Here is a 111,429-nt window from a genome sequence, read left to right on the forward strand (position 1 = left end):
GAGTCATCATTCCCAGGAAGTGCTCAGCACCATGCAGAACCTTACCCTGAGTAGGAAGCAGAAACTTCCTAGATGACTTGCATAAATTATAGTCATCAACAGGCCAGTTATGATGTGGAACTGGCAACTGGCCTTAATTTAGGAACAAAAAGACGGTGCAGCTACAACAGAGCATCAGGAGAAGGGAGGTTTTTCATGTTGATTTTGTAATAATTACACTGAAAAATGCAGCAATATGTGAATTCTGGGTCTCCATATTTATGAAAACTCACAGCTGAATGTTAGTAAGTGGTATCAGAACAAGGCACCCATTGGTGCCTTTCTGCACATAGGGTCTCTTTTTGCAGCCCTTGCTCTGACGAGTGAATCAGTCGATCTACTTATATGAGTAACGGCTATTGAACTGGACCAATAGCCAGTATTTCTCACTAAAACATCATGCTGAGATTTTCAAAGCTGCCGAGAAGATGTGGATCCATTAGGAGGCTTTGAAAATCTCAGTCTAAATGAATAACTGTATTTTAACTAATATTAAAAGGGGGTATGGTTAGAAATAATTCTTCCTCACACAGCATGTAGCTGGACACTGGCAGAGCTAGTCCAGTCTCCAAGTCCATTCACCCCTTGGCCTCTCTTCTGAGTCTGCCAGCAAGAATGCCAGTTGCTGAGGCAGTGGATTTTGGACCGTCTCACTGAGGATTGGGCTCCAAACACCATTTCACTAAGCCCACTGGACAGCAATCAGCTGTATCTCCTGTTCGTTTTAGAGGTACCTTGGAACAATGAGTATGAGTAGAAGGAGAAGACTTGGCATCATACATGCCTAATATCAGGCCTTTAGCCTCAGCATCAGGCTGCTTTGGAGTTCCCAGGTTCTCAATGTTGCCTCCAAAACCTCAGCGCCTTTAAGAATGATGCCTCCCACGTGAAACAATGCATGAACTACTCCTCTGAAAATGATGGTGCCTAAAAGGGAACAGAGACACTGGCAGGACCATAAGGAAGACAGCTCTTATGCCTCACAATTGTCCATGTTCACTTAATATTAGTCTCCTGATTTAAAATAATAATAATAATAATAATGCATAAATGTGTTTGATGACAGAAAAATTCTGAACCCACGGGCTCACTGCTGGGTACTGTTGGCTTGCAGATTCACACCCAGCTGGGAGAGGACTCCATGGTCCCTCCTGTTCATGAAAGGGAAGTACAACATATGGTCAGAGGGGACCAAGGTTTTGGAGATGGGCAGGAGTAGCAGCCTAGCAGCTGGCTGGGAAGAGAATATGGGCAGCTTGGGGACCTGGCCTGAAAGGCTGACAGGGAATCAGCGGCAGCCATGTCAGGCCGATGTTTGGGAGCAGCCTGCTAAAGAGGGGGTTTGTGTGGATGAGTCTAAAGAAGATGGACAGAAGAATGGAGCCCTGGCCAAGGATCTGCAAGCTAGTGCATGATTGATCCTGGGAGGGTGTATCACTGCCACAAGGCCAGAGGAGCCCCATCTTCATACCCCTCGACTGGGCTGTCCCTAGGGGGGGCTGGCTAGGCACCATTGGTCCTTCTTTTGCTTGTGACTGTTAATTGTGCCAAGGGTATAAGCATCGTTAGCTTATGGCAGCCCCAGTTAATGAACCCTTTGTTATTCCTCAGACTCTGTGACAGTTTATGGGGACCCCCCCCTTCCGCAGGCAGTGCCTGTAGAACCTAGAGCATGGAGCACTTACAACACTTGCCTCCAAGCTCATGGTGGACCCAGCACTTTCCTAGGCACATGGGGGCTGGGGTATCACAACACTGGTGTGACACCCTGCATCAGGGGTCCGTTACGGTAGCCAGGCAGAGGGACCTCAGGTTTTTCAGTTCCCTGTTGGAGGCTGGTTTGGCTGGCATGAAGGCTGCCAGTCCTTGGGCAGGGTGCCCTGTGGGTCGAATAGGTGTGTGAGCCCTGGGGGAGCTCGGGTGGGTCACTATGTAACGATCCAGGCCAGGTTTTCAGGCTGCTGGGGCCTGGGCCCAGCAGCTGTTCTGGTCACTGGGCTGGGATCCAGTCCGGGTTTTATAAGGGGCGGGAGCCTAGGCACAGCACTAGTATGGGGCAGGGCGCGTGCGAGATCCAGTCCGGGTTTGCCGGCTGCCCGGGCACGGGGCTCAGCTGCTGTCCCGCTGCTGCCGGTGCGATGAGCTCCCCGGGGGAGAGCCGCGCGCGCGCGCCCAGCCGCCTCTGCCCCGCGCCGCCCGCCAGGTAAGAGACTCCGCGTCCGCCCGCGCTCGGGCGGAGCCGCTGCCAGGTGCCCGGCTACCCAGGGAACCTGCGCCCCGGCGAGTGCCCTGCACCGGCTCTGGAGCGGCTGGGCAGCTGCTTGCGACCCCGGCACTGGCAAGTGGGGTCGAGGATGCATCCGAGCCGCGCCAGGCTCGCTGGCTGCCCCGGGAGAAGCGCCATCAGCCTGACCCCATTTGTCTGAAATCACCCCCACCACACACACTCGGATCCTTACTTTGTGTCCCGTTCGTGTACCTGGTGCACCGGCCAGCACATACTGGGGTGACTTGCCGTCGGCGCGCACCGGGTTGTGCTGTTTACGCCTGTGCAAACCGGGTGTAAAATGGTACCGGATCAGAACACTGGAGTTTCGTGCTCACTTCGCACAGGTGTAAACGGCTCCCTGAGGTTCAAGGAAGGACATGATCAGGCCCTTTCTGTGTAGTCCACGTCTGTTTTCTCCCCTTAGGCCCTGATCCTGTAATTAGGTGCATGCCAGCAACCCCGATCTCAGGATCAGGGCCTTAATTTACTGTCCCCGCTTCCCCGCGCCCCATGTTTGTTTATGTGAGTAGTTCCCACTGCAACAGGGGAGAGGAAAAATATCTTTAAAAGCAGGAAAATGTGTTTGTAAAACTACAGAAATAGAAATGGGGATTCAAGGACACTACCCAAACCTAGCTTATAACTTTTTTTTTTCTAATTGGCTAGATTAATGAAGTTTATGTAAACTTTTTTTCCTTTGAAAACAAGTATACCATGGACAGGTCCAGATCCAAATGCCCCCTAAACTTTGGGAGTGGAGGTCTTTGGAATCAGACCGCTGATCCCAGCTTTGCAGCTGCCTTGCTTATCTCTGAGTTGAAGTAAATCTAGTTTATGATCAGCCCCAAACTTTGTGGGGAAGAAAGGTTGAAACTGAAATCCATTTTTCTGTTCAGCCTCACTCATCTTTCACTATAATTAATATGCACTGAATGGAGCATATTTATTTGAAAAGTTGAAGGTTGTCCTTTTAAAAAGTATTACAAGTTACCATCCAGCAGATATGGCCAGAAGAGAAAAGGGAGAGCTCAGCCAATCTGTGAGTTATCTGCAGAAAATTGGAGACATTCTGCTCTCTGCAAGTTAACAATCCAAACTTTGAAATTCATGTCCCTTTTGGGAAAAGGGAAGGGTGTGTGGGGGGGAATGACAAACCAATCCACTTTTAAACAAAGTACGAAGAGTGTATTGGTCACCAGGAAACAGGTTGCCATTGAGATTGTCTGCTATTTCCACAAACACCCGCTACTGTTTTATTGCCACTTAATCCTATCTCAACTGCAAATGTGATGCTTGTGCATCTACAAAATCATGTTGATTTTAATAGTTGTCACAATGTGGATTAACAAATCCTGCTTTCTGGAGATCAGAGATAATAGCGAAGTAACTTTGTCAGCAGGTATGTCGTTCCTCAGTCCAGAATGCAGAAACATGTGCTCCCTGATATAAGAGAAAATATCTTGAAGATAGTTCAGGAAAATGTGCATGGGTGGAATAAAATGAATGGCAGTCAGGGTTAGCAAGAAAATCAGATCAAGGTGGCCTGGCAAGAATATCTGATTTAACAACAAGGAAGAATAATGGGGCTGATTCTGGCCCCTGTGTGCCATTCCAGGACCACAGTATGCCCTGGGCTCAGCAGAATATGGCTACTGTAAATGTTCTATGCGTCCCCTCACAGGCTCCAGGGCAGGGGTTATGCTAGGGGTGGGAGGGTGTGTGTGGCTTGTGCTTATCACCCCAGGGACACGGGGCTTCTGTGCAGCCCATAGGCAGCCCTGGGGAGGCTGACATAAATTAGAGCACCCCACAACTGTTTTAATTTATGCCAGAAGCCTTTTTAGCCCTGTTAGCAGCCTAAAATCTGGGTGTTGCAAAGGTGGCTTTAAACTTTAGTGTTAGAAGTTGATTATGAGAATTTGCCTTAATGTTAGAAGTTTAACCGAGCGTGTGTGTGTGGTAGTTGGTATGACCCTCTTGTTTTTGCATACAGCAAAGGGCCCTGTATTTGTTTCACTGGTTGCAAAAAATGTTGGCTTACAAATCCTGATGTATCCTGAGGCAGTATGATCCAGTGGATAAAGATGGGGAATCAGCACTCCAGAGTTCTATTCCCTGGTCTATTGCTGTCTTCCTGTGTGACATTTGTCAAGATCCTAACTTTGAAGCATTGTTAAGTGATTATAGAAATACTGTCACTATTCTATAGAAAGACTGTATCATTGCAGACTTTGACAGTCTACTATAGTACACATTTATATGATGTATGTGGGATAAGGAACTGTATCTTACAATAAAAGTACAGTATAGGTCTGCTCTCACTACCACTTAAGTCAATGAGAGTCTTTCCATTAACTTCTGAAATCTGATGAGGTTCAATAAGGATAAGTGCAGGGTCCTGCACTTAGGACGGAAGAACCCAATGCACAGCTACAGACTAGGGACCGAATGGCTAGGCAGCAGTTCTGCGGAAAAGGACCTAGGGGTGACAGTGGACGAGAAGCTGGATATGAGTCAGCAGTGTGCCCTTGTTGCCAAGAAGGCCAATGGCATTTTGGGATGTATAAGTAGGGGCATAGCGACCAGATCGAGGGACGTGATCGTTCCCCTCTATTCGACATTGGTGAGGCCTCATCTGGAGTACTGTGTCCAGTTTTGGGCCCCACACTTCAAGAAGGATGTGGATAAATTGGAGAGAGTCCAGCGAAGGGCAACAAAAATGATTAGGGGTCTGGAACGCATGACTTATGAGGAGAGGCTGAGGGAGCTGGGATTGTTTAGCCTGCAGAAGAGAAGAATGAGGGGGGATTTGATAGCTGCTTTCAACTACCTGAAAGGGGGTTCCAAAGAGGATGGCTCTAGACTGTTCTCAATGGTAGCAGATGACAGAACGAGGAGTAATGGTCTCAAGCTGCAGTGGGGGAGGTTTAGATTGGATATTAGGAAAAACTTTTTCACTAAGAGGGTGGTGAAACACTGGAATGCGTTACCTAGGGAGGTGGTAGAATCTCCTTCCTTAGAGGTTTTTAAGGTCAGGCTTGACAAAGCCCTGGCTGGGATGATTTAACTGGGAATTGGTCCTGCTTCGAGCAGGGGGTTGGACTAGATGACCTTCTGGGGTCCCTTCCAACCCTTATATTCTATGATTCTATGATTCACTGAGACTTAGATCAGGCCCTATATGATTTCATATTGTTACAAATTCCAAATGCCTTGTCACTGTACAAGAACAATGATGTCATGTCTTTTGGTTTTTTGACTTCTCATGAACATGGTCAGCACTACGGACATACAAATTTTCATTCCATTAAATCATACCTCCTAAATAAAACTTACTTTGAGTTGTTGTCAAGGCCTTTGGCAATCCATTCTAAAGAATGGTTTATGGCCAGTATCAAGAATAAGATTGAGGCAAGCATGGTTGCCGGGGGGGGGAAATCAACAGCAACCAAAAAAAGAAAGTCCCAAGATGCGTTTGGAATAGTAGGAAAAACATTCCAGGGGGCTTCTCCTAAAATACAGAGATTTTTATCATGTAGGTGGATCTCCCTGACAGCTACATCAATAGCTATTTCTAAGGGATGCTGTCTAATACACTGTCTTGTTGTTTTTCTGCTTTGTATTGTTTCAGAAATTTCTTAGAACCTGGAATAGAAGAACTCTTTCCCCCCCCCCCCCACGCCCCCCACTGGATTTCTCCTGCTCCTTTTGTCTTCCTAGGCCTTCCCTCTATCCTGTGATCCTTAATTCCTCTGGGCCTGTTTTATTTACTTCCTTGTTCATGCTCCATTGTTGTGAGTAATAATAAGCCCTACTCTGTGCTGGCAATTTCTGTTCCCTCTGCAGCTGATCACTCTATGTAAACAATGGTTCTGTATGAGTAATGTCTATTTTTGGCTATTCCCATTAATTTTATTAATAATAATGTATTTTTTTCCTTAGCAGTGAATATCCTATTTAGAATCAAGCTCACCTCCCCAGCCAGATAACAAAAGCTACGTTGTACCCTCTGCTTCTGTCAGGGCACTCAAGGGACAGGCTACGTATGGCATTGTTCTTCACTTCCCAACCCCCACAAATGATCATTTTGGGGTGAGAGAGAAGAGAGGGGACAGGACACAGTCAGTGTGGCCTAGATGTAGCAGGACACCAAACTTTTGTGAGTAGGTTCATAGTGACTCATTCAGCATTTAACTTACTCATATACACATGGAGGGGGGGAATGGGATAACCCCCCATTCTCAGGGGAAGAGGGATTACAGGTCTAGCAGAACGTGAGGGGAGTTGCTCTGAAGGAGCTGTTGTCGACAGGAGCCTGGACAGTCACAGATCCTCCATGAAGATGGCCCTGTCTTCCACATGTTCCTCATGGATCTTGGGGGGGAGATTTGCTGGTTTTGAGGATTGACTCTCCTGCTTCCTTCCCTCCCTCATGGAAGAACTCCACAAAGGGGGCCCTCCCTGAGTTTCCGGTCCCCTACATGGGGCCCATATGGCTCTGTAGTTGAAGTGTAAATCTATGGGTTTTTTTGTTTGTTTGTTTGGTTGTGGTGTGTTTTTGTTGTTTTTACACCCTAAGTCAGTGGTTTTCAATCTGAAGTCCGCAGACCCCTGGAGTCCACAGATGGTCCAAAGGGCTCTGCACCTCCATTTGAAATCTTTTAGGGGGTACACAAATAAAAAAATTAGAACCACTGCCCCAAACTAATTGACCCTGTCCATTTAATGAGCCTGCAACACTGAGTCAAAAGGTCCCACCCCCCAATAGTTTGCAAGTAGGCAGCCCTTAGAAGACACACAATACGGCACAGCAAGGACAATGTGTTCATTGTAGGGCAAGCATGCTTTCATCGCATTTTAAATCAATACTGTTATCTACAATTGAAAAGGTTATGGGAAGAATGGAACAGTAACAAATTATCTAAGTAATGTGGTAGTAAGGTCAAAGTGAATAAAAGCCCTTTCCGCCGTTGTCAGTAAACTGCAGATCTGTACAGAGCTGTAAGAACTGATCTTGTTGATTGTGGAATCAACATCAAATAACCTTTTATAGCAGTGGTTCCCAAACTTTTCAACATCACGCCCCCTTCTTAATTTTTGAGAAACCCTCATGCCCCCCACCTCTCCTTTACCATCATCCAACACCCCCCCAATCCTTGTCCCTTGACCACCCCCTCCCAGGACCCCTCACCCCTAACTGCCCCCCGGGATCCCACACCCTATCCAATCCCACCTGCTCCTTGTCCCCTGCCTGCTCCCTCCCAGAACCCCCACCCCCCGGGGACTCCCCTCCCATCTCCTGACTGCCCTGACCCCTATCTACCCCCCTACCCCCTGACAGGCCTGCCTGGGACTCCCATGCCTATCCAGCCCCCCGTCTCCTGACTGCCCCCTTCCCGAACTTCCGCCCCATCCAGCTGCTCCCTGTCCCCTGACTGCCCTCCTGGGACCTCCTGCCCCTTATCCAATCCCACCTCGCCCCGCTCCCTGCCCCCTTACCAGGCTGCTCAGAGCAGCAGGACTGGCTTATTGGAAAGCCTGGGAGGTGGGCGGGTGCAAGCTGCACTGCCCATGCAGTGGTGTGGCTGCGGGGGAAGGTGGACAGGAGGGAAGGGGCTGGGGGCTAGCTGCCGGGAGCTCAAGGGCCAGGCAGGCTCGCACCCCCCTGGGAATTTTTTCATGCCCCCCAGTTTGGGAATCAATGTTCTATAGCTTAAATCTAATGGAACAATTAATCTTTGGGGGGGGGCAGAGACGACATTATAGATCAGGACAACAATTTACTGATATTCACTTTCAATGGCTATCCTGTTACACTGACAAATATGCCATCTGTGTACTTGAATAAGCTCACTTCATTGCAAGCTGTTGACATTGAGCAATTACACCCTCAGTTCCCCCTGTGCAACCCTATTGCGTTAATTTAATGCTACAATGCACAATAATGTGCATCATCCAGTATATGCCCCAATTTGCCCTTATAATTGTGCAACCCTTTGCACTTACTATACCTTGGAACCCTGGGCCAACTGTCACTGGGGTGGCAGGTGTGTAAATATGGGCAGGACTCCAGGCCGCCTCTTGTTACCATGTGGGAAGAGTAATCCAAGCCAATGGAACTAGGTCCCCAAATACAGAATGAGGGAATAGTTCTGCTGTTGCACGCTTCCCCCTTGGTAGCCCCTTCCTGGCTACTCTGTAGGTGTTGGGGAGGATAGAAGAGAATGGCAGTCTTGACCTCATCACCATTATCTGATGCAGTTTCTCTCTCTACAAATTGAAACTTCCCTGAGGGCAGATTTGGGACAGCTGTTTGTGGAGAACACACACAAGCATGGTTCCTGACAGACATGCACACCCATGGAGAAGAACTTGAGAAGCAGTGTGTATAGGCCTCTGTAACTAGCCTGCACTACAAGATCTCCCTCAGCTCTCCCCTGCTGCAGAGAGCCAATTCAGAGGAAACTGGCCAGGCTCATCTCAAAGTTTGCAACGGGATTTGTCTCTATTGTAGGCTTCTCTGTGGAAGGGGACAGTAGGCCCCAGTCCAATATATGGTGCAGTTTTGCACTGCAGTAGTAAATTAGGTCAATGGGATTGCAATGGGGGGAACTGACAGCAGAATTTTGGCCACTGCCATTCAAATAAAAGGTTTTAGAGGACGACAGCTTTCCATGTGAACACTCAAAAATAAAGAAAGTTTATTCAATGACGCAAGTGAACCAGTTGTGATCTGAAATGTCCTGTTCCCCGTCTCTCTGGAACATTAATGCATGTCTGTTGGGTTACACAGATGTAAAGAACATCTTGGCTAGACAGAAAAGTCATACCAGTTGTTCAACCTAAATTAGTTACTAAACTGATTTCAACTGGTTGCAATCCTTGTTTGAATTTCAGCTTGGTTTAAATCAGAAACTTAAACATCTTAAGCAAAACTGAAATGAGCATCTCACAGGAGTTTGCACCAGTTTACCTGAACCTGTTTAAAATCACACCTTTGGTTAAGCTAATGTAGCTTTCTAGTGTAAACAAGGCCTTAATGTGGGGACAACTTGGCTTTCGCTATGTAATGAATGTTGCACTTATTTTGCATTTCAGTATGAAAGTCAGTCTGACCCTTTCCTGTTGTGTGAGCTGCACTGCCCTTTTAGATATTGTGGATCACACTTCACTGGATGGACTCTAACTTGGGGACTTTTGAAGTAACAGTGGAGCAGTGAGGAAGGGAGGGAATGGGCCCAAGTGTTTTGTTTTTCCATGTTCTTGGTTAACAAGCACTGCCAAAAATGTGTGTCCTACCAGCTCTCCCCATCCAGCCTGATCAAATGAAACCTGCTCCAGTAAATGAATGTGTGATTGAGTTTGTGTTTGTATTGGAGAGTTGCATCAAACCTAGAAAATGAGCTGATTTGTTCAAAAATATTCCCCTGTACGGATTTGTTTTCCCACTGAAGAATGTCTGCTAGGAAAGGGTGTAACCATAGCTAACTCGATTACTGTACATGCAGTTCAGGGATTTGCAAGGTAAGAAATGAAAGTGAAAGCGTTTGTTTTTTCTTTTGAAGCCTTAAATATTTAATATCTGTCCAATATCTAAAACGGCACTAGGTCTGGACCTAACTCCAGAACTGAACACTTCTACAATGTAAAGGACTCCTACCTCATTTCAAGTGTAGCTCATTTCAAGTCACTCGTTCTAGTCCGAATTACCTATGCACCTTACTACATTGGAATCCCCTCTCTTTCATTCTTGTCGTTTACATCACAAATAAAGAATCATGAAACTGAGATTACGGAAAGTTATTGACATGGAAGGAATCCTATGGCATCCTAAATTTGCTGCATGATTAACTTTTTGTGTGTTGGGTCTTTGTATTACATTGCATCCCACATTTTAGATTTTGACAAGTTGAGAAGTATGGGAGGAATTGGCCCCCAGGGTGTTCAGCCTGGTATGAGCTCCTGCTTCATTAGAAGTAGCTAAATAAGGTGTTTTTTTTTTTTATTCCTATTTTTGGGAAGAAAATAGGGCTTCCATTATGATGCTCTTCACTGAATGCTGACTCTTACTTGCTGAAGAGCTTGGTGGGATGAGGTATATGACAATGGGAGTTCATGCGGTGACAGAGGCTTAACTACAGTGTAGTTATAATGTCTTGGTTGATTTGACCTGTTCTCTGATTGCCAAGAGGTTGCTATGCCTTTGAGCTCATAACAAGTGAGGTTAGGGAAGAGACTGACTGTGTAATAAGCAAAAGGAAATGAAGGCAAATCCTTCTGGGTGTGAAGCAGCCCTGGGGTGTGCAGGTGTCTGTTGGGGTCAAGAAAAAGTCAAAAGTTGTAATGAGCAACCGTCGTCGTCGTCCTCCTCCCATCCTGCAGTTTCGTCATTAGAACAAGTCTGTAATTTACGTTATCCTGTTTGTTTAAAGGTGGCACGGTAAAGCAGATTCGAACTGTTTAAAAAAGATGAGTATGGACAAACAGGAGGGGACAAGTCCAAAGTACAGGAATGTGAGATGATTTGTCTAAATACATGCCTTCCTTCTGCAGTGGTTCAAATGAATCATTCCTGGGCTTTGTACTGATAAGATCTCACCTGCAGATGTTTTCCTAGCACTCTTCATTTTATTTTTTACACAACCTTTTTCAAGTTGCCTCACAAATAAACAGCGTACGCAGTTTAAAGGGCATTTTCCACTTTCTCTGAAGCACTTACAAAACAGGCAACCACATATTTAATGCATAGATATGATGTGGGGTTGGGTTTTTTTTCTTCTTTGGTGAAGAGTGGCATTATTAAGTGTTGTGAGGGAAAACAAGATGTTTCCATAATAGAAGTTTAAGTAGAACAGAACTCGGGCTTGATTTCATGGGGAGCTCCTGATGAGAATGGAGAGTTTTGAAATATTACCAATTAATAAAAGTGGTAATTGCAAGGTGGCAGGAGGAATGTCTTCTGAAAAGTCTCTTTATTTTGGGGGTGTAAATCCAAATTCTCTGAAAGTCCAGAAAATGTCCTTGTGCAGTGTAGGAGCAGAAGAAGAACTCTGTGTGGCTCGAAAGCTTGTCTCTCTCACCAGCTGAAGTTGGTCCAACAAAAGAGATTGCCTCACCTACCTTACACAGTGGGCACTGTACAAACTTTCCCACCAAACTTCTTCACTTTCAGTGCATCTTCACTTTCATCTCGACCCCATTCTCCCCACCCACCTTCTGTCCCTGGCATCTACAAGGGATTCCAAACTGAAGACTTGATAGACCAAACAGACTTAGCCATGTGACACAAGAGGGTGGCTCCAGTAATAGCAAGTTCTTTAAAATGCTGGCATCCTCAGCTTCATTTGGGACACTGCCATGCATATTAAAGGGGAATAGCAGAGGTTTACTCTGTATTCCTTGTAAGCAGTGCTTGTTTATTTGTGTTCTAACACTACACAGTTACAATGAACTACATCCTGTAAAAGCTTTGCAAATATTCCCCACCTATGAAGTAAACAGAACTCTCAAATATTTAAACTAAAGCATCCAGTTAAGTTTATTAACAGAAAATGGGTTTTGGTTTGTGGATTCTGAGTCACCTTTTTCCTGTAAATTTTTTTTCTTGAAGGCATTGATGTGTATAAAATAAGGTTGTTCTCTTTAATTTAACCCTATTAGGCCTACATATTCTTTTTCATAATAAAAGAACCAGGGATCACCTATGCCAATTAAAAGGCAACATTTGACACTGATAAAAGGAATTCTGTTTAATAAGTCTAATGCAAAATTAACCTGAAGAGCTCTCTGCCGCAAAATATCACTCAAGGAGAGAGATGAGTAGAGTTTAGTGAAGCATTAGAAATCCAGTTACAGCTGGTTTGCGGCATTCAGGAGGCAGGGGAGGGAGCGGGAGCCTGTGTGGGGTTCTTGCTCCTGCCTCCTGATTGCCGCAGGCAGGAGGTGGGGGGAGCAGGGGGGAGACGCTGATCCATGGGATCCACCGGCAGGCAGGGGCTGCTGGGGGGAGGCATGGGGGGCTGCCAGCTGTGGACAAACCAGGCAGCCAAACGACATTATAGTGGAGCATTGCACAACTTTAAACATGTTCTGTAATGGAGCAGGGACATAAGATTGAAACAACGTTAAGCTAGAGGATGTTAAGTGGGGAGTTACTGTACTAGTCTCTGTCAAAGGTTGAACTACCATGGACCATTGGCATGATCCATTATGGCAATTTCCATGTTACGAAGAACATTTCAGCAAGAGCTGTGCAAATAACTGGAGTCTTTTTGGTTCACTGGCAGTTCCAGAAAATTGTGGGGGGTGGGGAGGGTTGTGAATTGTTTTGGGGTTTACCTGAACAATTTTTCAGTTCAAAATCTTCAGTGAAATGTTTTCATTTATTTTTGATTGAATAGAATTTTTTGTTTTGATCTTGTGTTTTTGTTTATTAAAAAAAATTTCATTTGTAAAATGTAGAAATTTTTGACGACTTTTTTTTTTCCCCCCAGGAATTTTTTTTTTAACCTGAGCAATTTGAATTGCAGAATGTTTCATTGACACTGAATGTTTTTCCCTCCTTCACCCCCCCCCCCCAAAAAAAAAATTTCACCTGAAAAATCTCACCCAGGTCTAATCTCAGTGACATCATTTGTTACTGAACACCCTTTATAAGCTGTTTATGGAGATGTAAGAGAATTTTTTTCTATTAATAAATTATTGGGAGTCTCAATCATACCAAGTGTTATTAGAAAGTGTGTGTGTGTGTGTGTGTGTATATATATATATATATATATATATATATAATGGCAGGCAATACTGAAACTATGAGTCCACCCAAGGTCGTACTCTTGTCTAGTAAAGTGATACAGGAGATATGGGTAAAAAAGGTAACATGAGTAGTTCTGAAAATAAAAAGCCATTGATCTGGTCAGAGCTGCATTCCTCCGTTGGTGCCTCCCTGTTTACCCATCTTTGTAACTTCATTGGGAATGACTAATTGGGTCACGTACAACTTCTGTCATGTACAGAAGGTGGGTTTAAAAAAAAATCCATGGGAAGTTGAGGTAAATAAATTACTGTGCTGCAGGATTTCCATTTTGAGACTGGGGAACTTGACCAATCAAACCCCTCACAGAAGCAACTCTGAAAGGTGAGAGATGTTCACAGGTAGGCCTTGACCAATGCAGAAAAGGTACAGCTGTAAAGAAGGCATTCTCACGGGAGACTGATGTGGAAAACCACACAGCCTTCTTTGTTGCAAGTTTATTCTTTATCCGATCAGCTATTCCTACAGCTGTTTCTACAGAACTCAATCACTTGGTTTTATTATTACAAACACTGGGCATGATTGTCCTTTCACAAGGGTGTAATTCCATTACAGTTCATGCAACTATATTGCTGTCTGAGTGAGAGGAGAGTTGTTTCTAATGCAGTAACTTTTCAGAAAACTATTACATTAGCCTACACCCACTCTTTGTTTGCCAAAGCTAAGGTGGCTTAGTCACTATTGGTGCTGTATCTTATTTTAAAAAGAATATTGTGCACCTCTGTGAAGCACTCCACCTGAAGAAGTAAAAAGTACTTTACACATACAGATGAATTAAACCTTACAACATCCTGGTGAAGTAGGGATATTTTTCTATTTCATAGCAGTGGGGGGAGAAACTGGGGCACAGAGTTAGGGGCATGTCGTAGGCCACATAATGAAGGTTGCTCTACACAGCAGTTAAACACCTATGGCTGGCCTTTGTCAGCTGACCTGGGCCCCAGCCCGAGCCCAAACATCTACCCTGCAATTTCACAGCCCCACAGCCTAAGCCTTGAGAGCCTGAGTTGGTTGACATGGGCCAGCCATGTGTGTTTAATGGCTGTGTAGACATACCGAGTCAGTGATAGTGTTGTGAGTAGAATCTAGATATTCTGACTTCCAGACCTGTGCATTAGCTACTAGATTGTGCTCATGTTGGCAGTTTAGGAAGCTCTAAATTTTACATTCTAGGCATGACACACTGTCAACTCTCCCTACCGCCCAACTGGTCTTATTTGAAAAAGGAACTGGTATGTGCAGTTTGGAACTTTGCATCTATATTAATATACCTTCAGGCCTAGAAATCTCTGGCCTTGTCTAAGGACAATAGAAGGAGTTTAAGTATATTAGGATCAAAAAACCCCAGCAATGGTATTTGTCTATTACAATAAATATTTCTGGTCCAGATTTGGGGGGGTGGAACATAACATGCTTTCCATTCCACTTGTATCTTGCTGTTAAACAGCAGTTACAAAAAATAGTCATTTTTAAATCAGCAGGTCCAGATAACTTTCAAGAGCTTTAAAAGAGCTGGCTGATGACCTTGCTGGACTGTTAATATTTGGGTTTTTTTGTTCAGTAAGTCTTGAAACACCAGGGAAGTTACAGAAGACTCAAAGACAGCTAATGTTATGCCAATATTTAAAAAGGGTAAATGGGATGACCCAAGCAGGCCTGTCAGTCTGACATCAATCCCGAGCACAATAATGGAAAAGTGGATACTGGACTCTATTAATAAAGAATTAAAGGAGGGTAATGTAATTAATGCCATTCAACATGGCTTTATGGAAAATAGATCCTGTCAAACTAACTTGATTTTTTTTTTTTGAGATTACAAGTTTGGTTGATAAAGTTAACAGTGACATAATATATTTAGATTTCTATAGGGCAGTTGGCTTGGTACTGCATGACATTTTGCTTTTAAAAATAACAACTAGAAAGACATAAAATTAACATGACACATTAAATGGCTTAAAAGCTGGCTAACTGATGGGTCTCATTATGTAACTGTAAATGGGGAATCCTCATTGAATGGGTGTGTTCTGGTGGGGTTGTTTTTTTGGTCCTACACTATTTAACACTTTTATTAAGGATCTGGAAGAAACCATAAAATCATCACAGATGAAGTGGTAAATAATGAAGAAGACAGGCCACTGATACAAAGCAATCTACATAGCTCTATAAGCTGGGGGCAAGCAGACAGTATGTGTTTTTAATATGGCTACAGGTATATTTATGCATCTAGGACAGAGGTGAGCAAACTATGGCCCGTGGGACCATCCTGCCCCTGAGCTCCCAGCCAGGGAGGCTAGCCCCCAGCCCCTCCCCCGCTGACCCCCCCCTCCTCCAAAGTTGTGCTGCCATGTGGGCAGCACGACTTGCACCTGCCCACCTCCCAGACTTTCAGATAAGCCTGTCTTGCCGCTCTGAATGACGTGGTAAGGGGGCGGGGATCGGGGGAGTTGGATAAGGGGCAGGAGGTCCTGGGGGGCTGTCAGGGAGCAGTTGGATGGGGCAGAGGTTCGGGGGGGGTGGTCAGGAGACGGGGAGCAGGGGGTTGGATAGAGGAGGAGGTCCCGGGGGGAGAGGGGGGGACAACAGTTGGGGCGGGGGGTCCCAGGAGGGGGCGGTCAGGGAACAGGGGAGTTGGAGGGGTAGGGGGTTCTGCGGGGGCCAGTCGGGGGCCAGGCTGTTTGCGGAGGCACAGCCTTCCCTACGCAGCCCACCATACCATTTCCCAACCCCGATGTGGCCCCCGGGACAAAAGGTTTGCCCACCCCTGATCTAGGAAGAAAGACTGTAGGCCATACTTACGCAGTGAGGACTATTAATCTCTATCAGAAAGAATAGTACCAATGGTGCAGCAGCTTTGGTGGGAACTAGTGGTGTAAGCGCTAGTGTAAGGACCTTAAGACTGATCTACACTAGTACAATTGCATAGTTTCTGCCTATTGCTGTAATATAGGTACTGCGGTTTCTAGTGTAGGCACAGTTCAAAAACTAGGGAGTGAACTTAATGGATGCAGCTGTAATTGTTACTTGTGTGTGTGGTTTAATCCATATAAAGCCACTTTGTTAATAAAGGGACATTGTGGCTTTGGGAATGACTGGAGACCTAACAAGAATCATAGAATATCAGGGTTGGAAGGGACCCCTGAAGGTCATCTAGTCCAACCCCCTGGTCGAAGCAGGACCAATTCCCAGTTAAATCATCCCAGCCAGGGCTTTGTCAAGCCTGACCTTAAAAACCTCTAAGGAAGGAGATTCTAAAATTGCCTTTGTTTTTTTTAAATTTTCGGTTTTGGCCCCAGGTCATACAACGTCCTTGGGTATTTTTCTTTTACAAATAGCTCCTCAAGTCTAGTCTAGGGCAGTCATCCTGTTTCTCATCACTTAGCCCTGGCCTACACTACAAGTTTAGGTCGAATTTAGCAGCGTTAGATCGATTTAACCCTGCACCCATCCGCACAAAGAAGCCATTTTTGTCAACTTAATAGGCTCTTAAAATCGATTTCTGTACTCCTCCCTGATGAGGGGATTAGCGCTGAAATCGACATCGCTGGGTCGAATTTGGGTTAGTGTGGACGCAATTCAACGGTATTGGCCTCCGGGAGCTATCCCACAGTGCTCCATTGTGACCGCTCTGGACAGCACTCTGAACTCGGATGCACTGGCCAGGTAGACAGGAAAAGCCCCGCAAACTTTTGAATTTCATTTCCTGTTTGGCCAGTGTGGCAAGCTGATCAGCACAGGTGACCGAGCAGATCTCATCAGCAGAGATGACCATGGAGTCCCAGAATTGCAAAAGAGCTCCAGCATGGACCGAACGGGAGGTAGTGGATCTGACCGTTGTATGGGGAGATGAATCCATGCTATCAGAACTCAGTTCCAAAAGACGAAATGCCAAAATATTTGAAAAAATATCCATGAAGGTCAGAGGCTATCACAGGGACCCACAGCAGTGCCGTGTGAAACTTAAGGAGCTTAGGCAAGCCTACCAAAAAACCCAAGTGGTAAACGCCCGCTCGGGGTCAGAGCCCCGGACATGCCACGTCTATGATGAGCTGCATGCAATTCTAGGGGGTGCCTCTACCACTGCCCCACCCCTGTACATGGACTCCTCCAAGGAGGGAGTCTCACACAACAAGGATGAGGATTTTGGGGACGAGGAAGATGATAGCGCACACCAGGCAAGCGGAGAAACCGTTCTCCCTGCCAGCCAGGAACTGTTTATCACCCTGGATCCAATACCCTCCCAACCCAGGCTCCTGGACCTTGAGGGCAGAGAAGGCGGCTCTGGTGAGTGTACCTTTGTAAATATAATACACGGTTTAAAAGCAAGCGTGTTTAATATTACTTTGCCCTGAAGATTTGGGATGCATTCACGGCCAGTACAGCTACTGGAAAAGCCTATTAACATGTCTTGGGATGGGATGGAAATCCTCCAGGGACATCTCCATGAAGCTCTCCTGGAGGTACTCCCAAAGCCTTTTGCAAAAGATTTCTGGGGAGGGCAGCCTTATTGCATCCTCCATGGTAGGACACTTTACCATGGCAGGCCAGTAGCATGTAGTCTGGAATCATTGCATAAGAAAGCATGGCAGCGTGTGGTCCTGGTGTTTGCTGGCATTCATACAACATCTGTTCTTTATTTCTCTGTGTTATCCTCAGGAGAGTGATATCAATCATGGTCACCTGGTTGAAAAAGGGGAATTTTATTCAGGGGACATTCAGAGGTGGCTGTTCCTGCTGGGCTGTTTGCGTGTGGCTGAAAAGAAATCATCCCTGCTGTTAGCCATGCGGTGGGGGGAGGGGTGAAGTGATCATCCCAGAGAATTGGGGGGGGGGGGAGGTTAGTTGGGTTTGTGCTGCACATTAACCCGAAAACATCAGCCCCTCCTTTTAAATGGCCAATGTGTCTTTTTCAATTTTAATCTCCCTTTTTTTCCTCCCGCAGCTGCAAATGTTTCAACGCTGCAACTAGCATCTCTGTCCTAGAGGCTAGCGCAGATAAGAAGGAGAAAAAAACACACTCGTGATGAAATGTTCTCTGAGCTCATGAAGTCCACCCAAACTGAAAGAGCCCAGCAGAATGCGTGGAGGCAGTCAATGGCAGAGTCCAGGAAAGCACAAAATGAACGCGAGGACAGGAAGGACACACGAGAGGATAGATGGCTGGAGCAACAGAAGAGGTGGCAGTAGCATGATGAAAGGAGGCGGAATGCAATATTGAGGCTGCTGGAGGATCAAACGGATATGCTACGGCATATGGCTGAGGTGCAGGAAAGGCTCAGACCACCACTGCAGCCCCTGTGTAATCAACCGCCCTCCTCCCCAAGTTCCATAGCCTCCTCACCCAGATGCCCAAGAACGCGGGGCGGGGGGGCCTCCGGGCACCCAACCACTCCACCCCAGAGGACTGCCCAAGCAGCAGAAGGCTGGCATTCAAGAAGTTTAGAAGTGCGGTGTGGCCTTCTCCTTCCCTCCTCCCCCACACCACCAGGTGCTTCCCTCCTCCCCCCCCCCGGGCTACCTTGGCAGTTATCCCCCTATTTGTGTGACGAATTAATAAAGAATGCATGAATTTGAAACAACAATGACTTTATTGCCTCTGCAAGCGGTGATGGAAGGGAGGAGAGGAGGGCGGTTGGCTTACAGGGAAGTAGAGTAACCAAGGGGGTGGGTTTTCATCAAGGAGAAACAAATAGAACTGTCACATCGTAGCCTGGTCAGCCATGAAACTGGTTTTCAAAGCTTCTCTGATGCGCAGCACGCCCTGCTGTGCTCTTCTAACCTGGTGTCTGGCTGTGTGTAATCAGCGGCCAGGCGATTTGCCTCAACTTCCCACCCCGCCATAAACGTCTTCCCCCTTACTCTCACAGATATTGTGGAGCACACAGCAAGCAGTAATAACAATCGGAATATTGGTTTCATTGAGGTCTAACCGAGTCAGTAAACTGCACCAGCGTGCTTTTAAATGTCCAAATGCACATTTTACCACCATTCTGCACTTGCTCGGCCTATAGTTGAACAGCTCCTGACTACTGTCCAGGCTGCCTGTGTACAGCTTCATGAGCCATGGCATTAAGGGGTAGGCTGGGTCCTCAAGGATAACTGTAGGCATTTCAACATCCCCAACGGTTATTTTCTGGTCTGGAAAGTAAGTCCCTTGCTGCAGCTGTTCAAACAGACCAGAGTTCCAGAAGATGCAAGTGTCATGTACCTTTCCCAGCCATCCCACGTTGATGTTGGTGAAACGTCCCTTGTGATCCACCAATGCTTGCAGCACCATTGAAAAGTACCCCTTGCACTTTATGTACTGGCTGCCTTGGTGGTCCGGTCCCAAGATAGGGATACGCATTCCATCTATGGCCCCACCACAGTTAGGGAATCCCATTGCAGCAAAGCCATCCACTATGACCTGCACATTTCCCAGACTCGCTACCCTTGATAGCAGCAGCTTAGTAATTACGTTGATTAGTTGGATCACAGCAGCCCCCACAGTAGATTTGCCCACTCCAAATTGATTCCCGACTGACTGGTAGCTGTCTGGCTTTGCAAGCTTCCAGAGGGCTACCACCACTCGCTTGTGAACTGTGAGGGCTGCTCTCATCTTGGTATTCTTGTGCTTCAGGGCAGGGGGAAGCGAGTCACAAAGTTCTATGGAAGTGCCCTTACGCATGCGAAAGTTTCGCAGCCACTGGGAATCATCCCAGACCTACAACACTATGCTGTCGCACCAGTCTGTGCTTGTTTCACGGGCCCAGAATCGGCGTCCACGGCATAAGCCTGCCCCATTGCCACCAGGATGGCCAAATTGCCGGGGTCCATGCTTTGAGAGAAGTCTGTGTCTGTGTCCATGTCCTCATCATCTTGTCACCGCGCTGCCATTGCCTCCTCGCCTGCTTTTGCGGGTTCTGGTTATGCATATACTGCATGATAATGCACAAGATGTTTACAATGCTCATAACTGCCGTGGTGATCTGAGCGGGCTCCATGCTTGCTGTGGTATGGCGTCTGCAGGAGAGCAGAGTGGCAGCGGAAGCGGTCGTTCAGTGACGATGGTTTGCAGACCTACTGCACCGTCTGCTGCCAGGACACAACAGCTGAGCGGGCTGCACACTTGCCGTGTTATGGCGAGACAAGAGCAGCCGAGCAAAGTTGCAGCGGAAACGGCCCTGCAAGACCACTAGGAGAGCAGAGTGGCAGCGGAAGCGGTGGCTGATATCCTGCAAGGTGGATTCATGAGAGCAGGAGAGCAGAGTTGCAGCGGAAGCGGGCACCCATGAGAGACAACTTGGAGAAATTCGCTATCGAGACAAGAGCAGAGTGGCAGCAGAAGCGGTGGGTCAATGATGACGGTTAGCAGCCCTACTCCACCGTCTGCTGAAAGCAGTATGGCGCCTGCACGGAAAAGAGGCGCAAAACGATTGTCTGCCTTTGCTTTCATGGAGGGAGGGATGACTGATGACACGTACCCAAAACCACCCGCGACAATGTTTTTGCCCCATCAGGCATTGGGAGCTTAACCCAGAAATCCAATGGGCGGCGGAGATTGCGGGAACTGTGGGATAGCTACCCACAGGGCAACTCTCCGAAAGTCAACACTAGCCTTGGTATGCACTCCGTCGACTTAATGCTCTTAGTGGGGACACACACAATCGACTGTATAAAATCGCTTTCTAAAAATCGACTTCTATAAATTCAACCTTCTTTCATAGTGTAGACATACCCTTAGATTCCAAGGGTTGCTCTGACTGAGGTTCTGCTTCCCCTGGCAGCTCAGGAGCCTTTTTGCATTTGCAAAAACCTCTTGCTCTCTGTAGACTCTGTTGTAACCACCCTCCCAGCTTCTGTTACCTACCAACTGTGTCCTCTTCAGTTGTGGTGTGAGAGCCTTCTTCTGTGCAGCGCTGGCCACTTTTAACAGTCTTCCCGTCTCCTCTCCATGTTCTTTTCATTTCAATTTTAAATCTCATCTGAGAACTTTCACTTCTCAGCCCCAATCCCTTCCCTTTATTACTTACTTTCTTTCTCCCTCTGCAGCTCTTTGTATCTGCACTGTACAGTTCATTTTAAGATACAGTTGCACAGACAAAATGGAGCATAGGTATGTGCAAATGCTGAACAAAGTACAGTGAAACAAACCAGCAAGTTGGTAATAATGGTGTCATCTGGGCATCCCTGAATGTGCTGAGTTCCTCTTTATTCCCTGCTGTTGCTCGCTGAGGACACAATCCTGGAAACACGTTGTCCTTGTGGCTTCTTGTCACCATGGAAAACACATTATTTCTCATGCCCCTTTTTGAGTAGTGTGGCTATGTGACGGTGCAGGACAGCCCAGCTGGGGTTAGGGAAGAGCCAGCAACTCCCAGTCCCAGCTCGCTCCCTGTTAGTGTCTCAAGCTTGTCCTGACAAACACTCCCAAGTTGTCCTGTCTGTCTTCTGGTTGATTTGTTGAATGAAGTGATAATTCTAACTAATACAATCAGGACTCTCTTGGGTAAGGGTAGCCTTGCACCTGTTTCATAGCCCCATCTGGAACTCCTGTGTCTTTGTGGGCTCAATTCCACGAGAGGGCTATGGGCTCTGCTGGCAGAATTCTACTGAAGTCAGTGGAGTTACACCAGCAAAGAATCTGGCCTGGGATCTTCACAAATAGTAATATGTTCCATGAACTGTTCCATGTCTGTCAACAATGGTGGAGCCTGAAATGGGTCTTTGTGAGCTTATCTCTTCTAAGGGTGAAACTCTGCCCCATTGAAGTCAATGGAAGTTTTGCCTTGGACTGCAAATCTTGCTTCGCTGAAATCGAAGAATTCAGTTAGGGCCAATCCAATACCCACTGATGGCACTATCAAGACTTCCATTGACATCTGTGGACATCGGCCGAGTCCTTAATGGTTAGAGCCTTTTATATGGGTTTTCAAGATTGCCTCCTTTAAAGAAAGTGGTCTTTTTCTATCAGTAACAGGTTGGCTTTTTCTTCAATTCTGCTGATGAAAGCAAATTGAGTCTTCCAAATGTCTTCCTTTTCCAAACGTGTATTGCTAATTGCTACTATTGCTTCTGCTTTTAAATATGGTGCAATTTCCTTGTTTTTGTCCCAGCCTACCAGGTATATCTCAACTGATGGATGTGTTGTGAAGTGCTTACCTCTTGGTGCTCTACAGTCTGTAATTCTGTTACGTTGTCACGGGTTATTTGGTAGTGGGGGGGAGGCTAGAATAGGTGACCTCTGCAGCATGCTGCTATGTTCACCTTGCCATGAATAGTCTTGCAGGGGACAATTCTTTCCTTTTACTGGTTTTGTTGTGTGTTAGGCAAAGGATGGAGATTATTTTGTTAAACTGACATTTTCCTATATCTTTATTGAATTAGTATGGAAAACTGTATATGTTCCATATCCCATTTTTGTTCTGTAAGGTGGTGTGGTCCAGATCTGGATGACTGTGTTGATCTAGGTCAGTGGTCTCCAAAGTGGGGTGCGCGCACCCCAGGGGGTGCACCGGAGGATCCCAGGGGGTGCGTGGCAGAAGGAGCGCCGCTGGACAGCACTCTGCCGTTTTTTTTTTTCTTCGGCGGCAGCTCTGCACGCCTGCAGCAGGTCTTCCCATCTTCTTTCTTTGGTGGCACCATGTGGGTGCGTGATCCAAAAACTTTGGAGACCACTGATCTAGGTGATAGTGTGGTATCGACTTGTCAAATATTCAGCCAGCATTAGCAGTGGCTGTTGAAATGGGATTTGTCCGCCAAATTTGCAGATTAAAGCTTCTAATTTGGCTCAGTTTCTCTTTCGTATGCAGAGCACCATAGAATAAATGGAATCCACTTAGCCTGCAGTGTGTGGTATCGTTAATCTCGGCACATACCAATGTTGAGGAAGAAGACATGCGACACTCAGAAACAGGATGTACACTGTGAAAGGAGATCTGAGACTGGAGTGCCCTGTAGATAATCTATAGGTGACAAATGTCTGTAAACAGCTAACTGGCAACAGTCTTCTTCTGGCACCATTTATCTCAATGGCTTGTATTAGGCTTCTTTAAGAAGCCCATTGGCATATCTGAAAAGCGCAGCATACACAAGAAGGCAGCTCCTCTAGTAGCCAACTTTCCAAAAGGAGCAGTGGTTTCATGCATAACTAGGCTAATAAGAGCTTCATTTTCACACAAGTCTTCCCCCAAACTGGTTTATTTAAAAGAAAAATAAAAATCCCAGAAGAAAGCAGGCTCCTCTGTAAAGAAAAGGTAAAATAACTTGAAGGTAATAGCTTACAGTACTTTAGAGTCTAGCCTTATAACACTTATGCGCGTGAGTAATCCTTATTCCTGCAAGTTCTCCTATTTGTAGTCTGTTGGACTACTTCCCTGAGTAAGAATTGAGCCCTTAAGCCTTCTTTACACAGGTGGTTATTTGTACACCCTTGTTCAAACCCTTGAATAAACTGGTAATTTGAGTTCTGAGCAGATTAGCCTGGAGGGCAGGGTGGAGGTAATTCAGTTGTGCATACACAATACAAATTATAACACACGGCAAACAGTCAAGTCGCAAAAGGCACAGGAGCAATTAAAAGCTCTCCAGCATAATCCAGGACCATAGAGGATTTAAACGTACTTTAGCATGGCACTTAAGATTACAAATATATTCCCTTCAAGTCACAACAGTTTATTAACCCTCTAAGCATAAAAATGCTTCAGAGAAAGTTAGGTGTTTGGCCTCTCCCCCTTTTTTTTTTTTTTTTGGTCCTGGGATTTTGAGCTGGTGTGTGGGGCATACCAATTATGTCTGCTCAGTGCCATTGGTTACAGAGAGAGATAGCAGGGCTAATTGGAGGAAAGTTAATAGCTGATTTTTGGACCAGATCCTCAGCTAGTATACATGGGCACAGCTCCATTGAACTTGAGACAGAAGCTACTGCAGTGGAGGTTGCAGCCAGCCTGGAAGGATGGCCCTAAGGAAGGAGGAGTGTGACAGTAGACATATCAGATAGCCGCCTCCATGTTGGTCACGCTCTACTTAACTTGTGGGGTTTCTGTGGACCTGGAAACAGACTATTCCAATTTGACCTCTTTGGATTTCTCTGCACAACAAACCTTCCTCGTGTTGATCTTTCTAGGAGGTTCTCCTTCAGAGATTTTCCTATCAAGGTAATTAGATGTAAAAGATGCTTTTGAACATCTAGTACGTTCCCTTTATCAATGCAGGGATGGGCCTTGTTGTTACTGAATAGGGGAACATTACAACATATTGTCACCCTTCTCCCATAGCAGATTTGGGAGGAGAGAGGACTACTTCCAATATAGAAAAGTATTTTAATGAGAGAGAGAGAGAACAAATGAGACCTAGGACATCTATGGTAAGAAATGTTATGGAAGCGGTATATGTTACAGAATGCAGTGTTCCTGCCTGATAACATACAGTTGATGTCAGTTGATCTTATTCCTGTTTATTGTGCCTCTAGATACTAGTAAACAAATTACACACTATTGCCCTTATCTTAAAATACTGTGGTGAATAACTGCAGGTTTTCCTGTTTCAGGCCTGAGTCCACAGCAACAGAGGTGTAGTAATATGCAGAGCAAACATCAAGAAATGCTTTGGTTAAAATCATAAAGGTGACAGTTTTGCTTAGCTCCTATGCAAATAATTTCTGTTTACTTCTGCATGGCTGGTCCCAATGGCTTGGCAGCATTGAAGTCAGCTACCTAAACAGCAGGTGGAGATTTCTCACAATTTAAAAACAAAACAACTTTTCCACAGTAAACGCTTCAGGTAGTTTGGGGTTTTTTTTAAACCTGTTTTCCAAAAAGAGGGTGTTGGCAGTTTGTGGTGGGCTTTAACTTCCTTTTTTGACCTCCTATACCATAATGAAATAATTTACTAAAATACAACCTCCAGAGGGTAAAACAGGACACTTTAACTAGTAGATGCTTTGTTTATATATGTAGGTAATTTTTTGTTCGTAGTTTATTAGGTTGCTGAGTAAACGTGAGTCATTGCTGGAGAGATTCTCAAGTAATTTTGGCCGAAATTTCAGGTTTTGTTAAAAATTAAATAAAAGTTTTGACAAAATAAAGAGTAACAAATATTTCATGGTGCATTTTATTTGAACTTAAACATGTCCTGGAAATGTTGGTTAAACTCATCATTGTGATAGTGCATGAGAACCAGTAGGGGAAAGTGACTGGAAACAAACATGAAATTGCTCTGTGCAGTTTCATACCAAGCTGCTGATTAAATGTACATTTCATGCAGAAATGGTGAATTTTTTTGAAGTATTTCTGTTTTAATCCTCTAAAGTGCTACTGGTAACACAGGTAAGAAAATATGATGTTGGTCAGACAAAAACAGTATTGGCAATCCCAAATATACATAAAACTTGAGTCAGCCCTCTTTCTCCCCCCTTCCCCTCCAAATTATGAGATTGAGTGTGGTTTTTTTAGGACAGGGAATTTTAAAAACAATACCTTTTTGAGTTCATTTTATGGCTTTTGAACCTTTACGTTTCTTTTTTTTTTTTTTTTCTTCTCCCCAGGTTTTTCTTTCTAACCATGAGGGCTAGAAATCTTTTTTTTTTCCTTTTAAATGACAGCTGAGTTGCTCCCATTAGCACCTGACTTCAAAAGCTGAGGCTTTAAGAAATGACAAATATCACAAAATTCATGATCAAATCGCAAGGGTTGGCAACACTGGGAAAAGTGCTCTTGTTCCATGTGGTTCTGTGAGCTGCCTGTTTAAATATAAAGCACGTTAAAGGACTAGAGTAGAAATCACCATATTCCATGGATAGACAGGTTTTTGTTTTTTTCATGTGTGCAAAGCAGGTGATTCTGTGCTGGAGGTAATATCCACCGAGCATCTTTCATCACTACCTGGAGACCACCTTTAACTTCCCTTACTGCTGCTTCATAGTGACCTTCCATTTGAAAGAACCTGGAGGTAACTCCCTCTACAGGTGATCAGGGACCTCTTTACCCTCAAATTGGCTAGAGCGTGGGGCACACTGTAACAGAGCAATATGTGATCTGCTCTCCCTCTCCACTTCTGTGCTCAGTGCCTGCTGGACCACAGAATGATTTAAGAATCCTACTGTTTGAATAGCAAATACAAATGCAGTGTAAGGAGACCTGCACACACATTACTAAATGAGCAGCATTAAGGTTCTTTTTGTAGATTAACCAGTGATAACAGTTAGCACTTACAAACCATTTTTTGGATCTCTTAAGTGTCTGACATTCACCTCCTTCTACAGGTGGGGAAATGGAGGTGATGTGAATTAATACCTTGCCTGTGTTTCTTACCTGTTTGTTTTAGAAGCAGTTTGCTAGGGAAGCTGTTTACCAGTTCCCATGAAGCTGACTAAAATAAGCTTGTGTCATGGTTAGGCTGATACCGTATCGAGAGCTGTCAGAGATGGGAAGAAAGACAGAACAGCTTGCTATGGGACTTGTGCTTAAGAACAAATAAACACCCCGAATGTACACATTCAGTCACCATATGTCATGTTTATCTATAAAGGCATCTCTGTGCTATTTCTTTGCAGGGACAATTGAACTGCTCTTGAGATGACTTCTATACTGAGGAGGACATATGCCAGAAGTTCTGGTGATTGATGTCTAATGTCGGAGTCGGTCCTTCATCCCTTCTGAGGCAGCTAAAGCCAGTGGGAAGCTCTCATCTCTATATTTGGATATTTGATTGACTGTGTGTGAGGCAAAGGAAGGAACATAACTGTGGAGAGAGGTTTTGCGGGTTTTTTTTTTCCCTTGGCACAAGCAGGCATTCTGTATAGAAAACCATGCCAGAGAACTGCTTAGTGCCTTGAAGTACGAGTCAAAATCTTAATGCAACTTCCCTCCAAGCCATGCTTTCAAGCTCTAATGCTGTTTGGCAAACTGAGCCCCTCTGCTCAGGGAGCTGCTGATGGCACCCTCACAATCGGCTCTCAAATAGGTTCTGGTCTGTCGGTGCTCCAGCTGGCTTGAGATCATTACAGAAAAGATGCTGGACCTAAGCTTTCTGACAGAAGAGGAGTATGAGAAGCTTATGAAGGTTCTGCAGAGAGATGCAGAGTTGAAGAAAAAAGACAGTGATCGTATCAGGTAAGAGAGCTTGAGAGCACACAAATGCTGATCTGTGAGGGTCATCAGCCTAGGATCTCCCCACCACCCCACTTCCCAGCAGTGTGCATGTGTGAGGACTGTAGGCTACAGTGGTTCTTTTTTCCCCCGTTCACTGTCAGAGCCTGAAGAATCCTTCTATTTCCCCTCTTGCCTTTTCTACCACGCTGCTGTGGCCACCAGAAGAGCTGGGCACAACTGTTTCTGATTCCAACAATAACTCTCACATGCTTGGAGTCATGTTTGAGTGATGGGAGTGAAAATACAGGAGCAGCAATTGAAGTGAGTCTTCCCCCTTGGAGTGTAGATGTTTCCTAGGATTTATTTAAATGGAAGTTTAAATCTCTATCTTGTTCACTTACAAGGCTTTTCCATGATGCTTCTCACTGTGGTACCTGAGTGCCAATGCACATTAATGACCACATCCTCCCAGCAGCCCTGTGAGGGAGGGCAATATACGATCTCTATTGTATAGATGGGGAGCTGAGGCAGAGAGGCTAAGTGATTTGTCCAAGGCTACACACAGAGCTGTGGCAGAACCAGGAAGAGACACCAGATCTGCAATGCCCTAACCAGAACACCATCCTTCTGCTGTTTTGATTTTTCATTTGCATTCTGGCTGGTTTGTTAGTTGTTGCTGCTGCCACTTCTAAAATACCAGCCATTAAGCTATTCTGACTGGCAATAAGCACAAGGCTTAAAAATTTGGGGCAACCAGCCTGTCTCTATGAAAGTCAATGGAATTATGCCAGTTTACACTAGTGATATGACCTTTTGATATTTTGCTGAGTCAGAAAAGCCTGTGCCCATCATGAGGGCAAGACATACCGTCTAGGATGATGGGTGGGTAGCACTTCTACAGCAGCCTCTGAGGAGCCTTTGTATGTCCTGCCCTCCAGCTAGAGGAAATTTGCTCCAGAGACCAGATAGTGGTGGGGTGGGAATGTCAGAAAGCATGACTGGAGTCCAGTCTAATCTTTTTCTAGCATAGCAATCTTGGATAGGGTTGTGATTTTTGTTTTCACTGTGATTCTATACTGGCAGAAGCTCTAGTGTAGAGGCTGTTATACCAGCCTAGCATCATTTGTGCAGGGAACCAGTGTAAGCAATACCAAATGCAATTTTTTTCTGGCATAAGCTGCATCTGCATGAGGAGAGTTGAAGGGAATATACTAACAAACCTTTTCTAGTGTAGACTAGGATTTAGACAGAAAGAACATGTGACTGCAAAAGCCACGGTTGGCACTAATCCAAATTATGGTTTTAATATCATGATTGCCCTCCTAAAATGCAAAATAAATTGGCCATGTTGTTTAGTTTGTGGTATTCTTTCTTTCTTTGCTAAAATTTGGCAACGTTTCCATTTGCAGTGGTGGTGGGGTTTTTTTTATGCACATTTAAACTCCCAGTGCATAAGGTCTTAGTTTGGAAAGGTTTCAGAGTAACAGCCGTATTAGACTGTTTCCACGGTATGCATCCGATGAAGTGAGCTGTAGCTCACGAAAGCTCATGCTCAAATAAATTGGTTAGTCTCTAAGGTGCCACAAGTACTCCTTTAGTTTGGAAAGAGTAACAGATTTTTAACTGTGGTGATATTCGTGGGCCCTACTCTAATACAATTGACCTGGTTCAGTGCTTTTCTGTAGGGGATGTCCGTGGTTGATTTCACTGTCTGACCTGCTTTTGAGCAAAACTCTGGTGGTAGTTGGGAGAAGCTGAGTAAAGTCAGAGGCGATACGGTGGATTTCCACTACTGTCAGTGAATTCAGAATACATCTCCTAGTTTTTATGTACTATTACTTCTCTACTAGTCGTTGGTCCAAAATTTTCTCCATTGTACGTATCAAAGTGGGGGAGAAAAGGAATGGAAATTAGGCCACAAAATGCCCTAGATCCTAAGTGGGGGAGCGGTGGATTTAATATTGTGTGTTCTCCCAAGCATGCTACTCCATGTGTTCTGGGATCCACAGGCTTTCAGGGGACATATTAGCATTGAGTCCAGAGGATTCCACTCTCAATGGACTCTGCTTTATACTACAGGGTGGAGTGAGAGGCCAGCTAACTAAATGCAGGGCAAGGCCCTTCAGAGGGGTGATCTGGGCTGTTCTCTGAGTTTGTGGCCCTTGTCCCTCTCCTCCTACCTGATGGGAATTTTGGATGTGAGCTCCCAACTCTTCGAGTTTGGATAAAGCATTACCCTTCCCTGGATTTGTTGCAGGAAAAGTAGCAATGTAGGAGAACCCAGGTATACCCCTAGTGCTGGGGAACTCTGCTAGCTGTGCTGATGGTTAGGGGATAATAGGGAGTCTGTAATATTGACAGAAGCACTAAATTCTAATGACATTTTGTTAGGAAGCAACGTACTGCAGCAAGTAGGGTCTGCACCCTCTACCCACCACACCTGCTCTGAAACAAGAGGTCAAATTTGACCCTTCATATCTTTGTATCGGTATCCTCTGGGTTTTTAACACCCCCCATTGTTGGTAATTTGATCTTGGTGGCTCTTTTTCCTCTGGCACCCTCAGCAATCTCCATAGGGTTGGAAAACCTTTTCCTTGAATTGTATTGAATACCGGGAGGTAGAGCCAGCTAACTCGGCAAAGTTTCTGTCCTGTAAATGTACAGGTTAGCAAACAAAAAACTTACTAGCTGGGGTGCCAAAAAAGTCAGCTGGGTGTGCCAAGGCCAGTTAAAGTACAGAGGAGTGCTCAGGAAGAACAGCTAAGTACTTGTATTCCAAAAATCTGCTTGGTGTGGTGGCCAGGAGAAAAAGAGCTGTCCAGAGAGGACGTTGAGGGGCCAAATTAATCCCTCGTGTGTAACTTCAACGGGGGATGCATTTGACTCAAGACGTTCCGGAGCTCATGAAAGATACTTGTGGGATTGACAGACAAAGGTAAAAGAAAAGTGCAGAGCCTGTAAAACCTACCCTAAACAGGCTCCCCCAGAGCAAACTGCCAAAATGCAGAGACCAGTGCCTCCAGCTTGGATTTGCATATGTGGGGACAGCTGAAGACCCATGTTCCCCATGTACCCTTCACTGTGATTTCCTGTCCAGTTAATGCATGAAGCTATCTTAATTTTCTTGCTGTTCTGACCTAACCTTTGTAGCACTAGGCAGGTAAATTGCCCACTCTGTGGGCAGGAAGTTATAAAAGTATCATGAAGAAGGACACAGGTGCTGTGATCTTTGTGTTTGTCATTCGTTGATATTATCCAAGTAGGAGTGCCTTTTACTAACTTTCCTCTTTCAGCTGGCAGGGGAATGGTTTCAAACTCCTGCCGCATGATTCGGCTACTTGCTGCATTAATAATGAGGGAGTGCAGCTGTTTGATACTGTAATGAACTGGCTAGTGCATATCCCTCAAAGCCTGCTAGTGGATGGGATCACAACTGCTCATCTGTGTGTCATGGGCACTATACTGTTAAGAGCTAAGGAGATTCTCCTTTATCTCAAGTCCTGGAGCAGGAAGATAAGGGTTTTTTCCCCATTGTCGTCATGAAGTTCCCAATGGCCATGGTGTGCAACACTGATAACCATACAACTCTTGGGTGACCACAGGTTTGTTACAATACATAGGATTTTTATAGGGCCCTCAGTCTGAGTCAGAAACATTCATGGATTTAGCCTCACAGTGGCCCCATAAGGAAAATATTACGATGCCATTTTGCAGATAGGAACCAAGGCTCAGAGAGTTGAAAGAGTTTGCTCAAGTTCCTGAAGGATTTATTTGGGCAGAGCTTAAAGTAGATCCCAGTTCTTTGATCTCACTACAAGAGTTCACTCCCTCCTTCTTGTCTATGACCATCTATATTTGCATTTGAGTGGGGAAGGAACTGAAGTAGTCAATAGGGGAAGTACAATGCTGGGATTTTCTAACCTGAGCAGGGGAAATAGCCACTGGGTTTCCCTTAATTTTATTGGCAGCTCTGAAAATCTGAGGCCCATTGTCTGCTTTCTTCAGTCTCATGTTCTGAGCTATTTCCACTTAGACCAATATATACTGGGAGGATGTGACTGGCCATGCTGCATAGGAATGTTCAGTCACGGAACGTTTGCAATGCCTGGGAAGCATAGCAGCCCCATGGAGCATGCTCAGTCAGTCTCTCATCCAGTTCATACCATAGAATATTTGATAGTGAGAAAGAGCTTGGGTGAGCCAATCAATTCCTCAAAGAGCCCTTTTGAGAGGTAAATTGCAGCCCTAGCTCTTCGTACCAGCTCTTATCTCTGTGCACTTCAGAGTGTCGAAACTCATGGCGGGAAAGGCCTCACATATAATGTTCATCTATCAGGGGAGCTCACACATTCATGGTGACTGCATCTCCCCTGGGACAAATACTCCTGTTTGCGTCTGACTTTCCAGGCCAACCGACCAAGGTGATCCCCTCCCGCCCCCTTACTGCCTAGCTGACTGGCACAAATCAAGTGAGCTGTCCAGTTTCTTATAGTTGTGGCAGCTATTCATTAGCAGACATGAAAAGAGAGACTTGGCTAAGTCTTGGTTGAAAATTTGGGCCACTCAATGGAAAAGGATTGTCATACAGGGAGTTTGGATCTGCAGTGCCTTTCTGGGCCAGCTGTCACCATGCACTAGCTTGTCACATATGGTTGGAGCAGGGGCGGCTCATTAGCCCAGCAAGTGAGGCACAGCCTAACCAAGGATTCCCAGAAGTTACAAAATACATTTTACATAGTTTTTTTTTTTAATTTAACGGATAAATATATGCAGATTTGAGGACCAATTGTGATTTGATTTAAATGTCACAACTCTCACTTTCCGGTAGCAGAATACAACGTTAGAAAGTATGAAGAGTGTAGTGTTGCGTGAGGCTCAAATCTTGGTATAGCTAGTGCCTCGCAAAGCTGCCTTGTCACTATGGCAGCTCACCATGCCTAGGAGTCCCTTTATAAGGGCGTTGCTGTGGTTACCACTGTTTGGTGAGGCCACTGCAGGATTGTAGCAGTTAGGCCCCATCCCTGCCCTCTGCAGCCCAGGCTTGTGCCCTCTGGCTCCCTCCCCATGGGGTGGGGCCACATGTATGTGCCTGAGGAACCAACACGGGTGGTTCCAGCTTCCAGGTCCACCTGCTGCTGCTTCACTGTAAATAAGGCAAGCTGTTCATAGCTATTAAATAATACATTGTGCAGCCGTGGAAATAACTATTTTTTTTTGTGATTTGTGCTTCCCTGGTCAAGGGTCACCATCCATCACTGGGCTGGAGATTTTTGTTTAAGGTGTGAAACTACAAAGTTGCTACACCATCCTTCACCCTCTTAGACATCTCCTAGGATAAAGAGAGTAGCTTCAGTTGACTGAAAGAGACCTCAAAGTTCTGCTGTTTGTTTAAGCCTTTATACCCCATCCCTTTGTGTCCGGAGGGTGTTTGCACCAAACACCATATTCAAACTCAACAGTGTTTCCATGCAGGGTCATGGCCTGTGTACCTAAGAGCAGGCACCTCCAGCCCTTTAGTGTTTGTTTAATAACATCTTAAATCTCATTCATAAATAGTCATTGTTGCTCATATTGTGAGCATCACGCTTTGACTTTCTGTTTGTAACACAGTGATTTTTAGTCTTTGAAGGTAGTTATGCAGGCTTCCACAAAAGCAAGACAAAAGTATCAGATTTTTAGTCTGGTGTTTTGTTTATAAAAGTATAAAAGTATTTATTGTGTTTCTGTCCTCTTTCCAGTATTAAAGAAACTACCATAAGGAAACAGAGTTTCACTGTTGATTGTATTTTAAAAAATGGTGTGCAGAAGTGTCACCCAATATGGGTCCAGCTTCTGCCACCCTTGCTCTGCAGATAATCCTATTGAAATGAATGGGACAACTCAAGAAGTAAAAGTTTACTCACTGTGAGTACGAACGGCAACAGCTGGTCCATAATTGTTCTCCTGCTGCCTATGTATATAAGTTACCCTGCTGCCTACAGAGGTTTTATTAAAATATGCATTTCCTGATGGAAGGGATGGTAATCTTGGTCTTAACTAGTTATGGACAGGCCCTACTGAATAGTCACCAGTTGGCTGGGCCAGACAGCTATAAAATTGGAGAGAGAGTAGATTACAGCATGTTCCAGTGAGTAAAATACTGATTGGGTGAGCTTTAAACAGGAAACACAGAAGCCTACAGTATTAGAACATCTAAATGTGATGTACCTGCAGCTGTATTCCCTTGGGCTGTGATCTCAATTAATCCACAATTTAAGCAGGAATAGGGTGGGTCTGTAACTGAATGGGAGACCATCTAGGATTATGCACTTGCTGCAGAAAATGTTTTTGGTGATTCAGTGAATGGCACTCTTCCCTCTCGACCAGAACTGAACCAGTGCCCTGGCTAGGCAGGTGGAAGCAGCTGAGTTGTAAAACCAGGTTCCTGTCCCCTTGCAAACACGCATGATACTGTAGCACATTTAGTAAGAGCAGAGGTTTTTTTTAAGCCCAGTGTCTTTCCTGAATTCCCTCATAAATAATTATATTCAGCCCACCTAAATTCCCCTGCTTGTTCATCTGGGTGTGGTATTCTTCACCTCCTGTCCTTAATTTTTAAATCAGCTGCTGTGATCCATCCTGGCCACATTTCAGTGGGGTTGAAGTGATTTCTACCTCACAGGAAAGGTTTTTTTGGGGTGGGGTGCGGTGCGGTGGGAATAACGTTTGTAAAGGAGCCCTGGAGATCCTCCATATGGAAGGCGAAAAGTATTAGTATTATCAGCAGGTTTCCATTTTGGAAATACATTAAAAAAATCCCATGTTAGGCTGGGTTTTAAATAAATAAAAAAACCCTCTAAGAATATCTGACTTTCACATGCAGAGTGTTTTGGATACTGTGTGAGGTTTTGGATACTTTGTTGAGAAAAAAATTTTTTTTCTCCTGCTGATAATAGCTCATCTTAATTAATTAGCCTCTTACTCCACTTTTTCATGTTCTCTGTATGTATATATATATCTTCTTACTATATGTTCCATTCTATGCATCCGATGAAGTGGGCTGTAGCCCACGAAAGCTTATGTTCAAATAAATTTGTTAGTCTGTAAGGTGCCACAGTTACTCCTGTTCTTTTTGTGGATACAGACTAACACGGCTGCTGCTCTGAAACCGGTGTTGAGAATACTTTGTGAGGCTTTGTAAAGTCTCAGTGAGCTCAGTCGGCTGGAGTCAGGGTTCCTACATGACTTCTGGCCAGCATCAGTAAAATATTTGTGAATATAGTGTATTTTTAGTGCATCACTTGTTTGGGGGTTGTTGTTTTTTTTTTCTTTGTTTGATTTTTAGACGATTACAAGGCTCTCTCAAGGATGAAAAGAAGAAAAAGTTTGTGACTGGTGAATGGTTTAATGAAGTGAAGGCAAAACGTTTTCAAGAGGAATTAGAGGGGCCAGACCTGCTTCGAGCATCCATTAGAAAGAAAAAGGAGAAACCGGAAAGTAAGTACATTACTGCGCATCACTGTGCAATCTGCTGGTAACCAGAAAAAGGTGAGCCCCAGACACTGCATGGTGTGATTCCTAGGTGCCATGCCTTTGGGGTACTAGCCTTTGTATACTTGACATTTACATTCCAACAGGGGTTTTGTGAACTGTTTTCAGTACTAGGAAATACAACGATCTGCATTAGGGCTTACAGGTGAGATTTACGCTGCTGCAGAGATCAAGTGCACTTGATCCCTGTTTTGGGGAAGTAGCTAGGACTAAATGGTCCATAGTACCTGACTTGGATCCTCAGCACTGGGCTGCTGTTAACCATAAAAACGCAGCCTCAATAAACTGGGTCCAAAGGCCCCACAGGAAATCCATTTAGAAATGGCTTAGTTAGTGTGCCTTCTCCAGACACAGCTAGTGGGGACCAGAGGCAGGTGGCTTGTGCTGAAGACCTTCTGTTTTACCACAACCTGAAAATGTGCTTTACTGTTTCTGGTGTGATTTCACTTTGACTGAGTAGTGAGAATGGGAATAATGTACTGTATTCTGTTTGTTAGATAGACCGAGGAAACCCAAGATTAGTGGCATGGTTTCTCCACATCTCCCCACCTCACCATCCCTGCTTATTAAATTATGGATTTTGTAAGGTATTTATTCCTCTAGTGGCATTTATGGGTCCCAGCTGAGATCAGGGCACCATAACACAATGCATATCAAGAGACAGTCCCTGCCCTGAAGAGTTTACAGTCTAAATCTACAGTTATGTATGCAGTAAATGTAATGTCAGTGTGAGTTAGGACCAGCTTATCCTCTCCACTTCCCCAAGTAGAGGGGACAGAGTCCTGGTGCTTCTCGGCTCAGTAGAGATGAGTGCTTCCTCCTTGGCATCATTCCTCTCTTTCCCTCAACCCTGAAGACGCTCTGGTGCCCGGCAGGGCTCAGATGTGTGAGGGGTGGGCTGGAAGTGATGGCTGCTCTTCATGGCATTGTTCCCTCCCACTTCAGTCCCGTGGGACTCTACAGAGCACAGTAAGTCAGCACTGTGGCCATCACTATTACCTTGCTAAGGTTCCTCCTCCAGTTTGTGAACCATCCCTCAGAGGGATTTGTGGGGTTCAGATGGCAGGGAGCGAGCTGGAAGGGAGTTGCCTCAGGGCTTCCATATTGATGGCTGCCTCCTTCCTCGTGCTCTCTGCCACTTCTGCTGGAGGGGGAATCCTTGCCCCTCTAACAAGAGAATGACAAGGCAACTCGGCAGGTCTAGTCACTTACAAGGGAACAACAAAGTATGCTGAGGCAGTGCTGAAAATGTCTGACTAGCACCAAGGCAAGGGTGTGTCTGGGACCATGCACTAATTCCAAGATGCACTGTAGTTCATATGACACGCATGTATAACTTCATCATTGTATATGGAACAGAACAAATCTCCTATGACTGCTAAGGGCAGTGAAGAGAATAGTGTGGCCCTTTGTGAGATGGGTAGGGCTGTGCATTGAGTCCAAATATAACCAGCCTGCATTTGGCACTTTTTACTGAACACTTGTGGGAAAATAATACTGGGGATGATTCACATCCAGTTCTGATGAATATGAGCCAAGTAAGACTAGGCAGAAACGCTGTGGGACTGTATGCCAGTCTTGTGCAATCTGCAGATTTAATTATTTTGCTAGGGTGGGAAATCACAGATATACAGACATGCCTGATTAATTATTGGCTCCAGCAGATTCCAGGAAGCCATGGTCCTGATGGCAATCTTTGATTAGAGCTGTCAAAGTCTTCAGTGATATACTTGTGCTTTGCTCTTTTGCAGAACCCAGGTTGTCACCTTCCAATTTTTCGAAATTATCTATCGTTTTGCTCCATCTGACTTCATATCCACCTACTCTCCATACTGGGCTCCTTATGCATTTCCTTCTTGATACACTCCAGGAGAGGGGGTTGCTCTTTCCTTTGCACTATTCCAACATCCCTAGCACCAAGGATGTTTGGACCCCAAAGGAAAAGTGCCATAGACTACATATGTCTTGTACTTTTCCAAGTCGAGGTTCTCTCGTCTCACTTCATAACAATGCTCAGAGCTTTACAACAGGATTCAGAGCCCTAGACTCATGGAAGCATTGCACTAATCTTGTTAAATGAACACCTACCTCTTCCAATCAGACTTAAGAACTGACGGCAGGGTGAGCAGTTCTGATCTCCAGAGGCAAAGGATAAAGGTTGGCAAGACAGCAATTGAACGCCCTTATCTCACCGATTTCAGACTCCACAAAGGTTGTGTCTTTGCTTGTGTGTTTTGAGCAGTGTGATCAATATTTGTTTAAACAGGACATTGCAAATGCTGCTAAACTTTCATATTGTGTATTATTGTGGTTAGACTTTGCCCTTTCTTCCTTCTCCCATTTTCTTTCTTCCCCTTCCTCCTTGTTTCTCTTTTTAATCTGCGACTGATTTCAAATCACTGGAGCAGCATATGACTTTATTATTTCCAAATAGAATTTCTCCTATTAACCTTCCCACTGCCATTCTATAGGTTATGGGTCAGGCACTGGAGCCATTATTTCTACTAAAGGCTTCTTTTAGTAGTAGCCAGATGCTAAATTCCCCTCTCAGATTACTGTGTATTAATGTATTAGCCAATTGCTCTCAGCTGTAAGTGGCAAACAGTGATCTCACCAACACTGGTGTGATTCCGTTGTCAATGAAGTTACACCAGAATAACTCTGGTGTCATTGAGAGCAGAACCTGGCCCGTGCAAGTAAGTAGGACTAGACTTTCTCAGAATGGGACATACCCTACGGCTTATGTGGAGTCTGAAATCAGTGAGATAAGGGCATTCAATTGCTGTCTTGCCAACCTTTATTCTTCCCTCTGGAGATCAGAATTGTTCACCCTGCCGTCAGTTCTTAAGTCTGATTGGAAGAGGTAGGTGTTCATTTAACAAGATTAGTGCAATGCTTCTATGAGTCTAGGGCTCTGAATCCTGATTTAAAGCTCTGAGCATTGTTTATTAAGAGAGAACCTCTACTTGGAAAGGTCCTACCCAGCTGGACACTGAAGTCCCTTCTATCCTTAGCTGCTACCAAAGGAAAATAGAAGAGGAAATTTTTAAAGTCTAAAAAATTCCTAACAGCCCTACTACAAGCAGAGTTTGGACTCCAAAGGAAAAGTGCCAGAGACTCCATGTAGTCCTCTGGGGACTTTCAGTATTACTGTTCGACATGGAAGATGCTCTGATACTGTGGTGATTGGCAGCAGCATAAAGCCCTAAAGGAGACAGACTATATATAGCTATATATATTATAGCTTGGCATTTAGTGAATTTCCCAGGTCCTGGAGATAATAACTAGTTTTTAAATCCTGGGAGGAATGTGATGGTAAGTGTGTGCCTACAGTCAGCTGTTTTAGCTTATTCTCAGACTAGGGAATTTCATTAATTTATTGATAATTTCTTTGTTCTTTATCCTGTGATAATCAATATATGACAAACAAACAAAACACCTACTTGAGCAGCCAGTTCTTTTCCCTGCCAATGCAGGATGGTTCCCTATAGTACAATTTCATCTTGTGTCAAATGCAGGTCTGTATTTTAACACAATAAGGAAAGGATAGCTGATGTAACAGTTGAAGCATTAGAGCCATATGATTAAGCCATACCTATGTATTTTTCTTTTAAAGAAATAGTTAGGCAAGCTAAACTGGTTCAACAACTGTTAATTCAGGGTGCAACTTGCCTCTCACTGTATCTGTTCTTAAAGTTACCGAGGCCACTTTACTGGCTTTCATGGGTTATAATACCCTGACAACCTGTTTGTAATTAAAAAAAAACAATTATGACTGTTGATTTGAGGGAGAAATCTAGATGGTCGGTATGAGAATACATGAAGACCTCAGAGTCCTCAGCTGGCAACAGTGCAAATATAATGCGATGGGTTTCATTGTGAGTTGCAAAATGAATGCAACTGTAGTTGTCGAGGCCTCTCATGGCTTGAATAGGCCAAGTATAAATGTGAGAGGTTTTTGTTTGCCCCCTCTCCTTCTGGTTCCAGAACAGTAACCTGTTTGTGTCTTGCTATCTCACGTGCAAGAATTTTAGGGTGGAGGAGGAGGAAGCTCTTGCTTCTGCCCATCGGCCTGGTTTTACATACACTGCTTGTCATTTGCCAGTTCTCAGCATGTGCCCAGCCAACAGGAGACTTCTTACCACGTCACAGCTCTGTGGCTTTTCTTGGTACATTTAAATGCTACTACTTGTGCCGTTCTCTGAAAAAAGATTATGTAAAAATGGAGAGACACGTTGGGTGAGGCTACACGGCACTGCATGTGTAAAAATGGCACATTCTTACCTACAGGGAGCAGGCCACTGAATGTGGGTTATATCTGCTCACGTCATTCCTGTAAGAATGGCAGAACCACATCCTCTCTAGGAAAGTTCTGGTTTGCACATCACCAACAGAACTGTTGTTTAAATTCCAATTGCGGGGGCCATATTCTGCCCTCATTTACACCTGTGCAACCCAGATGAAGACAACAGAGTTACATAGATGCAGGTGAGGATAGAATTTGGCCTGCAGAATCTTTGACATGTGATAATGCACAGATTTTTCAGATCTTAGGAATGTACGTGTTACCATATTGGCTTGGATAGTCATCTGCCTGGTCCAGTGATTGGTCTGACAGTGAACAGCACCAAATGCTTCCAAGGAAGGTGCAATAATCCCAGTGGATGCAGTAAGCAGCTGCATCATAACCTGTCCATAGAGAGTTTTTCTGCTGTTTGACCCACGTCTTTGCAAACCAATAGCTGAACAGCCAGGGATACCACATTTTGTAATGTGGTATATCGGGCCTTTGAACAGGAACCCTTGCATGGTCTGTTTCATACAATATAATCTAAAGAGTGCTGGCAGGTTTAGTAACAGGTACATTGTCTCTGTGCAATAGACCTTGCTGGCTGGTGAATAAATATATTAAGATACCAAGTAGCTTCTATTGCTCAGAACAAGTTGACTTTTTCATCCCTGTTTGAGAGTTTAACCCTTTTTGTTGTACAGTAGATATATTTGACAGTTGAGTTTCTAAGGCAGCTTTTGTACCCTGACATGTTGCTTTAAATGTTACTGTCTTCTCTTGTTTTTTTTCCTGTCGGTTGGTTCAGTAAAACTCAGAAGACACAGTTTAGCCCTGTGCCAGTACAAACAATAGGGATCTCCTTTTATTAACTCGATTGGCCGCCTCCTCTGTTTGCCAAGAACAGATGACTTTGAGTCAAAACAGGAAATAGCTGAATTCAAATCCTGGAATGGATTAACTTTATTGACCACCACTGCAGTGTCCTGTTAAGGTTTATAGCTGGTTTGACTGCTTCTGTCATTAGTAGAGTTGTTAGCCAGGTCTGTTTATGCTGACAAATCACAAGGGACTGGGACATGCTTTTGACAATGCTGCTTTTGAAGGGGGGGGGGGGTGTCCATCCCCATTGAAACTGGCAGATCTTTTGAGCGAGAGTGTGGGAGTGAAGAGTGGGAGTGGAGAGCCGGCCAGCCTGCCTCTCTATCAATTACCCTGAGTTAATTTCACAGTTTAGCTCTGGTATGAATCATTTAACAAGTGTTTGCTTGCACCAAAATAAAACATAGCGGCTGTCACAGTTTTAATTAAATGTCATTTCCCAATCCCCTCTGTTATATAATAGATGAACCTAATGAACACATCCGGCAGAGCCTGGAAGGCAGAGCAGCTTCACTGCCATCAGACGCAACCAGTCCTCTCTTCCCTGAACTCACTCCTGACTTGGGAGCCGAGAGGTAACTGACAAAGGACAACAGTTTCAGTGCTGCATATTGGCTGCACAGACTTTCCATTATTGTTCATGAAAATTAAACGTAACAAGCAAGATCCCGGTTCTTTAACTGAACTTTTGGTTACTAAGGGATATCTTTAACAATTCTTTGAAAAGTATTTTGATATTAACCTCCCTTAATAAATGTCTGGTAATGTGTTTATTCCATCAAGGCTTTTCCTGCATGATTTGATAGGGGGCCAGCAAAAAGGCAGCAATAGCCAATCTCAGAATATTATTGATAACTTTTCAGATAAATGGTGGTTTTATATTTGTTTAACTTTTTTCAGCTGAGCATCATTAACAAAAGAAGCTGTTTTGGGAACATTGCTCATTTCTTGGCAGTTCCTTGCCACCACTTTTAACAATTCAGTATGCCTCATCGAAGCTTGATTGGGCAAAAATGCTCCATCAAAGTACAAGCAAAGTGGTGACTGCCTTTAGTATTAATAAGCTCTGGATAAACCATTAAAATATTTGCATTTCTGTTTGTTGCTCCCATCTCATTTGCATTTCGGTCAGCAAAATAAGAAATCATTCTTAGAAACAGGAAGGCAATGAATTGTTAAACATGTGGCACAACGATGCAGCCATGCTCAATTCAGTTTATCAGGGGGTTGTTTAATAAAGGACACAGTCTAAAAGCATTTCCTTGCAGAAGGATGTTCTCTGTGTACTTTCTTTGCCAGTACAGAAGTTCTTTAAATTTCATTTGGGCCAAATCCTCAGGGTTTTACTCTGTTTTTCCTGGTCCTCATTTGGGCAAAAGTCCCCTGGGAGTCAAACCTGAACACTGGAATTGCTGTATTGGATCTGACTAGCAGTCAGGAAGTTCACTGTGCTGTCTTTGATGTTGGCCAGAACTGTCCAAGAAAGGGGCAAGCAATCACATAGCCTGGTCATGGGGAAGCTTCTTCCTAACCTGCAGGCAGTTAGCAATTGACTTATTCCTTGAAGCATTTGTATTCCATAGGATTTGTTTTTATCCTGTCCAATATAATTGTGGCTGTTCCCATTGTCTGTATAAATGTCTAAACCCCACTAAGCTTTTGGACTGAAATGAGGAAGAGCTGGGGGCCCACTCATAGCCAGTGCCTCCCAGAACCAGGTCTAGAAGGGCCTCCCTCTCCTGTGCAGAAAAGGTCATCTGCCTCTCTGGCAGCATTATGTCTGGAGAGCCGTGTCTGAGCAGCAGATTGCACTGGCTGGGCTGGGAAGGAGTGGGCATTGAGGGGTGGGAGGAAATACACATTGATGCATCCATTTAAGACGAGGTTTCAGAAAAGTTTTCAGCTAGGAAAGGCACGGCAGAGTGACTCCATTGAAGTCTCAGTGCCAGGTGGTAGGGAGGGACGGAGGGCTAGCTGACAAAGACCAGTGCAGTGGCATTAGGCCTTCTCACAGATGGCTCTGGTCTCCTGCGACTCCTCAGGACACAGCTAGGAAATATGAGGGTCTTAGGAGATGGACCCACCATCTGTTCTGCATCAGTGCCAATCCTACCCCTCCGATGGAACATATCGGGAAGGAGATTCCACTGGAGGAATCTCCATAATTTTTTATTCCCTCAGGTTTTCCTGCAGAAGGGGAAAATCTGAGCCCATGGAAACCTGGGGATTTGTCCCTCTATTTTTATTGAGAGACGTCTCTAGAGGCCCTATTGACGGGAATGGGAGAGTTGTCAGTATAACCCAGAGTCGAGGGTCAGGCCCTTTATCATGCACCAAGTCATTCCAAATGCTTATGAAGGAAATAAATGAAGCCACTGATTCTGGATAATCTGAGCAGAGAGGTGTCGGCATAAGCAGACACACTATGAAAGTAACAAAAGTAGCTCAACAGAACTGAGCAGGCGTGAAAGAAGGTTAGGTGACCCTGAAAAATCTCCCCACAAAATGTGCCTTCACATTAGGTGTTGGAATCTACATCTTTGCTAAGGCATTTCTCATCTTCTGCAGATCCAGTACAACTGCTTTGGATTCTTCAGAGGAACATAAAACCTGGCCAAAGCCAAAACCAAGACATGTCATACTGCCACCCTCATCAAATGAGGTAGTGTACACGCAACCTATATATTTTGCTTGATTATCCTTGGGGTCGGTACGTAGCCTATGCCAATTGCTACCGGCTTAGCGAGAGACCTGAAGGGCTCCGAAGGCTGCGTGGTGTTTATGCTGAGATACAAGACAATGTCTTTCCAGTTTTAATAGTGTTTAAGGCCAGAAGGGACCACCCAATCATCTAGTCTGACCTTGTATCACAAATTACTAAGCCGCACCCAGCTTTCCCTGTATTGAGCCCAATAACCTAGACTAGACTAAAGTATTAAAGCCCTCTGGAGACTAAATGATTATGTGCCATAAGCAGAGAACAGGATGTACTAAGGTGCACCAATGCCTGACCCCTCTACAATGGCAGAAAATTGATCTGGTGAGAGAGACCCAGATGTTTCGCCAGTTCATATACACTGATGGGGTTTATTTTCCCTGCAGAGATGGAGTGTAAATGATGTTTCGCCAGGAGAGAGCAACGCTGGAGTAAGTACAACAGACAACTGGCAGCTGTCTGAAAAAGGTAGGGTTTTTTGTTGTTTATTCAGCAATATGACTTCTATTATGCAGCATAGAAGGCATCTAGGTACAAAGCATTGTTTGGTATGTATGATGAAGGGCAGTTCTTACCTCAGCACCTAAGAATGGGTTTCCTGAAACTCACAAACATTAACCCTCTAGCACATTATGTCAAAGACAGGAAGCAGGGAGAGAAACCCTATGACTAAATCTTCTTTTGGATCCCCCAGTGTGTCATATGTTGTCTGTTTGGCTTGTAAACTCCTCAGGGTAAGGACCGGTCTTCTGTCTCTTGAACAGCACTAAGCACACTGTTAGGGCATCACAAATAGTGCATATGAATAATATGTAAATAGGGTCAAAGCTGTGATAGCAGTGCTGCTTACCTTGCCTCACGGGGACAAACTAGAGCTGGGTGGGTTTTTGAATTTTTTGTTTTTGAAACTTCAAAATTTGAGGGCAGGGGAAAGGGGAGGGAAGGAATGTTGGGCACTTCTCCAAAATTTTCTCCCTTTCTTTTTAATCAGCTGTAGCACAAACCTTCTGGTGAGGTTTTGTTCGAGCTCTTGGAATAGGCTGTGAATGTTTGTTTTTGTAGGTCATGATGTACCTCCATTGCCTGCCAAGCTCTCAGAAGAGGATATGGTTCAGTCCAGTTATTCTTCTGGGGTGGAGGTTCCTGATGTGCTCAGTGGCACCCCAGCAATGCAGAAAGCTCCCCCCATAGACACTAATATTGCCAGCAAGATACCAGTCAAGAGGAAAGCAAGCAAAGGCCTGTTCAGGTCAGAGACTCTTGTGAATCCCACAGAGCAGACTGAGGGCAGTCACGCAAAGAGAGAGTCACTTAAAAGCTCAAAATCTCTGTCTGGAGAGGAAGACAACAATCTGGTTCTGAAGCAAGGAGCCAACTATACCATCTTTTCCATGAGCCATAAAGATGAGGAAATCGGCCTAGATCATGAACATTTCAAGAACCTGAGGAACTTTTGGGAGAAAGGTGCTGATACCATAGTAGCAGGTAATGTTTCAGAGGAGTCCTTTGAAAAGCCCAGCGTGGTAGAGTCAAATGGGAGACCGTTCATATTGAGTCGCTCTCTCTCTGTACAGTCTAATCAAAGCCAAAATGGTGAAGAAAAGTCCAATGTCTCCATGAAAACCAGAATTCCCTACAAAAGAACAGTAACCTTCTCTTCTAGTGAAGATGAACCGTGCTACATAGCCCATTCAAGGAAGGTCTCGGCCTCTTCTATGGCCAGATCTACGTATGGCAAGAGCAAAGGGGCTGTGGTTGCTAGAAATAATTCATTGACTGAAAGTAATGGGAGGCAGGAGGAGGAGAGAAAGGCACAACGCTGCTTGAGGAGATCCAAACTGCCTGTGCGAGTGCCTTCAATCAAAATAGAATCGCCCACGAAAGAGGGGCCCAGCAGCACATTTGAACCAGAAACGCCTGCTGATGAGTATGTCATGCCTGAAGAAAGCAGGCGCAAAGTGGACTCATTGGCGAGTAGGATTCAGATATTAATAGAACCTGTATATTCAGACAGTGATAGTGATAGGGATAAAAGGTCTGATTTGGGCATTCAAGAAAACATGGAAACTAATGGAGAGCTGCCTGAGGCTAAGACACGTGAGCCTGCAGAAAACCTAATGTCCAAGGAACCAGCCACGGAGAGAGAAGCGATTCAAGGAACTGACTCAGCTGTATTCTCAGGTATTGAGAACTCCAACTACATCCCCAATGAACAAGTAGGTTTTTTCCTACTTCCCTGCATATTCTCTTCCTGAAGGCCCTTTTTCCCTCCCCCTTTACTTCCTGCATAAAGTTTTTGTGCTTATGAAATGTGCCAGGATAACAGCTTTGGAGACTCACAAGTCCTCTGTTTGGCCACAGGTTTGTTGTAGAATGGGCAATAGTACTGAACAATTCCCTCACATCACCCCACCAATGGACCTAATCTCTGACTTGGAGTCACCTAATCTGTGGATGAGGACAGTTCAGTCTGTCTGCTCACTCCACTCCCTCTCTCTCTCTGGAGGCTGCCATTAGAGAGCTTTTACCCAGAGATTTCATGTTAATTCGGTACCCAGCGGGATGCATGTCCTTGTGTAAGGCCTTTGGGTTTATTACAGGAAACTTTTGTTCTTCCCATTGAAGTGTTGCTAGAAATATCAGACACCAGGCGCCTAATTTAATGCGGTGGTTATTTGGAGTTTTTGCTTTGGTGATATGGAGACCTCTCCATCAGGAATTGGATTGAGGCCACCAAAGAGTGTTCAGATGCTAATGACTTTTGGGCATTTCTCAGGCCTCCAAGATTTTATCCACAATTAAACTTGTGCACAAAATTGCAGCCACAACTAATTGCACTGCCATTCTTCATCTCTCTGGATTTTTATACCCTGCTCCTCCTCATGGTAATGTTGCTTTGCTATACCTAACTGCCTGAGGTGTGAGTTTGCCCCCCAGCAGCACCCATTGAGGCATGTAAGGAAAATGAATTGTGCCAGCGTGTAATGGAAGGTGAAAAAACAATACTTGAGCTGTTTTTCTTAAAACGTGGGCTGGCTTCCTATGGACAGAAGTGGAAGGCTCCCTAGCCACCTTCTACTTTTATCATGGCCTAGAACAGTACCAAGTTAGGATCTAGTTAAAAACATTTTCTTTAAACTTCACCTACCCTTATTTGCAAGTATTGTTGCTACGTCATGGCTTAGTCCCTATTTCTCCCAACATAGAAATACCAAATTGCACTTTCAGTTAATAGAAGTGTTCTATGTAGGTACCAGGCAATTTTTCAAAGATATATTTAAATTTCTTTGTCTACATGTTGTTGTCACAGGAATGAGCCTGCCAGGTGGTGTGAGTTGTGTGGGAAGCTTTGTGCCTTTGATGGTCTATTTTGGGGACTAGATTAATCTTTTATCGTTTGCCTTTTCCATGATGGAGATACATTTTTGTTTTGTTTTGGGGGAGATTTTTCAAAGGCACAAATGGCTGTTAGATGCCTGCCTCCCACTGAAAGTCAATGAGAGTCAGATGCCTAAACTGCCATGTGTGCTTTTCAATCTCCTCCTTTATTTGATCCAGTTAGTGTCCTAGTTATTTAATTAACATGCTGACGGTGAGACCCACAAGCCCTGGATCTATTTTTTATTTTTATTCATTTGCTTATTTTGGTGCTTTGGTGTTTAATTTTATTTCAGAAGAAGGCGGGGATCAATCCCCTGTTGCCATGGCTCTGGCACGAGCGAATAGCATTAATCTAGCCAAGAGCATGGTGAACATTTACACAACCAGTGAGAGTGAGTAATGTCTGTCTTTCCTCTTTTTTTACGTTTTCATAAGCTCATACTTTCGGCCTGGATCTTGCAGCCATTGGGTTCTTGTACAGGGACTAAGCAAAGAATGTTTCATCATCAAATTAGAAAGCTGATTCACACCCAGTAAACTTCTAACCAAATTGATGTTTATCTTTGGCTTGTCATACATTCTTCTAGGTGAAACCTTGGGAGCTTCAGGGGGTTGGTGAAAAGGCCATAACTTGGCTGTCTGTGCACTGCAGTCCAGTCAGTGGCATAATGGGGTTGGGACTATGGCAGAATACGGATCTGCTGGCTGCAGTTTCTGTGTTGGGAGAGGCTGGAAGAGGTGATGCTGCAGTAGTGGTTCTAGACTGGCTGCACCAGGTCCCTACACGCTGCACAACTCAGTTATTTGGCCTTTGCACAGAGGATCAGGATTTCAGCCTCTATTTTAAGATTGCTATGGAGTTTTGTTCAGAGCCATAAGCCCTGAAGGTAGCAAAACCAACTATGTAGTGTTGTTTTGATGTAATTTGTTTGCAAAATAATAAACCTGGAGGGAGGGTTGGAATCAGCAGCTTATTGTGTTTACTCCAGTTTAAAGGTAAAAATGACATGTAGGTTTCTATACTACTGAGAGGGTGCTTGGGCCCTTTGATCATTGTAGCTTGGTGGGGTGTATTGGCCTTCATGACTGAAATGTTTTGTGTGTGTATAATCTTAAAATCAAGCCCATTGTTTTAGAAAGGGGTTAGTTATTGGAAAGAGAAGTTAAGGATCAAATGATTTTATTTAACTTGGTTGTTTAAATGCCTAACTCTCTTTTTAATGTGGTACGTTTTTAAAACACAACAGGCTTCCCTCCGCCCTCCCTTGTTTGTTTAATTTTGGAGTTTGGATCTTCCCCATGAGATGTTGCCACATATTCTGAAAAACCAGCTAGTCAGTGCCAACACTGTAACTGTGGCGGTTTTTTAATGTGAATAAGAATCTGTGCATACCATGTATTTGAAGACTGACCAAAATCTCAGGACCAAGTTTTGCTCCAAGTTACACCGGTGTAAAGCAGGAGGAACTGAGTAAAGTCAGTGGAGTTTCCCTGATTTACACTCAGGGACTGGGAGCAGAACTTGTCGTTAGATGTTCGTGACCAACATCACTCTTCTTAACAATAATTAAGAAGTGAGATGACTTTTCCCCCATATCTCATGCAGCATCAAGATCAAATTAGATCATAATAATGAATTTGATAACTTATGATCTGATTCAAAGCCCACTGAAATCAATGGGATTCTTCCCATGGATTTCAGTGGGCTTTGGATCAGGTACCTACATAATTACAAAGAGAAAGCTGGATTCAAAATAAACATCTGTCTGTTTTTATCAAAAGTATTGGAAGGAGATCGTATACAACTCCTAAATTGTAGGCACAAATACTTAGTGATTTTTTGCAAACCGTGAATACTGTATGCAATACACTGAGATGAAAATATCAATAATTTTGGTTTTGTGTTTATATTCTATCCTAAATTAACAAGGAGATAAACTGTTGTTGTTCAGACTGAAGACAGTAAGTGACACACAATTCTTTAGGCTAATATTTAAATTAAATTAGCCACTAGAGGGAGTTTACACACTCTCTGAAAAATATAATGAAAACTCATTGAAATACATTTTAGCTAACTTTTCTGAGCTATTTTCAGGGATACAATTCAATTTTATAGGGCTAAATTCAGATGTGAAGTAAGTGGGTAGAACTCCAGTGACTTCCTAGGTCATCCCAAGCCCTATGTACAGTATATGCCACAGTTAATGGAAACTGGTTCCTTCCTCATTATGTTTTCCTGCCTCAGCCTATAGGACAACTTGTTGCCTTTTTTCCCCCATTTGTGCCTACAGCGTACAATAAGCCGCAAATGATAACTCATCAACTTCTTGAGCCCCAACGAACCAAAGAGCTGAGCAGATCTTCCCCCATCCTTCTATCTGAGGTAGGGGTGTGCGTGTAACCCAAACTCCACCAACTTTAACATGACTAACATGTTTAACATCTCAGTAAATACATGGTTGCAAATGCTCTCTTTAAGTGTTGATTGAACCATAAACTCTGGAGATGACATTGGAGCACTCCCAGGGCTGGCCTTATGGGGCGCTGTGGTCAGTGGGGCACTGTGGTCAAGAAGCAAGGAGCAGGGCAGGCCCAGGGTGCGAGGCCTCAGAAGGAAGCTTGGGGCAACGGGGTGGGGAAGGCAGCGAGTGCCGGGTGGGGAGCCTGGGGAGGCAGTGAGGATAGGGGGTGAGGTGGGGTAGGGAGGCAGTGGGGGCTGGGGTTGGGGGGAGCCTGGGGAGGGAGTGGGGCCCTGGGATGACAAAATGCAAGTTTGCTCAGGGTGCCATTTTCCCTAAAGCCAGTCCTGAATAATCCTAAACTAGGCCTTAGGTTTGGGAGATTGAATCAAAAATCCTTTTTAACAGAACTAGTCCTGAAGGATACCCAGGACTTCTCCTTGGTCATTGTCCCCCAAGCCATAACGTTGTGGTGATCTCTTCAGCAAGGGAGATTGCATGCCGCTCCATTGGTCGTCAATTAATGATGATCTTTCAGTCGGACACAAGGAATATCCCTGAGGAGACTCCCTGCACTACATTCCTTTTAAATCTTCTTCTAACCTGCGTCTAATGGGAGTCTGCTGAGCTATTGGTTTTTGTGCATAGTGCTTCAGAGTGCTCGCACCGCAGTGTTTAAAGATGCCTGTTACTTTCTGCACAGACGGAATCGGACACTGCTTCAGAAATCAGCTTCCAGTTTAACAGACACAAAAAGACTCCTAGCATTGGCAGCCACTCCTCTGACATGGCATCAGTCTCTTCGGTAGGTACTTAATGGGCTCATCGTGCTAAAAAGCGGTTTTGCGGTAGGATGCAGTGACGCTGCATTTAGCTCTGGTGCTATGGCACCTGGAGTCTCCCATTATTTCTGGGCATTGTGTTACTGTGAGGAGGAGGATCACTATAGCGATTGTATTTTCTTTTTATTATTTATGCATGTATGTTATAGTTTGTGTCTAGAGGCCCCATCCAAGATCAAGGTCCCATTGTGCTAGGTGTTACGCAAACACAGAATAAGAAACAATCTCTGCTCCAAGCTATTTACAGTCTAAATAGAGAAAACTGACGATGTGGTGAGAAAGGAAGGATTATTACCCTGGTTTTATGGCTGGAGATCTGAGGCACAGATTAAGTGACTTGCTCATGGACACACAGTACATATGTGACAGAGCTGGGAACCAAACTCCGATCTCCTGAGTTTCCGTTGTCAACAAATTGAAGGGAGTTCAGAGAAGCACAATAAAAGTGGGACTAAGGGAACTGATCTGAGGGAAGATTACATGATCTAAATATATTTAGCTAGGTGAAGAGAGGAGTATGGGGAAGGTATGTTGGGTGGGATTTTTAAAAACTGACCAACTGAGTTCAGGAGCTTTCAACAGGTCTTGTGTGTCTAACTCACTAAGGTGCTTTAGAAAATCCAACTCTAAACCCTCTGCTGGGGTAAGCCAGTGCAGCACTTTATTAGGGCAGTGAATTTGGCTCCAAAAACTGAGAGGAAATATTTAGGGGATTCCTGAGGGGTAATGAAATGAAGTCAAGAAGGGAGAAAGGACAGGCTGAATAACAGGGAAAACTCCCTATAAAATGGGAGTGAAATATTGCCCAGGGGTGTTGGGAAGGTTAATGACTTGCTTTGTATCCTGCAATGCCATCAACATATGCCTTCAATGAATCGAAGTAATTGGTGTAATAGAACTTACACCTTTGCTTGTGTTTTATTTCTGCCTAATCACTTGCTCCTACTGAAGGCAATGGAATGGGCTGTGGGGGTTTTATTGTTTGTTTTTTGTTTTTTAAATGGAGGCCCAAAGCCAGTGAGCATTTGCACAGCAGTGTTTGTGAGTGCAGAAGACTATGTAGGTGTCTAGCTATCCATTTCTCTGTGCAGATGCACAATTTGTACGTGCAGTCCTGGCAACCAGGCACACAAAGGAATGTATCTCATGGTACATCAGCTCCTCAGGGCAGGGGTTTTGTTTGCCTCTCTTTTGTACAGCACCATGCACATTGAGAGTGCTTCAACAATGTAATAACAATGGGGCTAATCCTGAGGTTCTTGCTCAGTTTTTCATCAGTCCTTACTCAGGTAGGGCATTCCCTGGCATCAGTGGGAATCAACCTGAATGAAAAACTGTATAACTGTTGAGTAAGGAACTTTGGGATTTGGCCCAATAACTGTAGATTTACATGCAAGGAGTTCTGGTAGTCTCAACTTATTTCTTTTCTGAAAAACCCAATGGTGACATTGGGTTAGAATAACAGACAGCTGTCCTGTTGTGTGCTGGGGTAAAATGGCTCATTCGGTCCGCCATGGTCAAGAGACCCAGCTACCCTCATTCTCACAGAGCGCTTTGAGGTCTCAGGATGAAAAAAAATTCTGTGTCATTTGGTGAATTCAGACATCCAGTACTTAATAGCATGGCCCTGAAAGAGTATTCCCATCTGCACCTTGCCCACACTCCACAAGGACTTGATCCCACAGCCCTTAGTCACATGAATTGGGCCAGTGTTATGTTGGTACCCAGGAGCCAGCTAAGATCAAGTACAGAGTTTTTACAGCGTGTTTTGCTGTGAATGTACTTTAATTGTTGCTTTTCCCAGCATAATGAGGCTGCCTACCTTATTAGCACTAACCTTGTTCTTCTACCTGGACAGGTAAGTGGTAGCGTTCTCAGTGTCTACAGTGGTGATTTTGGGAGCGTGGATGCACAAGGGACTGTTCAGTTTGCTCTGGATTATGATGAGAAAAACCGAGAATTCCAGATTTATGTTTCCCAGTGCAAGGACCTGGCTGTGGTGGATGAGAAGAAAGGCAGATCTGACCCGTGAGTGAGGCTTATTTGTTTTGGTTTTATTTCTAAATTGCCTGATTATTTTCCCTAGGGGATTCTTGCTTTACCTGTTTAACGTTTTGTGTTTAGAAGTGTATTGGTTTCCTCCCTCCCTCCTCCAGATTTCTCCCGTTGGCTTGGCAGTACTGCCTTACTGGCTGCCAGCCCTACACTCACTGGAATCGATAAGGGATTTGCCACTGACTTAAATTTGAATGGGATTTTGAAACTTCAGGCCCTGGTCATGACCAGGGCCTGAGCACCTGGAATTCCTGTTGAAGACAATAGGGGATATGGGTGCCAAAGTTCCCTCTAATTTTTTACATCCATGTGCGGAATGAATTTTGCGATGTGCACTGATATGGTGGTGATGTGTGGCAGGGGTGGGGCTGAGGAGTTTGGAGTGTGGGAGGGGGCTCAGGGCTGTGGCAGAGGGTTGAGGTGCGGCAGGGGATGAGGGTTCCAGCTGGGAGTGTGGGCTCTGGGGTGGGGCCAGGGATAAGGTGTTTGGGGTGCAAGCTGCCCCAGGGCTGCAGCAGGGAGAGAAGACTCCCCCCAGCCCTCTCTCGCCGCAGCAGCTCTGAGGCTGTGTCTGGGGGAGAGGTGCCTCTCCTCACGGGCTTGATAGACTGTTGTGCAGCTTAGAGGGAACTTAGATGGGTGCATGATACTCCTTATGATCAGACTCTTGTTTATTTTGGTTCCTAGAGACCTTTGGCATGTAGTGGCAAAACTCCATCACAACATTGCAAACACATATTTGTGGATGTCCGTGATGGTTCTCCATCATGTGAAGCTGAAAAGGATAATCTCCCTTTTAACCTTTATAGGACCTTCAGTGGATGTCTACTGGATCTTCAGCGTAGGACAAAACCCACAGTACAATTTTGGGGGAGGGGGAAATTTTAAGAAACGCTTTTGGTGTGATGCACAAGTAATACTCTGCAGTAGCAAATTTTGAACCTAGTGTACGTTCCTTCTGGTGTAGAGGTGCCCCATACACTGAAAGGAAATCTATCTGCATATGTGGCCCCATTGCCATAGTATCTGAATGACTTGCAAACATTAATAAATTATCCTGTGAGGCAGGCAAGAATTATTAATCTCAATTTCACTGATGGGGAGCTGCGGCACAGAGTCGGAATGACTTCACCAGGAGTTTGAAGCAGAGCTGGGAATTGAACCCAAGTCCATTAATCCAGTACCCTATCTGTGCAATCATCCTCTGTCACCCAAGCAATAATTTACAAATTTCCCTCACACCTATGTGCCATAATCCTGACCTGGAGGTATTACTTCTGGGAGCAAAAGGGTAGTTCCTTTCTCAGGCAAATTCCAAACACTGTATTGGCATGACAGGCTAGACAGGCATTTCCAAAGCATAAAGCATTCAGAAGACTTTACATCCCTCACCTTAAGCCTGCTGGAGATAATAGAGCATTTGTCTAGGATGGAACTTCACAGTATATTTGGGGTATATTCTCCTGTGTCCATTTTGTGCCTTATCAATCCTTGGCCTCTCTATGGAGAATCCCTAAAAAAGAGCACTTTGGTCCTAATTGTAATGGTGGTGGTTCTGATGTGGATGTTTCTCCACTAGCAATTGGATGGTTTCAGACGGTGATAGCTTCTGATTACCACCAACGCAGTTCAGACTCAAACATGGTGACAGGCTCAGTCCCCTTGAGACATCCCACCTCTCCTGCTCTCTTCTCTTATTTCACCCTTGCACAATGTCACTGCGATCTTGCACATACAGATATCTTATGGTATGACAGCTGATCCACTACCCCATTTACTGTTACAGAAAATGGTCTTTAATGCTTTCTAAATGATTACCAGTTTTACATATTGGCTGGGGAGCCACCTTCTTCTGGTTTCATTAGAGTTCATCCATCTCCACTGAACGATTTATAACTTCATGCAGAAGCCAAGTTAATATTCGAACCGGTTTCTTAGTTTTGGTTCCAGATTGTCAACTACAGGTCTTTTGATAGCATAAATTCCATGTAACCATTCAGAAATCTCCCGTTTGTTGGAGCATGGCAGTGTGGAATGTTACTCAGCTGGAGTTCTTTTTTTTCCAGGTATGTCAAAACTTACCTGCTCCCAGACAAAGCTAGAATGGGCAAGAGAAAAACCTCGGTGAAGAAGAGAACAGTGAATCCCATTTACAACGAAGTGTTAAGAGTAAGGACATTTTTGACTAGCTTTATTCTAGCACACCTGGATCTTGCTGGCAACACCAGGGTCTGGTCCTTAGAAGTGCCAAGCACTTGCAAGCCCCTGTTGACTTCACTCAGAATTGTGGGTACTCCTAACCCCTTTGGATGTGGCCCTCAAGCTTGGTGTTCCCTGCAATGTCACCCAGCCCTGGTCTAAGCAGGCTATCTCCATTACTAGACTAGATGATCATAATGGTCCCTTCTGACCTTAGTATCTATGACTGAGAAGATAACCCAGCCACCATGCGCATTCATGCTTTGACCTCTAGGGTGAGGCTGCCAGCAAGGATACTATATTGGGTTTTGTGATGTGGATAGATAACTAGAAGGCCTATACAGCTCACAAAAGCAACATTGGATAAAACTAACTCTCTGTGTGCATTCTGGTGAATGTTAGTTCTTTATAAACAATAACTACTGAAGTGTCACATCCACTTTTATGAGGTGGATAATTATTATTAAACCCTCATGGACTGAGGAAATTAAGACAGGTTAAGTGACTTGACCAAAACCACAGAGTGAGACCTGTCAAAACTGGGATGAAAACTCTAGTCATTAGCTGTCAGGCTTGTGTGTCCACTAGGCCAGGCTATTAACAGCCCCTCCTCATCTCACCTAATCATTTCCCTGCTATTACAGGAGCCTCAGGCACTGGTGTACCTCGGTCCCTCCTATTCTCTGCCTGTGGCACGTATCAGACAAGTCTCCTGTGGGCTATCACATTTTGGTCTCATTTCAGTGGTTGGGTTTTGTGCGGGGGTGCTGGCTGGTGCTGTTGGCCTGTGATATACAGGAAAGCAGACTAGATCTGTTGGTTCCCTTTTGCTCTTAACACTGGCAGCTTAGCAAAGGACCCTGTTCATGCGTAGGTACTGGCCTGGAGGGAGCTTGTGGTAGTGACCTTTGTGCCATCAGTAATGTCCAGGGTGGCACTGTTCCCACTGCATAAATAGCTCTGGGATCCTCCAAAATTTCAAGGGACTTGTGCGTGAGTGTTTTACAGACCGCAAAGTCTGGGGAGGAGCGGGATAGGGAAGGAGAAGGGGTAGCTTGCAGATAACCTCAGATCTTTTGGAAAAATCAGTGGCCAGTATCGAGCCCCGTTGTTTGGGTTACACTTTCAAGGCTTTTTGCAAGAACAAGAGGCTACAAACTTCCTTTAAACAAATGCAAAAAAAGTGGCAATTAGCTAAAACCTTTCTTAATCCCCAAAATCAGAGAATTGAGATGTTGCCAACCCTCACGACTTTATCATGAGACTCATGATAATTTGGTGGGTTTCTTAAAGCCACAGGTGCTAGAGGCCTGTGATAACATGAGAATCTCTGCTTTCTCTGAAAGGCAAAAAACTCTAGCTGGTTGCGAAGGAAAATTTGAAAATATAAAAGCAGAGGGCCAATAAAAAGACCCCCAAATGTATATTCTCTCTACAAATCTCATGGCTTTTAAAGCTAATCTTATATTTATTGGGAGGGCTGACTCATGATTTTTGAATGTTTAGGGTTGGCAATACTGGGATTGGAAGAGGGAGTTTTAATGAGTTCTGAGAGCCCCTATGACCAGGCTGTGCCTGAGCTATGTATTTCCTCTACCCTGCACTGGCTACCATTCATAACGTAGGAATATGTGGCATTCACCACTATGATCTTACTGATGAGCGCTTGAAGGATTAATTAAAATAAAAAATGCTGTATAATAATTCTTGTAAATGTATTGGGGCATCCTTATAAAAACAGAAGTCATTGTTTCCCTACTCCCAGAAAAAGGCATTAGCAATATCTGAATCAAGTATGAAGCAGCACAAAGCTAGGCTGACATGGGATTTATAATTTTCCAAAGAAGGGGGCCCAGTCCTTTGAAATAAGCATTGAGCGGGTGTCTTTTGGATTGTTTTCTATAGATTCTTTCTTTCTTTGGGCTGGACTGAGACAGGTTATTACTTTGCGTTTGCAATGATAAAAAACTAGGTCTATCTTAAAATTATGTTTAACATTCAGACAAAAGCAAAATATTTTGAGCAGTCCAACCCTCTTTTTCTCCTCTCTAGTATAAAATAGAGAAAATGGTGTTGCTGATCCAAAAATTAAATCTTTCCGTGTGGCACAATGACCCACTAGGACGTAACAGCTTCTTGGGAGAGATAGAAATAGACCTAGCTAGCTGGGATTGGAGCAACAAGAAACTCAACTGGTACATGCTGAAGCCACGGGTAAGTATGTCTCAGCTGGTATCCTACTAATTTGTTAATTATGACCAAGCAAAAAGTGTCATTCCATTTCTCTGTTTTCTTCATATACTGCATGGAGGAGAAAGTTATTGGAACATCTCAAGGCTACAGCCTCTTCTATAACTAGGCATTGCAACACACCCTGACAGTCAGATAACTTGGATATCAAGTGACAATGGATTTGTTGGTGCCGCCATGTTGAGATGCCCAGTTTGAGATCCCTTTCAAGAGACCTGATTTTCAGAAAGTGATGAACACCTGCCCTCTGAAAAATCAAGCCCCTTTAGTGTGTCTCAAAGTGGTTTAATAAAATCACAAACCAATTTTGGGCCTTTGGGTTCTCACACTCCAAGTGAGGAAGCAAAGCCTCAGAGTGAAGAGCCCTCCCCCGAGAACAGACTGCCCCAGCCATGAATACCTAGGACTATCTGTATGAACATCCCGACTGCTCTTAAATGCTGCAGTGGATTTTAGGCTAAACATGCGCTTGTATTAGCACATCTTGGATCTTTCTTTTTCAGACCCTCTCTGCCATTAATGGTGTGGATCATCGAGGCGTGATGAATCTGTCTATTAAATACGTCCCACCAGGAAGCTTAGGTAAAATATATTTTATACATTAAGAAGAAATATTGCCGTGCCTACAGGGCATGCAGCTTGCAACCCAGTCTATTTCAGGCATGATTAAAGGATAATCTCATTAGAGCAAGAGATGGTCTTTGTGATTTGCGTGAATGAAGAGCCGCAGGTGCTGTGTACTTCAGTATGCAAGTTGTGTATGGTTTGTGCTCAGCTCCGGGTTAGACAGGAGCCTTGGTCTCACTCATCAGTGCACTCTGCCCACAGTTTTAAGACAGCCGTGCTGGCAAGCTCTGAATGGAGCCCAGTTTAGACTTCCTCTACCATGGGGGCTGGTCGCTGCAACGTGGGGTGTTATGGAGGGAAAGGGAACGGAAATCCTTCTGTGTTAGTTTTGGGTGGAGATGAACTCCCAGGAGAGGGGCGCTTGCAGACTGAAACATTGTACAGGGGCTCTGTAACAAAAGGAAACATTCATTAGCCAGGGGACTACAGTCTGCTTGGACCTCTGATAAGGTCCAAAGGAAATCTTTCTCTGAAGTGGGAAGAAGCGGTGTGGGTGAGCACTAGGACAACAGCAGATTTAGGATGAAATGAGCAGAAAAGAGGATAGAACATACCCTTGTACTCTTTGCTATCTCCCCTCAATAATGCAGATCAGGTGTCTCCTCTCTCTTCCATGCTGCAGAGAGCTTTTCAGTCCTGCCAGTGCCTCTGCCTCTGGCTGTGAGCACATACTGTCTCCACCTCCCAAGCTGCTACACAGCCAGACTGTCCTGATAAAATGGCTTTTCTGGGGGTGTAGCACCTTCTGTTGGCCCGTGAGAGGAAGTGCTGTTTTAATGTCTCTAGTAGGAGTGTTTCATTGGGACTAACAAGCTGATAAGCGGCTGCACACCAGCAGAACTGGTATCTAGCTGTTCTGTGTTGTGGGAAGTAGGGGGCAGAGTTGGGCCCTGGATCCATCCCTTCACACTTTAGTGAAGGAAGCTGCTCCTCTGCTTGCTGACTACTATTAGGACTTGATTGAAAACAGTTCTATTTTCTGAAATGGCAGGTCCAAAGAATCCTTCATCTGGGGAAGTTCATATCTGGGTCAAAGACAGCAAGGACCTCCCACAGTTGCGCCCTTCTGGAATTGACTCCTTTGTGAAATGGTAATTGTATGAGCTTTTTCCCATATACACAAGTGGGGAAGATCTTAGTTTAGATGCAGGGCTCACACACACATCTTCCTGGAGACGTCTTTTTGGAGGCGTGTTTTCTTCTAACGGTCATACCTAGCAGTGCATCAGTTCTTTGCACTTATAAATAGCTGCACGCTATCTTAGGTGCAGTGCTCTGTTCTCTAGGATCATCTGGAGTGAATTGCCTTTTGTTGTTCACCATAGAGCATATCCAGAAGTCCCTACTCTGGCAAAATTCCCACTGAAATCAATGGGAGTTTTGCCTAAGTGAGGATTGAGTAAAAATGGAGGGAGGGCCTCTGGGTCTGACCTTGTGCGTTCAGGCGAAATTGAGAATTTTGTGTATCAAAGTGCACACACACACACGGAGGTAAGGGAGGCTTGTCTTTGTATGCTCCTTTTTGTGTGAAAGATTGATATACTTACATGGCTGCACCACTCTAATCATCACATAAGCATGTAAAGTACAGAACCATAGTTTCAGTCTTGGTGTCAGCAAAACGTGTACAAGTTTATAAAGGCAGCTGAGATGGGGAAGAGTGAAGTGTTGTGTTTTCTCGGGGGGGGAGGGATCATGTTGGATAGTCAGCAGAACATGAGCTCCCAGTGCAGTTTTGTGGCCAATAGGGCTAATGTGATCCTTGGATGTATAAACAAGAGAGTGTAGAGTCAGAGTAGAGAGGCTATATTTACCTCTGTATTTGGCACTGGTGTAATCTCTACTGGGATACTGCATCAGTTCTGGTGTCTACATTTTAAGAAGGATGTTGAAAAATTGGGGAGAGTTCAGAGAAGAGCCCTGATTAAAGGATTAGAAAACCTGCCTTATTGTGAAAGATTCAAGGAGCTCAATCTATTTAGCTTAATAAACAGAAGGTTAAGTGGTGACTTGATTACAGATTAGAAGTACTTCTATGGGGAACAGAAATTTGATAATAGAGGGCTTTTCAGTCTGTAATAAGATAGACAAATTTAGACTAGAAATAAATTGCAATTTTTAACAGTAAAGGTAACTAACCATTGGAACAACTTACCAAAGATTGTGGTGGGTTCTATGCCATTGGCAATTTTTAAATTAAGATGAGATGTTTTTCTAAAAGAATGCTCCATTTCAAACACAACTGTGGGACTTGAAACAGTAACTAATATAGGGAAGTTCTCTGGCCTGTATTACACAGATGGCTAGACTAGATAATCACAGTGGTCCCCTCTGAGCTTAACAATCTACAGATCTATTAAATATGTCCAAAATATTGTCGGCTTTTCAAATTTTATCTGTTTTATGGAAAAAAGAGCATTTCTCAACATTTCCCTTCAAACTGTTCTGACAAGTCTATGGGCTAGGGTTACAGTTGGGGCCAGTTGTAGCCCAGGGATAGGTGAGTGTTGGGACATGTAGTGGGCCCCAGGTAAGGTTGGAGTTAGGGCTGATAGTGGTCCTTAGGCCAGGGTTACAATTGGAACAAGTTGGAGTAGCCAGGGTAGTAGTTAAATGTGTTGTGACCAGTGCTGGCCTTGAGCTATAGGGTGAGAATTGGGGCCTGTAGAGTTCTCTGGACTAGGGTTAGGCCTGGAGCTGTTAGGTACCCAAGATTAGTGTTATGGGTGAATGGTTACCATGGGAACTGGTGGTGGTTGCTGGGTTGGGTTTGACTTGGGGCCTAATTCAAGACCCTGGGTAAGGGCAAAACTGGGGGGCTCAAGCTATGGTTTGAGTGTGGAGAGGTTAATGTTGTCGTATAGGATTTCTGTCTCTGAACTATGTTTAAGGTTGGAGCCTGTAAGTGGCCTTCAAGTAAGGTATGGGGTACTGTAGACAGTAGAGTTAGGGATAGGGCTGGTTGAGGACCACAGACTAGATTTAAGGTTTGAAATCATAAGTGTCATTCAACTAGGGGTTGGTCCCCTAGGTTCATGGTGGGTAGGGCACCTTGGATGTGGATGTGAGTTGCCGTTAAGGGACTCTGGGGCAAGTGTTTGAGCTGATGTGGATTGGAGTGCTGCCAAAACACACAATTTTAAATGTTTTCTATAGAGCCCTAGCTCCTGAATAAAAGCGATTACACAGAATTTTACCTTGCTTTTTTCTTAATGAAAGATTTTTAGCCTGCTTGTTGGGGAGACGAGTGTGAACACATGAACGTTAAAATCCCAAACAAGATGACAAATAGAAAAAAACCAAATATATATTTTTTTAAATTTCATGAATTTAAGTCCAATGTCACAATTTTTTGAGCTTAAATATGACTTTTGAATGGTTGAAGGGAGAGCTGATGGAATGGTAAGGATATGATCCCCAAATGGGGGTTAAAGTTCAGGAAAGGGATAGATTTGAGGGTCAGCAATGGGGCCAGCAGAGGGCCTCAGGCTAGGATTAAGGTTAGGACTTGCAGGGCTCGCCCAGCTACAATTAGGCCAGAAAAGGGCCCTGGGCTATAATAAGGATTAGGAATGGGGCAGGCAATGGCTCCAGGACTAGGGTTAGAGGTGGAGCCAGCAGAGGGCCCCAGAGGACAGGTGACAGAGGGCTCAGGCTTGGTTTAAGGTTGGGATCTGTGGGCTTGCCTGCCTACAGTTAAGTTTGGGGCTGGCAGAGGGCCCCAGGGTTAGAGCTAAGGTTAGGGTTAGGGCTGTCAGAGGGCTGTTGCGACAGTTGGGCCTACAGATTTATGCTAATTGTTCACAGCTGAGCTCCCAATGAGTGAAAGTTCTTGAAGTGTCACAATAACCTGCAACAGCAAATGTTGATGGGGAAAGTTGCAAAAGGAAGACAGACCGATTGAACTGCTCCAAACAAAAAGGTGTACTGATATAACTCAAGGACTGTGTTAAAATCATGCCTGGTAAACAAGACCATGTGAGGCTGAAAATCAAAATTGATGTGTCAGAAATTAGGCCTAATTGGTGGACAAAATAGTGAAAGGATGGGCTATTCTGTTGGGGGTGGGGGGATCCTTAAAGAAAGATTTTTTTGGAAGGAAAAATTGGTTACTGGAGTGAACTTCACCATCATGCCTGCCACTCCCACCATTTCCAGGGACCCCCGACCTTCTTTATTCTAATCCTAAGAGATGTCCTGACCAGACTAGGTCAGAGAGGGAGAAAAATGACATCCCACCTTTGCTGGCTTCAGCTAAATCCTGAATACCAACTGGGATGTGAGACTTTGTCCCCCTTTTTTCTATTCTTTTCCTTCCCCATCTTTGTTCTCATTCCTATCCCTCTCCTTTTTCCTTCTGTCTGGTAAGAGTCTGGCTTAGTCAGCTAAGACTGTATATTTTGCAACACTTCTGTAAGCCTGTGAGCAGAATGAAGCTGCTAAAAGCAGTGCCCTAACCAGCTTGATGCTGGTATAAGTTTGCCAGTCTCAAAGTTGCTGGTAAGACTGTGTGCTGTGCCTGTGTTTTTTCCGGCTGTGAGGTTGCAAGAATCAATGCCGGAAACAGAAGCTACATTTTCTATCTTTGGTGTTTTTTGGTTTCTCCTCTTTTTGCATTCATCTTGTTTTTTCTTCTAGGAAACAGGATCAGACTTTAATAACAGCAATGACCATTCCAGCCCAACTCTACTAACTTCTTCTCTCTTCCCCAAAAAGGACAGTTACTATCTAAGATACTAAGAGGGATAATCCTTCTAAAATCTCTCTAGCGAAAGGGAAAGGGAACAAGGGATGGTGTTAAAATGAAAGCCTTGTTTAATACTTTACATTTCAATTGCATTATCTGTTTTTCCTTCTTTTCTGTATCTTTAATACATGGTATTAAAAGATTTGTAAAGGTGTTTGCCGTGATACTAAGCAGGCTGAGGTTTCTCTATCCCAAACCTTCTTTAATGTTGGACAATGACAAGGTCCTTAACACCTTTGACCCTTTGGGCCCATATGTTCCATCTAAATTAATACAAGGCCCTGGGCTAGGATTAGGGGTGGGGCCTTTGACTGACTGCAACACAAACCCTGGCCTGGCTAGCCCTAATCACCCCAGCATAGGTTGAGGTTTGCAGCCAGTAGGATTCCCTAGGCTCAGGTTAGGGTTGGGGCCAGCAGAGGGCCCTAGGCTCACGTTACGGTTGGGGCTGGTAGGTCTTGCTAGTCTAAGGCCAGGGGTGGGGACTGTGTGACTCACTGGGCCAGAGTTGGAGCTAGTAGGGCTTGCCGGCCTAGGTTTGGAGCTGGTAGGGCTTGCCAGGCTAGGATTAGAGTTTGGGGCTGGTTGGGCTCTCCGGGATATGGTTAGGGTTTGGATCGGTAGAGCTTTCCAGGCTGGGGTTTGGATTAGAGCCATTAGGATTGGGACTGGAAGAGATCTGTGATCTAGGGTTGTGGCTGGAACAGGGCCCAACCTAGGGTAGGGCTGTGGCCAATGGGGAACCTCTAACCATGGTACGTTTCACCATGCTAGGTGTAGGGTTGGGACCAGTAGGTGTTCGTTTTGGGTTAAGGTCAATAATTGTACCAATGCTACCCTTGGGTGTATTTCTTGTAGGAATCTTTGGGTTTGTGTTAGGGTTGGATCCTGTAGGACTTTCAGTCTTGTTTAGAATTTGTGCTGAGATGTGGTCCAGAACTATTATTAGGATTGGTACTGGATTATTGTTAAGTATCACAGTAATTGGGTTCTTGTGCTAATGTCCGTTCAAGACATTATTCATTTTCAGTTTATATTTATAAAAAAAATTTGATTTTTTAAAATAAACAATTTTTATAAATGCTCACCAAATCTTTGCCAAAACCATCAAATTTTAAAATAGAGAAAACTCTTCATGAAAACTTTCACTTTTAAGATGGAATCTTATGACAAAAAATCTTTCATTTAAATCTTTTGACTATTCTAATGTCTCTAGAGACTAGTTGTTAAATTGAGACCAAATTTCCCCTAAGCTCACAATTGAGGAGTCTGTGGACCCAGAAATTTGGTTCAGATCCATCCTTTCCAAAAAACAAAACCTGAAAATAGTTTTAAAAATTGTTTAACTCTGCATTACATGATTTTTTTTCTCCTCTCTAAGCTATGTGCTTCCAGACACCAGTAAGAAGAGTTACCAGAAGACCAGAGTTATTAAAAGAGACTCAAACCCTGTTTTTAATCACACTATTGTGTATGATGGGTTCCACACAGAAGATCTGAAAGATGCCTGTGTTGAGCTGACTGTGTGGGATCATGAAAAACTAACCAATCACTTCCTCGGAGGGATCAGGCTGGGCCTTGGGACAGGTAATTGGATCCTTATTTGAGTCAGGAGAATTTTTTTTTCTTTAAACTAAATTTTGTTCAATATTGTCGCCACATAGAACATGATGGGGCCTTCCAGGTCTGCTTCATGTTGGAGGAGATGTCAGTGACAAGGAGTGTGGGTGTATTCCAAGTGTAACTTGGATTTACATGCACACACCAGTCCTAGGTCAGAGGCGGTCACAAATGGCATGCTGGCAAACCCTTCTTTCAGGAATCTCAGCCCAAACACCAATATCCCTCCCAATGTTCTCATGGGCTAAAGTGGGCTGGACCTGCCCCCAGAGAGTGGGAGAGTTGCAGAGAGAGCTCATCCTGCACTCACCCTGATGCAGGAACTCCTGTCGTGAGGGGCTGGCTGGGATCTGCTCCGACATTCTGAGCATGTGCCAGGCTCAGACAGGGGCCAGGAAAGGCCCATGGGGAGGCATACATGGTCTCAGAGCAAGGAGCACATTAGAGAGCACAGGAAGAGGAGAAGCAGGTTGCAATGCCTGGAGCAGGGAGTCAAGCCCAGCCAGCCCTGCAAGCCAAGAGCCATTTCAACCAGGACAGGGGGTTTTATAGGTGAAAGCAGGACAGTCTTGCAAAACCTGGGACTGTTGGGAGGTCTGCACAAATACCTGGATCCTAGGAAGCAACTCCACCCCAAGAACTGGCTCTAGTTTGAGAAAGAGAGGAAACGCTCCTTCTGTTTGCAACCGCTCCCCCAAATAAAGTACAGCACTTCTTCATTGACTGAATAGTGCTTACACAAGTCCTTTTTCTTAATGTGCATCAGCACTACCGGGTAACTCCCTCTGAAACAATATATTGAAATTTACAAGACAGACCAATAATGAATACCTTACAATGGTGTTGGACGCATACTGGGTACTCATGGTGCACAGTCAGTTCTGAGATTATGGTAGCTAGAAATAAAGCACAAAATGGAAAAGTATAGTCTGCTGGACATAAATATTGTTAAGTTTATTTTGATCACAGAAGTGCCCACAACCCCCCATTGAGATTGGCACCCCATTTTGCTTGGTGCTGTATAGACATATTAAGAGACAGTCAAAGTTTACAGTCTAAGGTCCCAATTCAGGCAAGCATTTACACATGTGCCCAACTTCAAGTGTGTTATTTCAGCAGGATTATGACCCTTACGGTCAGGGATATGCTGATATATTCTGCCAATGGGGCTCCTAAATAGACCAGATACCCACAGGGTGAGATATAGATGATGTCAGAGTTTCTGTACCAAGATTTCTATATGGATGTCCATTAGAAATTGTGTTTTCTGACACACTGCTTCGATGCCCTTCACTTGGATAGTCATCCTTTGTTGCCTCTTTGCTTCTGTTCCAGTCTTACTTCCCCCCGCTCCTTTTCGGGGGGAGATCTTCACAGAATCTTAGACATGAATGGCTGGAAGGGACCTTGAGAGCCATCAGTCCAGCCTCCTGCTCTGAGGCAGGACCAAGTTGATCTAGACCATCCCTGACAGGTGTTTGTCCAACAGATTCTAAAAAACTTCCAGTGTTGGGGATTCTACAACCTCCCTTGGAAGTGCGTATTAGAGCTTAACTGCCCATACTGTTAGGTTTTTTCCCCCCCTCATATCCAACAAATATCCCTTGTTGCAGATTAAGCCCATTACTTCTTGTCCTCCCTTCAATGGACATGGAGAATAACTGATCACTGTCTTCTGTATAACAGCCCTTCACATGTTTTGAAGACTCTGATCAGGTCACCGCCTCAATCTTCTTTTCTCAAGACTAAATATGCCCAGATGTTTTTAATCTTTCCTCATAGGTCAGGTTTTCTAACCTATTATCATTTTTGTTGCTTTCTTCTGGATTCTGTCCAACCCCCCCATCTTTCCTGAAGTGTGGTGCCCTGAACTGGGCTCTGTACTCCAGCTGAGGCCTTGCCAGTGCCAAGTAGAGTTGCCTGTATCTTACATATGTCACTCCTGTTCATAGGCCCTAGAATGACATGAGCCTTTTTTGCAACTTTGTCACACTGTTGACTCGTATTCAGTTTGTGATCCCCAGATCCTTTTTCAGCAGTACAGCCAGCTAGCAGTTAGTCCCCATTTTTTAATTGTGCATTTGTTTGCAGGGGGTTCCTTCCTAAGTGAAGTATTTTACACTTGTCTCTATTGAATTTATCCTGTTGATTTCAGACAGATTTTTCTAATCTGTCAAGGTCATTTTGAATTCCAATCCTGTTCTCCAAAGTGTGTATGGCTCCTCACAGCTTGGTGTCATCTGCATATTTTATGAGCACACTCTCCCCTCTATTATCCCAGTCCTCCTGCCTTTAATACAAATAGTTGACTTAAACAATGGTGCCTCCTAATGCAGAGATTATAATCAACATTGACACTAAAGAAATGAATTCCATTCTGCTGAAATCTGTTCTATGCCTTTTTCTGATGGTGCTCATTGTGAGTTAGATTGCAGCATGTCCTACATTTAGGCCTTGGCAGATTGTATTTTTCTACATGAAACTGTCCAAGTGCAACAAGTATAACTCAAATCTAAACTGCATTCATTTATGATTAGACCAGGAAATTGTTACAGGAGGCCTTGCTGAGAGGGAAGAGGCAGAGGAAGTCTCAATGGGTTATAATACAGGATGAACAGTCCCCAGGGGTTGTTTGGAAAACATTTGTAGCAGTTGAAAAGATCTTCCTCTCAGACGTACTTAACAGTGTGGGACTTGCCAGCACACCCTCTGTTTTCTGTCTCTTAACATGTCACCAAGAGAGTTATGAAGTTCCCAACTGTGAAATAGCAGCTCCAAGCAGCTAATAAACGAGATATAAAAATATCACATTCAGGCTTCAGTGTTGCTAATATGATCTGGTTGGCAGTGTTATAGAATATAGGACTGGAAGGGCTCTCAAGAGGCCATCTAGTCCATTTCAACTCCACCCCCATGCTGAGGCAGGACCAAGTATGTTTAGACCATCCCTGACAGTCATATGTCTAACTTTTTTAAAAAACCTCTAGTGACAAGGACTCCACAGTCTCCCTTGATAACCATTCCAGTACTTACCTATCCTTATAGTTAGAACATTATTATTATCTAACCTAAATCTCCCTTGCTGCAGATTAAGCCCATTCCATCATGTCCTACCTTCAGTGGACATGGAGAATAATTGTTCACCATCCTTTTTTATAAACAGCCTGACATATTTGAAGACTATTAATCAGGTCCCCTCTGAGGCTTGTCTCAGGACTAAACATACCAAGCTTTTTTAAACCTTTCCTCAGAGGTCAGGTTCTCTTAACATCTTATCACTTTTATTGCCCTCTCTCCAGTTTGCCCACATCTCTCTCAAAGTATGGCACCAAGAACTGGACACTGTATTCCAGCTAAGGCTTCACATTTACCTCCATTAACCTTTTTTTGCACTTGTATTATGCTTATAAGAAGCTCATGGGATTTTTTTTGGGGGGGGTGGGGGTGGGGAGGGGTACACTGCATTTATTGAAGATACAACAATTAGCATATGCATTTAATTACATATACACATACTGTTCTGCTAGTTTGTTATAGTTATTGGTTTAGACTTGTAATCAACCTAGCTGGCCACTATTTTAATCCATGGTAGGAAGGAGCCAGGTTTTGTAGGTTGCAACATGATGCTTTGGAGAAGTCTTGGCAGGACAAACCCAAAATTTTATGGCAAGGCACTTTGTTCATATAATTTTTAAATTGGGACCAATGAGTTTTGCATTGTTATGCTGTAATAAGTTGGAGTGCTTGGGTTTTTTATTAATTTGTAGGGAGTTATTTTATGCTTGGTTTTTATTGATAGATGCTTGTTTTATTTTTAGAGTTGTTAATTTGCCTTTTTTTAAATGCTTTAATAGGGGCACGTTAGAGCTTTTTGGCACTTTTGAGTTTGTTTTGGGGGGGTTGTATATTATTTATATAAAAACATTTTACACAACATTTTGAACAGGAAAATTAAATTGCAATGCAAAAGAAAATTATGGCTTTAATACTTATTTTAAAATGCTAAACCTACAAATAAATAATCCTCAAAAGTCTAGTACTGCTTTAAAAATCAATCCAGACAAATTCTGGCCAATATATTTTTACCCATTAGGCCATTCCTTTATTATTTAAGGAATAGCTAGCAAAAAATATCAAATCATACACCAGTACATTTAATACATGCTACATTTATTTTAATGTATATTAAATACAAACATAAAATGAAGGACTAGATTACATGCAAGAATTTAATAGAAACCTCTTCTGCAGCTCTTGCTATGATCATGTCCTTGTTCTTTCTAAGGCACTAGCTACGGTATCTCTGTAGACTGGATGGACTCCACGCAGGAGGAAGTGGCCTTTTGGCAGGAAATGATGTCAGCCTCCAATGAATGGATTGAAGGATCACTGCCGCTGCGCTCACTGGCAGGGAGGAGGAAACTGAAATGAAACTTCTGTTGTACAATTAAAAGTATGAGCATATTCATTAGAATTGGGAAGCTCCTCATGAGCAGGGAATGAAGCCCCTCCCCTACCTGCACAGGTGTCTGGTTAATTAGATAATGATTGCATTGTGCTTTAAAGATGGCAGGTGCTAAGTGGTGTTAATCTCCCAGTAGAGGACTTAAAAGATGCTAAACTGATGCTATGCTTGATTTTAGCAAAAAGCCAAGAAAACACATTGGTTACTTTTGTTAATCATTTATATACTCTTAGATTTCATTAGAGTCTCAGTACATTGGCAGGGAAGAAGTGTAAATATTTTTTTTTAATACAGGGTTTATTTTGTTACTGGATTTTTTGCTGTTTTTCTGTGCAGTGAGACAGTTGTAATAAAGCTGCAGCTTAGCATTATCCATATTCCCTTTCAAGTGGTACGCTTCATACTGGATGCAGCATTGAAAGCATCTCAAAATGGGACTTTGCCATCTGTCACTGATAATGTGACTATGACTCAGGGGGAAAAACAAAAAAAAAACAACACACTTTAGATTGCTTTGAGATCCAAGGTGAACCTGCAGAAAGAGGACTGTTTGGAGCAGACAACGTAGCAACATGACTAAGATATCCAAGAAGAATTCAACAAATTTAATTCCATACTACTTTTATTTGGAAGTGAAGAATGATGGTCTTGCAGCTAATGTACCAGCCCAGGACTCAGTAGATAAAGGTTCTATTCCCAACCTTGCCACAAACTTCCTCTGTGACCTTGGGCAAGTCACTTACTTAAAGTGAAACTGCAGTGGAATATAAATTAGGTTGCACTCAGCCAAATACAAAATATGATTAAATCACTGCTGGGCCAAATCAGTTCTTTCAAATGCCTTGTGTATATAAAACATTAAGTATGAAATTATATGTAGCAAGCAGTCTGTGTGTCAGCCTGATGTGTATTGAGAGGTCAAAACTGCAGCCACAAAACGAGGAAAGGAGAGAGATTTTTGGAACTGATGGGAAAGGTAAGTATTCCATGACCTTACTTTGGTTCAGTATGTACAAACAAGTTACATAGTAAAAAGAGCTGGCGAAATCTCCCACTGCTCCTTGTACCTCTGGCTACTACTTTGATCTTCCTTTCTCTCAACTGATGTCAACAAGTTGTGATCTATGTTGGAGTTATCATTAAATAGTAGCTTTTGGGGATTTTGCATCTATCCAGTGCACATCAGTAGAGATTTTGCAACCATTTTAAATGCAGCTTTGTAATTTCCTCTTTAAATGTACATGTTCTGATTAAATAGAATGATTTCCCTCAGATACCAAATGATCTCCTTATACCTATCATTAGCATGGTCTGAGTAGCCATCTATACATAGATATCCTGTAAGTTAGAGGCAATGCCGCACTAAAAAGAATCCTACTTGCCTAGTCTAGAGTGGTTACTCTTGACGAAATTTCTTCTCTAGATATCTGACCTTTAAAAGCAATTTGCAAGGCTGAGTAGAGCTTGTTGAGAAATGTGGGGGGAATCATGAAAACATTTGATGTTTGTTTTCCTTTTTGAAGAGTTCAAAAAGGATTTTTTTTTTTTGGTTTTTGTGGCTCTTAATTTCCTTTTTTAAATTTGTTTACCAAAACACCTGTCTTAGATTACCACAGATGGTCAGCTTACCAAAAAAAAGTGTAAGTGATAGACACTTTTTCACAAACCCTGAAAAGTTAAGTTGATGTTGGTAGCTTTCATTAAAAAATTCATTTTAGTAAAACAATCATTTTTTGACCAGTGTTAGAAAAATGTTGGCCAACTGTAGTGTTGAAGCACTAAGAAATAGCCCATAGGAAAACAAGATCAAATGGAGATACACATTGTCTGAGTCCCAATCTGGTTCACTTCGCTCACACAAATTATCCCATTGACTGTCTCTGAAGTGTGAGACAAAGGAGCTAGATTGGCCCCATAGTGGCATTTGCTTAATTTAAAATCTTAAGGCTACTAAAGTTGTTGGTTTCAATGAAGTTTTGAGACTTGATTCAGATACTTTTACATGGAGTAAAGCATTACTCCATGGATAGTGCCATCAAAGTTGAGATGATTACTCCTTGGCTAAGGTGCTACTAAACCTGAGGACGGGTATGAAAATCTGGCCTATAACATACTGATGTTCTGCTTACATAGGAGCAGTTTCTGATGCTCTTACTATTTGAATAGTACCTTACTCTGAGTCCCAGTCAGTGGGACTACTATCTGTGGAGTGAAGTGCTATTTATTGTGAATAATGGGTATCAACATTTTGGGCCATAATGCAAATGCATATCTATTTTTTCCTTTCAGTGATTTACAGTGTCTGCACATTTGTGGTGAATGTGCCAAAACTGCTGTTTACACACACAAAAAGTAATTTGAAAAGTTCAAGTATTTATTTCATATTAGCATTAGCGCCACACCTAAGATTCAAAGTTATTTCCTAATATGGTGCCAACAAAGTTAAATAATCATCGTTACAGGGCCAAGTTCATCCCTGGTGTCGAAGTTTGGCCCAAGGTATTGTGATCTGGATATTTTTGTTTTAAGGTTGCATTGGTTTTTGGTGGGTTTTTTTGGTAAATTAAGCCCTGATTAATTTCAGAAGCTTTTAGTATTTATTAGTGCATCAGAGTAAAAGATTACACTGCCAAGCATAATAAAGTGGTAGCATAGTCACGTGTTATGTAGGAGGTCATATCTGCTTCACTTAACAGAAAAAGCACTTTATCTGCAAAAATGCAAGGCACTTTGTCACATGTCAGTGTCATACATAGGAGTGGAGGAACCTGTAGCAAATAAAGTTAATGGCCTTTGGTATGTGTCTTACATTGACATTTGTAGTCTGTGAATGCTACCTGCAAGAGGTAAAAGTATCTAAATGTTATAGGCTGCTATAGCACAGGTCCATGTTAACATGTGCTGCAGATTAATTTGGAAATAACATACCAAAAGGATTCTATTGTATATATTATTTTTGTATGATGGACTAAACAAACTCCCTTCACGAGACAGGGCTTTTCCTATATATAGTAAATATATTTAGGTCCATAACTCCCCTGGATATAAACATGCAACTTTGTTGAAGTCAGGTATGTCTTGGAGGGGAGGGACAGCTTAGTGGTTTGAGCATTGGCCTGCTAAACCCAGGGTTGTGAGTTCAATCCTTGAGGGGGCCATTTAGGGATCTGGGGCAAAAATTGCGGATTGGTCCTGCGGGTTGGACTAGATGACCTCCTGAGGTCCCTTCCAACTCTGATAGTTTATGATTCTATGTCTTTGTATGCAGCTGAAACCAAAATTGTTGTCCTTAGGGCTAGATCCTGCAGCCACCAATTACTGGTGGGACACAAGTAATCCTATTGTCCGGAGTAGGCCTACCTGGGTTACAGGATCTGGCCTTTTTTTAAATGGAAAAAGTTAGTGTGAGCAGAGCTGGGCAAATTCTGCAGGGAAAAGCTTCCCATGACCATTCTTCTGCACTCATGAGTGCATGTGCTTTCCTTGTGCTCATGCCCCTTTCATATCTGCTTTTTGCAGATATCTTGCGAGTGAATTTACAAGCAGGAGTGTTTTGCTCAAATAGCAAATTTCTAATTCACCAGTAGCAGGATGTGTATAAGAAGCCAGCTTATAAGAAGCTCTGCTCCTCCAGTCAGGAAACAGAAGCATACCATGTGACCTGTGTCTAATCAGACCTGCTCAGATTGTTAACCAACTACTTGGAACAAACAGCTCATGAACAATCTTTGGACAAATTATTCACCAAATTAACGTTGGTAATCTTGAAGAGTATCCAGGGTTCACTGTCTGTACTTGGAAAAGTCAACGTTGGTGAAGTAAAGTATCTGTTACAAAGTGTTTGTCCAGCTCTACTCTTGACCAAGACAGAGAGAAAAGCAAAACTGATCTTATTGTGAAACTCATAAGCTGCAGAGAGAAATATTAGTAGACCCCCCTACCCCCCGTCACGGGACACAGACTCACCGGCAGCACCTCCTGCTGGTCATCTGAGGAAATTAGCTCACCAGCCTCCAGAGTGCCCTCTTCAGGCTGGTGTCTCCCCTTGCTGCTGGCTCCTGTGTCCCTCCCAGAACCCCAGTGCCCCTTTCACTGGGTGCTGCCTCCTGACAGTACCCCACAGTTCTGGGTCTCCCCCTCCCAGGGGAACCCCCCCACTCACTATCCCTACCTCACATCAGTCATAGGCTCCTGCCAGTCACCAGATAGCCCCTGTGCCCTGGGGCATACTGCAGTATGAGCCACTCATCACAGGCAAGGTTGGGTTTGGACCCACTGCCTCTGCCTACCCGTGGCTGACCCGCAACCCCCAAACCTAATAGGCCTTCCCAGGCCTGCAGCCTGGGGCTTTCCTAGGCCACAGCTCTATAGCTCCCTTGGCCTTTCCCCAGCCCTGCTCCTAACTAGGTCCTCTATTCCAGTCTCTACAGCCAGGTCCCTCCCTCTCAGAGCAAGAGAGAGAGTGTTCTTCTGTTCCTGGCTTCCCTGGCTTTTATAAGGCCTGCTGGGTCTGTTTGGGGCGTGGCCCGCAGCTGCGGCTGCTCGGCCAATCAGCCCAGCTCTTCCCCTGCCCCAGCCCTCTCCCAGGGCTATCTTAAACCCCTCTGGGCCCAAGCGGGTGTCCACCCAACAACATAAATCTATGTAATAAGATGTTCTTAAAGAAGAAATACTGTATTTTGTGAGCTGGTTAAATAAACCAAAAGGAATTTGTAAAACTGATCTGTGTGTAAGAAACAAAATCAATAAACCACACTTCAGTTTCTGATAAGTGTATATTCAGTGTAATTGTTCTTAGGGCTTGGCTACACTTGCGAGTTACAGCGCAATAAAGGAGCCCCGGGTGCACTAGCTCACTCCCAGTCCACACTGGCAAGGTACGTAGAGCACTCTGACTCCGCGACTACAGCGCTGCTGGTACTCCACTTCGGCGAGTGGAATAACGTTCGCTGTGTCCCAGCTGGAGCGCCGCAGCGCTGGTGTGAACGAGGTGGTGCTTTACTGCGCTCTGATCAGCCTCCGGAAACATCCCATAATCCCCTCAAGTCAAGTGGCCACTCTTGTCATTGTTGTGAAATTGGCTACAGGAATGCGAAAATGCCCTTTCAAAGCTCAGTTTTGGAGAAGCCGGCTGCTTATCAGCTCCAAGAAAAAGCAAACATTTACTGTTCGCTTTGAGTGAATGGGGGGAGAAAGGGGGTCTGAACTTACAAGACAGCATGCTGACACACACTCAGCACCCCAAAAACCCACTCTCTCTCCCCCCACATACACACAACACACTCTCTGTCACACTCCACCCCCCATTTGAAAAGCACATTGCAGTCACTTGCATGCTGGGATAGCTGCCCATAATGCAGCCCTCCCAACACCGCTGCAAGTGCCGCAAATGTGGCCGCCCTAGTGTGCTGTCAGCTGTCAGTGTGGCCAAACTGCAGTGCTTTCCCTACTGCGCGCTCCGAAGGTGGGTTTATCACACAGCGCTCTACATCTGCAAGTGTAGCCACACCCTTAGTTACTAACTTCTCCCCTATTTATTTACATTTTGGTATCTTAGTCATGTTTGGTTTTCCTGCCAATGTTCAGATGCAGGGTTCTAACAGTGAGCCTGATTCTGGATCTTATGGCAAGTAGCTCCACTGACGTTTATACCAGCATAAAAGTGGTGTGAGATCAGGCCCAACACGTGAACGATTCCTGCTTCAAAAGTACCAAGAAGGCAAAATCCTACTGAATGTTGGAACCATTTCTGAAATGGAGATTGCATCTAGATGTGGTCTGGGCTCCTGCATGATGTGCTCTTATATGTCTAGAAAGCATCAGGCCTCAGGGCCCTTGCATGATGAAATTCATCCTAAGATACTTAAGGAATTAACTGAAGCAATCTTGGCACCATTAGCAATTATCTTTGAGAACTCTTGGGGAGTGCCAGAGGATTGGAGAAGGGCAAACAACGTACTTACCTTTAAAAAGGGGAACAAAGAGAACCCAGGAAATCATAGACCAGTAAGCCTAACTTCAATACCAGGAAAAGATACTAGAGCAAATTATTGAACAACCAATTCCTAAGCACCTAGAGGATAATAAGGTTATAAGGACTAGCCAGCATGCCTTGATCAAAACCAAACCATGCTAAACCAACCTAATTTCCCTTTTTGACAAGGCTACTCGCTTAGTGGATGGGGAAAAGGAGTAGATGTAATAATCTTGATTTTTAGTAAGGTTTTGATACAGTCCCACATGCCATTCCCCTAAGCAAACAAGGGAAATGTGGTCTAGGTTAAATTACTATAAAGTAGATGCACAATTTATTGAAAGATCGTACTCAAAGACCAGTTCTCAATTGTTCGCTCTCAAACTGGGAGGGTGTATATAGTGGGATCCTAAGAGGTCAGTCCTGGGTCTGCTATTTGTTCAATATGTTCGTTAATGACTTGAATAAGAGAGAGACGAGTATGCTTATAAAACTTGCAAATGACACCAAGCTGGGAGGGGTTGCAAGCACTGTGGAGAACAGGATTAGAACTCAAAACAACCTTAACAAATTGGAGAACTGGTCTGAAATCAACAAGATGAAATTCAATACAGACAAATTCCAAGAACTATGCTTAGGAAGGAAAAATCATATGCACTATTAGAAAATGGGGAATAACTGACTAGGCAAAGAAGGATCGGGGGGGTTAGAGTGGATCACAGATTGAATAGGAGTCAACAATGTGATACAGCTGCAAAAAAGGCTGTATCATTGTGGGGTGTATTAACAGGAGTGTTGCATGTAAGACATGGGATGTAATTGTCCCACCCTCCTCAGTACGGGGTGAGGCCTCAGCTGGCGTATTGTGTCTAATTCTGCATGCTACACTTTAGGAAAGATGTGGACAAAGAATGCAAAAAAGAGCAACAAAAATAATAAAAGGCTAGAAAACCTGATAGATGAGGAAAGGTTAAAAAAACTGGGTATGTTTAATCTTGGGAAAAGATGACTGAGGAGGAACCTGATAACAGTTGTCAAATATGCCAAAGGCTGTTATAAAGGGGATGGGGATCAACCGGTCTCCATGACCACTGCAGATAGGACAAGAAATTATGGGGTTAATCTGCAGCCAAGGAAATTTAGGGTAGACATTAGGAAAAGCTTTTTAACATTAGGGGTAGTTAAGCTATGAAAGAGGCTCCTAAGGGAGGTTGTGGAATCCCCAACCCTGGAAGTTTTTCAGACCAGGTTGGACATACACCTGTCACGGATGGTTTAGGGTCACTTGGTTCTGCCACAGTGCAGGAGCTTGGTCTTGATGACTGTGCAAGGTCCCTTCGCATCCTCCATGTCTATGATTCCATATTGTGCACGTTCCCATAAACAATACAGCCAGATTCTTATTCCCCTCCTCACCTCACTCCACCAACAGTCCCCCTGAAGCCAGGGGACTGCTGGGGCATATGTGGTTAACCAATATTTAGGTATACGTAGCTGGCCCTTGGTAAATAGTAACAATTAATAGTTGACCTGGGGAGAAGAGATGCCAGAGAGAGCTGCATACAGCTGACCTCTCAGCTTGGCTGCGCAGATCTTCTACAAGGTTTGTCACACTTCTCATTTTCCCTTTCAATCATCCTGATTATTCTCCCACGGCCAGCCCATAGTGGTATTGTAGCTCATGGATTTATCACAGCATTGCTAAAGCCAAGTCTGCTCCTCCACCCTTCTCCAGCACAAATGAATATTTACTGCTAGTCAGAGCCTCGGGATGAACACCAAACTAACCAGGGGGCTAGGCAGAACTGTATTCCTAGGGAGGAAAAATCACCTATGCAGGGTGGATATATGAGCTCATTACGCTGCTGAGGGGCACAGGCCGGGCCTGGCAGAGCTCCTGAGGTGGCTGGTACAACAGACTTGTTTAATATCCCTGGGTCACAGCCTTTTTTGGCTTCTATTTAATGTTCATGCAGGTGAACTTCCCCCTGGATTCAATTGGTAAAAATCTAACCAGGGTCTGGGTGGCAGGTGCCCAGCAAAGGTGAACATTTGGAATGAGACAAGCAGTGATTCTGCTGGGCACTCTCCCCTCCCACTGGCACCTCACAGACCCATGGGCTGAGGGCCTGAATCAGTCCACTGAGGCCAATGGGAGCTTTGCCATGGACTTTAGTGAGCAGTGGATCAGACTCTGAGCTTGGTTTAGCACTGTTGCATGTGCATCGGGAAGTTAGGAGACTGAACAATAAGCCAAGCAATAAGGGCCCTATCCAGGGAGGTGATGAATTTCTTCCCCTCCTAGTAAAGTCAGGATCAGGCCCTAAGGGGGGGGGGTCAACATTTATTATTTGGTGTCCCTTCACGCTACCACAATACAATCAGGTTAATCAAAAATGTAACAAGGAGCCAGTGAAGGCTCATTTCTTTGCTGGCTTACTTAGCACATCTGCAATCTGTGGCACAGCCGTTGAGCTAGGAAATGGGTTTAAATAAGCAGGCAAATATTTTCTTCTATTAAAATGGAAAGTTGTGCACCTGGATCTGCCACGCCTTTATGGCAATGAAATCCCTCTCATGGTTCAGAATTACGCCTGCCTGCTGTGTTTTAATGGCCTGTCCAAAGGCAAAAGGTGGGAGACCAAAGTACAAAGCTCTGCTGGCTATCCTCAGGGCATTTTTTTCAGGCCTTCTGTTGTAATTCATTATTTACAACACCGTTTGTAAAATGGAAAAATATTAATAATACAGCCACAAAACACCCAATACTGTGTCTAACCAAGTAGTTGAGCTTCCGATAAAAGTGTAGCTGATGGGCTAGTCATGTGTTGTGTTTAGTTTCAGACCAGGATTTCAAAACACATGCCAGCTTCCTTGTCCCTTAGCCCATGGTAGGGCCTATTCACAGCTCATCACAATACTGCCGTTGACTTCAGTAGAACAAAAGCAGACTCTGTATGTGCAGCATCCCTAAACCGACCTTGCAGGTTGCCAGCAAGTCAAAGTCATGTTCCAGCTGTAAACAAGTGATCGATGGCAAGTCTCAAGGGGGGAAAACCACAGAACCATTTTCTAACAATGGCAGTAGCTAAAGGCAGGCTGCATTGAGAAAAATTGCTACACCCTCCCGTCCCTTCATTATTAATTCTTCCTGATGTATGGGGCATGAAGAGATTCTGTGCTCTCACTGGAAAGACCTGTAGGGCTACAAGGGCATAAAGTTCCTGCTGGAGGATCTGGTCTTGGCTTTAATCTGAGTTTTGGCTGCTCAGCTGGAATGCTTGAATGGGAAAACTGCCATGTAGCCCAATCAGCCTGTGCCCTTTTGAAGTGTAGCATACTCTGAAATAAGGCCCCTGAGCACACATCTACAATACACTGAGCAATGGTTGTTAATTCATTTTCAGGGACACCAGTGTTTTGCTAGGGAGCCTGGGGCTCTTTCTGAGAAAACATACGAGTCCTTCCTTTATTTGACGAATGGGGCTAGACTAAAATGCAGGCTGCACTCGGTATGTCAGGGCGCCATACGATAAGTTATAGTACTAAAAAAGAGACAGGGCCAAACTGACACCTTGTGTAATGCTACCGCTGTCAATCGCGTTATACCTGTCCTGGCATGGTGTGAGCCCGTCAGGCTCCAGGGCCGTCACGCTGGCACCTTCAACCATTGTAAAATGCTCTTTAAAAAAAACAGGTTTCAGAGGAACAGCCGTGTTAGTCTGTATTCGCAAAAAGAAAAGGAGTACTTGTGGCACCTTAGAGACTAACCAATTTATTTGAGCAAGAGCTTTCGTGAGCTACAGCTCACTTCATCAGATGCATCTGATGAAGTGAGCTGTAGCTCACGAAAGCTCATGCTCAAATAAATTGGTTAGTCTCTAAGGTGCCACAAGTACTCCTTTTCTTTTAAAAAAAAACAGTAAGTTTAGTGGAGTCTGTGGGCTCAATTCTCAGTTGCTTTAGGGCGCCATTGTACCTTTGTCTTCAGACTTGTCAGTAAAGGCCCTGCAAACTGCTGGTGTTGTCGAAATAATAATCCTCTTAACATCTTCCTGCTGCTTCTGGCTTTCACAATAGTATGCAACAGTTAGCGCTTCTCGTATATGACCATTTGCAGTACTGTAATCGGTCTTGGATTCACAGCTGCAAGGACATGTCTAATTTAACAGGGGATTTACTTGTGTAACTAGCTAATAAATGGTCCATTGCATATAGTTAATTTTAATCAAATCCATCATGTTGATCTATTTGTCTATAATGCACCACCAGACGGTCAGTCATTATCTACATAGGGCCTGATTCTGCTGTGATTTGCACCAGTGTACACCAGGATGAAATCCCATAGAGTTTAGTGTAAGTGAAAGGAGCATCAGCGTCCAAATTCAGAGCCGGTGGAAGGTGCAGCTTGAGCAGCCTGACTGCTTAGTGGGTGTAATCCGAGTGGGTGTTACTGACTATCCAAGGCAGTGGAGAATAGAGGATAGACTCACCACAGCTTTTCCCTGTAGGCCCGACTCTGAACTCTCAGCAGTGTGAATCAGCTGTAACTCCACGGATGGCAATGGAGTTACGCTGGTGTAAAAGAGATCAAAATCAGGTCCTGTGTTTCCCGGTTGTGGAATCTGGTTATTCTATTCCTTAGACCATTGAAAGCAACATTGAATTATAAAGTTGGACTTTTCCAGGCGGCGTTGGGAGCAGAGGAGCAGGGTGCCGTGCTGTGAGGCTCATGCACAAACAGCGCTGCAGAAATGTATGCTTGATTGATTTTATTTTTTAGTATCCTTGGAAACCGAAAGGGCATTAAAATTGCATGGCGTGTACGGTGCTGAGCAGGGTTTTATGTATTCCTGTTGTAGTTCTACCATCAGACTGGAGATGGCTTAAATCTCCAGCTGCCAATTAGTGGGTGTAAAAAGCACTGGCTGTTTCTGAGGGCCATAAATCATGGCTCAATGGTACAATATTTGGAGCAAAGGGCCCTAGTAAATATCAGTGCTGGGGCTCTGGCTTTTAGCCATTGCTGCCCATGGTTCAGTAGCGCCTCCGCTTGCGGTGAAGGGGTTTTACCGCAATGCCACAATGCACCGTGCTGTAACGGAGTCAAAGAAAGTGGTTTCCTTCGAAAAGGAAACTCTCATTTAAAACGATCACAGTGCTAACAACAGTGCTCAGGGTGGCACTGCCCTTTCAGTGAGAGACGGGTTCTCATTACTCCAAAGGCCAAGCAAGCCACAACACCATAGGTACCACGAGGATATCATGGCCCCACTGGAGCAAAACTCTCCTTTCGAGGGAGCCAGGATTTCACTCCCAGCTTTTTGACCGGGGTGATTAAATTTGTGCGCCTCCCCCACAATGAAGCATGGCGCCTTCCCATCTCTGCTGTCAAAGGACCCAACCCACATACCTTTACTCACCTAAATGATCCCACTGGAGTAAGCACTAATCTCAGGAGCAGACTCCATGAACGCTCCTTGAGGGCTAACCCTGGGAAGATGCCCTCTCTCTGCCCCGGCATTCACTGGGGTCCAGACACCACCCTCACATGTTACTAGTGTAATTAACAAATTTAAAAGCAAACCGATGTAAAATAGTGCTCAGAAATGAGCTCCCTCACCCTTGCAGCTCTTTGCTGTGCCCCTCGTTTGCATAGACAGCCTAGCACAGGTCTGCCTAGAGTGTCTGATGTCAGTGTGGCATCTCCCCTCATTCTTGTGTTTATGCTCAAATTTCTGCAAAAAAAATATAAAACCTGTTTTTCCAGTGCTCTTTTTAAAAAGTGTGTCGTCAATCAAGTTTTGTCAATTTAGCAGCTGCAATTAATTATAACTCTGCCTTTTTATTAATCAACCTTTTAAATTAATTTTCAAATACCACTTCCAAATACTGTAAATGTTATTAAACAAAAGCATTAAACTCAGACATTAATAGTGTCTCAGCAGCATCATAAACTGATAGCAGATCTTGGGTTCTCAAGCTGGGAACTGTGACTCCCAGGGCATCATAAACAGGTTTTGGGGGGCAGGGAGAGGGGGGTCATGCGACCCTCCTATTCTCGCTGGCTAGATGTTGTATTAGGTGGCGGGGGGGGGGGTGTCACAAAATGGAAAAGCTTCAGAAACACAGTAGCTGCTCATGCCGTGAATCACAAGGTTTTGAGCCTGCAAAGCTCTACACACCTGTTTGTTTCTGCTCCCCGGAAATAAAAATAAGGATATTTCCTGTGACCCTACGGGTTCGTCTGGCCCTGATGCTCAGGGAATTCCTTGGGATTCAGTCCCACGGCGTCAAAGAAAGTCACACTGGAGCTCAGTGATCAGACTGTGAGCTCAGCCCTGGCTCACACCCCTGGGTCTTCTGCTGTCACCTGCCACACCCACGATATCAGGCCTGGGAACTCTTTGTTAGCTTCACCCACCTTCACAATTGTGCCTCTTTCTGCAGTGAGTCCACTAGTGGAGCATCCTCCCAGTCCCAGTTCGTGATGCCACCTCTTCCTTCTTCATAGCTCTCCTAGGTACATTTCTTCTTGTTTCACGTACAGGAAATAAGTTAATACAGGCACACCCTAGCAACCTTAGAGCTGTGCATTTGCTTGCAGCTGAGTAACCAAGTGGTTTTATTATTGTAACCCTTGCCCTAGCTCATCCCTTCTCGTTTGTTTGCCATGGCCTTCAACTGCTGTGTGCTAGGAATCCTGTAAGGACAGAGGCAAGGTCTTTGTCTTTTAGGACTGCTTTAACCTGGCTAATACACTGTATAGTGCTCTACAATAATGACTAATAATAACTGTAACATTAGATTCACTAGCCTTCTGTAATGTCCAAATGAAAGACGAGCATGGCGGGGAGGGGGGTGTGTGAAAAACCAGTGATAAACAGCAAGCTCTGTTGTGAGCCTTAATTCACATTTGCAAAATGCTTTGAAATTGTTGGGTAAAATACAATTGATATGTGCCGAGTATTACTGTTAACAATGCTCTGGTTAATTTAAAGCTAACTTTGATTAATGTTTTTAATATCTCTCTGTTGCCCTATTTCTGTAGCTACTTGAAGCATCCTTTCCCCCATTCCCAAGATATTACTGAAATGAGAACTTCCTGGGTAAATATTTCAAATTAATAAATTATATTTTAAAGTCCATTAAAAATCGCTTGACATTTTTCACAGGAATAAAAACACTAAAGTAAGTATCCTGGTAAAATTTCAAGTTAGGAAATTCACTTCTGCCAAAATAAATGCCCTTGCAGTGTCACATGGATATAGTTGTTCTTCCCTTATCATTATTTATTACCTGGTCAGTGTTAGAGTTAGTAGGAATTTTTTTGAACACAAGTACTCCTTTTCTTTTTGCAAATACAGACTAACACGGCTGCTACTCTGAAACTTGAACAAAAACAAATCTTTTTGTCAAAAAAGTCCCTTTTTCTTTGTCAAAACTATTCACCAATTGTCTATACTTTCAAAATTTGATTTTTTTATGATTTGCTACATTAAAAATTTCAATCAACATTTTTGTTGTCATTTTCAGTACACTGTTTTTCCATTTTAAAGGGTTCAGTCAAGCTCAACGTGCCATTGTACTAGGTACAAACACCGGAGTTAACGATAGTCTCCGCCCTGAGTTTATAATCTAATTAGCTTGTCCTAAGTGGCTCTGATGTATGATGCAGTTATGAGGTGTTAAAGAGCTGCCATGTTCCACTCCAGAGATGGCTGCATTGCAAGTGATGGGTGGATCTACTTCTAAATGTGTAAAATGCTGTGTGCAACTTCAGGATGAAAGCTATGAGATACAATGTAAGATGCTTGTTTCTGTAGTTTTGTTTGGACAGCATTAAGCACGCTGATGTTGCTCAAAAGAGTATTGTTTGTTGCTTCTAGGGCCTCACTATGCTCAGCACTGTGTAACAGACAGGAATGCTCATTCAAAACACTGCTAAAATAAAAGTGGGCACATTTAATCAATGAGTTGGCTAAGTTTTGTGATATTTAAATGTTTTTCATTAGCCACTTGTTTTAGGGGTGAACATTTGCAAAGATAGACCTGTATAACTATTTTATTTCAAGTACAAAGTGTTCCATTAGTCACCCAGTTAAAATCATCATTATCCAGATTGTGAGCTCTTTGGGCCAGGGACAGTGGCTTCTACACATGAGGATAGCCCCTTGCACATTATGGGTATTCCCAAGATAGAAATAATAAATCATGATACCGTTAGATGTTCACTGCCAGCATTTCTAGGTGGCTGAGCCTTGCACAACGTGTCTCCTTATTTTACCAGGTTGATCCATTTGCTAATTTCCTTTGTCTTCAGCTAAAATCTGGATCTTTGCTGTGTTTGGGTTGGGTTTTTTTGTTTGTTTTGTTTTTTTGGGTGAGTAGCTTCTTTTCTAGTCAATGTGGTAGAGTAAGACAGAAGGCGGTTGCTCCTCTATCCTGGGGATTACAGTAGCTGCTGATGCCAATGATGAGTCAGAGTGTTTGGTGCTGATGTTGCTGCCATTTCATCAGCTCTGTGATCCCCAGCATCCCCTATTCGCCAGCTCTCCATCTTTACAACCCTGGGCATCTCTGCGACTAAAGTCCACACTGGAGGAAGGGCTACAATTCTTCTGGCTGCAGGGAAATGAAACCTCTTCTCTGGAGCTAGTCAGGTGCCCTTGAGGACCATCCCCTTGGTAATGCCTGCTTGGAGGCACAGAATAATAGAGCCTAGGAAGCCTTCTAGCATCGGGTTGTTTTTTTGTTTTAATCAAGATCGGACTTCCTGAGCCTGGAGGCTTTGATCTTCCTGTATGCAGGGTGGAGTCTGTTTTGGTGAGGGGTAACGAAGGGGGGGATCAGAGCCTTTTCTTGGCGTCCTTCGTTGCTGACCTGGATTTAGGCTGCTGAGTTATAGCTCTAGATATTTGTGTAAACACTGGGGGGGGGGGGGGGAGGGGGAAGGTTGGAGCCCTTGAATGAGAGCTGGAAATTCAATCCAACCCCTTTTCTGCTTTTGTATCTAGGCCAGCCACTGCCAAGTTCTTTTCAGTGAATTACAAACGCATTTCTCTGCAATTGCAAAAGGAAATACGGATCAGTAGCAAAATGCATGTCGGATCCTGATTTAAAAAGCAAAACAACAAGCTGGCGAAGGGGGAAATCTAGACTGGCTTGGGGCAAAATGGAGACCATCTGACCTTTGCATTTCCAGCAGAGACATCTTGCATGTGTGTTGCAGAACTGGAGGCAGAGGGAGGGGGGGGGTGCATTCCTGCCACCCGCCTCTCCCCCAAGAAGATTTCCCAGCAGCCAGAAACCATGACTGGACAGGGGAAGACGGATCCCATGCATTCTGAAGGCATCCCTGATCTCCACCTTCCACGCAGACCTGCCCTTGTAGCGCTTGTATTTCTCTCCTAAATCAGAGCTCCAGAACCCAGCAGCAGCGGTGAGACTGGGCCGCCCTCTGGTGGGCAGTGCGGGCGAGGCAGCGCGCCCTCTGGTGGGCAGTGTCCCTCCAGCGCCCTCTGCTGGGTGCCTCCCTTGGACCCGGCTGCAGGACTGGGAGCAGAACCGCGGGGCACCTGCTGGCCGCAGAGCCTCCATCGCATCCGCTCCGGGCTCGGCATGGGCTGTGAGGTGCGTGCCTTGTGCTAGGCGCTTGGCAGAGGCTGCATTGCACCGGGCGAGGCCAGAGCGGGGCGAGCCGCGGGGGGGAGCATGGAAGCGATTTGGCTTTACCAGTTCCGCCTGATCGTGATCGGAGACTCCACTGTGGGCAAATCCTGCCTGATCCGCCGCTTCACCGAGGGGCGCTTCGCCCAGGTCTCGGACCCCACGGTGGGCGTGGATTTCTTCTCGCGGCTGGTGGAGATCGAGCCGGGGAAGAGGATCAAGCTGCAGATCTGGGACACGGCCGGGCAGGAGCGATTCAGGTGAGAGGAGCGGGAGGGAAGGAGGGAGGGCCGGTGGGATCTGGTCGGCAGCCCGCCCGCCGGGAACCAGCCTGCAGATCTGCCGAGGGAAGCCCCGCCAGCCAGCGCCGCCTCCTTGCTCTGCCCTGGCCGGGCGGCGGAGCCTGGCCGCGGGGTGCACGGGCGGCCCGGGGGAGAGCAGCCGGCCCGCGCCAGGCGAGACCGCAAAGCTGGAGCCCACCCGCGGGCCTGGCTCAGGGCCCTTCGCCGCACCCTGGCCGCGGCCTCCGGGGGGCTGAGCTGGAGGGGATGGAAGCAGCTAGCCTGGGAGCCACCAGCGCCCGTGGGCAAGGCAGCGCCCACAGGCTGCAGGGGCCGCATCCCAGGCCTCCCTCTTTCCCTGTGACCCTAGGCGGGCCTGGGCAACCCTCTGACACTGGAGCAGGGAAGGCCGCAAGCCCCGCCCGGGCTAGAGCAAATCTAACTGGCCTGGCTGCCCCAGGGCTCGCCCCTAACGCAACCCTCGGACACCTGGACACGGAGAAAATGCTGGTCCCTGGTTGTTGGGCTGGAGACCAGAGCTGGCTTTTTAGGTGGAGGGAATCTGTAGATTTTCCCCTTTGGCCGGGGGTGTTGCCCAGCCCAGAGGGAATGAAATTAGCTAGCAGCTGTTCACCTTTTTCTATGAGGCCTTTGCCTTTTGCACAAAGAACTAGGTGGGTTTCCATTCAGTGAGCCTGCTCTGGTTTTTGACGCAACAGAACAATACGTTCAAACCTCAGAGGGGGAATGAATGAAATCGAAAGAGTTAGTACAATTCCGATTAGAAAAGCCAGCATTGTTCATATGTGACGGGTGAGAAATCAGGCCCTTGGAAGCCAGGAAATGCAGTTAATGCCTCTGCCTTGAAATATGGTCCCTTGGTGTCATTATGAATTATTTGTCCATTGATACTATTTTATGCAAACTGGAATTCTTAAACAGTATATCCAGCAGCAAGATGTAGCACTGAACATACCATCTTCAGACTTGATTTGTAAGTATCTGTGCAATATACTGAGCAAGCCAAAATTATAAATTGTAACACAGAGACTCAGATGTAGTTCCATTTAGAGCCAAATCCTGCTTGCTTTGTTCACGTCTGACTCCCACTGAAGTCAATGGCACAGAGAAGGTTTCGTCTTTAATTTTCTGCTGAGCCCAAAAAGATGTAGTGGGCAAAATACGCATTCTGAGCGTGTATCAACGTTTGCCCAAGTTATACAGAAGCATGCAGCCTCTCTCTCTGTACTGCGGAGGATGAATGGAAGATTTTGAAACATAACAAGGCTTGTTTGCCTCCACTGGCCCAAGTGAAAATAAATCAAAACAGATCTCTGCATGTTAGCTATGGGAACAGACATAAATGTTCACCAAGCACAGAAAGTCAAGGCAAATTCAGTGCAGATTGTTACCTTCTTCACATCAAAAACGCAGTTTAAGCAGGAAGGTGAAGGAAGAACATGGAACAGGCTGGTGTAAAGAAACAGCAGCCAAGCGTTTGTAACATGGTTGCCTAAAGTTAGGTTCCTACGACCTTAGCTGAGGCATCTAACTATGCAACTGGATTGTCAAAAGTGCAGCAGCTCCAGTGAAGGCTCTAGACTATGGGATGGAGATCAACCAGGCCAGTTCAAGGATTTTAGGCTGACTGTGAGTAACAGTTACCTTCCTACATATAGGGAGAGTACTGTGGTAGCATGCCTTGCAGCCTCGAGCACTGAATACTGAATGGGGACTAGTAATTTAAGAGACTAATTGGTAGCAAATGTGACTTCATTAGCAAAGAAAAGAACTATATGGGGGGATATCCACGGGATTCACTGCAGAACCATATGGTAAATTGCAGCCATGTGATAACTGTATTTATCATACCTCTTTCACCTGCACTCTGCTCACTCATCCAACTTCCTGGTGGGCCACTTCCAGCCTTCCAGACCTCTGAGCAGCTTCAAAAAGCTGCCGTTTTTTGTTAACCTGACTCAGAAACATTTCAGTGGCTGAATCCCTCCCTCCATTTGCTCACATGACACTGGCTGTGGCCCGGGATAGACAATGTTCAGTCCTTAGCAAGTGACATGTTTAAGGTCTGATATCTTGCATCCATTCAGGGCTAGAAACACCAGATTTATACCATTGGGAGAGGGCAGTTCCCAGCCTTCAGTTGATACAGACTCTGTCCTTACAGCTTGGAATGTAAAGGTGACCTGTTAAGGAGTTTTTTAAAAATGAGCTTATGCCACTGCGCCCCCCACCCCCCACGCTGCATAAAGAAGGCTTGAAAGATTTTCCCCCTACAATAATTTTTCCTTGCTTTAAAGCCTTAGAAATAGTGGGAATACTGAGGCTGCTTACCCTTTGTTTTATGCACAACTTGAATGCTAAATGGGGGCAAATTACACCACTCAGCTACTTGTCCCCATTTACAGCTACTGCTGTTCCACCCATTTGGCCCACCGATTCTTGAATCTTGATTAGCTTCTCTGCCTGTTCTGCTCTACACCTGGGCAGGAGACTCCCAGCTGGAGGCCATCGCTGATTGAAGCTTTCCCGTCTCCTGTAAGTGGCTGGAAGGCTACCTGATGGAATTAGACAGCTGGGCTGCAGATGGCCGCACAAATCTTCACATAACACAGGTTGCAAAGTCTTTTGTTCTTGTTAATGGTACACAATCGCTTGGCCTTCAGCAATACCTTCAAGGCAAAAAGACATGAAATCACAGAATTACAGACATTTGGGCTAGCAAACCAGCTAGGTCCACGCTGGGTAAGACTTCTCCACAGCATATTGTGCGTCTCAAAAGTTGGCCCCATACGGCTTTCCAAGCAGCCAGCCTGAGTCAGTGCTTTCCCACAGACCATGTTGTTTTGGGCCCTGATTTAGCAAAGCACTCAAGCATGTGCTTCACTTTGACTGAGCCACTGACTTCAGTGGAGTTGCTCCTGATTTACACCAGAATAACTGAGATCAGAATCAGGTCCAGGAAGAGCATTCCAGGATGCTGGAAGTATCCCTAACTCTAACCCTAATCCAGGTCCATGAGCAGCACAGCTACAAAACCAGAGGAAATAACCCAGCAGCCATAGCCATGAGATCAGAGTGACCTTATTTTCATCTTTGTCTTTAATACTACCCTAAAAATTACTTTTCCCACGTATGCAAACAATGGAGTTGCTGTAGCGAAGACATGGAAGCTGGGGTTGGCAGGGGGTGTGTCCATGAAAGGGAATCTGAGCCAGAGACTTGAGAGGGCATTGATTATCTATAGCATAGGCAAGAAATCCTCCTTCTTCTCAGTTCTCTTCTCTCTCTGCCCTGTGGCTCTTCTCCCATCACGCTACAGCAGTGCTGCTTGCTGTTGATAAAGCAAAACTTGGAAGCCCCAAATAGTCATTTGTGGGGCAGTTTCTCTGGATACACGAAGATTTTGCAGGACCCACTGACTCCTCACTATGATTCTGGTTGCTCTAGATTAAGAAATCAGTGCCTGTCCCACGATAAAAGAGCAGCAATACGTTCCGTCATGAAATAGGACGATCCCACAAAGGAAAGAGCGTTCAGGAGCATGACCTTCTCCAGGGAGAAGTGTATACTTGCTTCCTGATTGACAGCGGATCCCTTAATCTGCACAGAAAGCAGCAGTCAGCAATCATTCTACAGCTTCTTTGGCATTTACTCAAGTTGAGTTGTCATCAAAATGTAAATCTGCTCGGGCTAAATTTCACGGGCTGGTTTTGTAGTAGTTCCGTTTACAGCATGAATACTACACAGATTGGCTTGCTCTCACGTCACAGTTCTAGCTGCACGTGCAGCTGCCCTGACTCACAAAGCTCTTGTAAGGTGCCTCACGGTTCCCAGCATGTTGTTTTTTGCAGCAGTGAGAACAGAGAACCTGTGAATGGTCAGACCTCAGGCATGTAAGGACACAAGTCCATTGGCATTTGATATTTTCCACTAGATGCCTAATAGCAAAAGCAGTGAAGCAAAAGCAGGTGCTCGACTGAATTGGGGCCTAAATCAGTAGAAGGTTCAAGTACCTATGCCGTAATTCAGTGGAGCTGGAAACAAAAGTAAGAGGCCTAATGCCAATCAAAGTGCCCTTCTTACACTTCGTTGTAAGCTTGGGCTTGTTCCATCAGGCAAATCAGCCCACATGAGTGTTAATGTAGGAGCCATTCTTTGTGGGACTGCCTGAGCCAAGTTCTTTTGAAGGCAATGGAGAGACTCCTATTTGACAGGAAAGGGAGTTGGGTCAGACTCTTGTATGCCATATATTGTACAGAAAAGAAAAACAACACTCATTTTAGTAATGCCTGGGGATTGTAAAACATTTATAGGGGCCTTCGTTTTTCATTCTCCACCTGAAAATCCAGGTGCTTCAGTTACCATGGGCCAGATCCACACAGGGGACTTAGGCTTAGCATTGCAATGCCTAACTTTAGGTGCCCTGCTGCCCACTGGAGTCCTCAGTCCCCAAGCTCCCTAGACAATGCAGATGGAGAGTCAGGAGCCTAAGAATGGGAGCCAGAAGCCAACACGCTGAGCAGGGAGCCACCTAAGCTACCCAATAGGAGGAGGCCTAAGCCCTGCCCCGACAAAGGTGGCTAGATGCCTCCCTCCACTCAGGATTCACAGCCAGGAACCCTCTCCTGCAGTAGGTGCTTAAAGCAGGTTAGTCCTTTCTCATGAACATGTGAGGGGAAGAAAGTGACCCCCTTTTACCCTACAGTCCACTGGTTAGAGCACTCAGCCAGGGTGTGGGAAACCCTGCTTCTGCCCCCACTCTGTCTGATCAAGAGCAGGGACCTGACCCCAGGTGAGTGCCCTAATCACCAGGCTAAGGTATTCTGGGGGGCGGTTGTCCCACTTCAGGGCAACTCCATCTCTATTTCCCCATCATGGTGCACCAAGGGCACCCACTGTAGGCTTCCAGCTCCTCAGCCATCACCTCTCTTGGGCAGAGACCACATCTCTGACTATGGCCCTCCTGACTGGGATTTTTCCAGGCTGCACAGTTCCCTATCTGCCCTGTGATATCCCCAGACTGCTTAACCAGGCCAACATCTGCACATTCCATTGTCTTCAAAGCCCATGAGCGGCTGTAATGGTCAACAGTTACAAGTTACCCCATAGCTCTTTCTAAGCAAGCACATTTATTCTTAAGGTAAAAGCATTACAGAGAAAACATTAACAACAATACAGTTTATTAGCATGCTTGTAGGTTCTTTATTAACAATCACTACCCCAGTGCCAACAAGGGCTCTGGTAGGTGCCAGTCCTTCCAAACCCATCAAGGGGTTTTTCTTTGGTTACAAGTTCATAACCACCTTAGCTCAGAACCAGAACAACCATGAATAGTTCCAGCATTCCTGTGTCCAGCTTGGCCCTTTGATCTGGGAACATGTAATCAGCAGACAACAGTCCTCTCCTCAGGGCAGAGCTTCAAACGGCTGGGTTTTTGCATAACTGGACCTGGGGACTTTGCCTTCTCTTCCCCCTAGTGATTCCCCAGGAAATCCATGTCATACCTATTGTCTCAAAAGCCTATTCTTGTCTGCCACATTGTTCAATGTAGCCCCGAATAATATTCACCTTTGCATGTAATACAATGGACTCCAAAGACACAAACTTAATTCAATAAGGTTTGCTGAGGATATTGCAGGAAGGGGCCATACACATCAGACATCTCTCCTGTTGAAACTGTTCCGCGTTGTATAAAATACCTAGCTAGTCCTTGGAGCAGGGGACTGGAACCTGGGGCTACGGGGAGAATGCACCAACCCCACGGCTATAGAGTCATTCATTCTCTGGCCCAATGACTTTTTAAGTATTTTATACAAAGTGAAACAGCTGCAACACAAAAGATCGAGTGAGCCCACCCCAGAATACCCGACAGCCCCGTGGTTCGGGCACTCGCTCCCCCCTTAGGCAGACTGAGGATTTTTATTCGGGTCTTAAACCTCCCAGGTGAGTGCTCTAATCACTCCATCTCTGTCAGCAGTGGCAGAGCTTCGATGGATTTGCATATGCCTACGGGCAGAGACTTTAGCAGTGGAAACTTCGGTGCCCAGGAACTTGGGCTGCCTCCAGGGTTAGGCAACAACTGAGCAGGGGGTTGAGGGGCTACATTTTGAACTTAGGTGCCAAAAGTGGCAGTTAGGAGCGTAAAGTCTTCTGTGGCTCTAGCCCCGTGAGTTCAAGTCTTGCAGGGCAACAAAAATTATAACGAACAAATAGTGCTGGTACCAGTATACGGAAAAAATTAACATTTTTGACCAAAAAAAAAAAGTGGAATTTGTTCCCCATATTTTCAACCAGCATTATTATTAAACTGTATCATTGCTAACAATCAATAATATCCCTGTCCCCAAGTTGCTTCAAGTAGATGTGGCCCCAGAGAGCGGCTTGAATGTTCCTTAGCAACGTGTTGGCGCTTATAGCAGCCGTAAGAGAACAAAAGCGTGCCTGTGCGTGTAGATGATGCCTCTGATTTTTCACAATGTTTCTAGGCTCCAGCTTCCAAGTCTACTGCAGGCCATTGAAAACGCCCTCTTTGCCTTACAAAAAGCTAAAACCTGCTGAGTGCTTGGTTCCAAGAAGACCCCTTTTAAGGAAGGTACATGGTGTATGGTACAGTGTCTCTTAACATGAAGTGACTTGATCGTGGAGTAGCTGGGGAAAAGACTTCTGAGATGGCAGACAAAGGCACAGCAGGAGCCAATGACTGAAAGCTGAAGCTAGACAAATTCAGAGTAGAAATAAGGCAGTATTTTAACGGTGAGGGAGACTAACCATTGGAACAAGCTATCAAAGGAAGTGGTGCATTCTCTGTCATTTGAAGTCTTTAAGTCAAGATGGGCTGTCTTTCTAAAAGAGATGCTATAGCCCAAACAGAAGTTGTGGGTTTGAAGCAGAAATTATCAGGTGAAATTCTTTGGCCTGTTATGCAGGAGGTCAGACTACATGATCGTAATGACCCCTTTTTCACTATAAATCTTCAAACCCAACTACCTGCTAACAAATAGAGCTGGTCAAAAACGTTTGGGAAAAGGAAAATTTCAGCCACCACCAACAAAAGGACAAAACTTGCCCCCAGAATGTTCAACTTCTAAAATGATCTTTACTTTCTTGTTGGGCGGGGGGGTTCTTTTTCAGATCCATCACCAGAGCCTACTACAGAAACTCAGTAGGCGGGCTCCTCTTATTTGACATTACAAACCGCAGGTCCTTCCAGAACGTCCATGAGTGGCTCGAAGAGACAAAGGTGCACGTCCAGCCATACCAGATTGTCTTTGTTTTGGTAGGTCACAAATGCGACCTTGACACACAGCGGCAAGTCACTAGACACGAGGCTGAGAAACTAGCTGCTGCATACGGCATGAAGTACATTGAGACATCTGCTCGGGATGCCATTAACGTGGAGAAGGCCTTCACCGACCTGACTCGAGATATATATGAGCTTGTTAAAAGGGGGGAAATTTCGATCCAGGAAGGCTGGGAAGGGGTAAAGAGTGGGTTTGTACCGAACGTAGTGCACTCTTCAGAAGAGGTGGTGAAATCAGATAGGAGATGCTTGTGCTAATCACTTCTAGTGAGAAAAGCTATGATGAACTCTACTAATCAAACATACTCTACTAAGTGAACTCAGTGTGACGGAAAGGGATTGTAACTCTAGCATGGTGAATGGCCTCACACGTTGTTTTGGACACCAGAGGAACAGAACCAGGAAAGCAATGGTCCGTTCCAAATAACCTCTTTCAGAATTGGGGGGGCTACAAACCTATGTGAGAATGAACAAAGGTGCATGTTTATGTTGTAGGAGACAGGAGGCATAAGAACAAGAGAGGATCTGAATGAGCTGGTACAGAACAGGGAATTTTACATGTACTGTTTTTGTGTGCCATGTGTTGAAGCCACAGTCTGAAAAGTCTATTAATACAATACACATGAGAGGAGAGAGAAAATCTTGGTTTGCATCAACAATTTATTTCCAGGAAGATTAGAATATAGCGTGGTTGCCATTCATGAATGTTACTTCCAGGGTTAACTCAAAAGAAATATATTTTACAGATATGGCACACACACTTTTGGGGCTTCATGTTCTTGTACCTCGTTAAAACATAGACTAAGACTATAGTATGGTACTTTAACAGGAAAATAAGGGTTATTTTATTGATAACTAAAACTTAACCATCACCATCCCCCTGAAGAGGGGTGTTTTCCTTGCCCTGCCTAGCTGAGACTAAGGGCTAAGTCCAGCATGACAGCTCCAATTATAATTATCAGATGACTTTATAAATACTTATTATCTCTCTCCATGATTTTAGTAGAAGTACCTCGACTATATGGATTTCCAATATAATTAACAGATCATGAGTATAAAGCTTCCTAAGTGTATCCTCACATCCAGTATCTCACAGCTGGGTCAAGGTAACCAGTGATTAGCAGCCAGGTGGGGAATGCAGATATTTCTGTCTTACTGTCAGAAGTAGGGTGATGTTGGCAGCATTTCAGTGTAAACTTACATTGCTCCTTAGGAAAAAAGGAAAGAACAAAAGAAAACTAAAAAGATTTAAAGCAAGAGCATCATACATCCCTGAAGGTGGAGTTTTCTTTTAAAGAACAAGGGAAAGAGCTGGGTCCAGTACTGAAAGCAGGGGCTAGGGGCAGCAGTCTCTGCTCTTATTGTGTTGCTTTCTTTACTGGCATCTGGGGAAGAAGAGAAATAGGAAGTGGAAGGAGGGGTATAGAGCTAAAGTGTCTGAGAGGGTGAAAAGGGAAGAAGAGAGAAGCATAGGAGAAAAAGTCTTCTCTTTGTTTTATTTATATTCTACCCAAGATGGGGCCTACACTGGGCAGGTAGCTGACTTTAAAAGGCTATAATTAAATGTCTGTTTTCTGGGAACACCATCTACCATTTCAGCTTTGCTTCGTGTAAGTACTGTATTAACTAAAGCTTTTGGAATGCAGAAGGGTAACAATGCGCCTGCATTGTGCCAAGGAGGATCAACATGTTAGCAAAACGTAAAGTGACATTTATTCAAGTTTGTGAGTTTTACAAGCCAAACTGTTAATTTGGTTATGAGGGATTAGGCAAACCACATAAGAGATCCAGCATTTGAATACAGGCCTCCAGGTAGACAAGAATAAAGTACTTCTAATTGCTCCTCTAAGGTACCATGTTCCATAAGAGTATGATTTCTGACAAGTTGAATCTGTCTCTCTTCAGATCCGTTCTTGTAGTTTGTACTATTTGAGCCCAATAGTATCATAAAAATAACAAGACCATTGCTTAAGTATAAAAGCTGTAAACAAATTAAAATGAATAATATTTTACCTTTAAATTTTCTAGTAACATTTGCAATCCTTGAGCTCAGCAGGTGAGAGCCAACATGGTATGCCACTGTGAATTCATAGCCAGCGAACGTAGATCTAGAGGATATTGAAATGGGGGTTGGCTGTGGGAAATGATACAGCCTTTTACTTCTGAATACCAATGGTCAATCTTGATTAGGTCATAACTGTACTCAGTTTGCTGACCTAACTCTAAGACCCCCATTCAAAGTGGTCTCAGATTTTCTAGTTTAAACAACAATCTGTCTTAAATATAGAGACTTTGGTTTAATCAAGTAATACTCTGTGAACATCGAAGGAAGTAAAACTTTTGGGGCCTATCATGTTTCCTGTATCAAAGTCTCATGAGCCAGCATAGCAGGATCTCACTAATGGGGAAAATGATTGAGCTTTTCACTGCATTTCCTTTTCTTTTTTTCTTTTTTTGTTTAAATGATAAAAAAAATCTACATTTCGGTAAGTGGGGTTGGGTTTTTAGTATTTAAATATAAAATTTAGAAAAGTCATAAAAAAGCTTGTCCAGGCTTTGAGTAAGCCTTGAATTTGTATTGTAAGTATAGTTCAAAAAAGGTACAGTCTGAGGACAAAAATCTGTGCTATCTGAAACTAACTACTTAAAAATAATGAAACAAAAGGAAATGGTTAATATTGAATAAAAGAGCATTGTGTTCACCTGTTTTCTAATTCCTTGCATTTTCTAGGCAGCTTATAAAAACAATAGACAACGTAATACAGTCATGTGTACAAGTCTGGGCTGTTTTTTCTTTTTCTGAAATGAAAAACCTTATAGGCTTTGATAAACATTCTTTTCTAACAACTGGTTTTAGTGCTTTGACTACTGCAAGAGGCATTAGAGAAATCAGATGGTGGTATCATTCAAAAGAAACATCCAGGAGTTTTTACTCTAGGACAAAGGAAAACAAAAACTTTTTGTGGCACAGGTCACAGATTTAAAACAATCTGCATGTTGGACTGGAATTTCGCAGAACCTCCAGAATAAAGTATACTGTACACTTTTCCTTGCTTTCTGTTATGCACTGTAATGAAATGTGGAAAAAAAAACCCTCGCTGTATTTAGCTGTATGTGAATGAAACATGCTTGTATTTAGCAAAATTGTTAATGTGATTATGTGAAATTCAAATCTTGTAAAGAAAAACTTGTGTTTTTTTCCTTCCCCCGCACTCCCATTCTTCATCAGTAAGCCATCTAGTAACTCCGTACTTCTACACAGCAACCAGGACTGAAAATCCAATACAAAATAATAAACAACATGCACTCTGTTTACAACAAATCTACCATGCATTTTCTCTTAACCATGTGTCTTTCGGTAGCCAATATTTAAGATGCGCTCATTGTCCTTGTGGAAAAAAAGTCAATAGGGGTCTATCAAAAGTCAATACAGCTCTACAGGATTTATTTAAAAAAATCCATTGGGTTTTTATAATTCATTGGTTCACAGCCAGTGACAGTTACAGTAGTTATCCACAATATTAAAGCACCATATGCCAGGTCCTCAGCTGGTGTAACTTGTCCTAGCTCCCCTGACTTCAGTGAAGCTAGAACACATTCTACCAGCTGCTGATTTGTCCCCATATAAAGCAAAGAGAACTTGAGACTATAAATATAAGAATGAGACTAAATAGCCAGAATCTGCAGTGTTAGACCATCTGTAGGTATTTTCCTTCAAAGCACCATTATTTAATATCTAGGATTTGCAATCAAATCCTAAAGAACGGTTTAAAAACAAAAAACAGAGCAAGGTTATCGTTGTCTGTAGGCTGTATGCATAAGGATATATTCCACCGTTCAGAGACCAGTTAGCCTGGAATGGGGAGCAGTTCAGAAACCCCTTAGCAGGTCTATGTTTAGTGGAGAGACATTTTATAAGTTTACTTAAAGGTTTCAATCTCTTTTCAGGGTGGCCCCCACTGCTTGCACCATGAACAGAATGGCTCTGCTTGCTCCTTATGCTTAAACAAATTCTCAGGATTGTGTGTTAGGTGCAACCGGTGGGGATACTGTTTGGGTTTTATTGCTGATCCCTCTCTACTCCAAAGCACTAGCTAATAATAGGTTTGCTGGCTTGTAAATGTTTAGCTTGACTTTTTACTGGGCATGGTGGAGAAATGCAATCACTGCCTTGAAGCCATCCAAAAAGAGAGCAGCTTTACAAGAGGCAGAAATTCCCGATGTGAGACTCATACTTATCCACTGTGTGGGAGAGGATGCTGGGGCAGAACAGTGGAAAACTGCATGGGCCTGCAGTTGCCCCTCACTTCACCAGAAACATCATGTGATTCCCTCTCATCTTTTGGGCCGTTCCACTACCTATGGCTGCCAGCTCAAGCAACAATCCACTAACCCCTTTCTTGTCTACTGCTGCATTCAGCATAGAGAAGGAGCAAACATAGTCTGGCACAGAGAGATGAGCCAAGCCTGAGCATGCTGCAGCTGGCAGTGACTGGGGGCAATGGGGCTAGGAAAGCAGAACAAACAGCAGAAGCTTCCTAATCCCATTAGCGATAATTACCCCATTCCAATGGCCAAAACACTCCCACTCTGCGTACTCACTTCCTCTCTTGCATCTCTTAGCCTCTTAAAGCTAGAGGTAGGCAACTAATTCCTAACAGTTTATCCAATGAATTTTGCCCCATCTCTGCTAATTAGATCACCATGCCCCAACAGACAGTCTGCAAATGCTGTGCACCAAATTCCTGCAGGTAATTCTTGGGAGATGGCTTGTAGGGGACCAGCCTGGCACAAGCATTCACAAGTCACGCTAGGAGGGTAGTTCTGAATGGACATGTATATAAAATCCATCTGGGGAGAGAGTCAAGGAGGGTGGGTAAACCACAAGCTTCCTTCCCCCAGCTCCCAGCCCCTGAAGAGGCAGTCACTTACTAGGAGGTTGGAGTCAGGAAGCAGAGTGAGGGCAGTGGCACCTAAGCTGTCTGCACCATTTGGCATCACGTGCTCTTCTCCAGGATCACATAGGTAGTGCAGGCCACCACAAAATCCTTGCTACTGTGTCCCTGTCCCAGTGCCACCGCTGATACGGATCTCCCTGGCAAGTACAAGGGAGAAATGCTAAGCAGAATAGCCACCAGTACTCCCGGTTTGACTGCCAGCTTTTGAACCCAGGCCAAGGAACTGCTGCCCCTGGCCTAGACAGCAAGCTAATCAGCAACTTCCTGCCCCCAGGGCATGGGCTGCTCCTATCAGAGGCAGTTTGCTCCCAGCTCTGGTCCTCTGCGGATTGTTCTAGAGCCACACTCCAGCTACTCAGCTTATCAGCAGCCTGAAGCTGGGAGCACTGGAGAAAGTTAATTAGCAGTCAGCAGAGAAGCCTGCATTCTGGGGACAAAAAGTCAGCCACCATGATGGGCCAAGCATGACAGAGGAAGCCGGGGGGAAGAGGAACACCAAGGGAGAAACGAGAGCCAAAGGTTAACTGAAGAAAGGGAAGGAGTGGAGGGAATTAGGAGGGAGCTGGAAGAGAAATGAGAAACTGCTTCCTTTACAGTACAGAAGAAGGAAGTCAGTTGAGGTGAAGCAAAAAACATCAGGTACAGAGAAAAGAAAAAAAGGACAAGAAACAGGTAAGATGCAACAACTGCAATAGCTATGGCATGCCCAGGTACAGATCATAAATATGGGTCTTGATCTCAGAAAGGTTAGGAACTAGTAGATAATTTAAATCAGACTCTCACTGGAAACCCTGGGTATATATATTTAACTTTTGTGCTCTTTTAGTAAGAAAGTAGGATCTCTTGTCAGTGACCTAGAGAGTGTCACTTCTTTGTTAAGATTGCAGTCTACTTGCCTATCCTCATCTCCTTGTGGATGGTCCACTGATTTGTTGAAATGTGATAAACACTGAACTCTTCACTTCCTTCTCCTAATCTGTCTCCCCAGCTCTCAAACTTGAGATCATGGAATTAGCTTGGACTACTCCCAATCAGGAGACTGCCAAATTGTAGCTGGGGCCTCTAACATTAATACCTATCCCTTCTACATATTCAGTCCTCAAATCCTGCTTCCCACCATGGAAGTGTCTCCTCGGGGCTACAAGTAACCTCCTCCTGTCGGGGGGAGGGATAGCTCAGTGGTTTGAGCATTGGCCTGCTAAACCCAGGGTTGTGAGTTCAATCCTTGAGAGGGCCATCTAGGGATCTGGGGCAGAAAATTGGGGATTGGTCCTGTTTTGAGCAGGGGGTTGGACTAGATGACCTCCTGAGGTCCCTTCCAATCCTGGTATTCTATGACACATCTCTTCCCTCTTCAGTCTAGCCAATTTCTTTACCTGTTGCTTCACCCAAGTTTCTCTTCCCCCTCCAAGGGACTGAAGAGTTATACGAGTTTAGGTGCAAGACTTGTAATCTTACACTGAAAAAGAAAGATTCACAGAAGAGATGTTTGCCACAAGTGTTGAGTTTCACTATTTTAATATCATGAAATAAAAGTACAAAAACTTTACAGGTATATTGTTTATTACATGAAGATAGAACAGTTAACATTTGCATTTATTTTCTAGCAAAACCTGTATTACCAGTCACTCAGCAGTGTAAATACTAACCACTAATTTCACCACCATGTGTGCATTTTGTTTTAGGAGGAAACTGCAGAGGTAAAGGCAACAATCTTGTGAGGCTTCATTATAACTGAAAAAAATATTCAGCCTGTTTACAACAGAAGCTGTGCTCAAACAGACCGTCCATATTTAATACAGGTTTCACCTAGGAGGCTTTGCAAAAGTGTTAAGACATTTGAACTAGTCATCATCTTGTCTCAGGGCTGTAAGTGGGGATTTTCTTGTATTATAGGATATTAGCATTTTGAAGTCCTAGTTCTATATATTTGCAAAGATAAACAGTGTGCGTGTATGTGAACGGGGCCTGGGGTGAGACGATGTGCAGTCTTGACATAGCTTGTGCTGTTTATTGAATGAAATCCATGAATTGTTCTATTCTGAAGACAGATCATGAACTGTTGTATGTAAAGTGCAGAAAATTCAGTAGCTATCAGTTGGCTAACCCAAACGTGATTAAAATCAAGTTTATCCAAAGTGGATCTCTGGGAATGCTTATAGGTTGATGTTGCCAAAGCAGTAGTTGACTAAGAAACAAAACCCAGGATTTCACTGTATTTTCTCTGTTTGCTAAAATATCAGCCACATGTCTTCCCCACCCTCAAGTTATTTTTAACCTCATCAAGTGTATACAACACATCAGCAAACATGAAACAAGTAAACCCTTACATTACAATAACCTTATAAAATGTCCTAAACTCAATTTCATACATGCACCTCACATTTTTAGACAAACCTTCAGGTAAAGAATTTACTTATGACAAACAGATTGAACTGGTCAAAAATGCTATGTCCTTTGTTGGATCATGTGGTATCCTTTCAAATAATTCATAATTTCATGAAGCATGCATGAAACCAAATTGTGAGTTTACAAATAAATAAAATGGCGCTCACCATTATTACTGATTTTATATATTTTATCATTTATCGAAATGATTAACTTAACTCAGTCCCTTAAGGATGAATTTTGGGGGTGTTTAAAATAAAAATATTTGGAAATCGTAAGCACATTTAAAATTGTTAGAACTATGCTTTGTTTTTGGAAGGGTCATCCTTGTTTCTTCTCTTTACGTCCCAATTATAAACTCTAGCCATATCTGAGGGTATAGTTAAGGAAGCTGCTATAATGCAAAAAGAGATAACTAATTGCAGAACCACCCATGTATGTTCAATCCAAGTTAATCTTGCTTGTTTCACTGATGCATGACAGACAATATAGAAACCGATTAACAGAACAGTTGACTGCAGTGCAGAACCTTGATGCTGTGGAAATTGTGACAACTGACAGGGCAGCTATACATGGTCACTACTCATGGTCACTCCCCTGTTCAGAGGATCTACATGCTAACAATTACATATTTTTGCACATACATTTCTCCCTTCATATTTACTTCCACTCCTATGTGCCAAAGCTAAAACTGCTTCCAGTTACAACTTATCCCTTTTTGGTTGCAATGTTTACCTATTTCAGCCATTCATGACTTTATTCAGCACGGAATGTCCTTTAACATTGGCAACATTTGAAACCCTAATAGCTCCCCTCCAGTACTAATAAATAGCTAAAGTATCAGTCTTCAACTAGGTAAATAATCTGTGCTCATTGCTAAAGGCAGGTCTGAAGCAGACAATCCAAAAACATAATGGAAAATGAATGTGATACGATCAAGACTCCCCAGAGAGGTTCGTTAACATGGTTCCAGCACTGGCTTTCTTGCTCACAAGAGCATCAAGGTGGCAGTTGAATTAGGTATTCTGCTGGTGGAGAACACAAAGACCACCACTTGTGTACTATCTAGAGTTGTGCCAAGGAACCATTTTGCTCTGAAGCGTCAATAAATCCAATTGGCTACCAACTCTAAGTACTAGTCTATGTCCTCAAGTTACCCACTTAGAACTGCAGTGCCCATCACAACAAGTTGCATTCGTAGCCCATTTTCCAGCTCTGTCTGTTAAGAGATGGAATTCCAACAGGGACTAGCTGTGTTACATTAAACTGTCCCTTCCCTTGCTCAGAATTTGAGACACAAAGTCCGCCATTACCATTCAAGACAGCTACTTGCTAATCCTCCATCCACTACTCTGGTTAGGGAAAGCAAATAAACAGAGCTGAATAATGCATTTCTCTTTCTAAAAATATATTTATCTGTGGAAAGGTGAGAAAAATTTGTACCAGTGTTTAAATTAAAAGTTTTTTTTTTTTCCTCCAAAAGGATACTAACTTCTGTGGTGGTGAACTGATCTCTAAGAAAATCCAGGTCTTCCTCTAGAGACTCAAGATTTCTTGTGGCTGTAGACAAATTCTTTTCTAACAGAGCCTGGGCTTCATCAATATCATATTCAAGCATCACATTGGCCTAAAAGAAAAGATATTTAATTTTAATATAGCTTTTACTCTAGGTTGAACATCTTAAAGAAAACATTAACTCTTTCCAAGGGGAATGTTACAAATGTTTCAGACTGATTCTAACCTACTATGTAGACAGACACTCACAGATATACACCAAAGCTAGCTATGTAAACAAAAAGGAAGTGCAATGCAGGGACCTATGTGTGGCCTTTATCACCTCAGTATTTAAGTAAAACCCACAAAAGGCTTGCAAATATTTCTCCCCATGTCATTTTAAGCAACAAATGGATGCTTGCTGCATTTGTGGACAGCAGTCAAAAACAAAAGCAAGACTTTAGTGTTTTCAGAATTACATACATTTTAATTAACACAATTCTAACATTCCTTTTCAAAATGGAAGAGGGCTCCCTCAGCAAGAGTTTCTCCAAAATATCTTTAAAATGTTAAAAATATACTACTTTTAATAAAGTCTTCTGGAAACATCCAGATTCAACAGCAGAATGCTCTTACCCTAGTATCCCCAACAACAAATCAACAAAACCATCTGACGCAATTTAGGACAAAATTCTTTTTTGACATATACATGGCAGATCTTATCACTAATACGTTGTTCTCTCGGTGCATGAGTTCCCATGTCGAAAGACCAACAATGTCAAGTGAAGGTGCTGAAGACCCAGAGGAGTTTTGTCCTTTGTGAGTACTGAGTAAGAGTTATATACAGTTTTTCAACATTATTTTCTTTATTTGGAGATCGGTGCTTACAATTTCACATCTATGTAGCAACTAGCATCAGTCGTCAAGTGCATTGTCATTCAGTGGAATTTCACAGAATCAGAGTTAGAGATATAACAGAGCTCTTCTATCTTCCAGACTATTAAATTAATTCTGGGAGTGATTTTCAAAGGCATAAATGGCAGGTTGGCACTAAATAGTGGAAGACAACATTAACATACATTCTTGAAGGATTGTGGGGCAAAAAAAAGGAACCACCAACATTGAGCAAACATTCCACAGAAAAACATGTTAGCATTGGTTTGGATCACTGTATGTTACTTCTTATGACTCTGGAACAACAACTCCTACAGGTAGCCTCCATGAGACCGAGGATGCACTATATTAGTAATTATTTTTTCCTTGACAAAGAAAGCCTTAACTTTTCAAGAAAGCAATTAGAAACAAAGCATACACAGCCCAATACAAACCAATATATGCTGTAAGCCATGAGGAGGCAGTAAGGTCAAGGCATGCCCAAAAACTGCATAAAACCTGTCATAAAATGCATTGTTAGCATGACTAATTTTTTGTGGCAGGTTTATTTTTGTGTGAATACAAGTTAATGGCAACAAATATTCAATGCAAAAAAGCCACTGGCCCCATATTTTGACAGTTGTAAATGAATGTGAATACACCACACACAAAAGCCCGCAACAGCTTTCATGGAGCCAAAGCTATATGAATTCTGCAGGCAGGCTCTTACACTGATGGGGACCAGGGAGAAATCCTTCAGAAAAGCTGACATTTAATAAAGGATGCTCAGGTTGGAATGAGGTTCTAAACGTTTCCAAAACTTCCGTACTTCAAGCCCTCACTAAGTGCTTGTCTTCATAAGGATAAAGCCTAAAATAGCTAGTGTGCACTAACTGCCCCCGTGGACACTCTTATTCCATACTAAGAGTGCCTTTGTGCAGATAACTTGAGTAAGAGAGCATCGTATAGCTCTGTGTGCAGACCATGTTTTTGTCCTAACCGGGAGACTCAGCTCTGGCATGGGGAGTTCAGGGACTTAGTGGTCTCAAAATAAACATTAGTAAGTTAGTTATCTTTGCAGTTAAGGAAAGGTATGAACACAGAATATCCCTGCTTGATACCGCTTAAAGTACTTAGAGGTCTCTTTTGTTTAAAGCCTTTGACCCAGCCAACCCGTTATCTGGGCTTAGATACAAAGTTGATAAGTGCCCTATAAATATGTAAGATACAAGACAAATCCTTTCCTCATTTGAAATACAATGTAGATACTTCGTGAATAGGTGAATAGCGTAGTAAGAGGCTATATATGGCTAAACATACAGAAGACAAATAGAAAAATATTAACAGACCTAATTGTCAAAACAAACTGTTTTACTGGGCATGTGCCTTCAAGGCAGTGGTGGAGTGGTATTCTGAACCACAGTGCAATAATGAAATACCTATAATCAATCATTCTGATTAATTTAATCTTAAAGAAAAGCCAGATTGGAATTTATGGCTCATCAGAAAAAAGTGTGAGCGTTAAATAAAACGGATTAAATTAAGTCCCTAACATGTTGAAATTGCCCTGTAAGGTTTACTTCACAGACAAAGCAGTTTTTATTGTTGCAAGCAGCAGAGTCAATGTAAACTGCAGACTAGCTACATCATGTTCTGCTGCAAACATAATCAACAAGATTGCGAGATAAATAGTCACAGCTCTGAATTTATTGACAGTTGTTGGTCATTATACATAAAGTAAGAAAAAGCAAACTGAAAATGTACAATTATGGTTAGAAAAAGTCACCATATAAAAATGCCAGCTTCTTCCTTAACAGTTTTAGCCCATTTGACTTTACCCCTCGAAAAAGTGTGTCACTACTTGGGACTCCCGTTACCCCTGCAGAGCCAACAGCTAGGGAGGAGAGAGAGTTGGAGTCTGTTCTGGTTTGTGCTTTGACATACCAGTCGGCCCTCCACCTGGAACTTAGCTAAGCTGTGCCAAGTCAAAGACAATGGGGCTGCACAGGGGTAGCTGAAGAATCTTAATTACTGATGCAAAAGCCAAAAAGAATACAGCTTGATTTTCAGACCCAAAGTTGAATCTAAAGGGTTCTCTCAGATATTTTTAAAATGTCTATTACTGCAATATTAATTTGTATTACCATAGTGACTATGAGCCCCAGTCATGAACCAAAACCCCATTGAGCTAGATGCTGTATAAACACAGAACAAAAAACCTGTCCATACTCCAAAGAACTTACAAGTGGTAAGGCATAAGTTAGAAATGGAAGAGATGGGAAAAGAAACAAAGACACTGCTTTTCAAAAACAAACACCACAGTGTCTCCCTTCAGCGTATAATTGCATAAATTATTGCACTAAAAATTTTACAGCATTTTCTTAGCCTTGTGGTGTCTTGTAAATTAAGACTATAGTTATGCAAGTTACTTGTCCAGAATCTAGTACCTACTATTCCATGAAGACCTTTTTGCACTGAACTCCCACTGGAGGCTGGAGTAGGGACCAATTACTTGATCACCTAAATGTGCTGTTTTTCTAGTTCTGACCATAATTATACTTTTAGAAATTACACCAGGTACTTAACTTTCCTTATACTTCATACAATTCCATTAAACTCAATGATTGCACAGAATTTTGTCCTGCTGAGTGGTAGAGATAAACAATTATTTAAAAATATTTTAGAGGCATTCTGTAGTTACTTACCCCCAACCACAAACAGACTTTATCCGTAGGAGGAACTGATGCTTTACAGTAGAGGTTATCTGCCAATAAAAATCTGGTCTCCATTGGGTTTGTGGATTCCTTAAGATAGATCACAGAACTTGAAGTTGCTACTTGCATTGCAAATGGTTAAGACAGCATACAGAAACTAGAGTAAAGAACACACTTTTCAGCTTTTTTTTTTTAAAGTAATATGTGACTATTAAACTTTCGGGGGACTACTGTAAACTTTTACTTCAAAATAGAAGTTAAAACCCCAAATTTGAGGACAGCGTGTTTATAAGGTGGTGATTTTATACACAAATTAGAAATGGCTACAAAGACTAACAGTCCATGGAGCCCAAGCTTAGTGCATCATTTGCAGCTATTAAAAGTGAAGTTTACAGCGGGAATGTTAACTTTCTGAAAGCTAGTAAATAAAGTTATATGCCTTAAGAATAATTCCACTGTAACTTATAAAAGCGAATTATGTATGCTCTCCAAAACATTTATTGAAATGTTTTCTGCTAGTATGGAAAAGCTGTTAGCTTTATTTATTCATACCCCATTAAATAATCAAAATAGTTTACCTTTTTCTTCTGCATATATTTTAAAATGTCTAATGTCTGTTTAATTTCAGGAATCTGACTTTTTAGCCTGTGAATTAACAAGAATCATAATTTAGTATTTTGCACATACAGATAAGATTCCCCAAACAATTAGCTATTATATAATCCAATCTTTTCTTTTTAATTTTAGAAACTCAAGTTCTACAGACCTTCTCTATTCATTTTAATCAGCTATTAAAGTCATAATTAGGCCTAGAATTTAACACAAATACTTCACTTCTGAATATATAAGATATCTAGCAAGTACACTTAACTAGGGAGGCTGGATGTACCTGGCATGTTCCAACATTCTAATCAATACAATGAATACAAGGCAAATTCTGATGGAACAAGCATGTTACTCTGAGCGAAGAATTAAAATTAGAGCTGGTCAGAAATTTTCTCATGGAACATTCATCAGAAAATGCTGATTAATCAAAATTGAAAAGTTCTGCGGGAATGTGGCAATTTAGGCAAATCCTTTAATAGAAACTTGCTTGGTTTACTGCCAGCTCCCCCACTCGTGCCTCCATCTCTTTGGCAACCCAGACTCCACAGCAGCTTGCCAGGTTGGCTGCAAAGGCAGGCAGTGGAGTTATTCATAGATAAGGATCCCCCTCAATAAAAGCAAGCCCCAGTATCTGCCTCTGTTATTGCTCACAGCTTTCTCCAAAAGTAGCAGCTGAGTAAAATTAATAAAGCCTGGTCAGTTCACAGTGCTATTCAGTGGCAGGGAGCAGTGGATCTGACAATCATTTCAATTTCAGTCAACTCTTTAGGTTCACAAGCAACTGGGCAGCCAAGCAGGCAAGCTGCCACAATGCAGTTCCCAGATCCTAGGGCATCTTATTTCATTTTAGTAACACCAAAAAGTTGTGAAAGTATTTAAATCAAGACTTGATGTCTTTCTAAAAAGATAACTTGCTAAAGCAGAAGTTATGGGTTTTCACACATTCTCTATACCTGTCAAAAAATGCATGTGTTCTGAAACACCAGAGTCAGTGCGCTCTCAAAAACGAAGTGATGCTCTCTTTCTTTCTCCAAGCTTATGAATTTTAAGGGTGCTGGATGAGTTGGTACTACCAGTTAACATTAAGAAATGGACTACAGTAACTATTTTAGTGGCCACAAGACTTATTTTGAAAAAATGGGAAATCTGCAATTCCTCCCTCATATACAGACTGGCATAGGGAACGCTCTACTATTGTATTAATGGAAAAAATGACTGTAATAGAAACACTTGGAAAAATTGAGGATGTCTGATCATACATGAAACTATTGCATACTTTTGCAGTTTAGTATATGCTAGTCCCGACACTTGTAGGTTATGTTCTCACTTATCTATTTAGTCACTTTAATAACTGATGCCTTGCATGACCTCTGCAGGTTTGGGGTTTTTTCTTTGCTTTCTTTTTTTTTTGTTTTTTCTTTGCAGGTTTTGCAAACAATGAATGTTAAATTTTGTTATATTTATGCTATTTCTATCTTGAGCCTATATTTATATATGTTTTGTTTTATTATGTGTTTATATTTTATATAAAAATAAAAAGTAAACAAAAGTTACTAGCTTGGTGTAAAAGTGCCTTGGTGAAATTTTATGACCTGTGTTATACAGGCGGTCAGACTAGACAGAGTAGTCATTTCTGGCCTTAAAGTCTATCAAGCTATAAACTCAGGCTTACTGACACTGCTGATCAGTCTGTGGGGAAAAAAAACGTGGAGTTGCACCTTTCTAAATTTACTGCATTATTGGCACTGCTAATACTTCCCGTCACTTCTTAAGGCAGTTGGAAATACTAAACAAAATATAACCTTTTTTTGAAGTCTTATTTTCAATTTCCAAACTTTGAAAAAAAAATTTAACTCACCTCCTTTTCTTCTGAGCAAGGTTAAGTTCCATAAATTTATATTTCTGATATTGTTCATCCAGCTTCTTAAGCACTACATCTGCAGTTTCATTTCCAGGCTGTTTCATAAAAGAATCTACATCCTCCTTTAAGAAAAAGATAAAATTAAGAATTTTACAGAAACCTAAGATCTAATTATGTGATCAGAAAGATTAGGTAGACAAAAGTTATTTTGCACTAAAAGTGATTTTATACCTTCAATCGTTATTTTCCCTTGACACATCACTCAGAGCTTTGCTTGCCTAGAACCTAGATCATGTCCAGTGGACACAGAAGCTATTTCACAATGCTAGAGTTGTTGGTGCATATACCTTACAGTTTCAGCCACATGCAACATGAAATTGTATCTTCTTTTCCATTCGAAAGTGTAGTATCACCTAACCTCTTTGTATTTCAGTTTCCCCATCTATAAAATAGAGATCATACTTCCTTTTCACACTCTTTGGCTATTCAAATTGTAAGCTCTTTGGGACAGAGACCATCTTACTATATATAAATAAAGTGCATAGTGCAAAAGGGCCATGATCTTTGTTGGGACTTCTACGCACTTTTGCAATACAAAGAATTAATCTTTCTAGGGCCACTACTTTTAGATTTCTTATTGAATATTGTGTCAGGAAAGTAGTGACATTCATGTTAAAGAAATGTGATTACAGTTCATTCACAAGCTATTGGTTTGACAGAGTTTGTTTATACATATATCCTGCTAGATGACCAAAAAAAAAAAAAAAGGCCCTTTCTCAATTTACTCTTTTATATCTAGAGGCTTCCATTTTTTACTAATGCAAAAAAACCCCAACAATTCCATTAATATAGACTGTGTATGTTTATGGTGCTTTATTGCAGTGATATTTATTTAAATAGGCAGGTTGGTTTTATTATAGTTTACTATGCCACTGACAGCATAAATCCCCTTGGGCTATGGAGACTCACTGTGCACTTGCCCAAATAGGCAAGTGCAGTCAACCTGCTTTCTCAGCATAGAGCCAACAACCAAACGTGAATTCCAAGCTTCATCTGAAGTAGGAGTTCACATTGCTGCCTCCTGATACATAATCTACAAAGTCTCATGGACAAGACACTAGACTGGGAGTCAAGAGACTGCATTTCAAAGACTATTTATGTAGCACCTTTTGGATGCAAGGCACCATATAAGCATGATCTATAATCACAAAAACTTCATCTTCCCAGACTAATTCCTTAACTTAACTAATTCCTTCCTGCCTCTGGAAGACAGCTTGCAAAAGTGTATTAGGACCAACTTGTAAAACTGTTTCACAAAACCCCACAACAGACTTCAAGCAGCTTTCTCAGGTAAATAGTTTACAAAGAGATTCCAGCTGTGGCACCCAACTCATGGGGCTGCATTAACTGTGCTAGTGCTTACTCTTACTTTCACTTGCGAATTTCAGCAGCTCACTAAAGGCATCTTACCTTCTCCTTCTGGAGATGACAAAATATGATCATCGTTTTTCCAGTTGTCAAACAATCCCCTACTGTGTTACAATTTGGCTCTGATGGTCTTTTAATTCGCAATGAGGTGTTATACATTCAGTCAAGTCAAAAAGCGTGTGCATTTATCATTACCAACATATCTATTGAACAGGAGTGACATACTCCATACTGAATCAATCTCTTTTTAGACACGGATTCATACACAACATTCTCAACGGTGTACAAAGTCACCAACACCTTCATTAACACTTTTCAATCAACCGACACAGAGAACTGGTTGCCTACATGAGATGGTCTGCAAGACACTGCAGACGCATCAATAATTTCAAGGCACTTCAAGAATATATCATTAGAAGAAGAATTCACAATAAGAATAGCCATAAAACAGGAAAGACTCAAGACGGCACCCCCAATGGAACACCATTAAAAACTACTTGTAATACAATGAGACTTGAAACCTCATTCATTTGGAAAAATATCTCCAGATCCCTTCTGTACCAAGTTAATATCAATTTCCAAGTACTGTAGCATCACACTGTAAGTAAGAGCAGTTCTGTAGGTGTATGTGAAAAGGTCAGTTTCCCACACTGAGAAACATAACTTTTTAATCTTTGTAAAACCTAATCACTACTTTTGATCTGGTACACAAAGCTAAAAGTCAAAATAGAAGCAAAGAATTAAGAGACTACATAGCAATATCTACCTTGACTACTCTTCAAGTAATAAAAAGGAGACTCTTTCAGAGACTGAAGTGTCAAAAGAGAATGAGCTGAACAACTTATACAGCAACTAGTCAATAGGATCAATAGCACTCATTCAGGAGTTCTGAAGAAACTCAAGAAGGAGGTGGAAAAGTTACTAACAAAATATGCAATCTCTCATTAAGATCAGCTACTACGCCAGAGGACTAGACACTAGCAAGCTGCAAGAATGATCCTGGATATTGCAAACCTTACTTTACTGCCAAGTGAATTGATGGCAATAATTCAAGAATTATAAAACACCTAAATTCACATAATATAATAGTCAGATCAGCATGGCTTCTGTAGAGGACAAAGTCATGATTCTTCAGTCTCCTAGAGTTCTCTGGTGAAGCAACAAGATATTGGGGGAAAGAGCCGATGAACATAATGGATTTGGACTTTCAAGAAGTCTTTCACAAAATCCCTCACCAAGAAGTAGTAAGGATTAAAGGAACCTAAACTAAGTAATCATGGCATAGAGGTCGTTCTGTCATATATTTGAAAGTGACTAATGAAATCATTGGGAGTCTGGTGCATAGGTACTTTTGAAAATCCCATTAGGCACTTATCTACATCTGTAGGAGCCTAAATACCCTTGAAAATGTGTGGAAGAGACTAAAAGCAAAGAGTGGAAAATAAACGGTAACTTTTTATTGTAGCAAAAGCTGTATAATGAAATATACCCTAAGGGTCCATACTGGGGTGTTTAATATTCTCATTAATATTGGAATGGGAGACAAGAGAAAGAGCAACATAGTTTAAGGTTTTCCAATGACATTGTTTAGGACATAAGAAATACAAGATAGACAAGGTAATATCTTTTTATTGGACCAATTTCTGTTGGTGGAAGGGACAAGCTTTCGAGTTTCCTGGAGCTCTTCCTTAGGTCTGAAAATAGCTCTGTGAATCTCAGAAGCTTGTCTCTTCTTAAATGCTAGATAGTTGAATAGATAATGGCAAATGAAATTTATTGCTAGAAAACGCAAGGCAATAACATGGGGGAAAATAACTTAAAATATATATACACATTCTGGGTTTCAAATTAACTACAGCACTCAAGAAGAGATCTAGAGGTCATCACCGACAGCTCAATAAAAACTTCTGTTCAACGTGCAGTAGCAGTCAAAACACCAAAATGATAAGCTATAGAAAGGTTTCAGAGTAGCAGCTGTGTTAGTCTGTATTCGCAAAAAGAAAAGGAGGACTTGTGGCACATTAGAGACTAACCAATTTATTTGAGCATAAGCTTTCGTGAGCTACAGCTCATGCATCCGATGAAGTGAGCTGTAGCTCACGAAAGCTTATGCTCAAGCTATAGAAAGAACTAGTTCGTGAAATAATTCTGAAATTGTATTGCCTTTATACAAGTTGATGGACTACCTTCTCTTGAATAACAGCCAACAATTTTTAAACTGTTGAGTGATTGTGCACCCAACTTCTCAGCACTTTCTGAAAATCAAGTCACACTTAAGAAGTGTCAAACTGAGCACCTAAAGTCACCTTTGAAAATCCTGACCAGTGTTCAGTTCTGCCCATGCTGCAAAATGTATAAAAAAAATTGAAGGGGTAAGGAAAATGATTAGAGGCATGGGAAGAGCTCTATATGAGGAGAGATGGAAAAGAGCTCACTGCTTACTTTAAAAGGGATGTGAATAAGAAGGAACATGACTTAATTTAATGAATGGTAAAGAAGGTCATTCAGGCATTCCTGTTAATAAACAAAGTTTCTCAAAACACAAGAATGAGGGGATAGCCAATTAATTTGAAAGGTAAGTTTAAAACTTAAAAATAAAATGCATGTGAATCTTTTTGCCCCAATATCAAACTCAGTCTTAGGCGTCAAAAAGGATTAGCCATTTGTATGGATACAAAGGACATTCATAGTAAAATTATACAGAACTAGGAAAGTTATGATAAATATAAACCCTCATGCTTTGGGTCGCAAGTATTAACTGACTAGAAGCTTCCCAAATAAGTAGATTATTCTGTAAATAAATATCCATTACAGGGATTCTAGCAATTTTCTGTGAAACATTTAGTAGTGGCCACTCTTGAAGACTAGACACCAAACTAGACAGCATGCTTCTCGGAGCCATTAATGCAACTTCTTTCTTCCTAAAATGATTTTAAATTTATTAAAAAAGTCCTATAACAACATCACAATACACAATATTCCGTCCTTCCAGTAAAGTTCTTCAAACTCACTTTTCCTTTTTTAAATACCGGGTTGCCTTTACAAGTTCGTTAGTATACTGACTAATCTAAACAACATATAGTCAGTGGTCATGTCAGTTTTCAGTCTAAACTCTGTCATCAAGGCAAGTTGATCATAGTGCAGATTTATTTTTCCCCCCTCAGACTTTTGAAGGAAATTCAATATAGCAAAAAAGCACACTTTGTTTCAAAGATATGTGATGCTGTTTAATTTTCCGAGAGGAAAAAAGATGGCTCACCACCTTAGAGTCAAAATAATTTCTCTGTACAGGACAACACCAGTTTTCCCCAAGAGCTCTGGAGATATCAAGACACCTTAAGGGAAAGCAAGGTTTCAGATAGATAAAGACAGAGCATTTCGCACCGAGTATTGTTGCTTTGGATGCAGATGACAATAGGCTAACCAGGGATCACTGAGTTGTACGATACAAGACTCTAGTCTGCTCAGTTTGACCTCACAGAACTTTACACAAAAGAAAACCTCAGATTTCGGATACCGACCCACTCCCTACACGCACACTCACATCCACCATAAACTGCATTAGTATCCGAGTCTGGGGCACACAGATGACACGACCTAGGTTGCGACAGCGCTGAATCCAGAACTGCATCCACGAGGGTTACCTCCCAGCCCCGCAAAGCGCCCCCCACCACTGCGGTTGTGAGTCACAGCAGCCCAGCCCGCTATCAGCGCAGCCGGGGGAGCAGGACCCGCGCCCTGACCAAGGCCCGCGCCGAGCGGGCGGCTACAGCAGGAGCGACCCTCCCGACCCCGCCGAGCGCAGCCTCCCTGCTCCTCACCAACCCCTACCCCCGCCGCACGCAAACGGGGCCCAGCAGCGCCCCAGCGCAAAAGAACCCGCGAGCCCGGGGGAGCTGCGGGCCACCCCCAGGACCCCCCGTCCCGAGCCGCAGGCGGGGGGAGAGCCAACCACGCCCTGGCAGGGACCCCGGGGCGTGGCCGAAGGGATGGGCGAGGTGCCGCCTTCCCACCCCGGGACCCCAGCGCCGGGCCCGGACCCGGGCCCATCTCCCTCACGACGGCGCCGCCGGCTCGGCTCCGCCCGCTGCCCCCCTAGCGGGCCGGGAGCGGCTCTCACCACGAACACGGCCTCGGGGATGCCCAGGTGGCCCCGTTTTCCGCCCGCGGGCGCCTCGCCGCAACAAATCTCGCCGCTGGTGGCCGCCGCCATCTTGGGGAACCGACGGCGCTGCGTGCCCTGCGTCCGCGCGGCCTGCCTCCGCCGAGCCACACGATTCCTACGTCACTGCGTCAGCGAGAAACCCACCTCCCCTTCGCGCCCATTGGCTGCAGCGCTTTGACTGACAGGGGAGGGTGGGACCGGAGAGGGGTGGGGCTTAGCTGAGTGGGCGGGGTAGGTGCGTGTTAGTGGGCGTGGCGCAGCGGTGGGCTGGGAGAGTGCGAGGCGTCGGAGCTGGGGGCGCTGCCGCTGTAGGGGGCTGCAGAGGGAACGCGGGGAGTGGTTTGATCCCAGCCGCCTGCTGTCTCCTTGCTCCCCCGCTGCTGGGTTGCCAGCCAGGGAGGGGCTGTCTCCCTGCCTGTGCGGCCTACATGGAAAATATGGTACAGAGCAGA

At 43.7% G+C, this 111,429-nt stretch overlaps 3 protein-coding genes across 6 annotated transcripts; 2 read left to right on the forward strand and 1 right to left on the reverse strand.

Annotated features, from left to right (window-relative positions):
* The first annotated feature begins 2,115 nt into the window (after positions 1-2,115).
* On the forward strand, positions 2,116-68,517 carry LOC125642793 (synaptotagmin-like protein 2). Of its 2 annotated transcripts, XM_048864598.2 has the most exons (17): positions 2,116-2,242; positions 26,647-27,205; positions 34,509-34,660; positions 40,348-40,459; positions 42,453-42,546; positions 42,987-43,068; positions 43,663-44,781; positions 46,275-46,373; positions 48,273-48,364; positions 49,144-49,245; positions 51,141-51,310; positions 53,404-53,506; positions 55,589-55,750; positions 56,290-56,368; positions 57,405-57,504; positions 62,542-62,747; positions 67,066-68,517. In XM_048864598.2, the coding sequence occupies exons 2-17, from the start codon at positions 27,105-27,107 to the stop codon at positions 67,209-67,211; spliced, it is 2,919 nt and encodes a 972-aa protein (XP_048720555.2). In that variant the 5' UTR covers positions 2,116-2,242; positions 26,647-27,104; the 3' UTR covers positions 67,212-68,517. The 2 variants fall into 2 exon arrangements, with proteins under 2 accessions (XP_048720555.2, XP_048720556.2); XM_048864599.2 differs by lacking the exon at positions 46,275-46,373.
* A 13,172-nt stretch (positions 68,518-81,689) lies between these two features.
* Positions 81,690-93,812, forward strand: RAB39B (RAB39B, member RAS oncogene family). 2 transcript variants are annotated; one of them, XM_048863422.2, is made up of 3 exons: positions 81,690-81,906; positions 82,237-83,148; positions 90,322-93,812. In XM_048863422.2, exons 2-3 carry the CDS (start codon positions 82,934-82,936, stop codon positions 90,746-90,748), a joined length of 642 nt encoding a protein of 213 aa, XP_048719379.1. In that variant the 5' UTR covers positions 81,690-81,906; positions 82,237-82,933; the 3' UTR covers positions 90,749-93,812. The 2 variants fall into 2 exon arrangements, with proteins under 2 accessions (XP_048719379.1, XP_048719380.1); XM_048863423.2 differs by having other exon boundaries at positions 81,690-81,882.
* Positions 93,813-96,949: 3,137 nt separating this feature from the next.
* Positions 96,950-111,088, reverse strand: VBP1 (VHL binding protein 1). Of its 2 annotated transcripts, none has more exons than XM_048863425.2 (6): positions 110,933-111,088; positions 105,382-105,506; positions 103,496-103,562; positions 102,909-103,007; positions 99,325-99,463; positions 96,950-98,206 (listed from the first exon to the last, which is right to left on the reverse strand). In XM_048863425.2, exons 1-6 carry the CDS (start codon positions 111,023-111,025, stop codon positions 98,136-98,138), a joined length of 594 nt encoding a protein of 197 aa, XP_048719382.1. In that variant the 5' UTR covers positions 111,026-111,088; the 3' UTR covers positions 96,950-98,135. The 2 variants fall into 2 exon arrangements, with proteins under 2 accessions (XP_048719382.1, XP_048719381.1); XM_048863424.2 differs by lacking the exon at positions 110,933-111,088 and adding an exon at positions 106,855-107,457.
* Positions 111,089-111,429: the final 341 nt, after the last annotated feature.

Source organism: Caretta caretta, chromosome 9, assembly GCF_965140235.1.
Source record: "Caretta caretta isolate rCarCar2 chromosome 9, rCarCar1.hap1, whole genome shotgun sequence".
Classification (NCBI taxonomy): Eukaryota; Metazoa; Chordata; order Testudines; family Cheloniidae; genus Caretta; species Caretta caretta.

Coding starts and splice junctions, on each gene's coding strand:
- LOC125642793 (XM_048864598.2), top strand. CDS start 27,105: ATGCTGGACCTAAGCTTTCTGACAGAAGAGGAGTATGAGAAGCTTATG. Junction 51,311..53,403: donor AAGAAAGGCAGATCTGACCC/GTGAGTGAGGCT, acceptor TTTTTTTTCCAG/GTATGTCAAAACTTACCTGC. Junction 53,507..55,588: donor TTTACAACGAAGTGTTAAGA/GTAAGGACATTT, acceptor TCTCCTCTCTAG/TATAAAATAGAGAAAATGGT.
- RAB39B (XM_048863422.2), top strand. CDS start 82,934: ATGGAAGCGATTTGGCTTTACCAGTTCCGCCTGATCGTGATCGGAGAC. Junction 83,149..90,321: donor GCCGGGCAGGAGCGATTCAG/GTGAGAGGAGCG, acceptor GTTCTTTTTCAG/ATCCATCACCAGAGCCTACT.
- VBP1 (XM_048863424.2), bottom strand. CDS start 106,971: ATGTATAACACCTCATTGCGAATTAAAAGACCATCAGAGCCAAATTGT. Junction 105,507..106,854: donor GTCATCTCCAGAAGGAGAAG/GTAAGATGCCTT, acceptor TTTTTCTTAAAG/GAGGATGTAGATTCTTTTAT. Junction 103,563..105,381: donor CTTGCTCAGAAGAAAAGGAG/GTGAGTTAAATT, acceptor GTTAATTCACAG/GCTAAAAAGTCAGATTCCTG.